A 144179-nucleotide genomic window follows, 5' to 3' on the forward strand; every position below is an offset into this window, starting at 1 on the left:
TTGAGGAGTGCTTGAGGGCCCAAGACCTAAGTAATGAATTGTGGTCTTGAGACCTGAAGAACTCCCCAAGTTCTCCTTTATAGAGGCCCTTATAGCCAGTTAGACTGTTCACATTTGGGAATTTGAGCTGCAGAGCCGAATAAAGCAATTTGCTTACCCCGTTGTAGTTTCTTTGATTACTTCTTGCTCTCGTTGTTTGTAATTTACCTCGTTTTCAAGAGCTGAAATCATTTTCAGCCCATCTGATTCATAACGGGAATCTGTTACTAGGTTTATGCTTCCTAATCTGAGGAAATCTCAAAAAATGGGGCAGAGACCTCAGATTTTAAAGATGTGTCACTTACTGGACTTTTCAGTGTAGTTTTCATATAATCACTATTTTATCTGCTGCAGCTCTGCTAGTAATCTCAATGATGGGTTCAGTCTGGTTCCACCCAGTGCCACTGACAGCTTTCTGTGTCACTGTGCATAGGCATAAAACTTCTAATTACTGGTGAGAGGAATGCATAGCTAGCACTCTAATATTGCAGACTACATAACAGTAGCATTTGAGAAGACTAGCAGATCTGCAGCACATGAAAAAGGGTTTTATTAATCAAAAGTACAGAATGAACCCCAATAAGTTAACCAGCACTGGAATCAGGGTTTCAGTTGATACCTTATGCTGCCATGTGCAAAATATGGACACTGCCTCAAAATAATATTTTAATATACTATACATAAGGGGTTCACCAGTGAACCAATAAAAGGCAAGAACACTGAGGTCTTTGGTGTTAAGAAGATGTCAAAACATCTATATTAAGCAGCAGTTGCCAACAAACGGAAGGGAAAAGTTAATGCTCTGACACACCAGTGTAATAAGTGATGCATTGAAGATTTTAATTTAATTGCATCTTGACATGAAATGACCCATTTGTTATTGAATGCGCAAACTCCACTTTATTCTAAAAGGTATGTGTCCATTCTTGCCTGTCAGGTAATTTCAGACTCAAATTTTATTTCAATACATAATCAATTTCTGGTCACGCAGACACATACACTGTTCATTTTATTCAGCCCACTCAAAATGTGAACTTTGCAGTCAATCAACAGCTGCAGATTATCTGCAGCACTCAGGTGTCACCCCCACAGGTTGATGATCCAACTGAGACTGAGGTGCGAACACAAAACTAATTACAAAGGAGCAGCGATTATCTGGGCGGTGAGTATCATTTTTTTCTTATCTCCCTGGGCCCATTCATAATTGGTTATTCAGTAGTGGAGAGTGCCTATCACGACCTGTTCCCCGAATTGGATCTAATGGTGAAGATGTCGGGGCCACGTACCTTGCTGATCTCCTGAATCCGAACTCAGTCTGTTCCCTTCCCCCACCCAGGTAAGATCAGAGTAGTAGTGTGCTGTAATAGACCAACCAGACTAACAAGGTAATATGAACAGGGATAAAGGAAAATACCAATCATACAAATAAACTCACACAAACAACAGAGGAAAACACGGGGAGTGGAGGATGGGGGTAAAAACCCACGTAGGAGAAGCAGAGGATTTGCACACAACCAAAACCACGCAATAGTCTTAGGTAAATCCACCAAACGCATTCTCAAAAACCAATACTCCACCAACTCCTGAAAAATGCACCATTAAGCTTGCACTGACTTGCCAGAGTCCATTTTATATAGGAGAAGGAAGTGGCCAACACTGAACAGCTGAGAGCCTTAATACAGGAAAGCTTCCTGGAGCTCTCAACTGAGCAGATTAACCCCTGCACTGCTAGAAGAAACCTGCACCATTTAATAAAAAGAAGTCAGATCAAGTCTCAATGCAGTCTGACAAGCATTTTAACATGAGAAAAAAATGTTTCCCAAGGTGCAGCTTGTTCAGTGGGATTCAAAGAGAAGAATTCATAAAATCTATAAATTTGAATGTGTATTTTTATTACCTTTTTTAAGCATAACATGATAGCACACTGGCCTATCAGAAGAAAGGATATTCTACTATTGGCTTGTAAAGTCAAATAATACTCAAAGTGCCAGGAGAACTGATGTAAGAAGAGGCTGCTCACACTACTGTCCACTCTGTCTATCTAATCCAGTGGTCCCCAACTCCAGGCCTCGAGGGCCGCCAACAGTGCAGGTTTTCAGGATTTCCTTAGTATTGCACAGGGGTTGGAATCATCACCTGTGCAGATGATCACATTACCACCGATGCAATACTAAAGAAATCCTGAAAACCTGCACTGTTGGCGGCCCTCGAGGCCTGGAGTTGGGGACCCCTGATCTAATCTAATACTGGAGATACCAGGAGTACTTAGGTAAGAAGTGGCAGCTCACACTGCTGTCCACCCTGTCTATCTGATCTAATACTGGAGATACCAGGAGTACTGAGGTAAGAAGAAGCTGCTCACACTGCTGTCCACCCTGTCTATCTGATCTAGTACTGGAGATACCAGGAGTGCTGAGTTAAGAAGAGGCTTTTCACACTGCTGTCCAATCTGTCTATCTGGCCTTATACTGGAGATACCAGGAGTACTTAGGTAAGAAGAGGTTGCTCACACTGCTGTCCACTCTGTCTATCTGAGTGAAAACGCCTAGTGAGACTAACGGCGGATACCGCGTCTGGAGGCTAGGTCCTTCACTCTATGTACCGGCTCTAACAGCCCCTATATGCTTAATGGTTAAGTGTGGTCACCGCCCCACAACAACAGCATTTATTTGAAGCTATACTAAATATTTCTATCATTGCCCTACGGCGTGGCGGCCCTTCTGCAAGTTTCGTGTACTATTTTCCCGTATAAACTTTGCCATATATGCTACGATTAGCACGTGACTGATGAAAGTCCTCACGGACTGAAACGTTTCAAGTGCTACAAATAAATCAATCTAATTGATGCTTAAGTTGAGTGCTAGACTTCTTTATATTCACTCTGTCTATCTGTACTTAGGTAAGAAGAGGTTGCTCACACTGCTGTCCACTCTGTCTATCTGGCCTTATACTGGAGATACCAGTAGTACTTAGGTAAGAAGAGGTTGCTCACACTGCTGTTCACTCTGTCTATCTGGCCTTATACTGGAGATACCAGGAGTACTAAGATAAAAAGAGACTGCTCACATTGCTGTCCACTCTGTCTATCTGATCTAATACTGGAGATAGCAGGAGTGCTGCTGAGTTAAGAAGAGGCTGCTCACACTGCTGTCCACCCTGTCTATCTGATCTAATACTGGAGATACCAGGAGTGCTGCTGAGTTAAGAAGAGGCTGCTCATATTGCTGTCCACTCTGTCTATCTGATCTAATACTGGAGATAGCAGGCGTGCTGAGGTAAAAAGAGGCTGCTCACACTGCTGTCCACCCTGTCTATCTGATCTAATTCTGGAGATACCAGGAATACTGAGGTAAGAAGAGGTTGCTCACACTGCTGTCCACCCTGTCTATCTGATCTAATACTGGAGATACCAGGAGTGCTGCTGAGTTAAGAAGAGGCTGCTCACACTGCTGTCCACCCTGTCTATCTGATCTAATACTGGAGATACCAGGAGTGCTGCTGAGTTAAGAAGAGGCTGCTCACACTGCTGTCCACCCTGTCCATCTGAACTTATACTGGAGATACCAGGTGTGCTGAGGTAAGAAGAGGCTCTTCACACTGCTTTCCACTCTGTTTGTCTGAACTTATGCTGGCGATACGGGTGCTGAGGTAAGAAGAGGCTGCTCACACTGCTGCCCATATTGTCTATATAAACTAATAATGAACATACCAAGAGTACTAAAGTAAGAAGAGACGGTTCACAATGCTTTCCATCCTATTCATTTTATCTAATAATGGAGATACAAGGGATGCTGAGGTAAGAAGAGGCAGCTCACACTGCTGTCCATTCTGTATTTCCCAATAATGAGCAGCTGCGGTGACATGTAGATGGCTTGTGGTTTAGGTTATTGCCAGATGATAGCAGTGGAGTTTCTTCTGCACATTCTCACAGGCTCTTCTCCTACTAATATTCTAGGATAGGTTTCTCACAGTATACTGTATCAAGAAGGAGGCTGTTTTAATATACCATAGTGATTACCACACTAAACAAAGGGAATGTGATTTTTGTCAATTAAAACTTTAAAAATGTAGTAATTTATTTGTTCTGAAAGTTTAATTTGTATCTATTTTTTCTTTCCGTAGCACACTATTGAGTTATTAAACTCATAATCTATATTTTAGAAAATGCTGTAAATGATTCAAAATTACTAGACAATTACTTCAGAAACATGAGAAAATCTGGACAGATTGTGAGGTGGGGGATGGTGTGACGTTGTACGGGTGTATACTTTAAATGTGAAACTGTTTGCAAAAAACAATCATGAGTACTTTGTAATAAGTTAATTTTCGTTGCTTTCTATGTATTTTGTTCTACTAAAAATGTTTTATTTGTTTTATAACAAAGCAACAATTAAAAATGTAAGAAAAATTCTACCCATTCTCAGAGAAGAGATAGGACAAAACACAAAGGTATAAAAGGTCAAAGTTTAAAGTTATCCTTGGTGGCCAAAAACCACAACTATTAGGGCGTGTTAATTTGATATATACACAGTGTCAAAATTTTGGCAAACTTTCTTTGCAGCAATAATTTTTTTTCCATCTTACAGAATACTACTAAATTCCAAAAACAGTGTTTTGGGGAGGGAAGGGTCAAGACCACCAAACAAGACACATGCCACATTGCAGTCCTCCTCGTCACGCTTTCAAAATTAGAAGCATCTTTACCAGGAGAGCCAATTAACAAAGTAGTTATATTTTGCCTCCAATTCGGAAAAATTAATTACAGCATTTGGCTTTATACATCCATGAAGCACGGACCATGCTCAGAATGGAAGATCCAACCTTAGTTAACTAGTTCATAAACATAAATTAAGCAGTTTGCTTAGGTCAGGAGACCTGGCGGTCAGTCTGGGTTTTCTGATCTAAGCACGGTCTTAGACTAAAATTTTTCCTTTCCGAAAAGTCTAGTTACATATTTCCGTAGGGACCCAAATGTCTGTCCCAGGTCTGTCCCTAATGACATGCCCTTTTCTGCCAAGGAAAACACGTTTTTGACTCGCCTCCCCAAGCAAGTCGATGCCTTTATATTCTCAGCTTGCACCAGGCACCCGGGTTCACTGGGGCAGAAAGTTTTAGAATTTCGAAAACTTTTGACAAACAATTATGTATGTGTAGTAGGTTAGAGATATAAAGACTAGTGATGAGCGAATGTGCTGGGATAAGGTGATATCGGAGCATGGTCAGGTCCTAACCAAGTGACTTCAGCGTGCTCGAAAAACATGTCTAAATTCCCACGGCTGCATGTCTCGTGGTGTCTCGTGGCTGTTAGCCGCAAAACATGCAGCGACTGCCTAACAAACATGTAATCCCTACATGTGTTGTGGCTGTTCAACAGCCACAAGACATGCAGCTGCGGGAACAGGAACACATTTTTTGAGCATGCTAAAGTCACTTGGTTAGCACCCGAACATGCTCGGATAGCAACTTATCCCAGCACATTTATTCATCACTAATTAAGATTTTTAAGTCTCTACTTCTTCCCAGCCAGGAAAACTTCAGGACACAAACTCAGAAATATTATCTTGATTTTCTGGATGCACAAATAGCAGTCGTTGTGCCAGGTAGGTGCCAGATGCCAGCAAAAGGAGGAGAAAAGTGTAATAAGTGATTCAATACTGTAATGAGTTGCATCTTGACATAAAGCTGATAGGTATGAAGTAGCCTGTTAATCATTTTACCTCTCTGTAAAGTTCGTTGACGCCTATCTACCACTATACAAATACCTCGTTACATACTCATACTCATACACTAGACGCCTCGCTCCACTCATCTCAGGATATCTCAAGACACGAGAAAAGGTAAGTAAGGACTCATCTGTGTAAATATATTAACGGCAGTTAATGCAAGGAATGACTTCAGACTTTTCATCATGTCACATCACCCCGATGAGGGCACTTAGTGCTCAGAGGTTTGTAATGTTTATGCTGTATATTCTACATAGGGAATAAAAGAAGATAGAGTGGCACTTCTCTGAGCATAGTAGAAGAGTATTAATATGACTATAAGAAGTAAAGCCTTTTACCACCTTGGGTTCTGCAGGCAAATTTCCATATATCTTGTAAACAATTGAAGATGGGTGCAGCCGACATGGTTGCTGTAGAAAAGTCTTCTAGAGAGTTCCAGCAGGGTATAATCACCTTTCACTCTGTACAGTTAAGTATTAAGAGTGTCCGAGTTCCTAGCCGCCTGAAAAATGAGCATTTTGCCAGGAAGGTTGTAAAATTCAGAATAAAGTTCATTGGTTAATCTTTAACCTTTGCAAAGCAAGAAAGCCCTCTGAGATGTATAGCACAGTTGGCCAAATTATAGATGGAAATGTCAAAATTTTCATCTCATAAGTTTGTCTGTGCCCGTCATCAACCTTTTCTGATGCCATGGTTAGTGGTGGATAATATCATGATGTGTCCAGTGCTTTTATCTGCTGTCTTTCATGTTCCTTGGAAAAGAATATAAATCTTAATAAATGGCAGGAAAATAATCCCCATTCAGAAAAAACAAAAGCTGCCCCTTTTAGAGCTCGTTCACACTGTTGTATATTCGATCCAAGTGTTATCCATGAAAAATACAGACAGCACTCAGACCAATGTTATTCAATGGGCCGTGGCAGATGAGTGATTTTTTTTTTCACTATTCGAATCTGCGGATGAATCAGATGAGGCTGGGCCGTTCAAGTACGAGTGTTCTGATGACGATATTTAATTGATTAAATACATACGATTTATTTGTGTCACAGGCCATTTCAGAAGCATCTAGCAGATAATCCTGAGGACAGAACATCATGGCTACTACTTTTACCTCCCAGCAACAGTTCATTGATGAATTTGACCCCAAAGTTTACTTACAGACGTACCATATGGCACAAAGCGGAATCCTTTCTGGAGACTTTCAGGAATTTGCTAGAAAGAATTTACATGAAACTTTCATCAAAGGTGAGAAATTCAGAAACTGTTTATTACTCGAAAGGTTCAATTTTGACATTTATAGTGTAACTATTAATCATATGGCTACTTTACTGGAGTACTTTTCCACTTTCATGTAAACATCCTGGGTGCTAATGTTATGGGTCACCTGGTGAGGTGGATTTGCTAAGCTGTAGGTCAGGGTGAGCAGCACGGATCAGAGGTGTTGATGCAGAGGAGTTTAATAGCCCAGATGGCACACGGAGCACCAGGTATCAGTAGATCTGGATATACCGAACGGAAAGTGGATCAGTGGATCAAGAAATAGGTGCAGGCACATTGGATAAGCAGACATGAGTGTGCAGGCATCATCTTGGCGCAGCAGGTCAACGTATGTTGCCAGGCATCTTAGTACAGCAGGATCAAATGTGCAAATAGCACTTGGAAACAGCAGAGCTAAAATGGAAGACTGGTACCTTGTAGCCAAGCAGAAGATGTGGACAGCTCATTTCAACATCAGAGCAGGTACCATGCAGTAGTAGAGCTAAATGTGTGGGCAGCACTTTGGAACACTAGCGCTGAGATGGCAGTTAGGCAATGTGGAGAAGCAAAGTCAAGAGAGCAACACTACCTTGGAGCAACAGAGCTGCGTCATCAGTCAAGCATCTTGAAGCAGCAGAGCCATGCTTATAGTAAGCAGTGCACCTGTAACACCCCAGGAGGCCGGTTGTTACAGTGGTATTGCCTTCCTCACGGGGAGGGTAGTGCCATGCCGGGAAGCGAGGAGGATCCCTTTAACAGGTAACATGCATATACAACACTGTTCTGACTCCAGGCCAGAAGTAGGCTCACTCCAGAATCAGCGGAGAAACCGGAGGACGGAATTTCGAGGTTGAAACTGTATGCCCCACAGCAGAAATCAGCGGACAGGAGATTCCAAATCTCCTGTCCACCGTTACAACCAAAGGCTCAGCAGCAGATAGAGCCCGGAGTCACCACGAGAAGGGATGCCTGTAAAACGGCTCGAGTTGCCTGCCATGCGGGTAGTGTCCACCTAAAAGTGACAGAGAAAGAGAGGACCTTGTGTGATGTCTCAGACAGCAAGGAACTTAAAACACAGCACAGCAAGGAAGGCTTCCAACTCCATCTGGCTAGGGGGATTCCGAATTGCTTCCAGGCTGCCCAGACCTCACCATCACCTGTTACCGGTACCCTGGACTGTGCCTGCATACTACCAGTAAAAGGTAAAGAGACTGCAACCTTGTGTCCTCTAATTCTTTCGTGCACTTCACCATCCATCATCCTTACCAACTACACCGGGAGCCCTGGGGACTAAGTTTTACCTGTGGGGAACTATACCACCTCTTCTGCAATATCATCATCCCCACCATCCGCAGCGTCGGCCATTCCTGGCCGAGTACCATAGATGTCATCACGAAAACTACTCATTAGACTTTATTTCCCAATTCTCTTCCCCCCCTTTTATTGGACGTCAAGGGCCACGGACCGAGTCACTGCCACGTGACACATCCCTTTAAGAAACCGGCCCGGATCTGAGTACCCCACGGTCCTAGTGTGCGCTCCACACCATGTAGTAGCAGAGTTAAGTCAGTAGTAATCACCTTGAGTAGCAATAGATAAAAAGCCCGAGTGTGTGGACAACATGTTGGAGCAACAGAAGAGTGTTTGTCAGATGGCATACTACGTATAATTATTGCAGTGCCCATCAATAGCAGAGCTGGGTTAGGTAAGTGTTAGACACCTTAAGAGGTCTACAAGGGGGACATCTAAGGGGCATACCAGGTTACTTTAATAACCCGATGCATAAGACAGCTGAGGCAGAAGAGAAATGAACCAACTGGAGATTCTTACTAAATTTAAAGGTGTGTTCATTAGAGGTTTCAACCCCCGAAAACAGATTTTTACATGCCTGTGTGATGATGAAGGAGCGATAGAGAAAACCAATTGTCACACGTACCAATCGTCTATCTCTGCTCAAGTCAGGCCATAGTCTCATGTGAAACTTTTTAAAACCTTAAAGCTCATTGCCTCACGTAATGCTGAGGACCACTAAGCGCATTGCCTTTTTTATGAAAGTTCTTGACGTGAACCCTGTGAACCCCTTTTTCCTTTCTTCATGTCATGGAAACCAGTCTACCACAAATGGCCACTACATCCTATGTTAAATTTAAGAAATAGCCCACCATCAATCTAAGAAATAGCCCACCATCAATATCTCATCTTTAGTAATGAGTTTTGGACCCCACACAACCAAAACTGAACCTACCCCTCTTATAAATAATCTACAGTGAATGGCTCATATTAGAGGTCAGATAAAAAAAACTGCAGAATGACAATAGAATTAATCAACTGGTAGATATGCACATAATGAAAATTGGCATAACCCTGTGTAAGACTCATGCTGGTGTGGTAGATGGAGGCAGGTATATCTCGCCCAGGTGTTTGTCCTATGTGAATTAGGCCACTCAGTATCTTCAGGGTGCTAATGGGTTAATGATTGCAGGAATAAAAGATGACCAGCTGGGTGTTTCCAGTGTCTGCCTGGGGCACACAGATTGCCTGCCTGTGTGAGACAAACGTGAGTGAAGAGCTCTGCTCAAGATCTGTATGATGTTAGCTGGGTGGGAGAAGCCCCCCCAGTTGTTGAGATAGCAACGTATTTGTTTAGTTAGTGCCGGACAGGCTAGGGTTTATTTTTATGTTTTGTTTTTTGTGTTGCTTTCACGTTAATAAATCTGACCTGAGGTCAGCCTGCTCAGAAACCTGCTGTACGCCTCAGATTCAATGCACAAACCACGTGTCCTTTGACCCCAGCAAAGGCGATCCCAGAGTGTTTTGTCACATTGTGGTGGAGAATGCGGGCATACCGTGGCACAGGCGACAGCATGGAAGACGTGGTGAAAGCCTTAGTACAGTCCACTGCCGTACAGCAGCAGGCCACTGCCGCACAGCACGAAGCTAATCGCTTGATGGCCGCACAGCTGAAGGAGTTACTGGACATGACGGTTGCAGACCGCCAACTTCTCCAACAGGTGGCGCAGCGCCTGGTGAGCATGCCTGACGCTGACCCGGAAGCAGAGTCCAGAAGGATCCATGTGAGTCGATACTGGCAAAAGCTGACTGCAGAAGATGACGTCGAGGCATATCTGACAACTTTTGAGCGGACGGCATTGAGAGAGAAGTGGCCGAAGGCACGATGGGCCGATTTGATTGCCCCGTTTCTCTCCGGCGAGGCCCAAAAAGCTTACCATGATTTGGACCCGGAGGTCGCTCAGGACTTTGAGAAGCTGAAAGCTGAGATCCTGGCCCAGCTGGGTGTGACGACGGCTGTCCGTGCACAGAGGGTACATCAGTGGACATACCAGCAAGATAAACCAGCGCGGTCTCAGATGTTCGACCTGATCTACTTGACAAAAAAATGGCTGCAACCCGAGGTACTGACAATACCCGAAATAATCCAGCGGGTTGTCCTGGACAAGTACCTGAGAGTACTACCCCCAGCGCTGAAAAGGTGGGTAAGCCAAGGAAATCCCACGACAGCGGATCAACTTGTGGAGTTGGTCGAGCGTTATTCCGTGGCAGAAGGACTTCCCGACGACATCGCCAAACCCCGGACTGTGCCTCCTCCTCGTGGAACCGGTAAGACTGTTCCAGGGACCACGGGTGAAGGAAAATCGCTTAAAACTGTGGGGGAGGAGTCCGGGACTGCTCGCACTCCGAGACCAAGAGTATTGGACGGTGGTCTCAGTAGGGGACCTGTTAGGTGTTTCCGCTGCCATGAGAAGGGTCATGTTTCTGCGAACTGTCCTGTTACCGCTGAACCCATGCAGTGCGACGTTATAGACTCTAGAAAACGCATGTCTTTGGTTACACAGCTAGTGAGTGTGAATGCGGGTCAAAATGATACAGTGAAACACCTGTGTGAATTATCTGTTGATGGGAAAAATGTTGTGGCATTACTAGACTCTGGAAGTGTGGTGACTCTGGTGAAAGCTAGTCTGGTGGCACTTCCGTCTGGTCCGTCTGACAAGTTTTCTGTGACGTGTGTGCATGGTGACACCCGCTCGTACTTAACAGAGGTCATATGGATTTCTACTCCCTATGGGTCAGTGCAGCACAAAGTGGGACTCGTTCCCGCATTGTTACATGATGTAATCCTGGGCAGGGATTTTCCCTATTTCTGGCAGTTGTGGGAGAATCAGTTACTCCTTCACGGTAGCTCTACCCGTGAATCTTCTCCCATGCCATCTGGAGGTCCCGAGTCCCTAGAGGAGACCCCACAGGAAGATGTTGCTGGGGAGGTTAGTGAATCTAACCTTCAGTACCCCTTCTCCGTCATGGCGGGGGAAACAGAGGAAACTGAGGAACCTCAGCGAGAGGCGGAGGCAGACAGCCATCCGGCACCCTGCCTGCCAGATTTGGGAGTCCAGGTGGATGACTTCCACAGCGAGCAAATGAAAGATCCTACCCTGACTCCGGCTAGGAAAAATGTAAAAATGATAGATGGGGTACCCGTAGAACCTGACACTAGGCTAGCGTACCCGTATATGGTTCTTGAAAATGATTTGCTCTACCAGGTAGAAAAAAAAGGGGAAGACACAGTGCAACGGTTAGTGGTACCCAAACCTTATCGGCGGAAGGTACTGGATTTGGCCCACGGACATATAATGGGGGGACATCTGGGGGTACAGAAAACCACAGAAAGGATATTGCATTGTTTTGTGTGGCCTGGAATACATTGTGATGTGCGTAACTATTGTGAGTCCTGTCCAGAGTGCCAAATCGCGGCCCCTAAATCTCAGTTCCGTAGCCCTTTGGTACCCCTTCCTATCATCGGGGTCCCTTTTGAGAGAATTGGGATGGATTTGGTTGGGCCCCTTCCCCGATCCGCACGTGGGCACCAACATATCCTCGTCATCGTGGACTATGCCACTCGTTACCCGGAAGCCGTCCCTTTGCGTAACACAGCTACCAAGACGATCGCCAAGGAATTGGTACAAGTGTTTAGTCGGGTGGGAATTCCAAAACAGATACTCACTGACCAGGGGACTCCCTTTATGTCGAGGGTAATGAAGGAGCTCTGCAGGTTCTTACAAATAGACCCGTTGCGTACGTCTGTCTATCACCCTCAAACAGATGGCCTGGTTGAGCGCTTCAACAAAACCTTAAAACAGATGCTCCGGAAGGCGATAGACAAAGATGGGAAGAACTGGGATTACTTGTTATCCTATTTGCTGTTTGCCATTAGGGAAGTTCCCCAGTCTTCCACAGGATTTTCGCCTTTCGAACTGTTGTACGCCCGTCGTCCCCGGGGACTGCTGGACGTCGCAAAAGAAACCTGGGAAGGTCAAGTCACTCCCTTTAAAACGGTGATCGACCATGTAACACAAATGCAGGATCGTATTGCCGCTGTCATGCCCATTGTTAGGGACCATATGTTACAGGCCCAGGGAGCCCAGAGGCAAAGTTATGATAGAGGCGCTAAGGTCCGTACATTTGCACCCGGCGATAGGGTGTTGGTCCTAATCCCTACGGTGGATAGTAAATTCCTGGCGAAATGGCAGGGCCCATTTGAGGTCCGAGAAAGAGTTGGTGAAGTGAACTATAAAGTGTACCAGCCGGGTAAGAGAAAACCGGAACAGATTTATCATGTGAATCTGATAAAATCCTGGAAAGACCGCTCTGCCCTAACGGCGGATCTGCCCCGTCCGGTTTGTTCACCTACTGTACCAGAGGTGCAGGTTGCTGAGACTCTCTCAGAACGACAAAAATCTGAGGTTAAGCAATTTTTGTTACAGAACCGACAGTTTTTCTCCGAAAAACCTGGCCGGACGAAGTTGGTGAAACATGAGATTGTCACAGAGCCTGGCGTCACTGTTCATGTGAAGCCCTACCGGATTCCGGAAGCCCGCCGTGAAGCCGTCTCCCGGGAAGTGATGGCAATGTTGGACTTAGGAGTCATTGAGGAGTCACACAGCGCCTGGTCCAGTCCAATTGTGTTGATACCTAAACCGGATGGCTCCATCCGGTTTTGTAATGACTTTAGGAAACTGAATGCAGTTTCTAAATTTGATGCGTACCCTATGCCCCGGGTCGATGAGTTGATCGACCGGCTTGGTAAAGCCCGATACATTACGACCCTGGATTTAACAAAGGGGTACTGGCAGATTCCTCTGGCCGAGGCGGCCAGAGAGAAGACGGCATTTGCTACACCGGAAGGTCTGTTCCAGTATGTCTATATGCCGTTTGGACTTCACGGAGCTCCCGCAACGTTCCAGAGATTGATGGATCGAGTCTTGAGGCCTCACAGACAGTACGCTTCTGCCTACCTGGATGACATCGTAATTTACAGCATGGACTGGGAAACTCATCTCCAGAAGGTACAAGCCGTGATTGATGACCTGCGAGATGCAGGTTTAACGGCAAACCCCAAGAAATGCCACATCGGGCTTGAAGAAGCCCGATACTTGGGCTACGTGATTGGCCGAGGAGTGGTTAAACCCCAGATCGACAAAATACAGGCAATTCAGGGCTGGCCACAACCAGTGAACAAGAAACAAGTGCAGGCTTTCCTGGGGATTGCCGGCTATTATCGCCGGTTCATACCCAATTTTGCAGCCATGGCTACTCCCTTGACGGATCTTACCAAGGGGAAGGGTTCCGTCATGGTAAAATGGACCTCAGCTGCTGAAGAGGCCTTCCACAGCCTGAAACGGGCTTTTGTGCTCTCAGCCCGTACTAGTGACTCCTGATTTCAGCAGCGAGTTTGTGGTACAAACTGATGCCTCTGATACTGGTGTCGGAGCTGTACTTTCCCAGGTGAGGGACGGAGTCGAACACCCGGTCCTCTATCTCAGTCGGAAACTGAATGTACATGAGCAGAGGTATGCCGTGGTTGAAAAAGAGTGCCTAGCCATTAAATGGGCTCTCGACTCCCTCAAGTATTACCCGGCTGGTAGGAAGTTTAGGCTGGTCACAGACCATGCCCCTCTCAAGTGGATGCACCTCCACAAGGACCGTAATAGTCGGGTAACCAGGTGGTTCCTTGCCCTGCAGGCTTTCTCTTTTACGGTGGAGCACCGACCTGGGGTGCAGATGGGGAACGCCGATGCCCTATCCCGAGTGCACTGTTTCAAAAGTGTTCTTGCTCGACCGGAGTGGTCTGAGCAAGGGGGCGGGATATGTAAGACTCATGCTGGTGTGGTAGATGGAGGCAGGTATATCTCGCCCAGGTGTTTGTCCTATGTGAATTAGGCCACTCAGTATCTTCAGGGTGCTAATGGGTTAATGATTGCAGGAATAAAAGATGACCAGCTGGGTGTTTCCAGTGTCTGCCTGGGGCACACAGATTGCCTGCCTGTGTGAGACAAACGTGAGTGAAGAGCTCTGATCAAGATCTGTATGATGTTAGCTGGGTGGGAGAAGCCCCCCCAGTTGTTGAGATAGCAACGTATTTGTTTAGTTAGTGCCGGACAGGCTAGGGTTTATTTTTATGTTTTGTTTTTTGTGTTGCTTTCACGTTAATAAATCTGACCTGAGGTCAGCCTGCTCAGAAACCTGCTGTACGCCTCAGATTCAATGCACAAACCACGTGTCCTTTGACCCCAGCAAAGGCGATCCCAGAGTGTTTTGTCACACCTGATAAACATCCCTTTTACTCTTGCATAGAACTGGCTTTAATTTGGAATTTCTAATATTCCTTTTTTACCTGATATTTTAATGTTTTTTTGCAAGGTGGAGTAAGAGGGAACACACTGCTTGATATTGGAACTGGATCCGCCATTTATCATCTCCTTTCCGCTTGTGAAGTGTTTGATAAAATCATCGTTTCGGACTTACTTGATCAAAACCGTGTTGAATTTGAAAAATGGCTGAAGAAGGATCCAGATGCTTTTGATTGGTCTCACATCATCAAATCTGTATGTGAGCTAGAAGGAAACAGGTAAAAAGTTTTAATCAACTTTTCTGCAACTTCATACACTGCCTTGAAAAAGTATTCATACCCCTTGAACGTTTCAATATTTTGTCACTTTATACTCAAACTTATATGTATTTTATTGGGATTTTATGTGATAAACAGACACTAACTAGGAAGTATTTGTGAAGTGTAAAGGTGTCATGCGTCTTGGTTCGAACTCTTGAGCCTGTGCTTTGTTGGCTTCTCTGTCCGCCGAACCACAGCAGATACACCTTTTCTCTGGGTGTTTAGTTTCGGTTATACTTGCTTTATTTTTTTTTATGCAACAGGTGTTTTCATTTACTCATTTGTCTGCCCTTTCATCTTTTGGGAGCAGCTTTAGATTTTTCCCCTGCTGGTATTTTCGGCTGGTGATGGTCTCATTTGGAGGTCCAGACATAGTGCTGTAGTTGAGGCCAGTCAGTGAAAAGACAGCCTGGGTTTATTGCTTTGCTGTTTATGTTGCTTACCCTGCATCTAGCTTCTTTTTCTATTTAGGAAGTAGGCTGCATATTTGCTAATAGTATGTACTTAATCCTTTACTTTGTATTTTGTGGATTGTTCTACTCACTTTGGGATTCTCTTTCTATTTCAGCACACTTTTCCTTCTGTAGGTAATTTACACTCTGCTCTTCCCTCTGGTTCTTTAAGAGGAACGTATAGTGCTTGATGTTCTTTTAGGCAGCATAGGTCCGAGTTGTCATAGTCTAGTCTGTGGTTAGGGCTATCTCAACTCATGCAGGAACCACTAAGGACTGCAGGGTCAGAATCTCTAGTCTCTACAGGAACCAACAAGGTCAGTGGCTGTTTTTAGTGTTAACTATTTTCCTGAGTGAGATGCTACACTATCATAACAAAAGGTAGTGATAAAAAGCTTTCTAAATATTTAAAAAATATATATCTGAAAATTGTGACGTGCATTTGTATTCAGCCCCTTGTAGTTTTGTGCCCCCAAACAAAATCCCAAGTGACCAGATGCCTCCAGAAGTCATATAATTAGTAGTCTTGAGTTCACCTGGGTGTAATTTCTTCTCAGTATAACTACAGCTGTTCTGTGACGGCCTCAGAATATTAGGGATCAAAAACTATCATGAAAACAAGGAACACACAAGACAGGTCAGGGATAAAGTTGCTGAGAAGAGTAAAGGAGGGTTAGGTTATTAAAAAAATAGTTCAAGTTCTGAACATAAAAGTATATATGAATTACACCAGCGCCCTCAATGACAAGGGAAACCTAAAAAATGATTTTGATTAAAAACATAGGATAGACAGCTGCTGGCAAAACTCAGGATCCAGTGTGAAAAATCTCATATGCAAAATACTAACTACTAAAATCAAATGGTTCGCCGCACTAATTCTTATAATGGTCACCTAATGAATATATAACCTTGAGGGTATGTACACACATCAGGATTTTTTCCTGACAAAATCCTGAGTATTCTGCCAGAAATCCGTGTGCTTTTTTCGCGCGGATTTCTCGCGGAATTTGCACGTTTTTTGTGCGGATTTTTTGCGTTTTTTTTTTTTTTCCTGAATGACCTTTTTGATAGGAAATCCGCAAAAAATCCGGAAAAAGATAGAGCATGTCCGGATTTTTTGCGCAATGCGTTTTTTTTGCGGAAAAAAAAACGCTAATATCTGCACAAAAAATGCGGAATGCATTCTAAAAGATAGGATGCATAATGTTAGCGTTTTTTTACCGGATTTATAGCGTTTTTATGGCAAAATTCCGCAAAAAAAACGCTAAAAATCCTGACGTGTGCACATACCCTAAAAGATGCCTTATTAATAATTTAACTATAACAATAATGTTCAATATAACAAGTAGAAAGCCAATGTCATGTTAAACTGTGCACAATAGCAAGCTTAATATCCAAATTAAAACAGCTGCCAGCCGTGTCTAGTTAATCCCACACACTGTACTGCAAACTGCTCATATAATTGTCCCTAAATGATGAGCAAACAACTCCAATGAATGCATTCACATCACAAAAAATCTATATAAAGGGTGCAAACAAACTTGTGTACTGCGATAAATCTCAAGGCTGATGGCAGTGCAATGCATTACAAATGTCTTGTGACAGAACCAGGCAACAAAAAAGGCCTTGTACAACAAAAACCAACAACAGCAGAAGACTGATCACATGTTGAAGAAAAAAAAATGCAGCTACAGCGTCAACTGACCTGCTGAGTACCTGTTCCTCGTTCTTCTGCTGGGGCTGCAGATGGCGATGGGTAAACAGAGCTTCAAGAGATCAAGAGCCAGGGAAGCCCGGGCCAGTGGCGTCACTGGTTGCACGGCAATAAAAAAAATGACCGTCAAAGGCTGGCCGGCGTGTAACATCACAGCACAGTGTTTTGGGGAATACACGGTTCCCCTTCATCAGGGTGTCAGAACTTTTACAAGTTCTGAACATCTCATGGAAAACTGCTCAATCCATCATCCAAAAATGGAAATAGTACGCACAACTTCAAACCTGTCAAGTCATCCACCTAAACTGACATCCCAAGCAAAGTGAGCACTAATTAGAGAAGCAGTCAAACTGCCATGTCAGGACAGAGACAAGATGACCCTTCTATTGTAACTGCTGCAGAGGAAATGTAGTAGTAGCATTCAAATGAACAGTTATCCATGTAATACATTACCGTCTCCCATCCACCAAAGGGAAAGTCATTCTTTTCCAATAGCTCTCCATTTAGAGTCACTGTGGCGGATCGAAGAAGAAAACCCACAATTACTATATATGACCTAGAGATGGATACCAATTATCCATAAACCAACAACACAAAAAGTAAAATCAATAAAGTTTATTGCACATAGGTTAAAAACCATATATCACAAAAATAAAGGACATATTCATGAGGCTAAAAACAAAGAGAATATATCAAGTATAGAAAGATGCAGTGGTGGCAAGTCAAAAGATAATATAAGGCAATGGTGTCACATCAGACAAAAAGGTGCTGGTCACCCAAAAACAATATAATTGCCAGTGAACATTTCAAGAATGTATCTCTAGTGTATTGCAAGGGTACATGGATGAATCAATTGGGTCTTACAAGTGACGATGTTAAATGCTCAGTGCTTACCCATAATATCAAATGCCAGGTCACTGACACCACTGCAAATGCCCTGACGCGTGTTTCGCCCATGTGATTCAAGGGCAATGTGTATTACTGTATGGTGTCCATATTGTCTGGCATCTAGTTGTCAGTTGTCTACTTTTCATTAGCATATCAATAAGTGAAATAATATTCTTACATGTTTTAAAGGGGAGATTCCGAAAAAAAGGCAGAGAAACTCCGCAGTAAGGTGAAAGAATACCTGAAATGTGACGCTCTTAAGAGAAACCCTTTCGACCCCGTCGTTGTACCACCAGTGGATTGTCTCCTGTCTTGTCTCTGTCTCGAAACTCCGTGTAAGGACTTAAAGTCATACTGCGAAGTTCTGAAAAATTTCAAGGACTTGATAAAACCCGGAGGTCACCTTCTAATTCTAAGTGTTCTAAATGCTACTTTTTATCATGTTGGTGACAAACGGATTAGTTCATTGTCCTCAAAAAAGGAAAATCTGGAGATGGCCTTCAAAGGGGCCGGTTACCAGATTGAAAAAGCTGTGTTTACTCCACGTGTGGATAAAACAATGATTGATGTTGCTGATTATGAAGGTATATATTTTATTCATGCCCGAAAACCAAAGTAGTACCAAATTCTTCAGCATTACTTTGAAATGCAAACATATTATGCTACATTGATAAAAAATAGATGTGGAATAAAAGTAAGTGAACCTTTTGGAATGATACCATTGGTTGCTAATGTGTCTGATTGTTATCGAAGTTGCAATTATAGACTGTCTATTTAATTAAAATCACAAACCGTTCAATCATTCATGACTTTTATTTGGCACATCAAGTGAAAAAGTAAGTGGAGCTTTAATCTCAATATCTCCCGTTAGTAGCGGTCTTCTCCAAATATTTTCAGAAGCAGCTAATAAGATTTGCTCTATAATAAGGAGGATTTTTGCACCATTCTTCCCTGCTATTGTTTCACTTCCTCAATATTTCAAGAATGAATTCCATGTATAGCCCTCTTCAGATCATCTCACAGCATCTCAATAGGGTTAAGGGAAGGACTTTTGACTTTGCCATTCCAAACCACAAATATTACTCCTTTTCAACCATTCTTTGGTTGATTTACGGGTGTGCATGCAGTCACTGTGTAGGGAGGGGAAAGTTAGGGTCAATGAAGATGCTGTGGCAACAAGGGGTTGCATAATGATGTATGCTATTTTAATGTGTGACAAAAATTTTTTATTGTATTCCTATGGCTGGTTTCGTGTTTCGGTTTTCCTGTAGGCTTCACCTGATGGCCGTCCATAGGAGTGTGGGAGGTTTGTCCACTAGGGAAACCATACAAGATATAGCAATATAGCTTGCACTACACAGCACTTTAGGTAGTTAATAGTGTTGGGATTAGCCCATAGTCTGGGAGGGGTTAGATGAGTGAGTTTGTATAAGAAAAGGTTTCCGGATCAATAAGAGTTCTGGAGGTGGATAGGAGAAGACAATCAAATTAGGTGTCAGGGAGAAGAAGCAAAGCCAGACAGGTCAGTTTTAACAGGTGCAAAGAGAGGCATAGCTGAACAGGTGCTGTTAGTTCAGGTTTCTCCACAGCATAAGGACAAGTCCAAAGTTCCGTCTAGTTACCTGGAAGAGGTATTAAGAGCCTTGCCCCTTTCCACCTGTGAGGAAGATGTCGGCCGGGTCACAGAGAAAGGAAAGGATGGTGGTCCTCCTCAGGTAAGCTGTTATGCCAGAAGGAGAGTCCCTAAGGACGGCTAAAACAGTTGGGCTAGGGATGAGTCAGGCAGAAAGTAGACAAAAACAGACAGGTCAGTAAAGAAAGGAAACATCACTAAAATGGGACCATGTCTTATTCTGTATGATGCAGCCGTGTTTAATCGAATTGCACAGTAAAGTTGAACCTGTTAACCCGTACCCAAGATCTACTTTCTTGTCTGAAGCTACAGCCGGATCTGATCCCATGGATGAGCAGGTAGGAAGAACTGCTGAATAGAGTTGAGCGACCTTGACCTTTTTAGAGTCGAGCCGGGTTTCGCGAAACCCGACTATCTCAAAAGTCGGGTCGAGTGAAATCGCCCGATTATGACGTAAAGTCGGGATCGACCGAAACACGAAACCCAATGCAAGTCAATGGGGCAGCATAGTCGGCAGTGAGTGGGGGCCAGGAAAACACCTAAAGTGCCCATTTTAATGTCAAAACCATCCATTCTTCTTAATGAAGCTTGTCAAGCGTAATTTACCTTATAATAATTGGAAGGCATTTGAAATTGGGGGTCATTTGGCTAAAGTTGTGGTGGGTAGGGCTGGTTCAAGTAATTAGTGGGCCCAGGAAATCTGGACCACGTCACGGCAGTGGAGCAGGGAGAGGTAAGTATTTCAACTTTGCAAGTGCTGTGAACCTGAGCAAGCAGGGGGGGCCCACTCGTTGGCATTGGCACTGGCACAGGGCCCCTCAAAGTACAGCGGTGTGTTTGCACGGCGGGGGCGCCTCCCACCGGCAGCAACACTTTTGCGTACCATGAGAGGCCCTGTGCCAGTGACGTCGCCAACTAGTATTCCTCCCCCCACCTGATGAAGGAACCTGCACTTTCATCTGCACCTTCCTGTTTGTCCCCGTGTAAGGTGGTATGGTATGCGGGAAGGGGGACCTGACTTTCAGCAGGGTCACAATCTTGCAGTGTAGCGTGCACGGGAAATGTTGCGTTATGGGTCAATGTACCAGCAGACTCATCTATCACTGGCTGGGCAATGGGCAGGATGAGGAGGAAACACAGATATAGGCCCAAAGAATAAAGTGGGCTAAATTCAGTTCAAAATTGGTAACACAGGACTAATCAGGGGGCATTGCAGTGGAGGACAACTGGAATGAGAGGCTGACAGAGAGTAGGCCCAAATCAGTAAGTAGTCGAAATGCAGTTCAAAATTGGCAACAGTAGTAAACAGGCGGCACAGCTTTGTTCAGTGGAGGAGAACAGCAAGGAGTGGCAGACACCGATAGTAGGCCCCAACCCAACTAGTAGGCCAAATGCAGTCTAACATTAACAACTACTTAACGAGCGCCTGAAAACGGAATTTCAGGACAGGAAACCAGGAGAACAGCAAGGAGCGGCAGACACCGATAGTAGGCCCCAAACCAACTAGTACGCCAAATGCAGTTGTTCCGTTTAACCACAATTTAATGAGAGCCTGAAGATAGAAGTTCAGGAAAGGCAACCTGGAGAACACCTTGGAGTGGAACACACCATCTCTCTACACCCCATACCCAATTTGTAGGCCTAATGCAGCGTAGTTTCCAACAACTACTAAACGAGAGCATGATGATCGAAGCATTGGCGAGGAAACCTGGGGAACACCTTGGAGTGGAACACACCATCTCTCTACAGTGGAACACACCATCTCTCTACACCCCATACCCAATTTGTAGGCCTAATGCAGCGTAGTTTCCAACAACTACTAAACGAGAGCCGGAAGATCGAAGCAATGGAGAGGAAACCTGGGGAACACCTTGGAGTGTAACACACCATCTCTCTACACCCCATACCCAATTTGTAGGCCTAATGCAGCGTAGTTTCCAACAACTACTAAACGAGAGCCGGAAGATCGAAGCTCAGGAAAGGCAACCTGGAGAACACCTTGGAGTGGAACACACCATCTCTCTACACCCCATACCCAATTTGTAGGCCCAATGCAGCGTAGTTTCCAACAACTACTAAACGAGAGCCGGAAGATCGAAGCAATGGAGAGGAAACCTGGGGAACACCTTGGAGTGTAACACACCATCTCTCTACACCCCATACCCAATTTGTAGGCCTAATGCAGCGTAGTTTCCAACAACTACTAAACGAGAGCCGGAAGATCGAAGCAATGGAGAGGAAACCTGGGGAACACCTTGGAGTGTAACACACCATCTCTCTACACCCCATACCCAATTTGTAGGCCTAATGCAGCGTAGATTCCAACAACTACTAAACGAGAGCCGGAAGATAGAAGCAATGGAGAGGAAACCTGGGGAACACCTTGGAGTGGAACACACCATCTCTCTACAGTGGAACACACCATCTCTCTACACCCCATACCCAATTTGTAGGCCTAATGCAGCGTAGTTTCCAACAACTACTAAACGAGAGCCGGAAGATCGAAGCTCAGGAAAGGCAACCTGGGGAACACCTTGGAGTGGAACACACCATCTCTCTACACCCCATACCCAATTTGTAGGCCCAATGCAGCGTAGTTTCCAACAACTACTAAACGAGAGCCGGAAGATCGAAGCTCAGGAAAGGCAACCTGGGGAACACCTTGGAGTGTAACAAACCCTCTCTCTACACCACGGAAGGGCTGATTCTTAGGAAGGAAGGCTGTCGGAAAGAAGCAGGGCGCGTCCGAGGGTGATTATATTCTTATTAGGTATATACTCACCCTCGGACGCGCCCTGCTTCTTTATTTGTAATGAATGTTTATTTGCAATGTGGTTTTGACTTACTCTATTTTTTTGGTAAATAATGATTTTATTATTTTCATTGTTTTGCATCTTCTTGGCAATAATATAAAGAAGACGCGACAGGACAACACTCGGTGGATGCCATATCTGTGTTTAAAATTGAAAAAACCTTTCAGTTAACTACTTGCAGGAGAAAGTTATTGTAGCTGGTGGCCATTTTTAGTACTGTACCAGATTTTTGTTGTATGTGTTTGTTTTTAATGTTAAAATGTCTGCATTTGATATCTCTCCAGTATTTTCTTTTTTATAAGCAAAATACTTATTTTTATATTTTCTGATGTTGGTTCCAGGGGTACACGGGCAGCAGTGGTGTGGTCAGTGGAGGCCTAGTGGAAGGAGTGACCGCAGACAGGCATCGAAGGCCTAAAATAATAACACATGGCTGTAGGCAATTTTAAATTGGTTACAGGGGTACACGGGCAGCAGTGGTGTGGTCAGTGGAGGCCTAGTGGAAGGAGTGACCGTAGACAGGCATCGAAGGCCTAAAATAATAACACATGGCTGTAGGCAATTTTAAATTGGTTCCAGGGGTACATGGGCAGCAGTGGTGTGGTCAGTGGAGGCCTAGTGGAAGGAGTGACCACAGACAGGCATCGAAGGCCTAAAATAATAACACATGGCTGTAGGCAATTTTAAATTGGTTACAGGGGTACACGGGCAGCAGTGGTGTGGTCAGTGGAGGCCTAGTGGAAGGAGTGACCGCAGACAGGCATCGAAGGCCTAAAATAATAACACATGGCTGTAGGCAATTTTAAATTGGTTCCAGGGGTACACGGGCAGCAGTGGTGTGGTCAGTGGAGGCCTAGTGGAAGGAGTGACCGCAGACAGGCATCGAAGGCCTAAAATAATAACACATGGCTGTAGGCAATTTTAAATTGGTTCCAGGGGTACACGGGCAGCAGTGGTGTGGTCAGTGGAGGCCTAGTGGAAGGAGTCACCGCAGACAGGCATCGAAGGCCTAAAATAATAACACATGGCTGTAGGCAATTTTAAATTGGTTCCAGGGGTACATGGGCAGCAGTGGTGTGGTCAGTGGAGGCCTAGTGGAAGGAGTGACCGCAGACAGGCATCGAAGGCCTAAAATAATAACACATGGCTGTAGGCAATTTTAAATTGGTTCCAGGGGTACACGGGCAGCAGTGGTGTGGTCAGTGGAGGCCTAGTGGAAGGAGTCACCGCAGACAGGCATCGAAGGCCTAAAATAATAACACATGGCTGTAGGCAATTTTAAATTGGTTACAGGGGTACACGGGCAGCAGTGGTGTGGTCAGTGGAGGCCTAGTGGAAGGAGTGACCACAGACAGGCATCGAAGGCCTAACATAACAAAAATGTCAATACAATGGTATTGTCAGTGGCAGGCATTGAAGGATGTCAGCGCATAGACTAAACATTGGTGGAGCTGTGAGATAATTTTGCAAGTGGTAGAGCACTGTTTGAGCTGGGGTGGGGGGAAACTGTCTTGTGGCTGGCGGTACAGGCCCAGGGCCCCTCATATTACAACGGTGTGTCTGACGTTGGGTGCGCACCACCACCGCCAGAGACACTTTATTGTACTAGGAGGGACCCAGTGGCAGTGCCGTCGACCAAAAGCGGGCTCACCCACCTCTTCAGACAAACTGCACTCTCACGGGTGCTGTCGCCAAGTGTCGATACCACGGCCCCGTGTGGGGAGTTTGGCCATTTAGTGAGGTGTAAACATGTCATATGCTGGACAATCAGGTGCAGAAAATTACGAGATTGGAAAAGGCATTCAGAATAGTCCACAGGCAAGACCTTTTCATAGGAAAGCTAGGTGTCAGCCGGGCAAGGTGGGGCAAAAGATTTCGAAATCCAGTTGTGGTTCATTTTAATGAAGGTTAGATCATCTACATTTTGGGTAGCCAGACGAGTCCTTTTTTCTGTTAGTATTGAACCTGCAGCACTGAATACTCTTTCTGATAGGACACTAGCTGCCGGGCAAGCAAGCTCCTGCAATGCATATTCTGCCAATTCTGGCCAGGTGTCTAATTTTGATGCCCAGTAATCAAATGGGAATGACGGTTGAGGGAGAACATCGATAAGGGATGAAAAATAGTTTGTAACCATACTGGACAAATGTTGTCTCCTGTCACTTTGAATTGATGCTGCAGTACCTGTCCTGTCTGCGGTCATAGCAAAATCACTCCACAACCTGGTCAGAAAACCCCTCTGGCTAACGCCACTTCTGATTTCTGCCCCTCTAACTCCTCTGGTCTGCTGGCCCCTGCAGCTCGTGTGAGAACGATCACGGGCGCTGTGTGCAGGGAATGCCAGAAGCAAACGGTCAACAAGAGTTGATTGTTTGGTTGCTAATATTAGTTCCAAGTTCTCATGTGGCATTATATTTTGCAATTTGCCTTTATAGCGAGGATCAAGGAGGCAGGCCAACCAGTAATCGTCATCATTCATCATTTTAGTTATGCGTGTGTCCCTTTTGAGGATACGTAAGGCATAATCCGCCATGTGGGCCAAAGTTCCAGTTCTCAAATCTGCGGTTGTGCTTGGTTGAGGGGCAGTTTCAGGCAAATCCACGTCACTTGTGTCCCTCCAAAAACCAGAACCCGGCCTTGCCGCGCCACCAATTTCCAGTGGCCCCGGAAAAGCTTCCTCATTAAAAATATAATCATCCCCATCATCCTCCTCGTCCTCCTCCTCCTCTTTGCCCGCTACCTCGTCCTGTACACTGCCCTGGCCAGACAATGGCTGACTGTCATCAAGGCTTTCCTCTTCCTCAGCTGCAGACGCCTGATCCTTTATGTGCGTCAAACTTTGCATCAGCAGACGCATTAGGGGGATGCTCATGCTTATTATGGCATTGTCTGCACTAACCAGCCGTGTGCATTCCTCAAAACACTGAAGGACTTGACACATGTCTTGAATCTTCGACCACTGCACACCTGACAACTCCATGTCTGCCATCCTACTGCCTGCCCGTGTATGTGTATCCTCCCACAAAAACATAACAGCCCGCCTCTGTTCACACAGTCTCTGAAGCATGTGCAGTGTTGAGTTCCACCTTGTTGCAACGTCTATGATTAGGCGATGCTGGGGAAGGTTCAAAGAACGCTGATAGGTCTGCATACGGCTGGAGTGTACGGGCGAACGGCGGATATGTGAGCAAAGTCCACGCACTTTGAGGAGCAGGTCGGATAACCCCGGATAGCTTTTCAGGAAGCACTGCACCACCAGGTTTAAGGTGTGAGCCAGGCAAGGAATGTGTTTCAGTTGGGAAAGGGAGATGGCAGCCATGAAATTCCTTCCGTTATCACTCACTACCTTGCCTGCCTCAAGTTCTACAGTGCCCAGCCACGACTGCGTTTCTTTCTGCAAGAACTCGGACAGAACTTCCGCGGTGTGTCTGTTGTCGCCCAAACACTTCATAGCCAATACAGCCTGCTGACGTTTGCCAGTAGCTGCCCCATAATGGGAGACCTGGTGTGCAACAGTGGCAGCTGCGGATGGAGTGGTTGTGCGACTGCGGTCTGTGGACGAGCTCTCGCTTCTGCAGGAGGACGAAGAGGAGGAGGAGGGGGTGCGAACGGCTACAGCCAATTGTTTCCTAGACCGTGGGCTAGGCAGAACTGTCCCAAACTTGCTGTCCCCTGTGGACCCTGCATCCACCACATTTACCCAGTGTGCCGTGATGGACACGTAACGTCCCTGGCCATGCCTACTGGTCCATGCATCTGTTGTCAGGTGCACCTTTGTGCTCACAGATTGCCTGAGTGCATGGACGATGCGCTCTTTAACATGCTGGTGGAGGGCTGGGATGGCTTTTCTGGAAAAAAAGTGTCGACTGGGTAGCTCGTAGCGTGGTACAGCGTAGTCCATCAGGGCTTTGAAAGCTTCGCTTTCAACTAACCGGTAGGGCATCATCTCTAACGAGATTAGTCTAGCTATGTGTGCGTTCAAACCCTGTGTACGCGGATGCGAGGCTAAGTACTTCCTTTTTCTAACCATAGTCTCATGTAGGGTGAGCTGGACTGGAGAGCTGGATATCGTGGAACTAGCGGGGGTGCCGGTGGACATGGCAGACTGAGAGACGGTGGGAGATGGTATTGTTGCCACCGGTGCCCTAGATGCAGTGTTTCCTACTACGAAACTGGTGATTCCCTGACCCTGACGGCTTTGGCCTGGCAAAGAAACCTGCACAGATACTGCAGGTGGTGCGGAAAATGGTGGCCCTACACTGCCGGAAGGGATGTTGCGTTGCTGACTAGCTTCATTGGCCGAGGGTGCTACAACCTTAAGGGACGTTTGGTAGTTAGTCCAGGCTTGCAAATGCATGGTGGTTAAATGTCTATGCATGCAACTTGTATTGAGACTTTTCAGATTCTGTCCTCTGCTTAAGGTAGTTGAACATTTTTGACAGATGACTTTGCGCTGATCAATTGGATGTTGTTTAAAAAAATGCCAGACTGCACTCTTTCTAGCATCGGATACCTTTTCAGGCATTGCAGACTGAGCTTTAACCGGATGGCCACGCTGTCCTCCAACAGGTTTTAGCTTTGCCACGCGTTTTGGGCAAGATACGGGCCCGGCAGATGGAACCTGTTGCGATGTTGATGCCTGCTGCGGCCCCTCCTCCTCCGCTTCAGAACTGCTGCCGCCTGCACCCTGTTCCCCCAATGGCTGCCAATCGGGGTCAAGAACTGGGTCATCTATTACCTCTTCTTGTAGCTCGTGTGCAACTTCGTCTGTGTCACCGTGTCGGTCGGTGGTATAGCGTTCGTGATGGGGCAACATAGTCTCATCAGGGTCTGATTCTTGATCAGCACCCTGCGAGGGCAATGTTGTGGTCTGAGTCAAAGGACCAGCATAGTAGTCTGGCTGTGGCTGTGCATCAGTGCACTCCATGTCAGATTCAACTTGTAATGGGCATGGACTGTTAACTGCTTCACTTTCTAAGCCAGGGACGGTATGTGTAAAGAGCTCCATGGAGTAACCCGTTGTGTCGCCTGCTGCATTCTTCTCTGTTGTTGTTTTTGCTGAAGAGGACAAGGAAGCGACTTGTCCCTGACCGTGAACATCCACTAACGACGCGCTGCTTTGACATTTACCAGTTTCACGAGAGGAGGCAAAGGAGCTAGAGGCTGAGTCAGCAAGATAAGCCAAAACTTGCTCTTGCTGCTCCGGCTTTAAAAGCGGTTTTCCTACTCCCAGAAAAGGGAGCGTTCGAGGCCTTGTGTAGCCAGACGACGAACCTGGCTCCACAGCTCCAGACTTAGGTGCAATATTTTTTTTCCCACGACCAGCTGATGCTCCACCACTACCACTACCCTCATTACCAGCTGACAATGAACGCCCCCGGCCACGACCTCTTCCACCATACTTCCTCATTGTTTTAAAAACGTAAACAAACTAACGGTATTTGTTGCTGTCACACAAATTACACGGTGAGCTATAACTTCAGTATGATTTAGCTACCCCTTTACAGGTGAGTGAGACCACAACGAAAATCAGGCACAATGTTACACACTCTGTTGTTGGTGGCAACAAATGAGAGAGATGCCACACACGCAGGACTGTCACTGAAGCACAAATGTAAATATTAATCTCCCACTGATTTGATTTTTTTTTTTTTTTCAGGGAGACTTTAGGAAAAAAAAAAATAGAATAAAATGATTTTTTCAGGAAGAATTTAGAAACCAAAGAAAATAAAATGATTTTTTCAGGGAGAATTTAGAAAACAAATAAAACAAAAAAAGGCTTTCTATGGCCCACTGAGTGAGAGATGACGCACACAGGAGTCAGGAGTGGCACACAAGCCCAGAGGCCAATATTTATCTCCCACTGATTGATGTAGTGATTTTTTCAGGTAGATTTTGGAACCCAAATCAAGCTAAAAAAAATAATAGGCTTTCTATGGCCCACAATTGGAGAGAGAGAGAGAGATGGCACACCCAGGAGTCAAGACTGGCACACAAGCAGAAAGGGCAATATTAATCTCCCACTGATTTGTTTTTTTTTTTTTTTTTTCAGGGAGACTTTAGGAAAAAAAAAATAGAATAAAATGATTTTTTCAGGAAGAATTTAGAAACCAAATAAAATAAAATGATTTTTTCAGGGAGAATTTAGAAAACAAATAAAACAAAAAAAGGCTTTCTATGGCCCACTGAGTGAGAGATGACGCACACAGGAGTCAGGAGTGGCACACAAGCCCAGAGGCCAATATTTATCTCCCACTGATTGATGTAGTGATTTTTTCAGGTAGATTTTGGAACCCAAATCAAGCTAAAAAAATAATAGGCTTTCTATGGCCCACAATTGGAGAGAGAGAGAGAGATGGCACACCCAGGAGTCAAGACTGGCACACAAGCAGAAAGGGCAATATTAATCTCACACTGATTTGTTTTTTTTGTTTTTTTTTCAGGGAGACTTTAGGAAAAAAAAAATAGAATAAAATGATTTTTTCAGGAAGAATTTAGAAACCAAATAAAATAAAATGATTTTTTCAGGGAGAATTTAGAAAACAAATAAAACAAAAAAAGGCTTTCTATGGCCCACTGAGTGAGAGATGACGCACACAGGAGTCAGGAGTGGCACACAAGCCCAGAGGCCAATATTTATCTCCCACTTTTTTTTTTTTGTTCCAGGGAAAATTTATAAACCCAATAAAAAAAATAATAAATAGGCTTTCTATGGCCCACTATCTGAGAGACAGAGAGAGATGGCACGCTTAGGACTGGCACACAAGCCCAAAGGCCAATATTAATCTCCCTTTTTTTTTAAGGGAGAATTTATAAAACCAAAAAAAAATAAATAAATAGGCTTTCTATGGCCCACTATTTGTGAGAGAGATGGCACGCTCAGGACTGGCACACAAGCCCAGAGGCCAATATTAATCTCCCACTTTTTTTTTTTTCCAGGGAAAATTTATAAACCCAATAAAAAAATAAATAAATAAATAGGCTTTCTATGGCCCACTATCTGAGAGAGAGAGATGGCACGCTTAGGACTGGCACACAAGCCCAAAGGCCAATATTAATCTCCCACTGATTGATTTATTGATTTTTTCAGGTAGAATTTAGAACCCAAATAAAGCAAAAAAAAAAAATGGCCTTTCTATGGCCCACTGAGTGAGTGATGATGCACACAGGAGTCAGGAGTGGCACACAAGCCCTGAGGCCAATATTTTTCTCCCACTGATTGATGTAGTGATTTTTTCAGGTAGATTTTAGAACCAAAATCAAGCAAAAAAATAAATAGGCTTTCTATGGCCCACTGAGTGAGTGATGATGCACACAGGAGTCAAGAGTGGCACACAAGCCCTGAGGCCAATATTTTTCTCCCACTGATTGATGTAGTGATTTTTTCAGGTAGATTTTATAACCCAAATCAAGCTAAAAAAATAATAGGCTTTCTATGGCCCACAATTGGAGAGAGAGAGAGAGATGGCACACCCAGGAGTCAAGACTGGCACACAAGCAGAAAGGGCAATATTAATCTCACACTGATTTGTTTTTTTTGTTTTTTTTTCAGGGAGACTTTAGGAAAAAAAAAATAGAATAAAATGATTTTTTCAGGAAGAATTTAGAAACCAAATAAAATAAAATGATTTTTTCAGGGAGAATTTAGAAAACAAATAAAACAAAAAAAGGCTTTCTATGGCCCACTGAGTGAGAGATGACGCACACAGGAGTCAGGAGTGGCACACAAGCCCAGAGGCCAATATTTATCTCCCACTTTTTTTTTTTTGTTCCAGGGAAAATTTATAAACCCAATAAAAAAAATAATAAATAGGCTTTCTATGGCCCACTATCTGAGAGACAGAGAGAGATGGCACGCTTAGGACTGGCACACAAGCCCAAAGGCCAATATTAATCTCCCTTTTTTTTTAAGGGAGAATTTATAAAACCAAAAAAAAATAAATAAATAGGCTTTCTATGGCCCACTATTTGTGAGAGAGATGGCACGCTCAGGACTGGCACACAAGCCCAGAGGCCAATATTAATCTCCCACTTTTTTTTTTTTCCAGGGAAAATTTATAAACCCAATAAAAAAATAAATAAATAAATAGGCTTTCTATGGCCCACTATCTGAGAGAGAGAGATGGCACGCTTAGGACTGGCACACAAGCCCAAAGGCCAATATTAATCTCCCACTGATTGATTTATTGATTTTTTCAGGTAGAATTTAGAACCCAAATAAAGCAAAAAAAAAAAAATGGCCTTTCTATGGCCCACTGAGTGAGTGATGATGCACACAGGAGTCAGGAGTGGCACACAAGCCCTGAGGCCAATATTTTTCTCCCACTGATTGATGTAGTGATTTTTTCAGGTAGATTTTAGAACCAAAATCAAGCAAAAAAATAAATAGGCTTTCTATGGCCCACTGAGTGAGTGATGATGCACACAGGAGTCAAGAGTGGCACACAAGCCCTGAGGCCAATATTTTTCTCCCACTGATTGATGTAGTGATTTTTTCAGGTAGATTTTATAACCCAAATCAAGCAAAAAAAAAAAAAGGCTTTCTATGGCCCACTGACTGAGAGATGACACAGACAGGGATGGCACTCTAGCAGAAATGTCAATCTTAATCTCCCACAAAAAAAAAAAACAAAACAGGGAGTGTCCTTCAATTACTATCTCCCTGCAGTAATCTCAGCCAGGTATGGCAGGCAGCAATAAGGAGTGGACTGATGCACAAATTAAATAAAAAGTGTGTACAAACCAAAAAGATAGCTGTGCAGAAAGGAAGGAACAAGAGGATTTGTGCTTTGAAAAAAGCAGTTGGTTTGCACAGCGGCGTACACACAGCAATGCAGCTATCAGGGAGCCTTCTAGGGCAGCCCAATGAGCTACAGCGCTGAGGGGGGAAAAAAAAAAAATGTAGCTTCCACTGTCCCTGCACACCGAAGGTGGTGTTGGGCAGTGGAAATCGCTACAGCACAAGCGGTTTGGTGGTTAATGGACCCTGCCTAACGCTATCCCTGCTTCTGACGAAGCGGCAGCAACCTCTCCCTAAGCTCAGATCAGCAGCAGTAACATGGCGGTCGGCGGGAACTCCCCTTTATAGCCCCTGTGACGCCGCAGACAGCAAGCCAATCACTGCAATGCCCTTCTCTAAGATGGTGGGGACCAGGACCTATGTCATCACGCTGCCCACACTCTGCGTTTACCTTCATTGGCTGAGAAATGGCGCTTTTCGCGTCATTGAAACGCGACTTTGGCGCGAAAGTCGCGTACCGCATGGCCGACCCCGCACAGGGGTCGGATCGGGTTTCATGAAACCCGACTTTGCCAAAAGTCGGCGACTTTTGAAAATGAACGACCCGTTTCGCTCAACCCTACTGCTGAAGAAATAGTGAGTAAGGAACAAACTCAAGAGCACAACACCCCGCTAGGGTTGAGCGAAACGGGTCGTTCATTTTCAAAAGTCGCCGACTTTTGGCAAAGTCGGGTTTCATGAAACCCGATCCGACCCCTGTGCGGGGTCGGCCATGCGGTACGCGACTTTCGCGCCAAAGTCGCGTTTCAATGACGCGAAAAGCGCCATTTCTCAGCCAATGAAGGTAAACGCAGAGTGTGGGCAGCGTGATGACATAGGTCCTGGTCCCCACCATCTTAGAGAAGGGCATTGCAGTGATTGGCTTGCTGTCTGCGGCGTCACAGGGGCTATAAAGGGGAGTTCCCGCCGACCGCCATGTTACTGCTGCTGATCTGAGCTTAGGGAGAGGTTGCTGCCGCTTTGTCAGAAGCAGGGATAGCGTTAGGCAGGGTCCATTAACCACCAAACCGCTTGTGCTGTAGCGATTTCCACTGCCCAACACCACCTTCGGTGTGCAGGGACAGTGGAAGCTACATTTTTTTTTTTTCCCCCTCAGCGCTGTAGCTCATTGGGCTGCCCTAGAAGGCTCCCTGATAGCTGCATTGCTGTGTGTACGCCGCTGTGCAAACCAACTGCTTTTTTCAAAGCACAAATCCTCTTGTTCCTTCCTTTCTGCACAGCTATCTTTTTGGTTTGTACACACTTTTTATTTAATTTGTGCATCAGTCCACTCCTTATTGCTGCCTGCCATACCTGGCTGAGATTACTGCAGGGAGATAGTAATTGAAGGACACTCCCTGTTTTCTTTTTTTTTTTTGTGGGAGATTAAGATTGACATTTCTGCTAGAGTGCCATCCCTGTCTGTGTCATCTCTCACTCAGTGGGCCATAGAAAGCCTATTTTTTTTTGTGCTTGATTTGGGTTATAAAATCTACCTGAAAAAATCACTACATCAATCAGTGGGAGAAAAATATTGGCCTCAGGGCTTGTGTGCCACTCTTGACTCCTGTGTGCATCATCACTCACTCAGTGGGCCATAGAAAGCCTATTTATTTTTTTGCTTGATTTTGGTTCTAAAATCTACCTGAAAAAATCACTACATCAATCAGTGGGAGAAAAATATTGGCCTCAGGGCTTGTGTGCCACTCCTGACTCCTGTGTGCATCATCACTCACTCAGTGGGCCATAGAAAGGCCATTTTTTTTTTTTTTTGCTTTATTTGGGTTCTAAATTCTACCTGAAAAAATCAATAAATCAATCAGTGGGAGATTAATATTGGCCTTTGGGCTTGTGTGCCAGTCCTAAGCGTGCCATCTCTCTCTCTCAGATAGTGGGCCATAGAAAGCCTATTTATTTATTTATTTTTTTATTGGGTTTATAAATTTTCCCTGGAAAAAAAAAAAAAGTGGGAGATTAATATTGGCCTCTGGGCTTGTGTGCCAGTCCTGAGCGTGCCATCTCTCTCACAAATAGTGGGCCATAGAAAGCCTATTTATTTATTTTTTTTTGGTTTTATAAATTCTCCCTTAAAAAAAAAAGGGAGATTAATATTGGCCTTTGGGCTTGTGTGCCAGTCCTAAGCGTGCCATCTCTCTCTGTCTCTCAGATAGTGGGCCATAGAAAGCCTATTTATTATTTTTTTTATTGGGTTTATAAATTTTCCCTGGAACAAAAAAAAAAAAGTGGGAGATAAATATTGGCCTCTGGGCTTGTGTGCCACTCCTGACTCCTGTGTGCGTCATCTCTCACTCAGTGGGCCATAGAAAGCATTTTTTGTTTTATTTGTTTTCTAAATTCTCCCTGAAAAAATCATTTTATTTTATTTGGTTTCTAAATTCTTCCTGAAAAAATCATTTTATTCTATTTTTTTTTTTCCTAAAGTCTCCCTGAAAAAAAAAAAAAAAAACAAATCAGTGGGAGATTAATATTGCCCTTTCTGCTTGTGTGCCAGTCTTGACTCCTGGGTGTGCCATCTCTCTCTCTCTCTCCAATTGTGGGCCATAGAAAGCCTATTATTTTTTTAGCTTGATTTGGGTTCCAAAATCTACCTGAAAAAATCACTACATCAATCAGTGGGAGATAAATATTGGCCTCTGGGCTTGTGTGCCACTCCTGACTCCTGTGTGCGTCATCTCTCACTCAGTGGGCCATAGAAAGCCTTTTTTTGTTTTATTTGTTTTCTAAATTCTCCCTGAAAAAATCATTTTATTTTATTTGGTTTCTAAATTCTTCCTGAAAAAATCATTTTATTCTATTTTTTTTTCCTAAAGTCTCCCTGAAAAAACAAAACAAAAAACAAATCAGTGGGAGATTAATATTGCCCTTTCTGCTTGTGTGCCAGTCTTGACTCCTGGGTGTGCCATCTCTCTCTCTCTCTCCAATTGTGGGCCATAGAAAGCCTATTATTTTTTTAGCTTGATTTGGGTTCCAAAATCTACCTGAAAAAATCACTACATCAATCAGCGGGAGATAAATATTGGCCTCTGGGCTTGTGTGCCACTCCTGACTCCTGTGTGCGTCATCTCTCACTCAGTGGGCCATAGAAAGCCTTTTTTTGTTTTATTTGTTTTCTAAATTCTCCCTGAAAAAATCATTTTATTTTATTTGGTTTCTAAATTCTTCCTGAAAAAATCATTTTATTCTATTTTTTTTTCCTAAAGTCTCCCTGAAAAAACAAAACAAAAAACAAATCAGTGGGAGATTAATATTGCCCTTTCTGCTTGTGTGCCAGTCTTGACTCCTGGGTGTGCCATCTCTCTCTCTCTCTCCAATTGTGGGCCATAGAAAGCCTATTATTTTTTTAGCTTGATTTGGGTTCCAAAATCTACCTGAAAAAATCACTACATCAATCAGCGGGAGATAAATATTGGCCTCTGGGCTTGTGTGCCACTCCTGACTCCTGTGTGCGTCATCTCTCACTCAGTGGGCCATAGAAAGCCTTTTTTTGTTTTATTTGTTTTCTAAATTCTCCCTGAAAAAATCATTTTATTTTATTTGGTTTCTAAATTCTTCCTGAAAAAATCATTTTATTCTATTTTTTTTTTCCTAAAGTCTCCCTGAAAAAAAAAAAAACAAAAACAAATCAGTGGGAGATTAATATTGCCCTTTCTGCTTGTGTACCAGTCTTGACTCCTGGGTGTGCCATCTCTCTCCCTCTCTCTCCAATTGTGGGCCATAGAAAGCCTATTATTTTTTTTAGCTTGATTTGGGTTCCAAAATCTACCTGAAAAAATCACTACATCAATCAGTGGGAGATAAATATTGGCCTCTGGGCTTGTGTGCCACTCCTGACTCCTGTGTGCGTCATCTCTCACTCAGTGGGCCATAGAAAGCCTTTTTTTGTTTTATTTGTTTTCTAAATTCTCCCTGAAAAAATCATTTTATTTTCTTTGGTTTCTAAATTCTTCCTGAAAAAATCATTTTATTCTATTTTTTTTTTTTCCTAAAGTCTCCCTGAAAAAAAAAAAAAAAATCAAATCAGTGGGAGATTAATATTTACATTTGTGCTTCAGTGACAGTCCTGCGTGTGTGGCATCTCTCTCATTTGTTGCCACCAACAACAGAGTGTGTAACATTGTGCCTGATTTTCGTTGTGGTCTCACTCACCTGTAAAGGGGTAGCTAAATCATACTGAAGTTATAGCTCACCGTGTAATTTGTGTGACAGCAACAAATACCGTTAGTTTGTTTACGTTTTTAAAACAATGAGGAAGTATGGTGGAAGAGGTCGTGGCCGGGGGCGTTCATTGTCAGCTGGTAATGAGGGTAGTGGTAGTGGTGGAGCATCAGCTGGTCGTGGGAAAAAAAATATTGCACCTAAGTCTGGAGCTGTGGAGCCAGGTTCGTCGTCTGGCTACACAAGGCCTCGAACGCTCCCTTTTCTGGGAGTAGGAAAACCGCTTTTAAAGCCGGAGCAGCAAGAGCAAGTTTTGGCTTATCTTGCTGACTCAGCCTCTAGCTCTTTTGCCTCCTCTCGTGAAACTGGTAAATGTCAAAGCAGCGCGTCGTTAGTGGATGTTCACGGTCAGGGACAAGTCGCTTCCTTGTCCTCTTCAGCAAAAACAACAACAGAGAAGAATGCAGCAGGCGACACAACGGGTTACTCCATGGAGCTCTTTACACATACCGTCCCTGGCTTAGAAAGTGAAGCAGTTAACAGTCCATGCCCATTACAAGTTGAATCTGACATGGAGTGCACTGATGCACAGCCACAGCCAGACTACTATGCTGGTCCTTTGACTCAGACCACAACATTGCCCTCGCAGGGTGCTGATCAAGAATCAGACCCTGATGAGACTATGTTGCCCCATCACGAACGCTATACCACCGACCGACACGGTGACACAGACGAAGTTGCACACGAGCTACAAGAAGAGGTAATAGATGACCCAGTTCTTGACCCCGATTGGCAGCCATTGGGGGAACAGGGTGCAGGCGGCAGCAGTTCTGAAGCGGAGGAGGAGGGGCCGCAGCAGGCATCAACATCGCAACAGGTTCCATCTGCCGGGCCCGTATCTTGCCCAAAACGCGTGGCAAAGCTAAAACCTGTTGGAGGACAGCGTGGCCATCCGGTTAAAGCTCAGTCTGCAATGCCTGAAAAGGTATCCGATGCTAGAAAGAGTGCAGTCTGGCATTTTTTTAAACAACATCCAATTGATCAGCGCAAAGTCAGCTGTCAAAAATGTTCAACTACCTTAAGCAGAGGACAGAATCTGAAAAGTCTCAATACAAGTTGCATGCATAGACATTTAACCACCATGCATTTGCAAGCCTGGACTAACTACCAAACGTCCCTTAAGGTTGTAGCACCCTCGGCCAATGAAGCTAGTCAGCAACGCAACATCCCTTCCGGCAGTATAGGGCCACCATTTTCCGCACCACCTGCAGTATCTGTGCAGGTTTCTTTGCCAGGCCAAAGCAGTCAGGGTCAGGGAATCACCAGTTTCGTAGTAGGAAACACTGCATCTAGGGCACCGGTGGCAACAATACCATCTCCCACCGTCTCTCAGTCTGCCATGTCCACCGGCACCCCCGCTAGTTCCACGATCTCCAGCTCTCCAGTCCAGCTCACCCTACATGAGACTATGGTTAGAAAAAGGAAGTACTTAGCCTCGCATCCGCGTACACAGGGTTTGAACGCACACATAGCTAGACTAATCTCGTTAGAGATGATGCCCTACCGGTTAGTTGAAAGCGAAGCTTTCAAAGCCCTGATGGACTACGCTGTACCACGCTACGAGCTACCCAGTCGACACTTTTTTTCCAGAAAAGCCATCCCAGCCCTCCACCAGCATGTTAAAGAGCGCATCGTCCATGCACTCAGGCAATCTGTGAGCACAAAGGTGCACCTGACAACAGATGCATGGACCAGTAGGCATGGCCAGGGACGTTACGTGTCCATCACGGCACACTGGGTAAATGTGGTGGATGCAGGGTCCACAGGGGACAGCAAGTTTGGGACAGTTCTGCCTAGCCCACGGTCTAGGAAACAATTGGCTGTAGCCGTTCGCACCCCCTCCTCCTCCTCTTCGTCCTCCTGCAGAAGCGAGAGCTCGTCCACAGACCGCAGTCGCACAACCACTCCATCCGCAGCTGCCACTGTTGCACACCAGGTCTCCCATTATGGGGCAGCTACTGGCAAACGTCAGCAGGCTGTATTGGCTATGAAGTGTTTGGGCGACAACAGACACACCGCGGAAGTTCTGTCCGAGTTCTTGCAGAAAGAAACGCAGTCGTGGCTGGGCACTGTAGATCTTGAGGCAGGCAAGGTAGTGAGTGATAACGGAAGGAATTTCATGGCTGCCATCTCCCTTTCCCAACTGAAACACATTCCTTGCCTGGCTCACACCTTAAACCTGGTGGTGCAGTGCTTCCTGAAAAGTTATCCGGGGTTATCCGACCTGCTCCTCAAAGTGCGTGGACTTTGCTCACATATCCGCCGTTCGCCCGTACACTCCAGCCGTATGCAGACCTATCAGCGTTCTTTGAACCTTCCCCAGCATCGCCTAATCATAGACGTTGCAACAAGGTGGAACTCAACACTGCACATGCTTCAGAGACTGTGTGAACAGAGGCGGGCTGTTATGTTTTTGTGGGAGGATACACATACACGGGCAGGCAGTAGGATGGCAGACATGGAGTTGTCAGGTGTGCAGTGGTCGAAGATTCAAGACATGTGTCAAGTCCTTCAGTGTTTTGAGGAATGCACACGGCTGGTTAGTGCAGACAACGCCATAATAAGCATGAGCATCCCCCTAATGCGTCTGCTGATGCAAAGTTTGACGCACATAAAGGATCAGGCGTCTGCAGCTGAGGAAGAGGAAAGCCTTGATGACAGTCAGCCATTGTCTGGCCAGGGCAGTGTACAGGACGAGGTAGCGGGCAAAGAGGAGGAGGAGGACGAGGAGGATGATGGGGATGATTATATTTTTAATGAGGAAGCTTTTCCGGGGCCACTGGAAATTGGTGGCGCGGCAAGGCCGGGTTCTGGTTTTTGGAGGGACACAAGTGACGTGGATTTGCCTGAAACTGCCCCTCAACCAAGCACAACCGCAGATTTGAGAACTGGAACTTTGGCCCACATGGCGGATTATGCCTTACGTATCCTCAAAAGGGACACACGCATAACTAAAATGATGAATGATGACGATTACTGGTTGGCCTGCCTCCTTGATCCTCGCTATAAAGGCAAATTGCAAAATATAATGCCACATGAGAACTTGGAACTAATATTAGCAACCAAACAATCAACTCTTGTTGACCGTTTGCTTCTGGCATTCCCTGCACACAGCGCCCGTGATCGTTCTCACACGAGCTGCAGGGGCCAGCAGACCAGAGGAGTTAGAGGGGCAGAAATCAGAAGTGGCGTTGGCCAGAGGGGTTTTCTGACCAGGTTGTGGAGTGATTTTGCTATGACCGCAGACAGGACAGGTACTGCAGCATCAATTCAAAGTGACAGGAGACAACATTTGTCCAGTATGGTTACAAACTATTTTTCATCCCTTATCGATGTTCTCCCTCAACCGTCATTCCCATTTGATTACTGGGCATCAAAATTAGACACCTGGCCAGAATTGGCAGAATATGCATTGCAGGAGCTTGCTTGCCCGGCAGCTAGTGTCCTATCAGAAAGAGTATTCAGTGCTGCAGGTTCAATACTAACAGAAAAAAGGACTCGTCTGGCTACCCAAAATGTAGATGATCTAACCTTCATTAAAATGAACCACAACTGGATTTCGAAATCTTTTGCCCCACCTTGCCCGGCTGACACCTAGCTTTCCTATGAAAAGGTCTTGCCTGTGGACTATTCTGAATGCCTTTTCCAATCTCGTAATTTTCTGCACCTGATTGTCCAGCATACGACATGTTTACACCTCACTAAATGGCCAAACTCCCCACACGGGGCCGTGGTATCGACACTTGGCGACAGCACCCGTGAGAGTGCAGTTTGTCTGAAGAGGTGGGTGAGCCCGCTTTTGGTCGACGGCACTGCCACTGGGTCCCTCCTAGTACAATAAAGTGTCTCTGGCGGTGGTGGTGCGCACCCAACGTCAGACACACCGTTGTAATATGAGGGGCCCTGGGCCTGTACCGCCGGCCACAAGACAGTTTCCCCCCACCCCAGCTCAAACAGTGCTCTACCACTTGCAAAATTATCTCACAGCTCCACCAATGTTTAGTCTATGCGCTGACATCCTTCAATGCCTGCCACTGACAATACCATTGTATTGACATTTTTGTTATGTTAGGCCTTCGATGCCTGTCTGTGGTCACTCCTTCCACTAGGCCTCCACTGACCACACCACTGCTGCCCGTGTACCCCTGTAACCAATTTAAAATTGCCTACAGCCATGTGTTATTATTTTAGGCCTTCGATGCCTGTCTGCGGTGACTCCTTCCACTAGGCCTCCACTGACCACACCGCTACTGCCCGTGTACCCCTGGAACCAATTTAAAATTGCCTACAGCCATGTGTTATTATTTTAGGCCTTCGATGCCTGTCTGCGGTCACTCCTTCCACTAGGCCTCCACTGACCACACCACTGCTGCCCGTGTACCCCTGTAACCAATTTAAAATTGCCTACAGCCATGTGTTATTATTTTAGGCCTTCGATGCCTGTCTGCGGTGACTCCTTCCACTAGGCCTCCACTGACCACACCACTGCTGCCCGTGTACCCCTGGAACCAATTTAAAATTGCCTACAGCCATGTGTTATTATTTTAGGCCTTCGATGCCTGTCTGCGGTCACTCCTTCCACTAGGCCTCCACTGACCACACCACTGCTGCCCGTGTACCCCTGGAACCAATTTAAAATTGCCTACAGCCATGTGTTATTATTTTAGGCCTTCGATGCCTGTCTGCGGTGACTCCTTCCACTAGGCCTCCACTGACCACACCACTGCTGCCCGTGTACCCCTGGAACCAATTAAAAATTGCCTACAGCCATGTGTTATTATTTTAGGCCTTCGATGCCTGTCTGCGGTCACTCCTTCCACTAGGCCTCCACTGACCACACCACTGCTGCCCGTGTACCCCTGGAACCAATTTAAAATTGCCTACAGCCATGTGTTATTATTTTAGGCCTTCGATGCCTGTCTGCGGTCACTCCTTCCACTAGGCCTCCACTGACCACACCACTGCTGCCCGTGTACCCCTGTAACCAATTTAAAATTGCCTACAGCCATGTGTTATTATTTTAGGCCTTCGATGCCTGTCTGTGGTCACTCATTCCACTAGGCCTCCACTGACCACACCACTGCTGCCCGTGTACCCCTGGAACCAATTTAAAATTGCCTACAGCCATGTGTTATTATTTTAGGCCTTCGATGCCTGTCTGCGGTCACTCCTTCCACTAGGCCTCCACTGACCACACCACTGCTGCCCGTGTACCCCTGTAACCAATTTAAAATTGCCTACAGCCATGTGTTATTATTTTAGGCCTTCGATGCCTGTCTGCGGTCACTCTTTCCACTAGGCCTCCACTGACCACACCACTGCTGCCCGTGTACCCCTGGAACCAGCATCAGAAAATATAAAAATAAGTATTTTGCTTATAAAAAAGAAAATACTGGAGAGATATCAAATGCAGACATTTTAACATTAAAAACAAACACATACAACAAAAATCTGGTACAGTACTAAAAATGGCCACCAGCTACAATAACTTTCTCCTGCAAGTAGTTAACTGAAAGTTTTTTTCAATTTTAAACACAGATATGGCATCCACCGAGTGTTGTCATGTCGCATCTTCTTTATATTATTGCCAAGAAGATGCAAAACAATGAAAATAATAAAATCATTATTTACCAAAAAAATAGAGTAAGTCAAAACCACATTGCAAATAAACATTCATTACAAATAAAGAAGCAGGGCGCGTCCGAGGGTGAGTATATACCTAATAAGAATATAATCACCCTCGGACGCGCCCTGCTTCTTTCCGACAGCCTTCCTTCCTAAGAATCAGCCCTTCCGTGGTGTAGAGAGAGGGTTTGTTACACTCCAAGGTGTTCCCCAGGTTGCCTTTCCTGAGCTTCGATCTTCCGGCTCTCGTTTAGTAGTTGTTGGAAACTACGCTGCATTGGGCCTACAAATTGGGTATGGGGTGTAGAGAGATGGTGTGTTCCACTCCAAGGTGTTCCCCAGGTTGCCTTTCCTGAGCTTCGATCTTCCGGCTCTCGTTTAGTAGTTGTTGGAAACTATGCTGCATTAGGCCTACAAATTGGGTATGGGGTGTAGAGAGATGGTGTGTTCCACTGTAGAGAGATGGTGTGTTCCACTCCAAGGTGTTCCCCAGGTTTCCTCTCCATTGCTTCGATCTTCCGGCTCTCGTTTAGTAGTTGTTGGAAACTACGCTGCATTAGGCCTACAAATTGGGTATGGGGTGTAGAGAGATGGTGTGTTACACTCCAAGGTGTTCCCCAGGTTTCCTCTCCATTGCTTCGATCTTCCGGCTCTCGTTTAGTAGTTGTTGGAAACTACGCTGCATTAGGCCTACAAATTGGGTATGGGGTGTAGAGAGATGGTGTGTTACACTCCAAGGTGTTCCCCAGGTTTCCTCTCCATTGCTTCGATCTTCCGGCTCTCGTTTAGTAGTTGTTGGAAACTACGCTGCATTGGGCCTACAAATTGGGTATGGGGTGTAGAGAGATGGTATGTTCCACTCCAAGGTGTTCACCAGGTTGCCTTTCCTGAGCTTCGATCTTCCGGCTCTCGTTTAGTAGTTGTTGGAAACTACGCTGCATTAGGCCTACAAATTGGGTATGGGGTGTAGAGAGATGGTGTGTTACACTCCAAGGTGTTCCCCAGGTTTCCTCTCCATTGCTTCGATCTTCCGGCTCTCGTTTAGTAGTTGTTGGAAACTACGCTGCATTAGGCCTACAAATTGGGTATGGGGTGTAGAGAGATGGTGTGTTCCACTGTAGAGAGATGGTGTGTTCCACTCCAAGGTGTTCCCCAGGTTTCCTCGCCAATGCTTCGATCATCATGCTCTCGTTTAGTAGTTGTTGGAAACTACGCTGCATTAGGCCTACAAATTGGGTATGGGGTGTAGAGAGATGGTGTGTTCCACTCCAAGGTGTTCTCCAGGTTGCCTTTCCTGAACTTCTATCTTCAGGCTCTCATTAAATTGTGGTTAAACGGAACAACTGCATTTGGCGTACTAGTTGGTTTGGGGCGTACTATCGGTGTCTGCCGCTCCTTGCTGTTCTCCTGGTTTCCTGTCCTGAAATTCCGTTTTCAGGCGCTCGTTAAGTAGTTGTTAATGTTAGACTGCATTTGGCCTACTAGTTGGGTTGGGGCCTACTATCGGTGTCTGCCACTCCTTGCTGTTCTCCTCCACTGAACAAAGCTGTGCCGCCTGTTTACTACTGTTGCCAATTTTGAACTGCATTTCGACTACTTACTGATTTGGGCCTACTCTCTGTGTCAGCCTCTCATTCCAGTTGTCCTCCACTGCAATGCCCCCTGATTAGTCCTGTGTTACCAATTTTGAACTGCATTTAGCCCACTTTATTCTTTGGGCCTATATCTGTGTTTCCTCCTTATCCTGCCCATTGCCCAGCCAGTGATAGATGAGTCTGCTGGTACATTGACCCATAACGCAACATTTCCCGTGCACGCTACACTGCAAGATTGTGACCCTGCTGAAAGTCAGGTCCCCCTTCCCGCATACCATACCACCTTACACGGGGACAAACAGGAAGGTGCAGATGAAAGTGCAGGTTCCTTCATCAGGTGGGGGGAGGAATACTAGTTGGCGACGTCACTGGCACAGGGCCTCTCATGGTACGCAAAAGTGTTGCTGCCGGTGGGAGGCGCCCCCGCCGTGCAAACACACCGCTGTACTTTGAGGGGCCCTGTGCCAGTGCCAATGCCAACGAGTGGGCCCCCCCTGCTTGCTCAGGTTCATAGCACTTGCAAAGTTGAAATACTTACCTCTCCCTGCTCCACTGCCGTGACGTGGTCCGGATTTCCTGGGCCCACTAATTACTTGAACCAGCCCTACCCACCACAACTTTAGCCAAATGACCCCCAATTTCAAATGCCTTCCAATTATTATAAGGTAAATTACGCTTGACAAGCTTCATTAAGAAGAATGGATGGTTTTGACATTAAAATGGGCACTCTAGGTGTTTTCCTGGCCCCCACTCACTGCCGACTATGCTGCCCCATTGACTTGCATTGGGTTTCGTGTTTCGGTCGATCCCGACTTTACGTCATAATCGGGCGATTTCACTCGACCCGACTTTTGAGACAGTCGGGTTTCGCGAAACCCGGCTCGACTCTAAAAAGGTCAAGGTCGCTCAACTCTACACCCCGCACCTGTCTGACTCCTGTTTAGAACAGGGGTTTCAGGACACAGTGAACTGAGTTCCGGCCCCACAGCAAATCGGCCCCACACCCCACTTCATTTGTCTTGTTGCATCAACAAGTATTTCTTCAGCTAATAGACTGTTGCACAGACGCGCTTTGTTTTGTTGTGGCAGCACGGGTGTTACACTTCCCACAGGTGAAGCGAGGTCCCCAGGGGTCCTATGGTGTGTGGCCAAGATGATGGTATGAGCCGATGAATAAATGAAGGAGACAAGTTATAAGTCTTTATCTGGTTTACTATGGATGACAGGCCACAGTCCAGGGCACCAGGCATGGGTGATGGTGGTCCGGCCGGCTCAGAGGCAATAGAGGGTTCCCTTCTCCAGTAGAGGTCAGTGAGCCTTTCCAACTAGCACCATTAAAGGTGAGGTCCCTGCTGCCTGAAGCTTCCTACAAGGTCCTCCAGTTTCCCCCTGTCCTGGGACAGCTACCTGCACGACGGGCAGGTTGAGCCTTTTTACTGGGACTCTAACATGCCCCTAGCTCCTCAGGTGCTGCTGCTGCATCTCAGGTGTGGTACGTGCAGGTAATGTGTAGTGTTGTGCCCTCCGGTTCTGCTCTGTGTCCTAGAGTCTCACAAACGCATCGGGCTCCCGGTTCCCGGCTACTGTGCTTCAGCTCCAAGGGTGCCCTGCCACAGTTCCCCTCCGAGCTCTGTTCCTCTCCTGTGCACCTTCCCTTCCGGCTACTCCACATACAACAACCCTTCAGGTCTTCCTTCTTCCAGAGGCTGCAGCTCCCTTGTGGCTGCCAGGTCTCTCTGTCTGCACTCAGTTCCAGACTTCCTTCTACTTCAGTGTCTCTGAACAACTGCCTTGCTTGGTCTCCCTGGACCAAGTAACTAGCTCCCCTGAATCCAGGTCTTGAGCTCCCCCTCCTGGCCTTTATTCAGAATGTGTTGCATGTGTGTGCCTTACCTGGCGAAGAGAACTCCATTGCCTCCGAGCGTGACATTACCTTCCCCGAAGGAAAAGCAACATCACTGCAGCAACCGGTCACCTGGGGTACTGCAGTGTCCTGTGCAAAATTGCTCTTTGGTGCCCCTCTCCTCATTGTTTTATTCAAAACAGATGTGAGCTGGTATTTTTAGGCTGGGAAGGGCCAGATAACCATAGACCTTCCCAACCTAATATTATCAGCCCCAGATGTCTGCTTTGCCTTTGCTGGGGGACCCTTAAAAATAATTACGTGGGATCCCTCCTATTTTTGATAACTAGCAGAGGCAAAGTAGACAGCTGTAAGCTGATGTTAATAGGCTGGGAAGCTCTATGGTTATTGTGCCCTTTCCAGTATAGGTAAGTTTTACTTACTGTAAAATTAAAAATCACAAAAAAACATATTTCTCACCTATCCAATGATAATCCATATGACCAACAACATGCTCCAACACTGCTAAATTTGGATTGCATGGCTGAGTGGTGACATGATGCTACCACTCAGCCTTGAATCCAGGAGACCCTAAACCTGAGAATTCAGTTTCAGTGCCGAGCGCTAGCATCAAAAGGTGACCAGAGTTCATCAGCTATGAACTCCGTTCACCTTATGACATCAGCGCTTGATACTCAAACTGAGGGGGCCTACATAGAAATCATAGAGTATTATGCCAGCTATAGTGTCCCCCTTGAACATGGTAAAACGCCCCCACAGTGAATTCTTCCACAGTACCCTGCACACACACACGGTAGGATGAACCTACTATACCTCACTTGCCCTCAACCCTCCCTGGCAAAGTGTGATGATTTCTTTATAGTATAATGCCCAAACTGTGAACACCACACAGCCCTCCATACAGTATAATGGGCCTCCATCTATAATATAACGCTGGGAGCGTCACTCTGTCCGAAGCCTCTATAGACTGCTCAAGCGCAAGCGCCGGCGCAGTCTGGGCCTCACAGAGCGACGCTCCCGGGAGATCGCGGTGTGCGTTCACACTGAACACACACCGCGATCTCCACCGCAGAAGCAGGGACCGCCAGGAGGGTGAGTATCGGCCTATATTCACCTGTCCCCGTTCCATCGCTGAGCGGCGCCATCTTCCCGGTCTTCGGTCTGTGGCCTTCAGTTCAGAGGGCGCGATGACGCGCTTAATGCGCGCCGGCGCCGGCCTCTGACTGAATAGTCACGGCCAGGAGACCGGGAAGATGGCGGCGCTCAGCGATGGAACGCCGGACAGGTGAGTAAAGTAAGTGCTGGGGGGGCCTGAGCTGGCGGCGATACCGGCACCTGACCCCCACAGCGCGCCGGTGTCCCCGCCTGCTCAGGCCCCCCAGCACTCGGCGCCGAGCGGGTCAGAGGCAGTATGGGGACGCAGGGTGGAGCAGCACATAAGGATGGGGACGCAGGATGGAGCAGCACATAAGGATGGGGACGCAGGATGGAGCAGCACATAAGGATGGGGACGCAGGATGGAGCAGCACATAAGGATGGGGACGCAGGATGGGAGCAGCACATAAGGATGGGGACGCAGGATGGAGCAGCACATAAGGATGGGGACGCAGGATGGAGCAGCACATAAGGATGGGGACGCAGGATGGAGCAGCACATTGCTGCTCCCATCCTGCGTCCCCATCCTTATGTGCTGCTCCATCCTGCGTCCCCATCCTTATGTGCTGCTGCATCCTGCGTCCCCATCCTTATGTGCTGCTCCATCCTGCGTCCTCATCCTTATGTGCTGCTCCATCCTGCGTCCCCATCCTTATGTCCTGCTCCATCCTGCGTCCCCATCCTTATGTGCTGCTCCATCCTGCGTCCCCATCCTTATGTGCTGCTCCATCCTGCGTCCCCATCCTTATGTGCTGCTCCATCCTGCGTCCCCATCCTTATGTGCTGCTCCCATCCTGCGTCCCCATCCTTATGTGCTGCTCCATCCTGCGTCCCCATCCTTATGTGCTGCTGCATCCTGCGTCCCCATCCTTATGTGCTGCTCCATCCTGCGTCCCCATCCTTATGTGCTGCTCCATCCTGCAGCACATAAGGATGGGGACGCAGGATGGAGCAGCACATAAGGATGGGGACGCAGGATGGAGCAGCACATAAGGATGGGGACGCAGGATGGGAGCAGCACATAACAGGATGGGGACGCAGGATGGAGCAGCACATAAGGATGGGGACGCAGGATGGGAGCAGCACATAAGGATGGGGACGCAGGATGGAGCAGCACATAAGGATGGGGACGCAGGATGGAGCAGCACATAAGGATGGGGACGCAGGATGCAGCATGAACATAAGGATGGGGACGCAGGATGCAGCATGAACATAAGGATGGGGACGCAGGATGGAGCAGCACATAAGGATGGGGACGCAGGATGGAGCAGCACATAACAGGATGGGGACGCAGGATGGAGCAGCACATAAGGATGGGGACGCAGGATGGGAGCAGCACATAAGGATGGGGACGCAGGATGGAGCAGCACATAACAGGATGGGGACGCAGGATGGAGCAGCACATAAGGATGGGGACGCAGGATGGGAGCAGCACATAAGGTTGGGGACGCAGGATGGAGCAGCACATAAGGATGGGGACGCAGGATGGAGCAGCACATAAGGATGGGGACGCAGGATGCAGCATGAACATAAGGATGGGGACGCAGGATGCAGCATGAACATAAGGATGGGGACGCAGGATGCAGCATGAACATAAGGATGGGGACACAGGATGCAGCAGCACATAAGGATGGGGACGCAGGATGCAGCATGAACATAAGGATGGGGACGCAGGATGGGAGCAGCACATAAGGATGGGGACGCAGGATGCAGCAGCACATAAGGATGGGGACGCAGGATGCAGCATGAACATAAGGATGGGGACGCAGGATGGGAGCAGCACATAAGGATGGGGACGCAGGATGCAGCAGCACATAAGGATGGGGAAGCAGGATGCAGCATGAACATAAGGATGGGGACGCAGGATGCAGCAGCACATAAGGATGGGGACGCAGGATGCAGCAGTACATAAGGATGGGGACGTAGGATGGAGCAGCACATAAGGATGGGGACGCAGGATGCAGCAGCACATAAGGATGGGGACGCAGGATGCAGCAGCACATAAGGATGGGGACGCAGGATGCAGCAGCACATAAGGATGGGGACGCAGGATGCAGCAGCACATAAGGATGGGGACGCAGGATGGAGCAGCACATAAGGATGGGGACGCAGGATGGGAGCAGCACATAAGGATGGGGACGCAGGATGGAGCAGCACATAAGGATGGGGACGCAGGATGCAGCAGCACATAAGGATGGGGACGCAGGATGCAGCAGCACATAAGGATGAGGACGCAGGATGCAGCAGCACATAAGGATGGGGACGCAGGATGGAGCAGCGCATGACAGGATGGGGACGCATGATGGAGCAGCGCATGACAGGATGGGGACGGAGGATGGAGCAGCGCATGACAGGATGGGGATGCAGGATGGGAGCAGCGCATCACAGGATGGGAGCAGCGCATCACAGGATGGGGACGCAGGATGGGAGCAGCGCATGACAGGATGGGGACGCAGGATGGGAGCAGCGCATGACAGGAAAGGGAACGCAGGATGGAGCAGCGCATGACAGGATGGGGACGCAGGATGGAGCAGCACATGACAGGATGGGGACGCAGGATGGAGCAGCGCATGACAGGATGGGGACGCAGGATGGAGCAGCACATGACAGGATGGGGACGCAGGATGGAGCAGCACATGACAGGATGGGGACGCAGGATGGAGCAGCACATACCATGATGGAGACAATATACCAATATAAATGCTCGCCACCCGGGCGTAGAACGGGTTCAATAGCTAGTACAGTATAATGGCCCCCGCACCCTTGCCTTTAGTATGATGGTTCTAATACAACTATCCACACTGTGTAATAGCCCCAATAGCCCTCCAAATAGTATAATGGTCCCCACCTAGCCCTCCAAACAGCATACTGATCCCCACACAGCTGTCTACATAGTATTATGGACCCCACAAATACTTTCACACTGTATTATTATAAAAGAAGGTGCGAAAGATATTCAGCTGCAGAAATAAAATAAAAAATCTTTATTTGTGTAGCTTAAAATGAAAAACAAAGCTGTCGGACAATATACCGGTAATACAGGAGGAAGAGTGCCTGGAGAAACTGTTATTTTGATTATTATTATTTCTGTTGAGGGAGTCAGGGTTAGCGTCAAAATAACAGTTGCTCCAGGCAGTCTTCCTCCGGTATTACCGGTATAATTGTCTGACAGCTTTGTTTTTCATTTGTAAGCTACATAAATAAAGATTTTTTTAGTTTATTTCCAGAGCTGAATATCTTTCTGTACCTTCTCTTGCAAGAGTCCCATGTTTGGAAGTGACGCTATTCCATGCTCGGACCATCTCACATGCTGTGGGAATCATCAAAAGGGTGAGCTGAATTTAAACTTTCATAAGTTCATAATTGCTTACATACAGTATAATGGCCACCACATAGCCCTCCAAACAGTATAATGGTCCACACATAGCCCTCTAAATAGCATAATGGTCTCCACATAGCCCTCCTAACAGTATAATGGCCCCCAACACAGCCCTGCAAACAGTATAATGACGCCACCCACATAGACCTCCAAAAAGTATAACGGCTCTCCATTATAGTCCTGCAAACAGTACAATGACCCCCACATATATCTGCAAACAGTATAACAGCCCACACATAGTCCTGCAAACAGTATAATGGTCCACACATAGCCCTCTAAACAGTATAATGGTCTTCATAAAGGCCTCCTAACAATATAATGTCCCCTGACATAGTTCTACAAACAGTATAATGCCCAACCACATAGACCTCCATATACCCTAATGGCCCCCACATAGACCTGTAAACAGTATTATGGCCCCCATATATAATCCTGTAAACAGTATAACTAACGAACCCCATAGCGGCCACGTAGTCTTCTGCCATTGACTTTGGCAATGGCGAATATTAAACAAAAATGATGGGAGCAAACTTAGTCTCCTGTTTAGGCAAAACATTACAAAGCTTTGGAATAAACCTGAGCATTAACCACATAGTCTTCTGCAGCAGGAGAAAATACCCAGAGCTTCATTCACATGCACATTCCATACAATGAAGAATACAGATGATTTACAGCATTGCATGTATATATTTGATGTAAATGCATATATTTTTCATAAAAAAGCATAAAATGTCAGCATTACATGAAGAACAATATACGTAATATAAAGAAAACTGTTTGCTTAGCTTAAACTATGTTGTCTATGTTGTATAGCATGTATTATCAGAATATGACCTATTTTAGGCTGGTTTCACATTTGCGTTTTTTGCCGCTGCGTTTTAGCGCAAAAAAGCATGCGTTTTTTTCCCTATACTTAACATTAAAACGCATGCGTTTTTTTGCATGCGTTTTGCCGCCGCATGCGTCTTTTCTATGCATGCGTTTTGTTGCAGAAATGCAACATGTAGTAATTTCTAACGGCGTTTTTTTGCCGCAAAAAAAGCATGCGTTTTTTGCGGCAAAAAAATCTATTGCTGTCTATGTAAACGCATGCGTTTTTAAACACATGCTTTTTAATAGAAAAACACAAGAATGCACACTGATAAGCCAACCCCCAACCCTAACCCTAACCATAAGGGATCCTAAACCTAACCCTAACGGTTAGGATCCCTTTGGGTTAGGGTTAGGATCCCTTAGGGTTAGGATCCCTTAGGGTTAGGATACCTTAGGGTTAGGGTTAGGATCCGTTAGGGTTAGGATCCCTTAGGGTTAGGGTTAGGATCCCTTAGGGTTAGGGTTAGGATCCCTTAGGGTTAGGATCCCTTAGGGTTAGGGTTAGGATCCATTAGGGTTAGGATCCCTTAGGGTTAGGATCCCTTAGGGTTAGGGTTAGGATCCGTTAGGGTTAGGGTCTGTTAGGGTTAGGATCCCTTAGGGTTAGGATCCCTTAGGGTTAGGGTTAGGATCCGTTAGGGTTAGGATCCCTTAGGGTTAGGATCCCTTAGGGTTAGGATCCCTTAGGGTTAGGATCCCTTAGGGTTAGGATCCCTTAGGGTTAGGGTTAGGATCCCTTAGGGTTAGGGGTTAGGATCCTTTAGGGTTAGGATCCGTTAGGGTTAGGATCCCTTAGGGTTAGGATCCTTTAGGGTTAGGGTTAGGATCCCTTAGGGTTAGGGTCCTTTAGGGTTAGGGTTAGGATCCCTTAGGGTTAGGATCCTTTAGGGTTAGGGTTAGGATCCCTTAGGGTTAGGGTTAGGATCCGTTAGGGTTAGGGTTAGGATCCTTTAGGCTAACCCAGCCCCAGATGTCTGCTTTGCTTTTGCTGGGGGACCCTTAAAAATAATTACGTGGGATCCCTCCTATTTTTGATAACTAGCAGAGGCAAAGTAGACAGCTGTAAGCTGATGTTAATAAACTGGGAAGCTCCATGGTTATTGTGCCCTTTCCAGTATAGGTAAGTTTTACTTACTGTAAAATTAAAAATCACAAAAAACATATTTCTCACCTATCCAATGATAATCCATATGACCAACAACATGCTCCAACACTGCTAAATTTGGATTGCATGGCTATTGGAGATTCAGCTTCCTGTGCAGTGTGCTTAAGCTAAGTGTTTTGGAGAGTAGTTGTAGAGGAGTTCTATTGTCCATGTGTGTTTATCTCTTGTTTCCTGTTCTCATTTATTTCATTTCTCCCTGTCCCTATCATCCTCCCTATTGCTGTTTAGTGCTTTTGTATGATAGAGGGTTGTGCTATCCCTGTTTTGTCTTTTGTGTCTTGTTCACATTACTTTTCTGTCCCAGGTTCCGTGGGGTGGGGAGGGGACAGACCAGGGATTAGCAGGAGACTCTGACCTCCCTACTTACAAGAGTACCCCTGGGACAGATTGAGGTCCCCCACCCCTACCCGAGACCATTACAGTGTGACAATATTATATATAAAACTGGACAAACGCTTCAAGAAAATACAGCAGGTTTGTTCAGAATCAGGTTTCAGATTCTTTATGTTGTGGAAGTTTTTCTATTAGGAATAAAGGCTGGATGTGAGGTCTGTGTAATGACAATGCTGCTGTTTTAGACATTTCAGCACAGCTTCTATCCTGCACTTATTTTTATTCATATTGGTCGACTTTTTTCTGCCCTCCCTGAGACTGCAGTGGAATGCTTTTACCACTCTTCACATAGTAGAAATATATGTACAACCACCTTTATGCTACTAAGATCAGATTCACACAACTATATTTCAGTCCAAGTGATGTCTATATAAAAAAACACACAAATAAATCGATATCACCCGGGCAAAACTAGGACCAAATGTTCTAAAACTGTGCATTTTTTTTTCATTAATGGATCAATTTTGGCTATGGGTAAAAAAACAAAAGGATTTTTCAATCATTTTATACGTTGGAGGTTCGAGTGAACTTAGCCTTAGGCCTCATTTAGACATCCGTTTTTTTAGCATACTAGTTTTATTCGTGTTTTTCATGGACGGAACTCGTACCTAGTACAGTCTGTGGGGCTGTTTGCATGGCCAACGTTATTTTTGCTGATCGACTGGTCCGCGCATAATCAAGGAGTCATCTCAGATATTGATCAGTGTGTCAGATCAAAATCTGCAATGCGAGGCTATGCCATCTGAGTGCTGTCCATTTTTCATGTCCTGTTAGATAGAAGGTCGACAAGTTTTTTTTTGGTCTCATCCGATAAACTGATGAAACGCAACAAAATCATTAATAAACCTAACTTTTTTTTCTGCATGTAAAAACAAAGAAACAAAAAAAAAAAGATGTCTGAATGAGCCATTAGCACTGACAAAAAGAAGGGAAGTGTAGAGCTGTCAGAACCAGGAACAGGACCTCTGATGGATTTATAACATTTTTATAAAACCATCAGCTAGATAAAATGTATAATTTTCTTTCTATAACTTTTCAGAAAGTTACTCATGATTGTAGTTAGGAAGGAAAAAAATAAATTAGTACAGAGGCATACATGGCCCAAGAGTCTCTGTGGCTCTGCACGTTCTGTTCGCGCCTTCGCACGTGAATGTTTGATGACTCCTGTCCGGAATCCTTCCTTCATATGGCAGGTACGCTCTGTATGCACGACATGCTATATATATATATATATATATATATATATACATATATATATATATATATGTATATATATATATATATATATATATATGTATATATATATATATATATATATATATATATATACGCACACACCCACACCCACACACACACGCACACTGTCACCTAGCACAGTCAGTAGAGCATGTAGGCATTATGGCTAAATTATAGAGACACTACAGAAGAGAGGAGAATTATCTTAGTAATAAATCCAGCTAAAGCTCAAAAGTTAAGCCGTCACACAATCTGCCATATTTTTCATCTTATTTGGTGTTAAACTACAGCAAGCAAATAATGTAAATGTGAAAACAGATTATTGAGCAATAGAACAACAATTAGATTTTCAAATTTCGTTGAATGCTCTAGAGTTGGAATTTAAATTTAGTTTCAGTGATATGGTGAATTAGACAAGGGCTCCTATTCTCAGTTGTGTTACATGATACATATCAGATATGCAAAGTAAATGTAAGTAAGGATTTATGACACATGTAATAACTCCGGAAGATCATACACTATTTTGGTTTTCGGGCATGAATATAATAGTAGCCTTTATAGTCACAAACATAGGGCTTTGATTTTTCATTACAAGGGGCATATACGGCTTTTTCAATCTCATATCCCGCTTCCCTAAATGCCTCCTCCAACTCCTCCTTTCTTGTGGTCATACTAGAAAAGTACCGGTCACCAACATAGTAAAAAGTAGCGTCTTGTACACTTAAGATTAGTACGTGACCCCTAGGGTTAATCAGATACTTGAAGTTTTTCAGAATATTACAGAATGATTTTATGTGTTCGCAAGGAGCTTCAAGGCAGAGGCAGGTAAGGAGACACTCAGCAGGTTGCAGAAGAACTGGATCGAAAGGGTTTCTTTTCATGGTATCACATTGAAGGACTTCTTTCACCTTACTGTGTAGCGTCTCAGCCTTTTTCTCATAATTGTCACTTAGAACACAGAAAAATGTAATTGTAATTATTCTCATTATTATAGGTTTTCATTCTTCTCTCACACATACCAAAGCTTGCAAAATCAACAGGCGACCCTGGCACACCAGCCTCACCAAAAACTGAGGTGTAGGGTTGAGCGAACTTGACCTTTTTAGAGTCGAGCCGTGTTTCGCGAAACCCGACTATCTTAGAAGTCGAGTCGAGTGGAATCGGCCGATTATCGCGAAAAGTCGGGTATCGCCCGAAACACGAAACCCAATGCAAGTCAATGGGGGAGCATAGTCGGCAGTGAGTGGAGGCCAGGAAAACACCTACACTGCCAATTTTAATGGCAAAAACATCCATTCTTGTTAAAGAAGCTTGTCAATCGTAATTTACCTTATAATAATTGGAAGGTATTTGAAATTGGGGGTCATTTGGCTAAAGTTGTGGGGGGTAGGGCTGGTTCAAGTAATTAGTGGGCCCAGTAAATCTGGACCACGTCACGGCAGTGGAGCAGGGAGAGGTAAGTATTTCAACTTTGCAAGTGCTGTGATCCTGAGCAAGCAGGGGGGGCCCACTCGTTGGCATTGGCACTGGCACAGGGCCCCTCAAAGTACAGCGGTGTGTTTGCATGGCGGGGGCGCCTCCCACCGGCAGCAACACTTTTGCGTACTATGAGAGGCCCTGTGCCAGTGACGTCGCCAACTAGTATTCCTCCCCCCACCTGATGAAGGAACCTGCACTTTCATCTGCACCTTCCTCTTTGTCCCCGTGTAAGGTGGTATGGTATGCGGGAAGAGGAACCTGACTTTCAGCAGGGTCACAATCTTGCTGTGTAGCGTGCACGGGGAATTTTGCGTTATGGGTCAATGTACCAGCAGACTCATCTATCACTGGCTGGGCAATGGGCAGGATGAGGAGGAAACACAGATATAGGCCCAAAGAATAAAGTGGGCTAAATGCAGTTCAAAATTGGTAACACAGGACTAACCAGGGGGCATTGCAGTGGAGGACAACTGGAATGAGAGGCTGACACAGAGAGTAGGCCCAAATCAGTAAGTAGTCGAAATGCAGTTCAAAATTGGCAACCGTAGTAAACAGGCGGCACAGCTTTGTTCAGTGGAGGAGAACAGCAAGGAGTGGCAGACACCGATAGTAGGCCCCAACCCAACTAGTAGGCCAAATGCAGTCTAACATTAACAACTACTTAACGAGAGCCTGAAAATGGAATGTCAGGACAGGAAACCAGGAGAACAGCAAGGAGTGGCAGACACCGATAGTAGGCCCCAAACCAACTAGTACGCCAAATGCAGTTGTTCCGTTTAACCACAATTTAATGAGAGCCTGAAGATAGAAGTTCAGGAAAGGCAACCTGGAGAACACCTTGGAGTGTAACACACCATCTCTCTACACCCCATACCGAATTTGTAGGCCTAATGCAGCGTAGTTTCCAACAACTACTAAACGAGAGCCGGAAGATCGAAGCTCAGGAAAGGCAACCTGGAGAACACCTTGGAGTGGAACACACCATCTCTCTACACCCCATACCCAATTTGTAGGCCTAATGCAGTGTAGTTTCCAACAACTACTAAACGAGAGCATGAAGATCGAAGCATTGGCGAGGAAACCTGGGGAACACCTTGGAGTGGAACACACCATCTCTCTACACCCCATACCCAATTTGTAGGCCTAATGCAGCGTAGTTTCCAACAACTACTAAACGAGAGCCGGAAGATCGAAGCTCAGGAAAGGCAACCTGGAGAACACCTTGGAGTGGAACACACCATCTCTCTACACCCCATACCCAATTTGTAGGCCTAATGCAGTGTAGTTTCCAAGAACTACTAAACGAGAGCCGGAAGATCGAAGCTCAGGAAAGGCAACCTGGAGAACACCTTGGAGTGGAACACACCATCTCTCTACACCCCATACCCAATTTGTAGGCCTAATGCAGTGTAGTTTCCAACAACTACTAAACGAGAGCATGAAGATCGAAGCTCAGGAAAGGCAACCTGGAGAACACCTTGGAGTGGAACACACCATCTCTCTACACCCCATACCCAATTTGTAGGCCTAATGCAGTGTAGTTTCCAACAACTACTAAACGAGAGCCGGAAGATCGGAGCTCAGGAAAGGTAACCTGGAGAACACCTTGGAGTGGAACACACCATCTCTCTACACCCCATACCCAATTTGTAGGCCTAATGCAGCGTAGTTTCCAACAACTACTAAACGAGAGCATGAAGATCGAAGCTCAGGAAAGGCAACCTGGAGAACACCTTGGAGTGGAACACACCATCTCTCTACACCCCATACCCAATTTGTAGGCCTAATGCAGTGTAGTTTCCAACAACTACTAAACGAGAGCCGGAAGATCGGAGCTCAGGAAAGGTAACCTGGAGAACACCTTGGAGTGGAACACACCATCTCTCTACACCCCATACCCAATTTGTAGGCCTAATGCAGTGTAGTTTCCAACAACTACTAAACGAGAGCCGGAAGATCGGAGCTCAGGAAAGGTAACCTGGAGAACACCTTGGAGTGGAACACACCATCTCTCTACACCCCATACCCAATTTGTAGGCCTAATGCAGTGTAGTTTCCAACAACTACTAAACGAGAGCCGGAAGATCGGAGCTCAGGAAAGGTAACCTGGAGAACACCTTGGAGTGGAACACACCATCTCTCTACACCCCATACCCAATTTGTAGGCCTAATGCAGTGTAGTTTCCAACAACTACTAAACGAGAGCATGAAGATCGAAGCATTGGCGAGGAAACCTGGGGAACACCTTGGAGTGGAACACACCATCTCTCTACACCCCATACCCAATTTGTAGGCCTAATGCAGCGTAGTTTCCAACAACTACTGAACGAGAGCCGGAAGATCGAAGCTCAGGAAAGGCAACCTGGAGAACACCTTGGAGTGGAACACACCATCTCTCTACACCCCATACCCAATTTGTAGGCCTAATGCAGTGTAGTTTCCAAGAACTACTAAACGAGAGCCGGAAGATCGAAGCTCAGGAAAGGCAACCTGGAGAACACCTTGGAGTGGAACACACCATCTCTCTACACCCCATACCCAATTTGTAGGCCTAATGCAGTGTAGTTTCCAACAACTACTAAACGAGAGCATGAAGATCGAAGCTCAGGAAAGGCAACCTGGAGAACACCTTGGAGTGGAACACACCATCTCTCTACACCCCATACCCAATTTGTAGGCCTAATGCAGTGTAGTTTCCAACAACTACTAAACGAGAGCCGGAAGATCGGAGCTCAGGAAAGGTAACCTGGAGAACACCTTGGAGTGGAACACACCATCTCTCTACACCCCATACCCAATTTGTAGGCCTAATGCAGCGTAGTTTCCAACAACTACTAAACGAGAGCATGAAGATCGAAGCTCAGGAAAGGCAACCTGGAGAACACCTTGGAGTGGAACACACCATCTCTCTACACCCCATACCCAATTTGTAGGCCTAATGCAGTGTAGTTTCCAACAACTACTAAACGAGAGCCGGAAGATCGGAGCTCAGGAAAGGTAACCTGGAGAACACCTTGGAGTGGAACACACCATCTCTCTACACCCCATACCCAATTTGTAGGCCTAATGCAGTGTAGTTTCCAACAACTACTAAACGAGAGCATGAAGATCGAAGCATTGGCGAGGAAACCTGGGGAACACCTTGGAGTGGAACACACCATCTCTCTACACCCCATACCCAATTTGTAGGCCTAATGCAGCGTAGTTTCCAACAACTACTAAACGAGAGCCGGAAGATCGAAGCTCAGGAAAGGCAACCTGGAGAACACCTTGGAGTGGAACACACCATCTCTCTACACCCCATACCCAATTTGTAGGCCTAATGCAGTGTTGTTTCCAAGAACTACTAAACGAGAGCCGGAAGATCGAAGCTCAGGAAAGGCAACCTGGAGAACACCTTGGAGTGGAACACACCATCTCTCTACACCCCATACCCAATTTGTAGGCCTAATGCAGTGTAGTTTCCAACAACTACTAAATGAGAGCATGAAGATCGAAGCTCAGGAAAGGCAACCTGGAGAACACCTTGGAGTGGAACACACCATGTCTCTACACCCCATACCCAATTTGTAGGCCTAATGCAGTGTAGTTTCCAACAACTACTAAACGAGAGCCGGAAGATCGGAGCTCAGGAAAGGTAACCTGGAGAACACCTTGGAGTGGAACACACCATCTCTCTACACCCCATACCCAATTTGTAGGCCTAATGCAGCGTAGTTTCCAACAACTACTAAACGAGAGCATGAAGATCGAAGCTCAGGAAAGGCAACCTGGAGAACACCTTGGAGTGGAACACACCATCTCTCTACACCCCATACCCAATTTGTAGGCCTAATGCAGTGTAGTTTCCAACAACTACTAAACGAGAGCCGGAAGATCGGAGCTCAGGAAAGGTAACCTGGAGAACACCTTGGAGTGGAACACACCATCTCTCTACACCCCATACCCAATTTGTAGGCCTAATGCAGCGTAGTTTCCAACAACTACTAAACGAGAGCCGGAAGATCGAAGCTCAGGAAAGGCAACCTGGAGAACACCTTGGAGTGGAACACACCATCTCTCTACACCCCATACCCAATTTGTAGGCCTAATGCAGTGTAGTTTCCAAGAACTACTAAACGAGAGCCGGAAGATCGAAGCTCAGGAAAGGCAACCTGGAGAACATCTTGGAGTGGAACACACCATCTCTCTACACCCCATACCCAATTTGTAGGCCTAATGCAGTGTAGTTTCCAACAACTACTAAACGAGAGCATGAAGATCGAAGCTCAGGAAAGGCAACCTGGAGAACACCTTGGAGTGGAACACACCATCTCTCTACACCCCATACCCAATTTGTAGGCCTAATGCAGTGTAGTTTCCAACAACTACTAAACGAGAGCTGGAAGATCGGAGCTCAGGAAAGGTAACCTGGAGAACACCTTGGAGTGGAACACACCATCTCTCTACACCCCATACCCAATTTGTAGGCCTAATGCAGCGTAGTTTCCAACAACTACTAAACGAGAGCATGAAGATCGAAGCTCAGGAAAGGCAACCTGGAGAACACCTTGGAGTGGAACACACCATCTCTCTACACCCCATACCCAATTTGTAGGCCTAATGCAGTGTAGTTTCCAACAACTACTAAACGAGAGCCGGAAGATCGGAGCTCAGGAAAGGTAACCTGGAGAACACCTTGGAGTGGAACACACCATCTCTCTACACCCCATACCCAATTTGTAGGCCTAATGCAGCGTAGTTTCCAACAACTACTAAACGAGAGCATGAAGATCGAAGCTCAGGAAAGGCAACCTGGAGAACACCTTGGAGTGGAACACACCATCTCTCTACACCCCATACCCAATTTGTAGGCCTAATGCAGTGTAGTTTCCAACAACTACTAAACGAGAGCATGAAGATCGAAGCATTGGCGAGGAAACCTGGGGAACACCTTGGAGTGGAACACACCATCTCTCTACACCCCATACCCAATTTGTAGGCCTAATGCAGCGTAGTTTCCAACAACTACTAAACGAGAGCCGGAAGATCGAAGCTCAGGAAAGGCAACCTGGAGAACACCTTGCAGTGGAACACACCATCTCTCTACACCCCATACCCAATTTGTAGGCCTAATGCAGTGTAGTTTCCAAGAACTACTAAACGAGAGTCGGAAGATCGAAGCTCAGGAAAGGCAACCTGGAGAACACCTTGGAGTGGAACACACCATCTCTCTACACCCCATACCCAATTTGTAGGCCTAATGCAGTGTAGTTTCCAACAACTACTAAACGAGAGCATGAAGATCGAAGCTCAGGAAAGGCAACCTGGAGAACACCTTGGAGTGGAACACACCATCTCTCTACACCCCATACCCAATTTGTAGGCCTAATGCAGTGTAGTTTCCAACAACTACTAAACGAGAGCATGAAGATCGGAGCTCAGGAAAGGTAACCTGGAGAACACCTTGGAGTGGAACACACCATCTCTCTACACCCCATACCCAATTTGTAGGCCTAATGCAGCGTAGTTTCCAACAACTACTAAACGAGAGCATGAAGATCGAAGCTCAGGAAGGGCAACCTGGAGAACACCTTGGAGTGGAACACACCATCTCTCTACACCCCATACCCAATTTGTAGGCCTAATGCAGTGTAGTTTCCAACAACTACTAAACGAGAGCCGGAAGATCGGAGCTCAGGAAAGGTAACCTGGAGAACACCTTGGAGTGGAACACACCATCTCTCTACACCCCATACCCAATTTGAAGGCCTAATGCAGTGTAGTTTCCAACAACTACTAAACGAGAGCATGAAGATCGAAGCATTGGCGAGGAAACCTGGGGAACACCTTGGAGTGGAACACACCATCTCTCTACACCCCATACCCAATTTGTAGGCCTAATGCAGCGTAGTTTCCAACAACTACTAAACGAGAGCCGGAAGATCGAAGCTCAGGAAAGGCAACCTGGAGAACACCTTGGAGTGGAACACACCATCTCTCTACACCCCATACCCAATTTGTAGGCCTAATGCAGTGTTGTTTCCAAGAACTACTAAACGAGAGCCGGAAGATCGAAGCTCAGGAAAGGCAACCTGGAGAACACCTTGGAGTGGAACACACCATCTCTCTACACCCCATACCCAATTTGTAGGCCTAATGCAGTGTAGTTTCCAACAACTACTAAACGAGAGCATGAAGATCGAAGCTCAGGAAAGGCAACCTGGAGAACACCTTGGAGTGGAACACACCATCTCTCTACACCCCATACCCAATTTGTAGGCCTAATGCAGTGTAGTTTCCAACAACTACTAAACGAGAGCCGGAAGATCGGAGCTCAGGAAAGGTAACCTGGAGAACACCTTGGAGTGGAACACACCATCTCTCTACACCCCATACCCAATTTGTAGGCCTAATGCAGCTTAGTTTCCAACAACTACTAAACGAGAGCATGAAGATCGAAGCTCAGGAAAGGCAACCTGGAGAACACCTTGGAGTGGAACACACCATCTCTCTACACCCCATACCCAATTTGTAGGCCTAATGCAGTGTAGTTTCCAACAACTACTAAACGAGAGCCGGAAGATCGGAGCTCAGGAAAGGTAACCTGGAGAACACCTTGGAGTGGAACACACCATCTCTCTACACCCCATACCCAATTTGTAGGCCTAATGCAGCGTAGTTTCCAACAACTACTAAACGAGAACCGGAAGATCGAAGCTCAGGAAAGGCAACCTGGAGAACACCTTGGAGTGGAACACACCATCTCTCTACACCCCATACCCAATTTGTAGGCCTAATGCAGTGTAGTTTCCAAGAACTACTAAACGAGAGCCGGAAGATCGAAGCTCAGGAAAGGCAACCTGGAGAACACCTTGGAGTGGAACACACCATCTCTCTACACCCCATACCCAATTTGTAGGCCTAATGCAGTGTAGTTTCCAACAACTACTAAACAAGAGCATGAAGATCGAAGCTCAGGAAAGGCAACCTGGAGAACACCTTGGAGTGGAACACACCATCTCTCTACACCCCATACCCAATTTGTAGGCCTAATACAGTGTAGTTTCCAACAACTACTAAACGAGAGCCGGAAGATCGGAGCTCAGGAAAGGTAACCTGGAGAACACCTTGGAGTGGAACACACCATCTCTCTACACCCCATACCCAATTTGTAGGCCTAATGCAGTGTAGTTTCCAACAACTACTAAACGAGAGCCGGAAGATCGAAGCTCAGGAAAGGCAACCTGGAGAACACCTTGGAGTGGAACACACCATCTCTCTACACCCCATACCCAATTTGTAGGCCTAATGCAGTGTAGTTTCCAACAACTACTAAACGAGAGCCGGAAGATCGGAGCTCAGGAAAGGTAACCTGGAGAACACCTTGGAGTGGAACACACCATCTCTCTACACCCCATACCCAATTTGTAGGCCTAATGCAGCGTAGTTTCCAACAACTACTAAACGAGAGCATGAAGATCGAAGCTCAGGAAAGGCAACCTGGAGAACACCTTGGAGTGGAACACACCATCTCTCTACACCCCATACCCAATTTGTAGGCCTAATGCAGTGTAGTTTCCAACAACTACTAAACGAGAGCCGGAAGATCGGAGCTCAGGAAAGGTAACCTGGAGAACACCTTGGAGTGGAACACACCATCTCTCTACACCCCATACCCAATTTGTAGGCCTAATGCAGTGTAGTTTCCAACAACTACTAAACGAGAGCATGAAGATCGAAGCAATGGCGAGGAAACCTGGGGCACACTTTGGGGAGGCAGACACCGTTAGTAGGCCCTACCAAAGTTGTACCCCCAATGCAGTTTTAAAATTCCTAGAGGCTGAAAACAAGACTATTGACGCTCAGCTTTTTTCAAAGGAACACAGCTGAATTGAGTGGCGCAGACAGACACAGGTAGTAGGACTTAACCCAAAAATGTGGCTCACTGCAGCTTAAAAAAGTTACAGGGGTACACAAGCAGCAGTGCTCTGGGCAGTGGAGGACAATTTCAATAGTGGACCGCAGACAGACTTTGTACGCCTACTATTAAAAAAAGGATGCTCTATGCAATTAAAAATAGGTTCCAGGGGTCCACGGGCAGCAGTGGTGTGGTCAGTGGACGAGTATTGGAAGGAGGGACCGCAGACAGGCATAGTAGGCCTAACATAACAAAATTAGGCTGTAGACACTGTAAAATTGGTTCCAGGGGTACACGGGCAGCAGTGGTGTGGTCAGCGGAGGAAAATTGGAATTAGGGACTGCAGACAGACTTTGTAGGCTGTCCCCTGTGGACCATGCATCCAACACATTAACCCAGTGCGCCGTAATGGACACGTAACTTTTTGTGGACATGCCTACTGGTCCATGCGTCTCTTGTCAGGTGCACCTTTCTACTGTTTGATTGCCTGAGTGCTATGACAATGCAGACTTTTTCATGCCGGTGGAGGGCTGGGATGGCTTTTCTCGCAAAAGAAATGTCGACTGGGTAGCTTGAACCGTTGCACAGCGTAGTTCATCTGGGCTTTCTAAATATAAAACAAAGAAAAAAAGGAGGCTACATGCACTTTCAGCTGGGTTCCAGGGGTACACGGCCAGCATTGGTCTGGTCAGTGGAGAACTATTGGAAGGAGTGACCGCAGACAGGCATTGAAGGCCTAAAATAATAACACATGGCTGTAGGCAATTTTAAATTGGTTCCAGGGGTACACGGGCAGCAGTGGCCTGGTCAGTGTAGTAGTAGTAGAAAGAACGGACCGCAGACAGGCATCGAAGGCCTAAAATAAAAAAATTGGGCTGGCTGTAGGCAATTTTAAATTGGTTCCAGGGGTACACGGGCAGCAGTGGTGTGGTCAGTGGAGGCATATTGTAAGGAGTGACCGCAGACAGGCATCGAAGGCCTAAAATAATAACACATGGCTGTAGGCAATTTTAAATTGGTTCCAGGGGTACACGGGCAGCAGTGGTGTGGTCAGTGGAGGCCTAGTGGAAGGAGTGACCGCAGACAGGCATCGAAGGCCTAAAATAATAACACATGGCTGTAGGCAATTTTAAATTGGTTCCAGGGGTACACGGGCAGCAGTGGCCTGGTCAGTGTAGTAGTAGTAGAAAGAACGGACCGCAGACAGGCATCGAAGGCCTAAAATAAAAAAATTGGGCTGGCTGTAGGCAATTTTAAATTGGTTCCAGGGGTACATGGGCAGCAGTGGTGTGGTCAGTGGAGGCCTAGTGGAAGGAGTGACCGCAGACAGGCATCGAAGGCCTAAAATAATAACACATGGCTGTAGGCAATTTTAAATTGGTTCCAGGGGTACATGGGCAGCAGTGGCCTGGTCAGTGTAGTAGTAGTAGAAAGAACGGACCGCAGACAGGCATCGAAGGCCTAAAATAAAAAAAATTGGGCTGGCTGTAGGCAATTTTAAATTGGTTCCAGGGGTACACGGGCAGCAGTGGTGTGGTCAGTGGAGGCATAGTGGAAGGAGTGACCGCAGACAGGCTTCGAAGGCCTAACATAACAAAAATGTCAATACAATGGTATTGTCAGTGGCAGGCATTGAAGGATGTCAGCGCATAGTCTAAACATTGGTGGAGCTGTGAGATAATTTTGCAAGTGGTAGAGCACTGTTTGAGCTGGGGGGGGGGAACTGTCTTGTGGCCGGCGGTACAGGCCCAGGGCTCCTCATATTACAACGGTGTGTCTGACGTTGGGTGCGCACCACCACCGCCAGAGACACTTTATTGTACTAGGAGGGACCCAGTGGCAGTGCCGTCGACCAAAAGCGGGCACACCCACCTCTTCAGACAAACAGCACTCTCACGGGTGCTGTCGCCAAGTGTCGATACCACGGCCCCGTGTGGGGAGTTTGGCCATTTAGTGAGGTGTAAACATGTCGTATGCTGGACAATCAGGTGCAGAAAATGACGAGATTGGAAAAGGCATTCAGAATAGTCCACAGGCAAGACCTTTTCATAGGAAAGCTAGGTGTCAGCTGGGCAAGGTGGGGCAAAAGATTTCGAAATCCAGTTGTGGTTCATTTTAATGAAGGTTAGATCATCTACATTTTGGGTAGCCAGACGAGTCCTTTTTTCTGTTAGTATTGAACCTGCAGCACTGAATACTCTTTCTGATAGGACACTAGCTGCCGGGCAAGCAAGCTCCTGCAATGCATATTCTGCCAATTCTGGCCAGGTGTCTAATTTTGATGCCCAGTAATCAAATGGGAATGACGGTTGAGGGAGAACATCAATAAGGGATGAAAAATAGTTTGTAACCATACTGGACAAATGTTGTCTCCTGTCACTTTGAATTGATGCTGCAGTACCTGTCCTGTCTGCGGTCATAGCAAAATCACTCCACAACCTGGTCAGAAAACCCCTCTGGCCAACTCCACTTCTGATTTCTGCCCCTCTAACTCCTCTGGTCTGCTGGCCCCTGCAGCTCGTGTGAGAACGATCACGGGCGCTGTGTGCAGGGAATGACAGAAGCAAACGGTCAACAAGAGTTGATTGTTTGGTTGCTAATATTAGTTCCAAGTTCTCATGTGGCATTATATTTTGCAATTTGCCTTTATAGCGAGGATCAAGGAGGCAGGCCAACCAGTAATCGTCATCGTTCATCATTTTAGTTATGCGTGTGTCCCTTTTGAGGATACGTAAGGCATAATCCGCCATGTGGGCCAAAGTTCCAGTTCTCAAATCTGCGGTTGTGCTTGGTTGAGGGGCAGTTTCAGGCAAATCCACGTCACTTGTGTCCCTCCAAAAACCAGAACCCGGCCTTGCCGCGCCACCAATTTCCAGTGGCCCCGGAAAAGCTTCCTCATTAAAAATATAATTATCCCCATCATCCTCCTCGACCTCCTCCTCCTCTTCGCCAGCTAACTCGTCCTGTACACTGCCCTGGCCAGACAATGGCTGACTGTCATCAAGGCTTTCCTCTTCCTCTGCTGCAGACGCCTGATCCTTTATGTGCGTCAAACTTTGCATCAGCAGACGCATTAGGGGGATGCTCATGCTTATTATGGCGTTGTCTGCACTAACCAGCCGTGTGCATTCCTCAAAACACTGAAGGACTTGACACATGTCTTGAATCTTCGACCACTGCACACCTGACAACTCCATGTCTGCCATCCTACTGCCTGCCCGTGTATGTGTATCCTCCCACAAAAACATAACAGCCTGCCTCTGTTCGCACAGTCTCTGAAGCATGTGCAGTGTTGAGTTCCACCTTGTTGCAACGTCTATGATTAGGCGATGCTGGGGAAGGTTCAAAGAACGCTGATAGGTCTGCATACGGCTGGAGTGTACGGGCGAACGGCGGATATGTGAGCAAAGTTGACGCACTTTGAGGAGCAGGTCGGATAACCCCTGATAACTTTTCAGGAAGCACTGCACCACCAGGTTTAAGGTGTGAGCCAGGCAAGGAATGTGTTTCAGTTGGGAAAGGGAGATGGCAGCCATGAAATTCCTTCCGTTATCACTCACTACCTTGCCTGCATCAAGATCTACAGTGCCCAGCCACGACTGCGTTTCTTTCTGCAAGAACTCGGACAGAACTTCCGCGGTGTGTCTGTTGTCGCCCAAACACTTCATAGCCAATACAGCCTGCTGACGTTTGCCAGTAGCTGCCCCATAATGGGAGACCTGGTGTGCAACAGTGGCAGCTGCGGATGGAGTGGTTGTGCGACTGCGGTCTGTGGACGAGCTCTCGCTTCTGCAGGAGGACGAAGAGGAGGAGGAGGGGGTGCAAACGGCTACAGCCAACTGTTTCCTAGACCGTGGGCTAGGCAGAACTGTCCCAAACTTGCTGTCCCCTGTGGACCCTGCATCCACAACATTCACCCAGTGTGCCGTGATGGACACGTAACGTCCCTGGCCATGCCTACTGGTCCATGCATCTGTTGTCAGGTGCACCTTTGTGCTCACAGATTGCCTGAGTGCATGGACGATGCGCTCTTTAACATGCTGGTGGAGGGTTGGGATGGCTTTTCTGGAAAAAAAGTGTCGACTGGGTAGCTCGTAGCGTGGTACAGCGTAGTCCATCAGGGCTTTGAAAGCTTCGCTTTCAACTAACCGGTAGGGCATCATCTCTAACGAGATTAGTCTAGCTATGTGGGCGTTCAAACCCTGTGTACGCGGATGCGAGGCTAAGTACTTCCTTTTTCTAACCATAGTCTCATGTAGGGTGAGCTGGACTGGAGAGCTGGAGATCGTGGAACTAGCGGGGGTGCCGGTGGACATGGCAGACTGAGAGACGGTGGGAGATGGTATTGTTGCCGCCGGTGCCCTAGATGCAGTGTTTCATACTACGAAACTGGTGATTCCCTGACCCTGACTGCTTTGGCCTGGCAAAGAAACCTGCACAGATACTGCAGGTGGTGCGGAAAATGGTGGCCCTACACTGCCGGAAGGGATGTTGCGTTGCTGACTAGCTTCATTGGCCGAGGGTGCTCCAACCTTAAGGGACGTTTGGTAGTTAGTCCAGGCTTGCAAATGCATGGTGGTTACATGTCTATGCATGCAACTTGTATTGAGACTTTTCAGATTCTGTCCTCTGCTTAAGGTAGTTGAACATTTTTGACAGATGACTTTGCGCTGATCAATTGGATGTTGTTTAAAAAAATGCCAGACTGCACTCTTTCTAGCATCGGATACCTTTTCAGGCATTGCAGACTGAGCTTTAACCGGATGGCCACGCTGTCCTCCAACAGGTTTTGGCTTTGCCACACGTTTTGGCCAAGATACGGGCCCGGCAGATGGAACCTGTTGCGATGTTGATGCCTGCTGCGGCCCCTCCTCCTCCGCTTCAGAACTGCTGCCGCCTGCACCCTGTTCCCCCAATGGCTGCCAATCGGGGTCAAGAACTGGGTCATCTATTACCTCTTCTTGTAGCTCGTGTGCAACTTCGTCTGTGTCACCGTGTCGGTCGGTGGTATAGCGTTCGTGATGGGGCAACATAGTCTCATCAGGGTCTGATTCTTGATCATTACCCTGCGAGGGCAATGTTGTGGTCTGAGTCAAAGGACCAGCATAGTAGTCTGGCTGTGGCTGTGCATCAGTGCACTCCATGTCAGATTCAACTTGTAATGGGCATGGACTGTTAACTGCTTCACTTTCTAAGCCAGGGACGGTATGTGTAAAGAGCTCCATGGAGTAACCCGTTGTGTCGCCTGCTGCATTCTTCTCTGTTGTTGTTTTTGCTGAAGAGGACAAGGAAGCGACTTGTCCCTGACCGTGAACATCCACTAACGACGCGCTGCTTTGACATTTACCAGTTTCACGAGAGGAGGCAAAAGAGCTAGAGGCTGAGTCAGCAAGATAAGCCAAAACTTGCTCTTGCTGCTCCGGCTTTAAAAGCGGTTTTCCTACTCTGTTGTGAGTTCTGTTTTTGGGCTCCCTCTGGTGGTTACTGATGGTACTGGGTGATTTGTGTTCTGCTGTCTCTGGTGTCCACCTGTTCTATTAGGATTTGGGAGTTTCCTATTTAACCGGGCTTTCTTGTCATTTCCCCGCCGGCTATCAAGGTTATCAGAGTGTTTTGTTACCTCAGCTTCTGGCTTCAGTGATCTTCAGGACAAGCTAAGTTTTGATTTTCTTGTTCCACGTTTTGCTTTATTTTTGTCTTGTCCAGCTTGCATATAATTGTCTCTTTGCTGCTGGTTGCTTTAGTGGGCTGTAATTGCTCCTCATGTTCCATGAGTTGGAACATGAGTTCAAGTAATTACAGGATGGTTTTTTGAAGGGTTTTTTGCTGACCGCGCAGTTTACTTTTGTATCCTCTGCTATCTAGTTTTAGCGGGCCTCATTTTGCTGAATCTGTTTTCATACTGTGTATGTGCCTTCCTCTCATTTCACCGTCATTATATGTGGGGGGCTGCTATTTCTGTGGGGTATTTCTCTGGAGGCAAGAGAGGTCTGTGTTTCTTCTAATAGGGGAAGTTAGATCTTCGGCTGGTGCGAGACGTCTAGGATCAACGTAGGCACGTTCCCCGGCTATTGTTATTTGTGTGTTCAGGTTTAGGGTCGGGGTCAGCTCAGGTTCCATCACCCTAGAGCTCGTTGGTGCTTGTCCTTTTGTGATTCCCTGCCATTGGAATCATGACAGTATAGCCGGCCAAAATGTTTGGGCTGAAGTAGGAGGAAAAGTAGTCTGAGGAAGTTTTTTTTTTTTTTTTTCTCTCCTCTGAGGTTGCTGCCTAGCCTTAATTGCAGCCAGGCTGATTTTTTTTTTTCCTCCTCTTAATCCTTGAATGGCTCTGACCTTAGCTGTTTATCATGGACGTCCAGAGTTTAGCTTCCAGCTTGAATAATCTTGCTGCTAAGGTTCAAAATATACAAGATTTTGTTGTACATGCTCCTATGTCTGAACCTAGAATTCCTATTCCAGAGTTCTTTGCTGGAGATAGATCTAGTTTTCTGAATTTTAGGAACAATTGCAAGCTGTTCCTTTCTTTGAAATCTCGCTCTTCTGGAGACCCTGCTCAGCAGGTTAAGATTATTATATCTTTCCTGCGGGGTGACCCTCAAAATTGGGCATTTGCATTGGCACCAGGGGATCCTGCGTTGCTTAATGTGGATGCGTTTTTTCTGGCATTGGGTTTGCTCTATGAGGAACCTAACCAGGAGATTCAGGCTGAAAAAGCTTTATTAGCTCTCTCTCAGGGGCAAGATGAAGCAGAAATATATTGTCAAAAATTTCGGAAATGGTCAGTGCTTACTCAGTGGAATGAGTGCGCCCTGGCTGCAAAGTTCAGAGATGGCCTTTCTGAGGCCATTAAAGATGTTATGGTGGGGTTCCCTGCGCCTACGGGTCTGAATGAGTCTATGACTATGGCTATTCAGATTGATCGGCGTTTACGGGAGCGCAAACCTGTGCACCATTTGGCGGTGTCTTCTGAACAGGCACTTGAGACAATGCAATGTGATAGAGTTCAGTCTAGAAGTGAACGGCAAAACTATAGGTGGAAAAATGGGTTGTGCTTTTATTGTGGTGATTCAGCTCATGTTATATCAGCATGCTCTAAACGCACAAAAAAGGTTGATAAGTCTGTTGCCATTAGTACATTACAGTCTAAGTTCATTCTGTCTGTGACTCTGATTTGCTCATTATCATCCATTTCCGTCGATGCCTATGTAGATTCAGGCGCTGCCCTGAGTCTTATGGATTGGTCATTTGCCAAGCGATGTGGGTTTAGTCTTGAGCCTCTGGAAGTCCCTATTCCTTTGAAGGGAATTGACTCTACACCTTTAGCTATGAATAAACCTCAGTACTGGACACAAGTGACCATGCGTATGACTCCCGTTCATCAGGAGGTGATTCGCTTCCTGGTATTGTATAATTTACATGATGTTCTAGTACTTGGTCTGCCATGGTTACAAACTCATAATCCAGTCCTTGACTGGAAAACAATGTCTGTGTTAAGCTGGGGATGTCAGGGGGTTCATGATGATGCACCTCCGATTTCTATCGCTTCATCTACTCCTTCTGAGATTCCTGTGTTTTTGTCTGATTATCGGGATGTTTTTGAGGAGCCTAAGCTCAGTTCTCTTCCTCCTCACAGGGATTGCGATTGTGCTATAGATTTAATTTCTGGTAGTAAATTTCCTAAAGGTCGTTTGTTCAATCTGTCAGTGCCAGAGCATACTGCTATGCGGGATTATGTTAAGGAGTCCTTGGAAAAGGGACATATCCGTCCATCTTCGTCCCCTTTGGGAGCAGGTTTTTTTTTCGTGGCCAAAAAAGATGGGTCCTTGAGGCCTTGTATAGATTATCGTCTTTTGAATAAGATTACCGTAAAATATCAGTATCCTTTGCCTTTGTTGACTGATTTGTTTGCTCGCATTAAGGGGGCTAAATGGTTCACTAAGATTGATCTTCGGGGTGCGTATAATCTTATACGAATAAAGCAAGGTGATGAGTGGAAAACCGCATTTAATACGCCTGAGGGCCATTTTGAGTATTTGGTAATGCCTTTCGGACTTTCTAATGCTCCTTCAGTCTTCCAGTCCTTTATGCACGATATTTTCCGTGAATATCTGGATAAATTTATGATTGTGTATTTGGATGATATTTTGGTTTTTTCTGATGACTGGGAGTCTCATGTTCAGCAGGTCAGGAAGGTGTTTCAGGTCCTCCGGGCTAATTCCTTGTTTGTAAAGGGCTCAAAGTGTCTCTTTGGAGTTCAGAAGATTTCTTTCTTGGGGTATATTTTTTCCCCTTCTACTATTGAGATGGATCCCGTCAAGGTTCGGGCTATTTGTGACTGGACGCAGCCTGCATCTCTTAAGAGTCTGCAGAAGTTCTTAGGCTTTGCTAATTTCTATCGTCGTTTTAAAACTAATTTTTCTAGTGTTGTTAAGCCTTTGACGGATTTGACTAAGAAGGGTGCTGATGTTGCTGATTGGTCTCCTGCGGCTGTGGAGGCCTTTCGGGAACTTAAACGCCGGTTTTCTTCTGCTCCTGTGTTGCGTCAGCCTGATGTTTCGCTTCCTTTCCAAGTTGAGGTTGATGCTTCCGAGATTGGAGCGGGGGCGGTTTTGTCACAGAGAAGCTCCGATTGCTCGGTGATGAAGCCATGTGCGTTCTTTTCTAGAAAATGTTCGCCCGCTGAGCGGAATTATGATGTGGGTAATCGGGAACTTTTGGCCATGAAGTGGGCATTTGAGGAGTGGCGTCATTGGCTGGAGGGTGCTAGACATCGTGTGGTGGTCTTGACTGATCACAAAAATCTGATTTACCTTGAGTCTGCCAGGCGTCTGAATCCTAGACAGGCTCGTTGGTCACTGTTTTTCTCCCGTTTCAATTTTGTGGTTTCATACCTGCCAGGTTCAAAGAATGTGAAGGCGGATGCTCTTTCTAGGAGTTTTGTGCCTAACTCCCCTGGAAATTCTGAGCCCACTGGTATCCTTAGGGATGGGGTGATTTTGTCGGCCGTCTTCCCAGACTTGCGACGTGCTTTGCAGGAGTTTCAGGCGGGTAAACCTGATCGTTGTCCGCCTGAGAGACTGTTTGTTCCAGATAGTTGGACCAGTAGAGTCATCTCCGAGGTCCATTCTTCTGCGTTGGCAGGTCATCCTGGAATATTTGGTACTAGAGACTTGGTGGCCAGGTCTTTTTGGTGGCCTTCCTTGTCGAGGGATGTGCGTTCTTTTGTGCAGTCTTGTGAGGTTTGTGCTCGGGCTAAGCCTTGCTGTTCTCGAGCCAGTGGATTGTTGTCACCTTTGCCTATCCCGAAGAGGCCTTGGACGCACATTTCCATGGACTTTATTTCGGATCTCCCTGTCTCTCAAAAAATGTCTGTCATCTGGGTTGTGTGTGACCGCTTTTCTAAAATGGTTCATCTTGTACCCTTGCCTAAGTTGCCTTCCACCTCTGAGTTGGTCCCTCTGTTTTTCCAGAACGTGGTTCGTTTGCATGGGATTCCGGAGAACATCGTTTCTGACAGGGGATCCCAGTTTGTGTCTAGATTTTGGCGGACGTTCTGTGCTAAGATGGGCATTGATTTGTCCTTTTCGTCTGCATTCCATCCTCAGACGAATGGCCAGACGGAGCGAACTAATCAGACCTTGGAAACTTATTTGAGGTGTTTTGTTTCTGCTGATCAGGATGACTGGGTTACCTTTTTGCCGCTGGCCGAGTTTGCCCTTAATAATCGGGCTAGTTCTGCTACCTTGGTTTCTCCTTTCTTTTGTAATTCGGGGTTTCATCCTCGTTTTTCCTCTGGTCAGGTGGAGCCTTCTGATTATCCTGGAGTGGACATGGTGGTGGATGGGTTGCATCGGATTTGGAGTCATGTGGTGGACAATTTGAAGTTGCTGGTGGAGGGAGAATTGGAGTATGTTGTGGAGAAGATCTTGGATTCTCGTGTTTCCAGACGGAAACTCCAATATTTGGTCAAGTGGAGGGGTTATGGTCAGGAGGATAATTCTTGGGTGGTTGCCTCTGATGTTCATGCTGATGATTTGGTCCGCGCTTTTCATAGGGCTCATCCTGGTCGCCCTGGTGGTTCTCGTGAGGGTTCGGTGACCCCTCCTCAAGGGGGGGTACTGTTGTGAGTTCTGTTTTTGGGCTCCCTCTGGTGGTTACTGATGGTACTGGGTGATTTGTGTTCTGCTGTCTCTGGTGTCCACCTGTTCTATTAGGATTTGGGAGTTTCCTATTTAACCGGGCTTTCTTGTCATTTCCCCGCCGGCTATCAAGGTTATCAGAGTGTTTTGTTACCTCAGCTTCTGGCTTCAGTAATCTTCAGGACAAGCTAAGTTTTGATTTTCTTGTTCCACGTTTTGCTTTATTTTTGTCTTGTCCAGCTTGCATATAATTGTCTCTTTGCTGCTGGTTGCTTTAGTGGGCTGTAATTGCTCCTCATGTTCCATGAGTTGGAACATGAGTTCTAGTAATTACAGGATGGTTTTTTGAAGGGTTTTTTGCTGACCGCGCAGTTTACTTTTGTATCCTCTGCTATCTAGTTTTAGCGGGCCTCATTTTGCTGAATCTGTTTTCATACTGGTTATGTGCCTTCCTCTCATTTCACCGTCATTATATGTGGGGGGCTGCTATTTCTGTGGGGTATTTCTCTGGAGGCAAGAGAGGTCTGTGTTTCTTCTAATAGGGGAAGTTAGATCTTCGGCTGGTGCGAGACGTCTAGGATCAACGTAGGCACGTTCCCCGGCTATTGTTATTTGTGTGTTCAGGTTTAGGGTCGCGGTCAGCTCAGGTTCCATCACCCTAGAGCTCGTTGGTGCTTGTCCTTTTGTGATTCCCTGCCATTGGAATCATGACACTACTCCCAGAAAAGGGAGCGTTCGAGGCCTTGTGTAGCCAGACGACGAACCTGGCTCCACAGCTCCATACTTAGGTGCAATATTTTTTTTCCCACGACCAGCTGATGCTCCACCACTACCACTACCCTCATTACCAGCTGACAATGAACGCCCCCGGCCACGACCTCTTCCACCAGACTTCCTCATTGTTTTAAAAACGTAAACAAACTAACGGTATTTGTTGCTGTCACACAACTTACACGGTGAGCTATAACTTCAGTATGATTTAGCTACCCCTTTACAGGTGAGTGAGACCACAACGAAAATCAGGCACAATGTTACACACTCTGTTGTTGGTGGCAACAAATGAGAGAGATGCCACACACGCAGGACTGTCACTGAAGCACAAATGTAAATATTAATCTCCCACTGATTTGATTTTTTTTTTTTTTTCAGGAAGACTTTAGGAAAAAAAAATAATAGAATAAAATGATTTTTTCAGGAAGAATTTAGAAACCAAATAAAATAAAATGATTTTTTCAGGGAGAATTTAGAAAACAAATAAAACAAAAAAAGGCTTTCTATGGCCCACTGAGTGAGAGATGACGCACACAGGAGTCAGGACTTGCACACAAGCCCAGAGGCCAATATTTATCTCCCACTGATTGATGTAGTGATTTTTTCAGGTAGATTTTGGAACCCAAATCAAGCTAAAAAAATAATAGGCTTTCTATGGCCCACACTTGGAGAGAGAGAGAGAGATGGCACACCCAGGAGTCAAGACTGGCACACAAGCAGAAAGGGCAATATTAATCTCCCACTGATTTGTTTTTTGTTTTTTTTTCAGGGAGACTTTAGGAAAAAAAAATAATAGAATAAAATGATTTTTTCAGGAAGAATTTAGAAACCAAATAAAATAAAATGATTTTTTCAGGGAGAATTTAGAAAACAAATAAAACAAAAAAAGGCTTTCTATGGCCCACTGAGTGAGAGATGACGCACACAGGAGTCAGGAGTGGCACACAAGCCCAGAGGCCAATATTTATCTCCCACTGATTGATGTAGTGATTTTTTCAGGTAGATTTTGGAACCCAAATCAAGCTAAAAAAATAATAGGCTTTCTATGGCCCACAATTGGAGAGAGAGAGAGAGATGGCACACCCAGGAGTCAAGACTGGCACACAAGCAGAAAGGGCAATATTAATCTCCCACTGATTTGTTTTTTTTGTTTTTTCAGGGAGACTTTAGGAAAAAAAAATAATAGAATAAAATGATTTTTTCAGGAAGAATTTAGAAACCAAATAAAATAAAATGATTTTTTCAGGGAGAATTTAGAAAACAAATAAAACAAAAAAAGGCTTTCTATGGCCCACTGAGTGAGAGATGACGCACACAGGAGTCAGGAGTGGCACACAAGCCCAGAGGCCAATATTTATCTCCCACTGATTGATGTAGTGATTTTTTCAGGTAGATTTTGGAACCCAAATCAAGCTAAAAAAATAATAGGCTTTCTATGGCCCACAATTGGAGAGAGAGAGAGATGGCACACCCAGGAGTCAAGACTGGCACACAAGCAGAAAGGGCAATATTAATCTCCCACTGATTTGTTTTTTTGTTTTTTTTCAGGGAGACTTTAGGAAAAAAAAATAATAGAATAAAATGATTTTTTCAGGAAGAATTTAGAAACCAAATAAAATAAAATGATTTTTTCAGGGAGAATTTAGAAAACAAATAAAACAAAAAAAGGCTTTCTATGGCCCACTGAGTGAGAGATGACGCACACAGGAGTTAGGAGTGGCACACAAGCCCAGAGGCCAATATTTATCTCCCACTGATTGATGTAGTGATTTTTTCAGGTAGATTTTGGAACCCAAATCAAGCTAAAAAAATAATAGGCTTTCTATGGCCCACAATTGGAGAGAGAGAGAGAGATGGCACACCCAGGAGTCAAGACTGGCACACAAGCAGAAAGGGCAATATTAATCTCCCACTGATTTGTTTTTGTTTTGTTTTTCAGGGAGACTTTAGGAAAAAAAAAAATAGAATAAAATGATTTTTTCAGGATGAATTTAGAAACCAAATAAAATAAAATGATTTTTTCAGGGAGAATTTAGAAAACAAATAAAACAAAAAAAGGCTTTCTATGGCCCACTGAGTGAGAGATGACGCACACAGGAGTCAGGAGTGGCACACAAGCCCAGAGGCCAATATTTATCTCCACTGATTGATTTATTGATTTTTTCAGGTAGAATTTAGAACCCAAATCAACCAAAAACATAAATAAGCTTTCTATGGCCCACTATCTGAGAGAGAGAGATGGCACGCTTAGGACTGGCACACAAGCCCAAAGGCCAATATTAATCTCCCTTTTTTTTTTCAGGGAGAATTTATAAAACCAAAAAAAATAAATAAATAGGCTTTCTATGGCCCACTATTTGTGAGAGAGATGGCACGCTCAGGACTGGCACACAAGCCCAGAGGCCAATATTAATCTCCCACTTTTTTTTTTTGTTCCAGGGAAAATTTATAAACCCAATAAAAAAAATAATAAATAGGCTTTCTATGGCCCACTATCTGGGAGAGAGAGATGGCACGCTTAGGACAGGCACACAAGCCCAAAGGCCAATATTAATCTCCCTTTTTTTTTTCAGGGAGAATTTATAAAACCAAAAAAAATAAATAAATAGGCTTTCTATGGCCCACTATTTGTGAGAGAGATGGCACGCTCAGGACTGGCACACAAGCCCAGAGGCCAATATTAATCTCCCACTTTTTTTTTTTTGTTCCAGGGAAAATTTATAAACCCAATAAAAAAAATAATAAATAGGCTTTCTATGGCCCACTATCTGAGAGAGAGAGATGGCACGCCTAGGACTGGCACACAAGCCCAAAGGCCAATATTAATCTCCCACTGATTGATTTATTGATTTTTTCAGGTAGAATTTAGAACCCAAATAAAGCAAAAAAAAAAAAAAAAGGGCTTTCTATGGCCCACTGAGTGAGTGATGATGCACACAGGAGTCAGGAGTGGCACACAAGCCCTGAGGCCAATATTTTTCTCCCACTGATTGATGTAGTGATTTTTTCAGGTAGATTTTAGAACCCAAATCAAGCAAAAAAATAAATAGGCTTTCTATGGCCCACTGACTGAGAGATGGCACACACAGGGATGGCACTCTAGCAGAAATGTCAATCTTAATCTCCCACAAAAAAAAAAAAAAAAAAAACAGGGAGTGTCCAACAATTACTATCTCCCTGCAGTAATCTCAGCCAGGTATGGCAGGCAGCAATAAGGAGTGGACTGATGCACAAATTAAATAAAAAGTGTGGACAAACAAAAAAGATAGCTGTGCAGAAAGGAAGGAACAAGAGGATTTGTGCTTTGAAAAAAGAAGTTGGTTTTCACAGCGGCGTACACACAGCAATGCAGCTATCAGGGAGCCTTCTAGGGCAGCCCAATGAGCTACAGCGCTGAGGGGAAAAAAAAAAAAAAATGTAGCTTCCACTGTCCCTGCACACCGAAGGTGGTGTTGGGCAGTGGAAATCGCTACAGCACAAGCGGTTTGGTGGTTAATGGACCCTGCCTAACGCTATCCCTGCTTCTGACGAAGCGGCAGCAACCTCTCACTAAGCTCAGATCAGCAGCAGTAACATGGCGGTCGGCGGGAACGCCCCTTTATAGCCCCTGTGACGCCGCAGACAGCAAGCCAATCACTGCAATGCCCTTCTCTAAGATGGTGGGGACCAGGACCTATGTCATCACGCTGCCCACACTCTGCGTTTACCTTCATTGGCTGAGAAATGGCGCTTTTCGCGTCATTGAAACGCGACTTTGGCGCGAAAGTCGCGTACCGCATGGCCGACCCCGCACAGGGGTCGGATCGGAGTCGGCGACTTTTGAAAATGAACGACCCGTTTCGCTCAACCCTACTGAGGTGGGCTTCCAGGGTTGTTGAGCAGAGATGGAAAAGTTCCCACTCAAATGAGCACTTCATTGCATTCAAACAGTCCCTCACTACTTTCAAGGCCACACTCGCTGCAACAAAGCAAACCTATTTCTTCTCTTTCAAATCCTCCCTAGCTCTCAACCCTAAACAGCTATTCAACACTTTCAATTCTCTCCTCCGTCCCCAGCACCTCCCTCTCCATTCATCTCAGCTGAAGACTTTGCCTCATTCTTCAAGCAGAAGATCGATAACATCAGAGAAAGGTTTGGCCTACAAACCCCACAGCCCCTCCTCATAACTACTCAGTCCTCCAAAACCAACTTCTACACCACTTTCCACTCTACTCTCAAGATGACATCTCACCACCTGTGCACTTGACCCGATACCATCCCACCTCAACCCAAACCTCACCACAGTCTTCATCCCAACCCTAACCCATCTCTTCAACCTGTCATTAACAAGTAGTATTTTCCCCTCATGCTTCAAACATTCCTCAATCACACCTATCCTCAAAAAGGCCTCTCCTGACCCATCCTCTGTATCTAGCTATCGCCCCATATCACTTCTCCCCTATGCCTAAAAAATATTTGAACAAAATGTTCATCTTGAACTGTCCTCACACCTCTCCTCCTGCTCCCTCTTCGACCACTTACATTCTGGCTCTAAAGCACATCACTAAACTGAAACTGCCTTGATTAAAGTCACCAATGACCTACTAACCTCCAAAGGCAAGCGACACTACTCTAAAGCAATAAACATGGAAGAGCGCAGCATGAGAAGCACCAGGTGGTTTATTGGGGATATTTCAATGAACGGTGCGGGGATTAGCCTCTCACTTGGAAGGGTTGTACACCCCTGCACAAATTCGGTACCGAGCGTCTCCGTGCACTCCTGCTCTGTTGATCCGGGACCGCTCCTGTGCTGTGCTTCCTGGTCTGGTCACGTGGGAACAAGATTCAGTCACGTGATGCCAATTCACAGGATGTGACGTCACTTCAGGTCCTATTGCCTGGAGATGCTCTCTATGGCCCCAAGCCGCTCCAGCCACAATCCCTCAAGGGGAATGTAAACATTTTATGGGAAAAATATGTGTGTGGTCAATTTACGGAGCGCTATGGCTATACAGCACACTGCAATGGATTAGTGGTAAGCAAACCTTTTATCAAACCACTACGCGTTTCAGCAGCGAACCGCTACATTCCTTCAGAGGATCAATGCAACGAGGGAAAGAAACTGCGTGCATGCGTAAGGGATGTATAACGCTGGAAATTATGCCGGCGCTTGTAATTCATGTCATCACGCCTCTGTGTTTTTGATAACATGCTAACTGGGACGACTAGTCTGGTGGGGACACTAATGCCCTCTCGACTATTCTAAAGCCTCATTTACATATCATAAACGGACTTTAGAAATACTTTTTCTAAACATCTGTTTATGTGTGTAATGTAATAAATGGACTGTTAGGCAGGGTATAGAGCTATAGGCACGGGGGGCCTGACAGGTTCTCTTTAAAAGATGATTACTGAATTTAATTAGTATGAAATATAGATGACAAAAAAAATAATACAGCAGCCTCTGTAGGTGCTAAAATGTGTGTAATGTGAGATTGGTATGGCGTAGACTTTCATTAGGTTCCGCATACTGGACATGTTTTAGGTCCGCAGCCCGTGCATTCTCTGCATAGTTTACACTGGGATTGAGCCGGTCTATCAAAAGGGATTTTTTTGTTTTCTTACTCTTTTTTTTTTGTTTTGATGAATAGCATAAAAGTACATACCGGAAAAATACATTACCGGTCAGTAAGTCGCGCCAAAATACTTCCAATATTACTCACATGCCCCTCGCTGTGGTCCGTGTAGTCGACGCTGCGTCTCGCAATGCAGAGTAGGGAGGGCCGCCCGAGCTAGGAAGCTTCTGAAACAGAAGGTCATCTACTTTCCATACTTGTGGAGATATGACAAAAACAAACTCGCTTGGGGTCCCCACTGGACCCCATGCCACTAATTAAAGGTTAAGTGCTGATCTTTATTTGTATTCTATTTTTTAAAAGCATTTCAGGGCTTAAGATAGTGATGGCCCACCATTAGGTCAGAGCAGGGCTGGACTGGCCATCTGGCAATTCTGGCAAATGCCCGAAGGGCCTGTCTGGTCATGGGCTGCCTTGTCTGCTATGTTGCTAACAGAATCAATGTTCTCAAGACACCCATACTGTTAAGAGTTGTGATGGAGCAAAAAGTCGCTGACTCCGTCACTTACCCCACCATGCCACGGGTATCATTAGACATATTGGCTTTGTAGTAAATCTTCCTTTCCTCCATCCAGGGTAATATTAGTGATATATTCCATCTGGTTCTTGGGGACAGGGACAACATGAGCCTGTGTGATTTCAAATGCCAGGGCTGAATTTCAGCCCCAGTCCGTACCTGGGTCAGTACATAACTGTCTGTGGAAGGAACCGTAGCCCGCCAATTCCACCGATCAGCTGTTATTGTCTATGATGGTGACGGAGTGTAAAACTGAACGGAGCCAAAAATCACAGCGCCGTTCACTGTGCAGTGGCCTTTCTTGGGTACTGCAGCTTAGATCCTGTTGGAGGTAATAAGGGCCGATCTGCAGTTCTTGGCAGTGTATACTACAAAGTGAACAGCTGTGTTTTTGCATGTTATAATAGACGTAGAGAGGAAAAAAAATGTAATCTGCAAAACTGGTCTAATGAATGACGACCGTTATAATATTTCATATTTGAATATTTTTTTCTTGAATATTCTCAGTGCTATGCAGACTGCACTAGTCACATTTAATAAAAATAGACAATGCACTGCAGATTTCATAGTCACTGAATGAATCTTAAAAGGGGTTATCTGGTCTGTGTGACTGCAGACTTATGATTCCCCCCAGAACATGCCCTGTGTGCTGCCAGGATTCACTGGTTTCTGAGCCGGGAACGGTGGCGGTGATGTATGCAATATTCATACCCCCAGTGGCGGATTATAATGAGGTCAATCTGGGCGGTAGCTCAGGGCCCAGTGGTGTGGGGGAGCCCTGGGCTACCCCTCAGATTGACCGCCGCCATCAGGGCATTACTGCCCTCACTGGTGTAAGGGCCTGGTGGGCAGAGGGGGCCCGCATCAGGCCCCGTCTCTTCTGCTCACCAGGCCCCTACCGGCGCTGCAGCAGTTTAACACTATTGATGTGCAGGCGCGCGCCCACACATCAATAGTTAACAGCCGCCAGCCCATTGGAGGCTGGCAGCTGACATCAGCCGCAGCACGCACGTCGCCTGCCTCTGATGTCATTGTCAGTCGCTGGCGAGTGCGCACTGCTGGAGGGAGCTTCGCCGAAGGAGCGCGGACAGGTGAGGAGAACTAGGTTTTTTGTTTTTTTTTAATTACGAACTGCAATCTAGGGGGCCAGGGCCAGAATGCTGGACACTGGGGGCAGAGATGCTGGACACACTGGGGGCAATATGCTGGACACACTGGGGGCAATATGATGGACACACTGGGGGCAATATGCTGGACACACTGGGGGCAATATGCTGGACACACTGGGGCAGAATGCTGGACACACTGGGGGCAATATGCTGGGCACACTGGAGGCAGGATGCTGGACACACTGGGGGCAATATGCTGGACACACTGGGGCAGAATGCTGGACACACTGGGGGCAGGATACTGGACACACTGGGGGCAATATGCTGGACACACTGGGGCAGATTGCTGGACACAGTGGGGGCAATATGCTGGAGACACTGGGGCAGATTGCTGGACACACTGGGGGCAATACGCTGGACACACTGGGGCAGGATGCTGGACACACTGGGGGCAGGATGCTGGACATTGGGGGCAGAGATGCTGGACATTGGGGGCAGAGATCCTGGACATTGGGGGCAGGATGCTGGACACATTGGGGGCAGAGATGCTGGACACTGGGGGCAGAGATGCTGGACACTGGGGGCAGAGATGCTGGACACTGGGGGCAGAGATGCTGGACACTGGAGGCAGAGATGCTGGATACATTGAGGGCAGAGATGCTGGACACATTGGGGGCAGAGATGCTGGACACATTGGGGGCAGAGATGCTGGACACTGGGGGCAGAGATGCTGGGGGCAGGACTGGAGACAGATGGGGCAGGATTGGGGACATGGGCAGAATGTAGATACGGGGCATGATTGGAGACACAGGGCAGAATGAAAGACATGGGGCAGGATTGGAGACAGATCATGCAGGATCATGAGGCAGGATGGATATGATGGAGACTGATGAGGCAGGATGGGGAGATCATATGGGGCAGAATGGATACTCATGAGGGCTGGATGGGAGAACATATGACTGACACCAGAAATGAGATACATGGGGCCAGGATGGGGGATATTATTATTATTACCAAAGGGGCTAATTAAGGGATATTATTACTGCAGTGATGTATTTATTTTATTTTTTGAGGACACAGTTTTAAATGGGGGGGGGCGGTCCTGTTACTGTGTAGAGTGACACTATGTTGCCAATTTTTCTTCATGTGGTATAATGTAGAAGTTGGGAAAAATTAAGTAATGTGTTGTTAGGAGTCGAGTTTCCTCTGCTGCACAGGGAGAATCTCGATCCCTGTCTGCTGCGGTCTCCCATTCTCTAACGGCCGCAGTGGGGCCTGCTCAGCGGAGGTGTCGCTCCCAGCGTCTTGCTGGGACTGATTCTGTGCAAAGGGTTACTGTTGCCTTTTCTGGCTCTCCTGTTATACCCTGCACTGATCGGCGGCGAGCGGGCTTCTCTGGGACTAAGTCCTTATTTGCACACACTGAGCATGCCCAGGGCAAGATCTCCCGTTGGAGATCGAGGGTCACATGCTCAGGTACTGCAGCACATTCCATTGGTCCTCCAGGAAGGTCCTGGAAGGGCAAAACTTCAGTAGCAGCTTCCTGTGCTGCAACTATATAAACTGCGCATGACCGCACGGCCATGCGCTAGTATTGTCTTGATAATATGTGTGTGTGTTGTGAGTGAGAGTCGCTCTTTAAAATACCCTCCCTATTGGATGACTGTTCGCGGAAGGTGTATGTTTGCTATCTAGCGCCCGACTTATCCAACGGCACGTTACACACATAACAGCGTCTAGTTGCTGTGACCGCCTGTACGGCGCCGTGCGCTTCCTCTGCGCTTTCCTTACCCAAGCCTGGGTGGTTAGTGGCGTCCGTCAGTGCGGCACTGCATGCACTCTCGTGCCTTTATATACTTTTTTAATAGTTTCCTTACACACCCAGTTGCGGTGTTGTGCCAGCAAGTGGTCTAATCGGACTTCAATCCTGTGTTGGGGTTGTGTTCGCTGACTTCTTGCTCGCGCTCTATGTGTGGTACCGCGGTCCTGTGACACAACAGGATCGCTTCCTTCACGCAGGGTGAAGTTAACCCATGCGTGTATACTTATAGTACCGCCATATAGTCCGTCTTACTAGCAGCAGGGTTTTTACCTGCACGGTGGACCTCGGACTGCGAACGCACCTAGTTTCATATCATCTATACTTGGTGCGTTCCGCCAGTCCTTAACATAATACTAGCGCCAAGGTCTGGCTAGTAATGACGGACGATCAGCGTTTACAGCGGTACATCCAGCAGCTGGAGGGAAGGTTGGCGGCTCTTGAGCGTTCAACCTCAGCTGTGGATGTTACTGCTGTCGCTGTTCAGGCTGCAAGTGTGGCTGCAGCTACCTTGTCCACTGCCGCCCCTGTACCGACGCAATCTCGCCTCCCGCTACCAGAGAAATTTTCTGGTGACAGTAAGTCCTGTAGGGGTTTCGTGAGTCAGTGCTCAATACATCTCGAGCTTCTGGCCTCTCGTTTCCCTACAGAGCGGGCTAAGGTGGGCTTTATCATATCTTTATTGTCGGACAGGGCGTTGCAGTGGGCTATGCTGCTGTGGGAGCGTGGCGATCATGTGGTGCAGAGTGCTCCATTGTTCCTGAGCACTCTGAAGCAGGTCTTTTTGGGACCTCGTGTCACCCATGATACGGCGCTCCAACTGTTGGCATTGACTCAGGGCTCGTCCTTGGTCAGCCATTTTGCCGTCCACTTCCGCACTCTAGCATCTGAGCTGGAGTGGTCGGATAAAGCCCTTATTCCCATATTTTGGAGGGGGCTGGCTGACCACGTTAAGGATGCCCTGGCCACTAGGGAGATTCCCGCCACACTGGAAGAATTAATAACAGTATCTACTCGTATTGACCTCCGTTTTCACGAGCGGAGGTCAGAGCGAGCCCAGTGTAGGCAGAGGTTTCGGCTGGCTCCCACCTTCGCCAAACCTTTGGAATCTCCAGCCCAGGCTCCTGAGTCTCATGAACCTAAGGTAGTGTCACGAGCGGGATCTAAGTCCCGGACCGCTCGTGCACTCCAGGTTTGCCATATTTGCCAACAGTCAGGACATCTAGCCACCAGATGTCACCAGCGGTCGAGGAAACGTCAGCGTCTAGTGGTAGTAGGTGGAGGTGCACTAGACACGGTGACGTTTGCCTCCAAATTGTCCTTTAAGGGGACAATAACTTTTGGCTCATCCTCCCACTCGGTGGAGCTCTGCGTGGATTCTGGAGCGGAGGGCAATTTTATGTCTTCTGCCTTCGCCCAACGTCACGCAATACCCCTGGTTATGCTATCTCAGCCAGTAACGGTACGAGTGGTGAATGGGTCGACACTCCCTGCACAGATAATACATCAGACCATCCCTTTTACTCTGTCCATGTCACCATCCCATCAGGAGATTATATCCCTGCTCATCATTCCTGAGGGGATTGATGAGGTCCTGTTGGGGATACCTTGGTTACGGTGCCACTCTCCTCACATCGAGTGGTCCTCAGGCAGAATTCTGGGATGGGGTAAATCATGTGGGGGTAGGTGTCAGAGGGAGTGCGTTCAGGTTGCTACTACAGAGGTACCCGCAGATCTTTCCTCTCTTCCCAAGCAATATTGGTCTTATGCAGACGTGTTCTCCAAAAAGGCGGCGGAGACCCTTCCGCCCCATCGCCCCTATGACTGTCCTATCGATCTCTTGCCAGGTGCGGAGCCTCCCCGGGGTCGAGTTTATCCATTATCTCTCCCGGAGACGGAGGCCATGTCTCAGTACATTCAAGAGAATCTGGCAAGAGGGTTCATCAGGAAGTCAGTGTCACCTGCTGAGGCAGGGTTCTTCTTCGTGCAGAAGAAGAATGGGGAATTACGTCCATGCATAGACTACAGGGGTCTTAACGCTATCACCGTTAAGAACAAGTATCCTTTGCCCTTGATATCCGAGCTCTTCGATAGGCTTCGGGGAGCTAGAGTGTTTACTAAATTAGATCTGCGGGGTGCTTATAACCTGATTCGCATCCGTGAGGGGGACGAATGGAAAACGGCGTTTAACACCAGAGATGGGCACTATGAGTATCTGGTGATGCCCTTCGGGCTCTGTAATGCCCCAGCCATTTTCCAAGACTTTGTCAACGACATCTTCCGGGATATGCTTTCCACCTCAGTTGTAGTCTATCTGGATGATATTCTCATCTTTTCTCCAGATATTGACTCCCACCGGAGAGATGTTGGCAGAGTCTTCGACCTCCTACGGGCAAACTCTCTTTATGCTAAGTTGGAGAAGTGTATGTTTGAGCAGGAGTCCTTACCTTTCCTGGGCTATATCATCTCCTCCCAGGGATTGGCTATGGATCCTGCCAAACTACAGGCTGTGATGGACTGGCAAGAGCCCCATTCTCTTAAAGCCGTGCAGCGCTTTATGGGGTTCATTAACTATTACCGCCAGTTCATTCCCCACTTCTCAACTCTGGTAGCTCCCTTGGTAGCCCTCACCAAGAAGGGAGCGAATCCCAAATTGTGGTCGGAAGAGGTCTCCAAGGCCTTCACTTCTATTAAGTCCCACTTTGCTAGCGCTCCCTTCTTACATCGTCCCGATGTGGATAAGCCATTCCTAATGGAGGTGGATGCCTCATCCGTTGGTGCTGGAGCAGTCCTCTATCAAAAGGATGCTCAAAGTCGGAAGCATCCATGCTTCTTCTTCTCTAAGACCTTCACGCCAGCGGAGAGAAACTACTTCATCGGGGATAGGGAGCTGCTAGCAATGAAATTGGCCTTTTCTGAGTGGATACATCTTCTGGAAGGTGCACGCTTTCCCTTCCAAGTTTACACGGACCACAAAAATTTGGTCTATTTGCAAAGCGGCTAAATTCTCGTCAGGCCAGATGGTCCTTGTTCTTTTCCCGGTTCCACTTTTCCCTTCATTTTCTCGCCGGGGAGAAGAATATTCATGCTGACGCTCTCTCTCGCTCCCTTATGTCAACTGAAGAGGAGGAAGAGGAGCCTCAGCTTATTGTCCCTTTCCGAGAGCCTGAGAACCGTAGCACCGGTTTCGCTGGAGTCTGTGCCTCCGGGCAAGACTTTTGTGCCCATTAATTTGCGACCGGAGGTTCTCTCTTGGGCTCATTCGTCCAGGGTGGGTGGACACTTTGGGACAAAGAGGACATCTGAGCTACTGGCGAGGACGTACTGGTGGCCGCATATGGCCCGGGATGTCAGGGATTATATTCTGGCGTGTGTCTCCTGCGCCAAAAATAAATCTCCGCGTCAAAGGCCAGCTGGGTTGCTCTATCCCTTGCCGGTGGCAGATAGGCCCTGGGAGATGGTCGGGATGGACTTTGTCGTGGGTTTGCCCAAATCTCGCGGCTGTACCATCATTTGGGTCATCACCGATCATTTCTCAAAAATGGTGCATTTGGTGCCGCTACCACGGTTACCTTCTGCACGGGCCTTGGCAGCGTTGTTCATTAAACACATCTTCCGCCTACATGGTATGCCTGACAAAATTGTCAGTGACCGGGGTCCCCAGTTTGCGTCTCGGTTCTGGAGAGAGCTTTGTCGTCTTCTCAGTATTGAGTTGAATCTCTCTTCCGCTTATCATCCCGAGACCAATGGGTTGGTAGAGAGGGCCAACCAGACCTTGGTCACATACCTGCGACATTTTGTTTCAGCCAGGCAGGATGACTGGGCATCCTTGCTATCATGGGCAGAGTTTGCGCTGAACAACGCCGTAGCCGACTCCACTGGACAAACCCCATTCCTCCTCAACTATGGTCAGCATCCACGGGTACCTGTGCCTATGCCCGTGTCTTCCGCAGACTCCAAGGTGGCAGACTGGGCTGTGGAGGCACGGGATATTTGGGACCGCACTCAGGATGCCATTCGGGCCTCTAAGGAGAGAATGAGGTCCTCCGCCGATGCTCATCGGCGCCCCGCTCCGACCTTTGCTCCTGGCGACTTGGTGTGGCTCTCCGCCCGTAACATCAGGCTGCGAGTTGAGTCCGCTAAGTTTGCTCCTCGCAACTTGGGTCCCTTCAAAGTGCTCGAACAGGTTAATCCTGTGGTTTATCGCTTGGCTCTTCCGCCACGCCTGGGTGTCACCGACACCTTTCATGTATCCCTCCTGAAACCCGTGTTAATGTCCCGGTTTTCCGAGTCATCTGCTGGGACATCGGGTTCGTCTTCGGACGATTATGAGGTGAATGCTATTTTGGGGTGCAAGGTGGTACGTGGCAAAAAAATTTTTTGGGTGGACTGGAAGGGTTATGGTCCTGAGGACAGGTCCTGGGAGCCTGCTGAGCACATTCGGGCTCCGCAGCTCATTGCTGCCTTCGAGCGTGGCGAGGCCTAGGGAGGGGGGGGCCCTAGGAGGGGGGGTAATGTTAGGAGTCGAGTTTCCTCTGCTGCACAGGGGGAATCTCGATTCCTGTCTGCTGCGGTCTTCCATTCTGTACCGGCCGCAGTTGGGCCTGATCAGCGGAGGCGTCGCTCCCAGCGTCTTGCTGGGACTGATTCTGTGCAAAGGGTTACTGTTGCCTTTTCTGGCTCTCCTGTTGTACCCTGCACTGATCTGCGGCGAGCGGGCTTCTCTGGGACTAAGTCCTTATTTGCACACACTGAGCATGCCCAGGGCAAGATCTCCCATTGGAGATCGAGGGTCACATGCTCAGGTACTGCAGCACATTCCATTGGTCCTCCAGGAAGGTCCTGGAAGGGCAAAACTTCAGTAGCAGCTTCCTGTGCTGCAACTATATAAACTGCGCATGACCGCATGACCGCATGGCCATGCGCTAGTATTGTCTTGATAATATGTGTGTGTGTTGTGAGTGAGAGTCGCTCTTTAAAATACCCTCCCTATTGGATGACTGTTCGCGGAAGGTGTATGTTTGCTATCTAGCGCCCGACTTATCCAATAGCACGTTACACACATAACAGCGTCTAGTTGCTGTGACCGCCTGTACGGTGCCGTGCGCTTCCTCTGCGCTTTCCTTACCCAAGCCTGGGTGGTTAGTGGCGTCCGTCAGTGCGGCACTGCATGCACTCTCGTGCCTTTATATACTTTTTTAATAGTTTCCTTACACACCCAGTTGCGGTGTTGTGCCAGCAAGTGGTCTAATCGGACTTCAATCCTGTGTTGGGATTGTGTTCGCTGACTTCTTGCTCGCGCTCTATGTGCGGTACCGCGGTCCTGTGACACAACAGGATCGCTTCCTTCACGCAGGGTGAAGTTAACCCGTGCGTGTATACTTATAGTACCGCCATATAGTCCGTCTTACTAGCAGCAGGGCTTTTACCTGCACGGTGGACCTCGGACTGCGAACGCACCTAGTTTCATATCATCTATACTTGGTGCGTTCCGCCAGTCCTTAACATGTGTTCTGCAAGCGGAGCTCGAGATAACTGTTATTTCCTGCAAAGACTAGTCCTGGCTGGATGAAGTGATGGCGGTCTGTGCTGGATGAAAGGTGAAGGACTTCACCTAGAGACGTCACTTGTGAGTCAGTGTTACCTATACACTTACACTATATAGTATATACAGAGGTCCTGTGTACAATGTCACCTGTGATCACTGTATTACCTCTACACAGACACTGCATACTAAGTACAGATCTCCAGTGAATACTGGCACTTATGGTGATAGTATTGTGGGGTTTTTTGTTTTTTTTTCTTCCTAACTGAAGGGTAAATTGACTAGATCAATGGATGTTTGACAGGTTATAGTTTCACCCAGCAACAATTTTTCTGGAATAATCTGGTTCAGGTATATGATGACCCCGTCACATGACCCATCACATGACCCCGTCACATGACCGGGGGGCCCACAGTGTCTGAACAGCCCGGGGCCCTGGCTACCCTTAATCCACCCCTGCATACCCCCGAGCAGAAGCAGTCTGGTAGGGCGCTGCTGTCCATTGGGCTTGGCTTCGTTCCATACCCTTGTAGGGGGCGAGGCCATGCCCACTAGACGGCTTCTGCCCAGGAACATGTATATCCAATACATCACAGCTGCCGTTCCCGGCTCAGAAGCCAGCGAATCCTCACAACGCACTGTGCGTGTTTTGGGGGGTTTCAAAAGTCTGCAGTCATACAGAGTGACTTATTTTAGACCAAACAACCTTTTAAACGCTCTCGCCATGAATTAGACCTCAGGCTTCCTTTGTGTTTCTTGCCTCTTAGGCTACGTTCCCATGATGAGTTTTTGATGATACAGATTGTCTGCACCCATTAAGTTAAATAGGATACTTGCATTTTTTTTTTAAAAATATACAGCATAAAAAAAATCCCCAAAACTCGTCGTAGGCAGGTAGCCTTACCTCCCAACAACCCTGGATTTAGAGAGACAATAATTAATTTTGTGAACTGGTGGGTCAGGGGGTATAATATCTGGACTTCAACTATATCTATACCCTCTGAATTGAATACAGTGGTGGAGCAGAGACCCATCACATCCCTGCTCCACCATTCCATCAGGTCATGTGACACTCAGGTCACATGACAGGGCAGCAAAGACCAGCACGGATGTGACAGGACGCTTGCTTGTGTGGAGGGCATCCTCATATTGGGGTGGGGACACAGTAGAGGGCATGATATTGAATGTGAAGGACATTGTGGAGGCACCATACTGTTTGTGACGGGTGGTGGGAGCTGAATTGTACTGTGGGGACATTCTACTCTCAGGTGGGCACTGAGGGGAGCAGAAAACTGTGTGGGCACGCCAATGTGCTTCACTAGGCGTAATATCTGTATGGGCACATATATAAAGCACTGGGGGAGGTGAGGAAAAGGACTTAGTGTAAAATAATTTCGGGAGGGTGCGTGGCGTGCACCACAATATGTGTCCCCTCTTTTCTATTCTTCAAAGTTAGGAGACATGCTTACCTTAATGTTACACATGCGTTGAGCACCCCGTTATTGTAGGGATGTGGGGAGGCCTTTTTAAAGTTTACTTCTCGCATAGAATCTAGTGTATCATATATACCGCTACTACATGATACACATACATACATTTCTTACACACGAATGTATCCATCATTAAACGAACAGGCACAGTAACTTCCCTGTTAATGCAATCAGTCTGGCTGCATTGTAATATTTAGCAGTCTGCAATACCCAGATTCCACCACCAGGTGGCCCAGGAATTGCACTTTGTCTTGCATCATACCCCACTGCGAGTACAGAATTATTTACAGCCTCCGCTGTACTATGTATTCAGGAGGGAGAACAAATATAAAATCAAACAAGACTTGTAAATAAAAAAAATAAATACATCGAACTTCATCGTATAGGTCTTCATCCAGAGGGGATGAGCGTCTAGCTACAAACTTCTAAAAATAAAAAAATATTGCCATGAATGCAGTATAATTAAAAAACTAATAGGGGATTAATTCACAGTCTCGACAAATTTCCCTCCCCCCCCAAAAAAAAAAAAAAATTAATATGTAAATGGGATAGCAGGGATTTGGTCACAAGAGAGGGTAGAACAGAAAGCCACCATGTAATACGTTGTGCAGGAGAGACATGTGAGGGTCATGACTAGAGCAGAATTTTTTCATTAGAAAATCAATTGTGAAAAAGGAAAAAAAAAAAATCACACTACGATAAATCGAATGGCAGTTTATGAATGAACATAAAATATAGAATGGCCCATGGATCGGAGGAGAGAGGATATTGCACATTCTCGCATATCCAGGGCGGTTACTTTAGTCCTGACCGGCGGTGATCGAATTTACCAATGTTCGGATTTGCGGATTTTGCAGGAAGACTTGATTTGCAGTGAAGTTATTCCCTGGGAATTGTATGTTCCTTATTGTGCTCCGGGGTCTCTCCACATTTGAGAGCTCAATAAATATGGTGGGAAAAATAAACTAAAATACATATTAATCCGTACATCATGGCTCACCTGCCTCGTCGTCCTCTTCTCCACTTCCCAGATCTTCTTTGACCTCTTCACTCCAGTCTACGGCTTCCGGGTTACGCTAGGCTTATGCAATTATTGCTGGAAATCATGACATGACAATGTGCGCCATGACTGCACGGCACGCAGTGATGCCCAATGCCTAGTGGAGCCAGAAGCCATGGCCTGGGGTAAAAGAGGTTGAAGAAGATGCATGCGATAGGGAAAATGTAGAAGATGACTACCGGAGGGATGGACGGCAGGATTGGCGAGTATTTTTTTAAAAAATCTATTTGTTTGGCCTTCTTTGGTTCAGTAAACTGGTGGCTACAGCTCGCTGCAGTTTTGCTAAGTTCACAAGGCGCAAATTGCAAAAAAATACCCCTCTGTAATACGGAGAATCAATTTTTTTTTAAATTTGAGAATTCAATTTCACTCATTTCCAGTGCTGACAGTGACAGCACAGAAACAAATACTGGATGCGGGGGAGGAAGGGGGCAGTTCCAAGCCACTCAGGAATATTGCACACTCTTCTTACAAAACTGCAACAGGAGTGATACATCACTTCAAAAACAGGCATTGCCCACAAAATAAAGTCATGTGTGCACAGCAAACCATACCTTTCCTTAGGCCGGAGTCACACTAGAGAGGACTACGGACGAGCGCTATGCGAGAAAAAATCGCATAGCACTCGGACCAATGTTAATCTATGGGGCAGCTCCCATCATCCGTTGTTTTCTCAGCCATATTATACGTTAGAGGGAAATAGCAGCATGCTGCGATTGTCACCGTATATTGGCTGAGAATTGCCAATGAAAGTTTATGGGTGCGAGAAAAACTCGCACACCACACGGACCATCAGTGTGACTTGCGAGAAATACGCACCGGTGTCCTTTAGAAAAGCCGGCAATTCAGTGCGGTGTACAGTAAAATCACACTGACAGGTTAAAAGAGAATAGATAAAATAAATGTCTACACATAGTATAGGTGTATATATAGATACTAGATTGTGGCCCGATTCTAACGCATCGGGTATTCTAGTATATGGACAATGATGATTAAAGAATTCGCGGCAGACTGTGCCCATCGTTGATTGGTCGAGGCAACCTTTATGACATCATCGTCGCCATGGCAACCATTATGACATCTACGTCGATACTGTGCCCGTCGCTGAATCAGAAACGTGGGATTTCTACGTCCTTTATGACATCATCGTCGCTGATTGGTCGAGGCCTGGCGTCCTCGACCAATCAGAGACGCGGGATTTCCAGGACAGACAGACAGACAGACAGACAGACGGAAAAACCCTTAGGCAATTATATATATAGATATATACAGTATATATGTCAGTGACTCAGATATATATCTTTATCTTTCATAGAGAGCTAGCTAGCAGAATAGCCAATAATTCAATTGTTTGGTTCTGTAAAATCATTGCAGAACCTGACAGCATATGAGACACTAGATTGTGGCCCGATTCTAACGCATCGGGTATTCTAGAATATGCATGTCCCCGTAGTATATGGACAATGATGATTCCAGAATTCGCGGCAGACTGTGCCCGTCGCTGATTGGTCGAGGCAACCTTTATGACATCATCGTCGCCATGGCAACCATTATGACATCTACGTCGATACTGTGCCCGTCGCTGATTGGTCGAGGCGAATTCGTGGCAGACTGTGCCCGTCGCTGATTGGTCGAGGCAACCTTTATGACATCATCGTCGCCATGCTGTGCCCGTCGCTGATTGGTCGAGGCCTGGCGGCCTCGACCAATCAGAGACGCGGGATTTCCAGGACAGACAGACAGACAGACAGACGGAAAAACCCTTAGACAATTATATATATAGATGGTTTACATACAGTAAACCATTGCATATCCATTAGATTTCTATATGTCCCTGACTAATAATGTTAGTAGTGTGTGTGTGCGTGTAAAAGTTTAGCGCTGTACATGTTAAATTAAAGGATTAATTCATGGAAAAAACTGGCGTGGACAACCGCGCAATGCTCTCCGCCACAGAGGGAAAGCCAGTGACTGAGGGCAGATATTAATAGCCTAGAGAGGGACCATGGTTATTGCCCCCCCTGGCTAAAAAAATCTTCCCCCAGCCACCCCAGAAAAGGCACATCTGAAAGATGCGCCTATTCTGGCACTTAGCCTTTCTCTTCCCATTGCCCTGTAGCATTGGCATTGGGGTAATAAGGGGTTAATGTCAGCTTGCTATTGTAAGGTGACATTAAGCCTGGTTAATAATGGAGAGATGTCAATAAGACACCTATCTATTATTAATTGAATAGTATGAAAGGGATAAAAATACACACCCATTAAGAATAAAGTCTTTTAATATAATAATGAAACACATAGGTTTAACATCTTTATTACACTCTCAATCCAAGCGAAGCCCTCGTTCTTCTGTAAAAAAATCCAAAATAAAAAAGCAACAATATCCCATGCCTGTCCGCTGTACAGTCAAGTCCCACGCTGCAGTCCATCTCAAGGGGTTAAATAGTTTACAACCGGGAGCAGTGTTAATGCTGCTGGCCGGGCTGTAAACCATGGGGGAATTAATTAAAAGCTGTCTGCACAGCCTCCCCGGACGTGAACTCATTAGCGTGGGAAAGTTTCTGAACATTTTCCCAGGCTGTCAGTTCACCACAGGTCAGGTGGGGAGTCTGCGCAGCCTCGGTGATGTCAGCGGTAGTCACTGAGGCTGGCAGACTCCCCGCCTGACCCGTGGTGAACTGACAGCATGGGAAAATGTTCAGAAACTTTCCCACTTTACAATAGCAAGGTGACATTAATCCCTTATTACCCCATATGCCACCCACTACTGAGCAATGGGGAGAGAGGCTAAGTGCTGGAATAGGCACTTCTTACAGATGCGCCTTTTCTGGGGTGGCTGGGGGCAGATTTTTTTTAGCCAGTGGAGGGGAAAATAACCATGGTCCCTCTCTAGGCTATTAATATCTGCCTTCAGTCACTGGCTTTCCCTCTCTGGTAGAAAAAATAGCGCGGGAGCCCACGCCATTTTTTTCCATGAATTAATCCTTTAATTTAACACCTACAGTTCCAAAATTTTGCACACACACTACTAACATTATTAGTCAGGGACATATAAAAATCATGTAAACATAAGGATGAATGACCTCGGGGAGATCAAAACATCCAACACCGCGGAGACACCATCACGTGTTTCTCAACGCAGTGATCCAGAACACTGCCCCCATCCCTTATGGGAAATATGCAAATGCATGTAGAAAAGCCGCGGAGACACCATCACATGTTTCTCAATGCAAGCAATAAATAGCCAGGTCTTTCACCGGGAAGGAACAACCACGGGAAGGGCAGCATTCTTTTACTAGGCTCTGCTCCTAATAGCCAGTTTCGTGCTCCACACTGATGAGGGGCAAATACCCCGAAACAGCTGTCTGTGGATGGATACCATGTTTTGGCATAGGTGGTTTTCCTTTTTGGATGCTGCCCTTCCCGTGGTTGTTCCTTCCCGGTGAAAGACCTGGCTATTTATTGCTTGCGTTGAGAAACACGTGATGGTGTCTCCGCGGCTTTTCTACATGCATTTGCTTATTTCCCATAAGGGATGGGGGCAGTGTTCTGGATCACTGCGTTGAGAAACACGTGATGGTGTCTCCGCGGTGTTGGATGTTTTGATCTCCCCGAGGTCATTCATCCTTATGTTTATAGTCCTTTTACTAGGCACTGCTCCTAATAGCCAGTTTCCTACTCCACACTGATGAGGGGCAAATACCCCGAAACAGCTGTCTGTGGATGGATACCATGTTTTGGCATAGGTGGTTTTCCTTTTTGGATGCTGCCCTTCCCATGGTTGTTCCTTCCTGGTGAAAGACCTGGCTATTTATTGCTTGCGTTGAGAAACACGTGATGGTGTCTCCGCGGCTTTTCTACATAAAAAAATCATGTGTCATATCCTGTCGGCTTCTGCAATTATTTTAAAGAACCCGACAATGGAATTACCTGCTTTTCTGCTATCTCTATGAAATATTAAGACATATATATATATATATATATATATATATATATACTAGCTGAAGAGCCCGGCGTTGCCTGGGCATAGTAAATATCTGTGGTTAGTTATAGCACCTCACTTCTCTTATTTTCCCATCAGGCCTCTCATTCTCTCCCTCACTTCTTTCATTTTCCCCCTCACATCTCTCATTCTCTCCCTCACACCTCTCATTTTCCCCCTCACTCCTCTTATTTCCCCCTCACTCCTCTCAGTTCCCCTAACACTTGTCATTTCGACCATATCTGTCATTTTCCGATCACTCCACTATTTTCCCTCACTCCTCTCATTTTGCACTCACACCTTTTCATTTTCACCTCACACCTCTCATTTTCACCTTACACCTCTCATTTTCCCCTCAGTATATACATGTTTGTCATCTCTCTTATATATAGTATACACCTGTATTTCATCTCCTGTATATAGTATATACCTGTATGTCCTCTCCCTTGTAAATAGTATATACCTGCTGTATGTCATCTCCTCCTGTATATTGTATATACCTACAGTACGGTCCGCTCTGCATATAGCTCATCCGGCAGGGTGGTGGGCGCAATTGGGGCCTCCATGAATTGCTCCATTCCCGTGGCCTGGTCCCAAGGCTCAGGACGCTGGAGCCGGATGGCGCTGCTACGGGGCCTATCAGCAGTTCCTCTGTCACTGGGGCAGGGTCAGCGTCCTTACCTGCCGCATCGATGTCTTCGGTGCCGGTTGGTTACGTTGGTGGCGGAGTCTGCAGCGGTGCTGGCAGCGGCTCTGGAAGCGAAGCAGGGAGCGGTGTTGGAGGCGGCGCTGGTGGATCCTCCGCAGGCGTCATCCGGCATGGGGCCTTAGCGCTCAGCGGCAGTTGTAGGAGCTGGTCTGTGAGGTCCTCCACGCCGCTCTGCAGGAAGTCAGGGTCAATGGGTGATGCCTGGCCGTGGTGTCGCTCCAGGTGGCTGGGGGAGTCCTCTGCTCCGACCCCACGCTCTGGTTCCGGATGGCTGGCCATGGCATAGTCCTCATGGCTGGCTCCTTCCTGGTCCTTTTCCCGCTCTCTTTTCCGCGGCGGTTTCGTTTTCTTTGTCTCCGCCCGCCATTGAGGATCAGGAGGCGGATTTCCGCTGCTGACGGACACGTCATCAAGGTACCGAGATATTTAGACTGGGCGGCCATTGTTTTTTGCGCTTCTCAGTTCGTTCACGCCCACGACGGCACGCTCTTCTTCTCCAGTGCTCCTCGTGGTGCTGTAATGGTGGTGGTTTTGGCGGGAATTTTGGTGGTCTTTTGCAATACACAGTCCTTAGTAAATCACAGTTCAAGTACAATTCTGGCACAGTTTCTAGGCACACATGACCCGATTTTCAGGCTTAAGTAGATCCTGTTCGTGACGCCAAAAGTTGGATCGCCCCCAAGGGCATTGGGGTACTCAGTACCAGGTCCTTCGGTTCTCAAGGGGGATGTCACGGTGGCTGACCCGGTCTGTGGCCCTGGGATGTCCGTGTAAAAGAGAAAGGTCTTTAAAGGGATAATGTTTGTGACACCACCTGTGGTATTCAGTCAGGGTGACCGACACTGCTTAGGGGTCCGCTGGGGTGATGTTATGGCAGCTAGATCGTATACCTTCCCACAGGTGAAGTGTGTCCCCAGGGCTTTCCAGTGTGTAGATGGTGAATGGTGAGAGGCGCAGTGAAGAATGAGGACACAAAATTGCAGTCTCTTTACCTTTTTACTGAAGGCTTCGGTGTCCACAGTCCAGAGCACCAGATCACAGGGCAGGCAGAGTCCGGCCGGTTTGGAGGCAAATCCAGAGTCCTCTTATCCAGGTGGATAATGTGGCGCCTGGGTGTTGTAGTACCTTATTGCTGAGCCTCTCATAAGGTCCTCACAACTGTTGTAGATGTTCTAGATGTTATGTTTCTCTCTGTCCCCCAGATGGATAGGACAAACCCGTATGACTGGTGGCTTGAGGCTTTTTACAGGGACTCTAGCACGCCCCAGCCTCCGAGAGTTGCCACCGTGCCTCCTGGGTATAGGGCGGATCGGTAACTTGCAATTAGCTGTCCTGCTGGTCTCTGGAGCAAGGCATAAAGGACTGTTGCTCCCTCGGTGTTCTGGCTACCGGATCCTGTGCCTCAGAAGGAGGCAGCCTGTGCAGGGCAGAACTCCTTCTGGTTTCCTCTCCTTTTGCTATGACTTCTTTTCTCTCTCTACAGTTCTCTGTTCGTGTCCTTTCTTAGCAACTGCCGCACGTGGGGCAGGCGCAGCTCCGTGACCTTCTGTCTAGGCCTCTGACAGGATCCCACCCACCCCTGTCAGGGACCAACTACCTGAGTGGAGCTCAGCTAGCAACTGCCTGAGCAAAGCTCAGATAGCATCTGCCTAACTTCCTATCCAGGCCACCAGTTTTACCTAATTGTGAAGAATGCCCTAATAAATAGGAGCATAGCTCCACCTGGTGGACTGGAGTATGAAATGTGTTGTATGTTGGTGTTACCTGGTAAAGAGATCTCCTTTATTGCCTCCAAACGTAACATCACTCCCCCCTAGAGGAGAATGATATTACGGCAACGACCAGGACCCTGGGGCGCTGCACACCCCCTCCTGCTACCGTCATCTCTTTTTTTGTTTAACAATGTGAGGTCTTTTTTGACCATTGGCCTTCTATTTTAACTGAACTAATAAAAATTATGTTTTATGTAGTGTAACTTCTGTGAACTAATTTGATATACTGTATTTGGACACTCTGCAGGTATCTGTCTAATCGGTCAAATTATGCTTGATCAATGAGAAAAACATGTTTTGTAATTATGTCTGGAAGTGCATTAGGGAGTGACGTTGCAGTTCTAGCTTCTCAGCCTTAGGCTGCCGTCAAACTATCAGTATTTGGTCAGTATTTTACATAAGTATTTGTAAGCCAAAACCAGGAGTGGGTGATAAATGCAGGAGTGGTGCATATGTTTCTACTATACTTTTCCTCTAATTGTTCCACTCTTGGTTTTGGCTTACAAATACTGATGTAAAATACTGACCAAATACTGGTAGTGTGATGGCAGCCTTAGGCTGGTTTCACACGTCAGTGGCTCCGGTACGTGAAGTGTCAGTTTCCTCACATACCGGAGACACTGACTCACGTAGACACATTGAAATCAATGTGTCTCTGCACATGTCAGCGTGTTTTCATGGACCGTGTGTCCGTGTGCAAAACACGGAGACATGTCAGTGTTCGTGGGAGCGCACGGATTACACGGACCCATTAAAGTCAATGGGTCCGTGTAAAACACGTACCGCACACGGACGCTGTCCATGTGCAGTCCGTGTGCCGTGCAGGAGACAGCGCTACAGTAAGCGCTGTCCCCCCAGCGTGGTGCTGAAGCCGCCATTCATATCTTCTCTCCAGCAGCGTTCGCTGGAGAGAAGATATGAAAAATCCTTTTTTTTTTTTTACGTGTTTAAAATAAAGATCCCTGTCCCCTCCTCTCTCCCACCCCCTGTGCACCCGGCTCCCTCGCAGCGTCCTCTCAGTGCCAGCTTCTCCTGTATGAGCGGTCACGTGGTGCCGCCGATTACAGTCATGAATATGCGGCTCCACCTCCCATAGGGGTGGAGCCGCATATTCATGACTGTAATGGGCGGCACCACGTGACCGCTCACACAGGAGAAGGTGCGGCGCAGAGAGGACGCTTCGAGGGAGCCGGGTGAGTATTTTAGTAACAGCGGGCGGGCGCACAGGGGGTGGGAGGGGGGTGGGGACAGGGATCTTTATTTTAAACACAAGAGAAAAAAAAAAGGATTTTTCATATCTTCTCTCCAGCGAACGCTGCTGGAGAGAAGATATGAATGGTGGCTTCAGCACCAGATGCAGGGGACAGCGCTTATCTCTAGCGCTGTCTCCTGCACACTCCGTGTGGTACCCAGTCGGCACATGGGCGGCACACGGCTGCCGCACTTGTGCCACACGGATGGCCTACGTGAGCTCATGGACACACGGACACGGATAATTCCGGTACCGATTTTTCCGGTACCGGAATTATCTGGATGTGTGAGACTGGCCTTACGCTGTATTTCTTACCTTACATCACTCTTCTCTGGCTAATTGTCATGTTGTTTGCCCTAGAACATGTCCAATGTCCTGTCAACCATCCAAAGCAGGGTGGTGCTAGATGAGAAATACAACATGAGGCTTAGAAGCTGTAAGTGCATCGTCACACCCCATACCCCATGGCACCTCCAGACACAACTGCAAAACCAGATTTCTTGCTACTGGATCAGTGCTTTGGGATCATAAATGGATCGGCTGTCTCATTTCTAAAAAGGGTTACACAATCATATTAATGCTATAGGGGTTAAAAGTTTTTGAAAGGTTCCCGTTAACATTTTCTGACATACTTTTATTAACAAAAAAATAAGTTTCAAAAGGATGCATGCTTTATTTGGATCAGTAGTAGATATAGATGCATGATACAAAATAGTAATTTGCTTTTCTTAGTTCTTGTAAAATATGTGTAATTAGAAATGTACATTTTATCTGTCAGTTAAAAGCCCTTTACTTGCTACTAAGCTTTGCTTTTCTAATCACGTATATCAGTGAAAGTCTTTGCCCTGTGACTGATAATGTTATCTTCAGATATGAGTATGACTGAAAAATACTCTTTTCAAAATACCGCAACCTGAATCATACTTCCCAAATATGTCTTTTTTTGGAGGGACAGTTTCTACTTTTGATGATTTTCTTTCATTCTTCTTTGATTCATAAATTTTCGCTTTTTATGACTTTACAGATAGATCCTAGGTATCTCTAGTTAAGGTTAATTGTCTTAAAGGGGGTTGTCTAAAAAAATGTCTACTTTAACAAACGTGTTGGACGACATGTCTTTGTGGCACTTACTAAAATTTAGTTTTACAGATTCTCCTCTTCCTTCCTGAGAGGTTGCACAGCTCTTCTCTTCTCAAGTGGAGGAGGAACTTGTGATCAAACATACCCATCAGTCTCCTTCATTAGAAAAATAGCTTCCTTATGTGAAGTGCTTTTCATTTGGACGAGGCTGATAAGCACGTATGGTGACATGTTTATGCTCTGCATACTATCATACAGGCTCGGAACACTACAGTAGAGGCACTGCACATTGCCGTACAGTCTCTGCACACTGCAGTAGAGGCACTGCACATTGCTGATCAGTTTCCGCACACTGCAGTAGAGGCATTGCACATTGCCGTACAGTCTCTGCCCACTGCAGTAGAGGCACTGCACATTGCCGTACAGTCTCCGCACACTGCAGTAGAGGCACTGCACATTGCCGTACAGTCTCCGCACACTGCAGTAGAGGCACTGCACATTGCTGATCAGTTTCCGCACACTGCAGTAGAGGTACTCTGCACTACCATACAGGCTCTAAGCTTTGGAGCTCTGAAGATGGTCAAACTTGTGATTCCCCCACATGCATGAGCACTTGAATTTTCGATGGAGAGGGAGGAAAAATAATCTGCCACGTATCTCTGGTAGCAGATTATTTTTGCAGTCCGGTCCTTCTTTATACATCAGCTGCCGGGAGAGAGATTGAAGACCCATACACATCAGATAGTCTCATCTTATGTATGTAAGAACCTTGGTCAGTGAAAACAAGTTATCATCTCTCCACAGAATTGATAACCTCTTGATCATTGGTGGTCTGACCGAACATCACTGTATGTGTGACCACCGCACCACTCAGTTTTTAATGAGCTGCCAGAAAAAGTTGAATGCAGAGCTCAGCAGCCCGATAGTGAATGAATGGAGCAGCGGTGTTTCATGTGCTCTGCTGTTCCACCCTAGAGGAGGTCAAAGTGCCCCATTCTGCCAATTGGTAGGGGTCTTAGCAGTCGGTGCCCCATAATAAGTAATTTTTTTTTTATTTGACAACACCTTTAAGTTTTTCCTGTTTGAAAATTACATGATTCAAGTTTGTAAATTTCCATAACTAAGCTTCAATTAGAAATAAGCGAATATTCATAGGTCAGACTTTTTCTCTCTCCCCGACTCCCACTAAGGAGTTTTAACTTTACGAGCCAGAACAAACAAGCTGGAGTCGTGGTTGCACAGCTCATACTGGTCCTTGTCGTACTTTCTGGGGATGACTTCCAGATCTACGATCTCGTATCCCGTCTCCGTTATAGCACTTCTCATGAATTCCTCTGTCAGCACCAGACAGGAGAACCTCTTACCCCCGGATAAGTACGTGCTGCAGTTAAGAACCTCCATTATAATTAAATGACCCCCTGGTTTTAACAAAGAAGAGACATTTTTAAGGACATTTCGATAGGTGTCCAGATCGCAGCAGGCGCACTCCAAACAGCAGAGAGACATCACACAATCAACCTGGGGCAGCATCAGTGGTTCTAGTGGGTTGTCATTGAGGACATCACATTTCATAGTTTTCTTTACGGTATCTCTAAGCTTTTTCTTCTTCTCTTCTACTGACATCCTGAAACGGAATCACAGATAATCTTAAAATCAATGGTTTAATATCCTGTGACATGTCTCATTTTTGAAGAGGAATCATTTAGGTTAGGACACAATACGTTTTAAGTCCAGAGTGTCATGACCCCCCTCACTGGAGCTAGTAAGACGTGTGGGTATGACGGGGGTAATTACTACAAGACCACCTAATCTGTCTACAATGTTTATAGCCCCCCAATGTACAACTGATACTAACAAATAATAACTCAAAATTGGCACCACTAAAATTTGGTTCAAGAACTAGTACTTCTCGGAAGCCTTCACGGATTAGTTTAAGAACGTAAGACAGAACTTATTAAAAGTAGTTTAACATGATGAAATCTGTCGCAGTGCCTAACAAATGCAAACAAAGAAGATAAAAAGAACACAAAAAAGTCTCTTAAAATAAATGGAAACAAACCAGAAACCTAACACTCACGTTTTGTGTATAGGACCCAGCGCCTGGAGAAGTCAGATATCGGGACAGCTCTTTCATTTGATTGACCCCCAAAAATGCCCAACATCCAAAGTCTTACATTTTTAAAACCTGGTCTTTCTCGCTCATTCCCCCTTTCTTTGATATCACCTCCAGTCCTGGGTCATCTATAATTGCATTTTATGACTCTTATTGATGCCATCGCCATCTTCTCTTGGTTTTAATGGGTAACCTCAAAGACATGCAAATTACCCAACCCAATGGGATAAAAAACAAATAAGCCATCCACACTGGAATCTTTCACAATAAACCCTATGACTTACAATTAAATAACAATTTTTATGACACCCATGTCGTTTTTTACCTCTCACTTTCAACGAACTTTTAAAGACTAGAGTCATAAAATAAAGTCTAGACTCATAAAATAATGACACGTACCCTTTCCCTTCCATTGCGCAGACTTTTTGAATCACATTGGTCCAGTCGAACGTTCCAGCTTCATTTCTCAGGCTTCTTTCATAGTATTCTCGGTTGCGATCTGTGTAGTCGGCACCGATGATCTCATCAAAAGATTCACAAGCTGAGAGGTCCTGATAAATGGTCGGTCCATGGCCGATGTCAATCAGTGTTTTTCCCCTGACACCTCCTTTAAGGCAAAAAGGGTTTATAAATGTTAATTCATTGAAGTTTGTAGTCCCAACCCGAATTGGTAGGATAAAAAGTATTTCAACACAGCAGTATATTGAAAGGGGTTGTTCAGGATTGGAAAAGGGGTCTAATGTTAACCATAAACAGAACTTTTGTCCACGAAAGCCTGTAATTACAGCTCATCTCTGTTCCAGTCTTAGCACAACCCTTGGATACAAGTTAAGTGTTAAAAAATACAGTGAACATAATCTGTAACTTTTTTGGATATAAATGGGCGATGATATCAGGCATTTTAGCACTTCCCGCACGCCTAAGCAGGGTGCCAAGACATTTTCTAGACCATGTCTGTTGTGAATTCTGTGGCTGAATTCACTCCTGTGGTCACAAGTGGTACTGCAGCTTCTGAGCTTCCTCCCTCAGGTGTTCTGGTGAGCTCGTTAACTGCTTCATTACTTAACTCCGCCTGATGCTGCTATCCTTGCTCCTTGTCAATGTTTCAGTGTTGGATCTGAGCTTCTCCTGATTGTTCCTGTGACCTGCTGCTCTGTATAGCTAAGTGCTTTTTGCTTTTTTGTTGCTTTTTTTCTGTCCAGCTTGTCTTTTGTTTTGCTGGAAGCTCTGAGACGCAAAGGGTGTACCGCCGTGCCGTTAGTTCGGCACGGTGGGTTTTTTTTTGCCCCCTTTGCGTGGTTTTGCTTTAGGGTTTTTTGTAGACTGCAAAGTTCGCTTTACTGTCCTCGCTCTGTCCTAGAATATCGGGCCCCACTTTGCTGAATCTATTTCATCCCTACGTTTTGTCTTTTCATCTTACTCACAGTCATTATATGTGGGGGGCTGCCTTTTCCTTTGGGGAATTTCTCTGGGGCAAGTCAGGCCTATTTTTCTATCTTCAGGCTAGCTAGTTTCTTAGGCTGTGCCGAGTTGCCTAGGTAGTTGTTAGGCGCAATCCACAGCCGCTTTTAGTTGTGTTTAGGATAGGATCAGGTGTGCAGTCTACAGAGTTTCCACGTCTCAGAGCTCGTTCTTGTATTTTTGGGTATTTGTCAGATCACTGTGTGCGCTCTGATCGCTAAGCACACTGTGTCTCTGGATTGCCTTCATAACACCTGTCATTAGCAAACATAACAGTACAAGGAGCCTAACTAATGATTCTCAATAGAGGGAAAGAAAAAGTTCTGACATCATTTTTTTTTTTTTTTTTCTGCTGTGTTCACTTTTTTTTTTTCCCCTAGACATTTGGGTGATTCTGGACACAGGTGTGGACATGGATATTCAGGGTCTGTGCTCTTCAATGGATAATCTCGTTATAAATGTACAAAAAATTCAAGATACTATTGATCAGAAATCTATGTTAGAACCAAGAATTCCTATTCCTGATTTGTTTTTTGGAGATAGAACTAAGTATCTAAGTTTCAAAAATAATTGTAAGCTATTTCTGGCCTTGAAACCTCATTCTTCTGGTAATCCTATTCAACAGGTTTTGATTATTATTTCTTTTTTGCGCGGCGACCCTCAAGACTGGGCATTTTCTCTTGCGCCAGGAGACCCTGCATTGAGTAGTGTCGATTAGGGTTGAGCGAAACGGGTCGAAATTGTTCAAAAGTCGCCGACTTTTGGCAAGGTCGGGTTTCATGAAACCCGACCCGACCCCAGTGGGGGGTCGGCCATGAAGTCGGCGATCTTTTGAATCTGGAATCGGAATTCCGATCCTGATTCCCGATATGTTTAAGATATCGGGAATTGGTATCGGAATTCAGATTAAAGTGTAAAATATAGAATTAAAATAAAAAATATTGCAATACTTACCCTCTGACGCGCCCTGGTACTAACCGGCAGCCTTCCTCCTTCGAATCCGCGCTTCTAGGACCTTGCCGTGACGTCGCGGTGACGTCGCGGCTTGTGATTGGCCGCGCGGCCGCCCATGTGACCGCTCGCGTGGCCAATCACAAGCCGCGACGTCACCCGCGACGTCACCGAAGGTCCTGGAAGGGCTGATTCTTAGGAAGGAAGGCTGTCGGAAGGAAGCAGGGCGCTTCCGAGGGTGAGTATATACCTAATAGGTAATTGTCGCGACGTCACGGCAAGGTCCTAGAAGCGCGGATTCGAAGGAGGAAGGCTGCCGGTTAGTACCAGGGCGCGTCAGAGGGTAAGTATTGCAATATTTTTTATTTTAATTCTATATTTTACACTTAAATATGGATCCCAGGGCCTGAAGGAGAGTTTCCGCTCCTTCAGACCCTGGGAACCATGGAAACCCAATGCACTGCATTGGGTTTCGAGTTTCGGCCGACCCCGACCCCGACTTTTTTATAGGATCGGCCGATTTCACTCGACCCGACTTTTCCAAAAGTCGGGTTTCGTGAAACCCGACCCGATCCTATAAAAGTGAAGGTCGCTCAACCCTAGTGTCGATGCGTTTTTCCTGGTGCTCGGATTGCTGTACGATGAGCCTAATTCAGTGGATCAGGCTGAGAAAAATTTGCTGGCTTTGTGCCAGGGTCAGGATGATATAGAAGTATATTGTCAGAAATTTAGGAAATGGTCAGTACTCACTCAGTGGAATGAATCTGCGCTGGCAGCTTTGTTCAGAAAGGGTCTCTCTGAGGCTCTTAAGGATGTCATGGTGGGATTTCCTATGCCTGCTGGTTTGAATGAGTCTTTGTCTTTGGCCATTCAGATCGGTCGACGCTTGCGCGAGCGTAAATCTGTGCACCATTTGGCGGTACTGCCTGAGGTTAAACCTGAGCCTATGCAGTGCGATAGGACTATGACTAGAGTTGAACGGCAGGAATACAGACGTCTGAATGGTCTGTGTTTCTACTGTGGTGATTCCACTCATGCTATTTCTGATTGTCCTAAGCGCACTAAGCGGTCCGCTAGGTCTGCCGTCATTGGTACTGTACAGTCCAAATTCCTTCTGTCCATTACCTTGATATGCTCTTTGTCGTCGTTTTCTGTCATGGCGTTTGTGGATTCGGGCGCTGCCCTGAATCTGATGGATTTGGATTATGCTAAACGTTGTGGGTTTTTCTTGGAGCCTTTGCGGTGTCCTATTCCATTGAGAGGAATTGATGCTACACCTTTGGCCAAGAATAAACCTCAATACTGGGCCCAGCTGACCATGTGCATGGCTCCTGCACATCAGGAAGTTATTCGCTTTCTGGTGTTGCATAATCTGCATGATGTGGTCGTGTTGGGGTTGCCATGGCTACAAACCCATAATCCAGTATTGGATTGGAATTCCATGTCGGTATCCAGCTGGGGTTGTCAGGGGGTACATGGTGATGTTCCATTTTTGTCGATTTCGTCATCCACCCCTTCTGAGGTCCCAGAGTTCTTGTCTGATTATCAGGATGTATTTGAAGAGCCCAAGTCCGATGCTCTACCTCCGCATAGGGATTGTGATTGTGCTATCAATTTGATTCCTGGTAGTAAATTCCCTAAAGGTCGATTATTTAATTTATCCGTGCCCGAACACGCCGCTATGCGCAGTTATGTGAAGGAATCCCTGGAGAAGGGACATATTCGCCCATCGTCATCACCACTGGGAGCAGGGTTCTTCTTTGTAGCCAAGAAGGATGGTTCGCTGAGACCGTGTATTGATTACCGCCTTCTTAATAAGATCACTGTTAAATTTCAGTATCCCTTGCCATTGTTATCTGACTTGTTTGCTCGGATTAAGGGGGCTAGTTGGTTCACTAAGATAGATCTTCGTGGTGCGTATAATCTGGTGAGAATCAGGCAAGGAGATGAATGGAAAACTGCATTCAATACGCCCGAGGGTCATTTTGAGTATCTAGTGATGCCGTTCGGACTTGCCAATGCTCCATCTGTGTTTCAGTCTTTTATGCATGACATCTTCCGTGAGTATCTGGATAAATTCCTGATTGTTTACTTGGATGACATTTTGATCTTCTCAGATGATTGGGAGTCTCATGTGAAGCAGGTCAGAATGGTCTTTCAGGTCCTGCGTGCTAACTCTTTGTTTGTGAAGGGATCAAAGTGTCTCTTCGGTGTGCAGAAAGTTTCATTTTTGGGGTTCATCTTTACCCCTTCTACTATCGAGATGGATCCAGTTAAGGTCCAAGCCATCCAGGATTGGATTCAGCCGACATCTCTGAAAAGTCTGCAAAAGTTCCTGGGCTTTGCTAATTTTTATCGTCGCTTCATCTGTAATTTTTCTAGCATTGCCAAACCATTGACCGATTTGACCAAGAAGGGTGCTGATTTGGTTAATTGGTCTTCTGCTGCTGTGGAAGCTTTTCAGGAGTTGAAGCGTCGTTTTTGTTCTGCCCCTGTGTTGTGTCAGCCAGATGTTTCTCTTCCGTTACAGGTCGAGGTTGATGCTTCTGAGATTGGAGCAGGGGCGGTTTTGTCACAGAGAGGTTCTGATTGCTCAGTGATGAAACCATGTGCTTTCTTTTCCAGGAAGTTTTCGCCCGCTGAGCGTAATTATGATGTGGGCAATCGAGAGTTGCTGGCCATGAAGTGGGCATTCGAGGAGTGGCGTCATTGGCTTGAAGGAGCTAAGCATCGCGTGGTGGTATTGACTGATCATAAGAACTTGACTTATCTCGAGTCTGCCAAGCGCTTGAATCCTAGACAGGCCCGTTGGTCGTTATTTTTTGCCCGCTTCGACTTTGTGATTTCGTACCTTCCGGGCTCTAAAAATGTGAAGGCGGATGCTCTGTCTAGGAGTTTTGTGCCCGACTCTCCGGGTTTATCTGAGCCAGCGGGTATCCTCAAGGAAGGAGTCATTGTGTCTGCCATCTCCCCTGATTTGCGGCGGGTGCTGCAAACATTTCAGGCGAATAAACCTGATCGTTGTCCAGCAGAGAAACTGTTCGTCCCTGATAGGTGGACTAATAAACTTATCTCTGAACTTCATTGTTCGGTGTTGGCTGGTCATCCTGGAATCTTTGGTACCAGAGAGTTAGTGGCTAGATCCTTCTGGTGGCCATCTCTGTCACGGGATGTTCGTACTTTTGTGCAGTCCTGTGGGATTTGTGCTAGGGCTAAGCCCTGCTGTTCTCGTGCCAGTGGGTTGCTTTTGCCCTTGCCGGTCCCAAAGAGGCCTTGGACACATATTTCGATGGATTTCATTTCTGACCTTCCCGTTTCTCAAAAGATGTCAGTCATTTGGGTGGTCTGTGATCGCTTTTCTAAAATGGTCCATCTGGTGCCCTTGGCTAAATTGCCTTCCTCCTCTGATTTGGTACCTTTGTTCTTTCAGCATGTGGTTCGGTTGCATGGCATTCCTGAGAATATTGTTTCTGACAGAGGTTCCCAGTTTGTTTCAAGGTTTTGGCGAGCCTTTTGTGGTAGGATGGGCATTGACCTATCCTTTTCCTCGGCTTTCCATCCTCAGACTAATGGCCAGACCGAACGAACCAATCAGACCTTGGAAACATATCTGAGATGTTTTGTTTCTGCAGACCAGGATGATTGGGTGTCCTTTTTGCCGTTGGCTGAGTTCGCCCTTAATAATCGGGCCAGCTCGGCTACCTTGGTTTCTCCATTTTTTTGCAATTCTGGGTTCCATCCTCGTTTCTCTTCAGGACAGGTTGAGTCTTCGGACTGTCCTGGTGTGGATTCTGTGGTGGATAGGTTGCAGCAGATCTGGACTCAGGTAGTGGACAATTTGATCTTGTCCCAGGAGAAAGCTCAACTTTTCGCTAATCGCAGACGCCGTGTGGGTCCCCGACTTCGTGTTGGGGATCTGGTTTGGTTATCTTCTCGTCATATTCCTATGAAGGTTTCCTCTCCTAAATTTAAACCTCGTTTTATTGGTCCGTATAGGATTTCTGAGGTTCTCAATCCTGTGTCTTTTCGTTTGACCCTCCCAGACTCCTTTTCCATACATAATGTATTCCATAGGTCGTTGTTGCGGAGATACGTGGCACCTATGGTTCCATCTGTTGAGCCTCCTGCCCCGGTTTTGGTGGAGGGGGAATTGGAGTATATTGTGGAGAAGATTTTGGATTCTCGTGTTTCTAGACGGAAACTCCAGTATCTGGTTAAATGGAAGGGTTATGCTCAGGAAGATAATTCCTGGGTTTTTGCCTCTGATGTTCATGCTTCCGATCTTGTTCGTGCCTTTCATGCGGCTCATCCTGGTCGGCCTGGGGGCTCTGGTGAGGGTTCGGTGACCCCTCCTCAAGGGGGGGGTACTGTTGTGAATTCTGTGGCTGAATTCACTCCTGTGGTCACAAGTGGTACTGCAGCTTCTGAGCTTCCTCCCTCAGGTGTTCTGGTGAGCTCGTTAACTGTTTCATTACTTAACTCCGCCTGATGCTGCTATCCTTGCTCCTTGTCAATGTTTCAGTGTTGGATCTGAGCTTCTCCTGATTGTTCCTGTGACCTGCTGCTCTGTATAGCTAAGTGCTTTTTGCTTTTTTGTTGCTTTTTTTCTGTCCAGCTTGTCTTTTGTTTTGCTGGAAGCTCTGAGACGCAAAGGGTGTACCGCCGTGCCGTTAGTTCGGCACGGTGGGTTTTTTTTGCCCCCTTTGCGTGGTTTTGCTTTAGGGTTTTTTGTAGACTGCAAAGTTCGCTTTACTGTCCTCGCTCTGTCCTAGAATATCGGGCCCCACTTTGCTGAATCTATTTCATCCCTACGTTTTGTCTTTTCATCTTACTCACAGTCATTATATGTGGGGGGCTGCCTTTTCCTTTGGGGAATTTCTCTGGGGCAAGTCAGGCCTATTTTTCTACCTTCAGGCTAGCTAGTTTCTTAAGCTGTGCCGAGTTGCCTAGGTAGTTGTTAGGCGCAATCCACAGCCGCTTTTAGTTGTGTTTAGGATAGGATCAGGTGTGCAGTCTACAGAGTTTCCACGTCACAGAGCTCGTTCTTGTATTTTTGGGTATTTGTCAGATCACTGTGTGCGCTCTGATCGCTAAGCACACTGTGTCTCTGGATTGCCTTCATAACACCTGTCATTAGCAAACATAACACATGTCCGTTAACATGGACTTCACTGACCCCGTTATTATTCCCACCCTCCGAGTCACAAGCGTCAACCACAATATTCTATAAACAACTCAATCTCTAGATTATAGGGACACAAAACTGTGATTTTTACCAACTGTGCATTAATAAAAAGTTAAAAAAAAAACTTAGAAACCAATATACTCACAACTGCGGTACTTACTTTTACCGAAAGCCTCACAGAGTTTCTTCAGTGCAAAGTTAAGAAATCCATCAACCACCAATAATCCGGATTTGGGATTATAATAGGTGTTTAAGTATCCTTCCGGATCAAAGATATCTTGATAGGTGTCTTTATCAGTAAATGATGTCTCCATTTTTGCAGTCCTCGCAGTAAACTGAACACAATGTACTTATGATTGTCTGGCTGCGCCGTCTCCGCGTACAGGAGTGAACGGTCTAAAAGTCCAGTACAGTGGTGGCATCTGGCCAAAGGCTTCTGTACAAAGCTGAAAAAGGAAGCGATTTGCATTGCAATCAGATTTCTGATTTGGAGGAAAGCCACTAATTTTAACTCTCTTTGGTAATAACCATCTAGATGGATATAAAGTGAGAAATCATACCGTCCTGCTTCCTCATTAGATATAGACTTTCTCAAAGGAAACCATTTGGTATTTGCTTACATTGGGGAAAAGATAAACGGGGTATTGTAGCCAAAACTAATATCAGTGATGTATATTTAATAATCGTTAGATTTGTGTCGGTCCCATAATGCCAGAACTAGGTTGTCCGATAATATTTGACTTCACGAAATCTTTAGATCGATGAAGAAATCCAGGAGCTGAAATGTGTAAGTAAAAGTTTAGATGTTTAACCCCTTAATGACAGCCAATACGTCTTTTAACTGACCTGACATATGAGAGAATAGCCTCCCCATACAGTTAATAATCTAGCATCTGTCGGTTGAGCACTATAGCTGACAACTTACTGTATAAGCCACGATCAGTGTTTGCACCGTCCAAATCTGTTTAACCCCTTAGATGCTGCTGTAAGTAGTGACTACATCATTATAAATGGTTAACATAGTGTGGGGGCTTCCTCTTTATCCCAATTGGTGCCCTCAGATCATGATTGTGTGGTCCTGATGTTTGCGATGGCAATTCATGACCAAATAACGGCCTTAAGGTACCTTCATACTGAACGATATCACTAGCGATCCGTGACGTTGCAGCGTCCTGGATAGCGATATCATTCAGTTTGACAGGCAGCAGCGATCAGGCCCCTGCTGTGATGTCGTTGGTCGGTGCAGAAAGTCCAGAACTTTATTTCGTCGCTGGACCTCCTGCAGACATCGCTGAATCAGCGTGTGTGATGCCGATTCAGCGATGTCTTCACTGGTAACCAGGGTACACATCGGGTTACTAAGCGCAGGGCCGCGCTTAGTAACCCGATGTTTACCCTGGTTACCAGCGTAAGCGTAAAAAAAACCAAACACTACATACTTACATTCCGGTGTCTGTCCCTCGACGCTGTGCTTCTCTGCACTGGCTGTGAGCGCCGGCTGGCCGTAAAGCACAGCGGTGACGTCACCGCTGTGCTTTACGGCTGGCCGGCGCTGACAGTGCAGGAAAGCACAGTGCCAAGGGACAGACAGCGGTAGGTAAGTATGTAGTGTTTGGTTTTTTTTACATTTACGCTGGTAACCAGGGTAAACATCGGGTTACTAAGCGCGGCCCTGCGCGCATTTTGCATTAATTCCTGTAAAGCACCTGAAGGGTTAATAAACTACCTGACAGCAGTTTTTGATATGTCAGGGGGTGCTGTTTTTAAAATGGTATCACGTTTGGGGGTTTCTCAACCTATGAGACCCCTAAAGTCACTTCAAACATGGATATGTCCCTAAAAAAATAAATTTAGTAAATTTCCTTGAAAAAATGAAAAATTGCTGCTACATTTTTAAACCTCCTAAAATGCTAATGTGACGCCCAGGAGACCGGGATACCCAGCACCGGACCAATGGAGTCTGTCTCTTGAGGGAGATGTCACGGGTGGCTTGACCCGGTGCTGTGGCCTCAGGCAATGCACAGTGTAAGGGGTATCATGAGGGGACAGGCACTTACTTGATCAGCAGCAGGTTCTCCCAGCGGTGACGATCCTGATCCTGGATAGATGGCTATTGTCCAAATGAAAGACTGAGGCACTGAAACGTTTAACCAGTTTACTTTAACATAAAAGGATTTACAACCAGTCCTGTCACCGGAGTCTGTATGGGAACTCTGAGTTACTTTGACCCTGCCGGGGTCTTCGCCTCTTATTGTGCGCAATTTCTGTGTGGCCCTGCTGCTGTATGTGAACTGGCTGCCGGCCCAATCTGTCCCCTCCGGGTCCTGGTTCGACAGGCAACCCGAGTCCTTTTATCGGTTTACCCCCTCTGGGAGTACCGCTGAACTCTGTGTCTGTTGCTGCGTCCGGCCCTAGTGAAGCTGATATCACCTCACGTTTTTCCGGTTGCTGTATTATATGTAATGAATACAGCCACGGATCCGGTATCCGTCTTTGCGCCTGTTCTGGGTAGTGATTAATGCTACCCGGTTCTCACAATGTCCTTTTTCTCTATCCCTCTTCTCCTCAGGCCGGTGATTTAGGCCTGGAAACAGTCACAGGGCTGTTAGAGATTCAACTGTATGACCTCTCACTATCAGCTCCTTGGCCCAACTGCCATTTCTTCTCTCAGACCAGAATGGATCAAGGGGAGTCTCTGGAGCTCCCCCTTCTGGCCGGAGGTGGTAGTGCAGTCTTGCTATTTTAGTATTTGTACTTACTGTCAGTAACTATTTTTGTGGCACATATTTTTGTGGGGGTGCCACATTCCCCCTTAGTTAAGAACAGTACTCCGGGACTGTGGGACAATAACATTTTGAAATAACAATTAATATGTACAGAGTCTTAAAAATGAAAAGTTACAAAAACCACTCAAGGAAACAAAAATAGAGTTCTGTAAAAAGTCACTTCAAATAGCGTCCATTAATACAGTTCTATCCTTGAAGGTATTAGGAAAGGCACTGCACTTAGTGTCCAGGAATTTAGTTCCATTTTTCCAACGGAGTTATCAATATAAAGTCTAAAGAAAGTTCAAAAAGAGCAAAAAGCAAAGTTCAAAAAGCAGTCTTTCTGGAGCTTTGATTTAGTGCCTCCGGGCTGATAATAAGTTCAAGAATATGCAATAAGTTCATACAGACAAGTCTCTGTAGGCACTGGGCTTAAACGTTGCAGACTGATAGCAATGACTATACTACATTTTCTGTTTAACTATATACGGCATAACATATATACAATTCACATTATGAGCTTTATAGTTGGTAATCTGCATACCTGGCCGGTAATTGACCCTGGGTACTACGCTGTGATCTACGTAATAGCGGTGTCTCTTCATGTGGTGTACTACTGTCTACTGCGGATGTAGTATCTGCCCGCTCTGCTAAAGATAATTCCACGACTATGGAGTTGGCAAGTCCACCGTGAATGGGATTACTCTGACCAGGAATCTGTTCTTCCTGGCCTGGAACCTCCTGTAGTACGGGGTCAGCCTCTTCCTGTCTTGGGACTTCTGGTATTGGGTTCGGTGTTGGGTAAAAGGCCACCATGGGAACCACTACTGCACCATGGTATGTTAGTAGGGTTTTGGGAAAGTCTCCTATACAGGTGTGATACACTTCCTCTTCTTTTTCCTTTACTGGTTGAACCTGTATGGGTTGAATAACTTCTGGTTCTGGCTGGACAACGTCTGGCTCTTTCAATGCTTCTGGACATAATTTAAGATTGTCTCTTGACACTAGTACAGATGTTAAGCCTCCGTTTTTGCTAATGAGACACATTTTAGGATTATCCACTCTTGTTGGTAAAACTGTGTAGGGTACGGCTTCCCACTGATTGTCCAGTTTATTGGTTCGACGATTTCTCTTGAGCACTTGGTCACCCGGTCTTAATGGGGTCGCTAGAGCATTCTGGTTGAAAGTTCGCTCTTGTCTTTCTCTAGTTTGCTGAAGGCTTCTTTCCACACTCTCTTGCACTTGGCGATACTGCTTTTGCCGTATGATATCCCAATTGGAGTCTTGAACTTCTGCGTCTGGTTTCAGAATTCCCATTTCTAGATCGATTGGTAATTGGCCGGGTCTTGCACGCATAAGGTAAGCTGGGGTGCAGTTGGTGGAGCTCACCGGGACATGATTATACAGATCCACCAAGTCAGGCAATTTCTCTGGCCATTGATTCCTTTCTGTCTCAGGTAAAGTCTTTAGTAGGTCTATTACAATATGGTTCATCTTCTCGCATAAGCCGTTTGTTTGTGGATGATAGGCCGTCGTCCGGATCTTTTTGCAACCATACATATTACAGAATTCTCTGAAGATCTCTGATTCAAAGGCTGTACCTTGGTCGGTGAGAACCTGTTCCGGATATCCATGGGGTCTACAAAAGTACGTTTGGAACGCTTTGGCTGCTGTTTTTGCTGTCAGATCTTTTACGGGTACTACTACCAAGAAACGTGAATAATGGTCCACGATGGTCAAGGCATAGACATAGCCGGACCGGCTTGGTGTCAACTTCACGTGGTCCATGGCTACAAGTTCAAGTGGTTGTTTGGTGATTATGGGCTGCAGTGGTGCTCTTTGGTTCTTTTGATCGTTTCTTCTGAGGTTGCACGGGCCACAATTTCTGCACCACTGTTCGATTGATTTTCTCATCCCGACCCAATAAAATCTTTCTCTTAGAAGTACTTCTAACTTTTTCCAACCGAAGTGACCAGCACCATTATGGTAAGCTTCGAGGACCATCTTCACATCTTGTTTAGGCACAATAATCTGCCAAACCAATTCATGTGTTTTCGGATTGGTGTATCTTCTACAGAGCTTCCCTTGATACAGGAACATTTTGCCTCTCTCTTTCCAGAGTTGATGCGTCTCTTCTGGGGCATCCTCATAGGGATATGCACTTTGCTCAGTCAACAGTTCCTTCACCAACTTCACAGCCGGATTGCTGTCTTGGGTCTCAGCCCATCTATGGTGTGCTAACGGATTAAAATTCACCTCTTGTTGTTTCTGATAGGTACTTGACTGATGATGTTTTGCCTTGGGACGATGGAAGGCTGGTAGTTCAATTTCTTCAAGCTCCCCCGTTTCCTCTTCTACATCTCTCAAGTGTGGCATCCGGGATAGGGCATCGGCATTTCCATTCTTGCGACCTGCTCGATACTTGATTATGAAGTTGTAATTAGATAACCGGGCTATCCATCGCTGTTCTAACGCACCTAATTTGGCTGTGTCCAGGTGGGTCAACGGATTGTTGTCAGTATAGACAATAAATTCTGCAGCGGCCAGATAGTGTTTGAAACGCTCCGTCACAGCCCAAACTACTGCCAGTAGTTCCAATTTGAAGGAGCTGTAATTTTCTGAATTTCTTTCAGTAGGCCGGAGCTTTCTACTTGCAAAGGCGATGACTTGCTCCCGACCTTCTTGCTTTTGTGACAGCACCGCTCCTAGTCCCACATTACTGGCATAGGTGTAGAGGATGAAAGGTTTATGGTAATCTGGGTATGCCAGAACCTCTTCTCCGGTTAGTGCCTTCTTTAGTTGTTCAAAGGAGTCTTCCCTTTCGTCGTTCCACTGAAAAGGAGGGTTTCGGTTTCAAGGTTTCTTCGTCTGCCCTACCAAGGTGTCTTGCAAGGGTGCTGCCAACTTGGTAAATCCTTTTATAAATCTGCGATAGTAACCCACCAATCCCAGGAATTGTCTCACTTCTTTTGTGCTGGTAGGTCTTGGCCAATCCCTTATGGCGCTTATTTTCTCGGGATCTGGTGCTACTCCCTCCGAACTCACGATGTGTCCCAGGTACTGTACCTTTGGCTTGAGAAGGTGACATTTGGATGGCTTGACTTTCATGCCATACCTGGATAAGGCTTCGAACACTTCTGCCAGGTCTATTAAGTGTTGTTCGTAAGTCTTTGAGTAGACGATCACATCATCTAGGTACAGGAGGACGGTCTCGAAGTTCTTGTGTCCGAGGCAGCATTCCATCAGCCGCTGGAAGGTACCGGATGCGTTGCAGAGTCCGAACGGCATGCGATTAAATTCACATAGACCCATTGGTGTGGTGAATGCCGTCTTTTCCTTATCTCTCTCAGCCACAGGGACTTGCCAATACCCGCTTGTTAAGTCTAAGGTGGAAAAATAATTAGCAGATTTCAAAGCAGTTAAGGACTCTTCTATCCTAAGCAAGGGGTAGGCGTCTTTATGGGTGATGTTATTAATCTTCCGGTAGTCTACGCACATTCTCATGGTTCCGTCCTTTTTTTTGACAATTACTAGAGGGGCCGCCCAGGGGTTACAGCTGTCTCTTATTACCCCGGCCTGTTTCATTTCCCTCAGCATATCTTTTGCACATTGATAGTGAGCGGGCGGTATGGGTCTATATCTTTCTTTTATTGGGGGATGGTCACCTGTGGGGATTGTGTGTTCTACCCCTTCTATCCGTCCGAAGTCCAATGGGTGTTTACTGAAGACTTGTTCATATTCCGTCACTAGCCTATACACCCCTTGTTTTTGATGGGTAGGTGTTGAATTTATGCCCACGTGTAGCTGTTGGCACCAATCCTCCATTTCTCCATCTGAGCCATTGCCTTCCACCTGACAGGTTGGTTCTAAGGGCTCAATGGTTGTGATGGCATTGTTGTCAACAGTATATAGTTTTGCCATTGTAGCATACCTTGGCAAAGTGACCTCTTCCTCTCCACAGTTCAAAAGTCGTACCGGCACTCGTCCCCGGTGTACCTCGACTATCCCTCGTGCTGTGAGTATAGTGGGCCTGCTGTCGGTGTACACTGGTTCTATTAAGGCTTGATAATCTCGTCCCTTAGTACCAATGGCTGCTCTACACCATACCAGCATTTCTGTTTTTGGTGGGATTACAATAGACGTTGGATCACTTACCCTCACATTGCCGATTTCTCCACCTGCAACTTCTACCTGTTGCCTTAACATCAATACTTTTATTTCCCTCCGGAGAACTCTCTGCTGGCAGGATTGGGCAGTTTCAGCAATTTGCTGTAAGACAGAAATGACTTCGGAAAAGCAGTTCTCTAACACAGAGGTCCCCAACTCCAGTCCTCAAGGCCCACTAACAGGTCATGTTTTCAGGATTTCCTTTGCATTGCACAGGTGATGCAATTATTACCTGGGCAAGACTAAGGAAATCCTGAAAACATGACCTGTTGGTGGGCCTTGAGGACTGGAGTTGGGGACCTCTGCTCTAACACATTCATTCCTATCAATACAGTTGGTTCACAGTTCCGCCGGTCAACATCAACAACAATTATACCCTGTTTCTTCAGTTCTACTTTACCAATCTTTATGGTCATCTCCCTGAATCCTAGTTTCGGTACCAACTTACCATTACTGGCCCATATATCTAGTTCAACATCAGAGGGCCCTTTATCAATATCTGCATCAGCCCAGTACCTCTTATAAAGGATATACGGTATAGATGAAATCTGGGAACCTGTGTCCAGCAAAGCGTTGAGGGGAATTCCGTCCAGCACGATAGGGATAATGGGTCGTCCTCCGATGTACCTGTCGTGCCAGGGTGTTGGGCCTTGAAAGTTCATTCCTGCGAAGCGGCCCGCATTCCCAGGGGATTCCCGTTTAAATCACAATCTCGTGCAAAGTGGCCCGGCTGCTGGCAACGGCGGCAAATGGGCTGTCCATCCAGTTGGTAGCGGTCGCGGGGTCGTCCTCTCCATGTCGGGTATCTCCGGGGTCTCATCCATGGAACATCCTCTCTACAGTTTGCCAACTCCATCTTGTGTCCTCTCATCTCCTGCATGGTTTTAGCCATTGAAGCAACAACATCAGCTAAAGAGTCAAGCTTTTGTTGAAGAGCCTCATTAGTACTGGGCCCCAGGGGCTTAGCAATGGCCCCAGACATAGCTGATGTCACTGGCACTCCCTGTTGTTGAGGTGCCTCTGCCATAGGTTGCGCAGGCTCCTGATCCCGAGGTGCCTCTGCCAGCTGGAGACGTATAACGCTCTCCTTTAATTGGGCAAATGTCAATTCAGGGTTCTTAAAAACAAGCATGCTCACATGCCCCCGGTGAGAAGGGGTGTAGAGTCCCTCAATAAATTGATCTCTTAGCAGTTTATCCGCTCCGGTGTTAAAAATGGGTTCAGCCAGTGTAAGTGATTTAAGGGCTTCCTGCAGGTTTAAGGCAAAGTCTCTCACGCCCTCATTAGCTTTTTGTTTGCAACTAAAGAATCGTATTTTAGCTTTGCTGCTGGCCGTGGTTTCAAATGTAGCTTTTAATCCAGCAAATATGCGTTCAACAGTGCCTTTTAGATCAGCTGCCCATGCTGTGACTTCTCGCTTAGCATGGCCACTTAACTGCATCATCAGGAGACTAACACGCTGAACTTCACCCACAGGGAACATGTCAAAATGGGCCAGCATCTTTTCTCTGAAATCGTCAAGGGTATTAGGCTCACCTTCATACATTGGAAGCCATGGGCCACCCGGGGTATATGGCATCAGCACCGGCATGATGGGCGCCACTCCTTGCACCGCTGCGCTGCCGGACTCTCTATTGACACTCTGTCTTTCAGCTGCATTAGCGTTGCCGAGTGCTGCGGCGTCTCCGTGCTGCGACATACTGTGCCCCCTTAGTTAATCCGGACCCTTCCGGTCCTCCGCTTCCGTCGGGATAGTGTAGATTCGTTCCGCTGTGCAGCAGGATCGATTTTCCCCTTGCTCTGATGTCAGAGCGCTCAGCTTGGTGCCGCCCACAATGACACGCCCCCTGCTGCTCCCACCCACCGCGCTCTGTAATGGCGGATTCTGAAGTTTTTCAGTTAGACTGGGGCTCAGGTGATGGCATAGCTCAATTAACAGTCTCGTGCCTAACAGTTATGAAGTGATTACCTCAGGGGATGGCGGCCATCTTTACTCCATTATAACCAATGGGGAAAAGTCACTTTCAATAGTTTTCAATGGGGAATGGATTTTTCTTTAATAAAGTCAATTTTCAAGATTTTTCATCCCAGTTTTCACAGTTTTGGGCTCCAATCACGGCACACAATACCCGGTATACGGGCTGGCTAGATCCTGTTCGTGACGCCAATTGTGACGCCCAGGAGACCGGGATACCCAGCACCGGACCAATGGAGTCTGTCTCTTGAGGGAGATGTCACGGGTGGCTTGACCCGGTGCTGTGGCCTCAGGCAATGCACAGTGTAAGGGGTATCATGAGGGGACAGGCACTTACTTGATCAGCAGCAGGTTCTCCCAGCGGTGATGATCCTGATCCTGGATAGATGGCTATTGTCCAAATGAAAGACTGAGGCACTGAAACGTTTAACCAGTTTACTTTAACATAAAAGGATTTACAACCAGTCCTGTCACCGGAGTCTGTATGGGAACTCTGAGTTACTTTGACCCTGCCGGGGTCTTCGCCTCTTATTGTGCGCAATTTCTGTGTGGCCCTGCTGCTGTATGTGAACTGGCTGCCGGCCCAATCTGTCCCCTCCGGGTCCTGGTTCGACGGGCAACCCGAGTCCTTTTATCGGTTTACCCCCTCTGGGAGTACCGCTGAACTCTGTGTCTGTTGCTGCGTCCGGCCCTAGTGAAGCTGATATCACCTCACGTTTTTCCGGTTGCTGTATTATATGTAATGAATACAGCCACGGATCCGGTATCCGTCTTTGCGCCTGTTCTGGGTAGTGATTAATGCTACCCGGTTCTCACAATGTCCTTTTTCTCTATCCCTCTTCTCCTCAGGCCGGTGATTTAGGCCTGGAAACAGTCACAGGGCTGTTAGAGATTCAACTGTATGACCTCTCACTATCAGCTCCTTGGCCCAACTGCCATTTCTTCTCTCAGACCAGAATGGATCAAGGGGAGCCTCTGGAGCTCCCCCTTCTGGCCGGAGGTGGTAGTGCAGTCTTGCTATTTTAGTATTTGTACTTACTGTCAGTAACTATTTTTGTGGCAAATACCCCTAGGGGTGCCACACTAACAAAATAAAATAACATTTTACAAATGGTGCTGATGTAAAGCTGACATGTGGGAAATGTTATTTATTAATGGTTTGCTGTGGTATGACCATCTGGATTAAACGGATAATCATTCAAATTCTGAAAATTGCTATTTTTTTAATGTTTTTCTCAAATTTTTGATATTTTTTATAAATAAACACAAAACATATTGACCTAAGTTTACCATTATCATAAAGTGTAATGTGTCACCAAAAAACAGTCTCAAAATCACTGGAATTTGTTGAAGCATTGCAGCGTTATTACCACATAAAATGACACTGGTCAGATTTCAAAAATTTGGTTCCGTCACTAAGGGGTTAAGCATAGTCGATATATTTGCATTAAAGATAAAATGTGGTTCTCTCCAAGTGTTGTGCAATTGACTGCATGATAAAACCCCCAGTCCGAAGTTTGTTCCCAGTCTGCTGCCAAATTCTCTATCCCTGCTGGCAAAGTACTAAGAAACGATTGCTGTACTTGCAAAACAAATCAAAACGGGAAAACTGCAAATATTGAAAATAAAGAGAAATTATTTTTTTAATTTTCACTTTTATTATTCAACATAGCATTCACATAAAGAGGAAACAACAAAGTGATATAATGCAATATCCTTGAGCTCAAAGTCAATGAAAACCATAAGTTTACTAAATGAAGTGTCTTTCAGCTGCCAAATCTGTGTACGAGGGTTTAAAAGCGCAAAAGGAATGGGATCCGTTAAGTATAATATGTTCATGGGAGAAAATATTCAGTGCTGCCATGTTACTGCTACTGTCACAGCTGCAGTAGTTTGCACCCCGCGGTCTTGTCAGTGGCAGCACATCATTCGAATTTGACTTTGATGCTTGATAGGTGGGAAAAAGCAGTTCTGTAAATCAGGACTGTCGCAATAGGTACATTTGAGTCACAAAACTCCCCTGCTTAAATAAGATCTTATGTGACCTGAAACATTCAAATGTTTCCCCCTCTCAGCATGGCATCAATGGATGACTTTCCCCACAACCACATGTTTAGATTCATGATCTGAACTACCAACGCATGCAACAATGTTCTAAAGGGAATCTGTCAGTAGGGTCAACCCTCCTACACAGTCTAAATGGGCATGCAGGTCATAGAAAATTGAATAAAATTACACGTTCATATCTGTGATCTGATGTCTTTTTTCAGAGTATTATTTGTCTGTAGTGTTTTGGCTCCCTCTAGCGGTCAGTCATGTTCACACTTCTATTTCTGTTTTTTCTATTTTTCCATGTCTGATTCTCCTCCCCCTTTGCAAAGCATTATGGTAGCTCAGCCTACATCTCCCTCCATTTTCTCTTCACTTCCTTCAGTCTGCTTTCAAGGAAAGACGCTTGCACTTCATCACCCTTGCGATTGCATTGCCGGTATGTCTTTATGCTTTCTGTAGATAATTTCAGCTCTATATTAGCCTAGCTTAGTCAGTTGTACTCCTAGTTCAGTTTCTAGCTTTCTAAATGTTTATGCATAATGTACATCATGTGTAGTATGTATTTCTTCTATACCATGCACTGATTGTATGTATATCATTGTTTACAGTTTCACCACATCAATATACCACTACGTTTAATAAAGCACAGACTCAACCACAGTCTCCTTATTGGACTCCGGTATAGCAGTTTAGCTGCCTCTATAGCTACATATGAGCCTGCCTCATTTAGTGAGGACAGAACAATTTTATTCCATTTTCTATGACCTTCATGACCATATAGACCATATAGGCATGATCCTACTGACAGGTTCTCTTTAAGACATTGAGGTACAATTTGGTAGTGTAGGTTGTGAATCCACACATGTGGTAATGGGGAAAGTCATTCATTGGTGCCATGTGGGGGGAGGCAACATTTGAATATTCTAAGTCCGATGGAAACTAAACCAGGCAGGGGCATTTTGTAACTCCGATAAACCCATGACAGACTTGATATAAGGACACTGTCTTAGTAATTTTATTGTGCATGTACAGCATTGTATCATCTTTAAATAGTGCGCTGACACTGACCAAGCAGGGAGGTCCCAATTAGTTGTGATGGCAGTAAAAAAAGGTATGAGGGAGCTGTGATTGGAGCTGAGGCATCCAGTCTTGTCAGCTGCAAGTAGGACCCTAGGGTTGAGGTGCCGGCCTTGAGGAGATACTGCTCAACACCCCTACAAGAAAGCACATTAGTAGCGCTGCTCTGCAATATGAAACTAAAACTGGAACCATTAGTCTTAAAGGGAACCTATCAGCAGGATTGTTCTCAGTAACCTACAGTCAGTGTCAGGTCGGCGCTGTTATACTGATTAAAATGATACCTTGGTTGATGAAATCTGCCTTGTGGTTAATGGGTAATCTTTATTTGTAGTTTTCAATTAATGAGATTCTTGTGCTTTGGAGCCGCCTGTGGGCGGGGCTCTGGGTGAGGCTTTGGGAAGCCTGTGGGCGGGGCTTTATGTGGTGCTCTACTTACATATGCATCTGTATGGCTTATGACAGGTAACTGATCCCTCACTGACCTGCCCCGTATTTTCCATACTGAGTAAATGCTTTGAAAAAGAAAACACATTTAGCAGACAGTCGCTGGCGCTGCAGCATGATCACATCTATAATGTCCATTTAGTTATTTTATTTATTATTCAGAAAAAAAAAATCTCTCTCTAAATGGTGCAGGCTGCGCCGGTGCAGTAGTATCTATCGGCGCCATCTTGGTGTAGACAATTTTTTTTCCTCTAGGAAAATGGCACTGGCAGCGATACATGCTACTGCGCAGTCGCAGCCGGTGCCATTTTGAGACATAATTTTTTTGGCTTCTGAATAAATTTATATCATCAAATAAAATAATGAAATGAACGTTACAGATGCAATCATGTTACACCGCAGGCGCTGCTGCCAGTGCCTTCATGATGTAATTCATCCGGAATTATTCAGTAATTGTGAAACCCCTTACTCACATGACAAAGAAGGGTCTGACTTTTCCAAATGGTCGAACGCTGCCCTGCAGGCTTTTTCCTCCCTAAAGAGCTGTTTCGCCACTTCTACTATTCTTAGTCAACCCGAGGTTTCCCAACCCTTTGTTATTAAGGTTGATGAGTTAGAGGCGAGGGTTGGGGATGTGTTGTCTCATGGTCCATCGCCTTGTAAATGGCATCCATGCTCTCTCTTTTCGAAACAATTTTCTTCGGTTGAGAGAAATTATGACGTGGGTAATAGGGAGCCTTTGTCAATCAAGTTGGCATTTGAAGAATGGCAACATTGGTTGGAGGGGGCTGTCCATCCTATTGCTGTTATCACTGACCATAAGAACTTATATCTTCAATCAGCTAAACGCTCAACCCTAGGCAAGCTACCTGGTCCCTGTTTTTTACTAGGTTCCATTTTGTGGTTACTTTCTGTCCAGGAGTCAAAAATGTTGCGGAGTTTCTCTGGTGGTGGTGACCATGATGACCCTGCCCTGATTTTGCAGAAGGGGGTATGAGTCGCTCGCCAGGGCCTTGGGGTACTCGGTACCGGGTCCGGTATTCACAGGGGATGTCACGGGGGCGGTGACCCGGTCATCTGGGTGCCCATCTTAAAGGGGGTATTGAATAAAGCTCATGTTCGTGACGCCACCTGTGGTATTCGGTCTGTAGGGACCGACGCTGCTTAAAGGGGTCCTCTGGGGTGATGTTATGGCATCTAGATGGTGTAACTTCCCACAGGTGAAGTAGGTCCTCAGGGCTCCTGGTGTACAGATGGAAGATGGTGAATGGTGCAGTAACAAACGTGGACACAGGTTTGCAGTCTCTTTACCTGGTTTACTGTAGGCTTCAGTCAACCGCAGTTCAGGGTACCAGATCACAGGACAGTCAGGGTCCGGACGGCTTGGAAGCGAATCCAGAGTCCCCCTTTACCAGGTGGAGATGAAAGCTTTCCTCAAAGTGTGGTGGTGTTGTAGTCCCTTACTGCCTATGGCTTCTGATAAGGTCCTCACAGTTCTTCTCTGTCCCCCATATAGGTTAGGACATAACCCGTGTGAGAGGTGAAGTGGGCCTTTTTACAGAGTCTCTATCACGACCCGGGCCTTATATATATCACTGTGTCTCCTGGGTGTAAAGACGGACAGGTAACTTGAAATTCAGCTGTCCTGCCGGTTTCAGCTATGCCCCTTAGAGTCTGATATGGCCTTTGTCTTCCAGCTACCGGAATCTGTGCTAGCAAGGAAGGCAGCTAATTCACTGCTCTGCTCCCTGGTATCACTCTCCTGTGCCTTTTCTCTCCTGCACACTTTCCACAAGCTTGTTCTGTCCCTTTCTGTTCTCTTCCTCCAGGAGCTGTAGTACCTCAGACTACAGGGCCACTTCAGACCTTCTGACACTCTATGTCTGTCTGCACTCTCCTCTGTCTTCTGACAGTCTGATAGATCTCTCTGACTCCCTCCAGATCAGAATGTATTTATAGGGGAGTTCACCTTAAATCTGGTTTAGAGCTCCCCCTTCTGGCCTGGAGTATGAATGTGTTGTGTGTATGTGATTACCTCATAAAAGATATCCTTCATCGCTCCCAACCGTGACATCACTCTCCCCATGAGGAAAGCAATGCCACTGTAACAACCAGGACCCTGGGGCATCACAGGTACACTTTTTGGCTTTGTATCCTGAGTTGGAGGGTGAGGTGTTGGAGGCCCTGGGGGATGTCCCTGCCTCCTGCCCTCCAGGAAGGTTGTTTGTACCACCAAATCTGCACCGCAAAGTAATAAGGGAACATCACAACTCTGTGCTTGCTCGTCATCCAGGTGGTAAAGCAATCTCAGACCTCCTTTCTCATTGTTTTGCCCATGGATTTTATTACTGTCCTCCTGATATCTGCAGACAAGACTGTGGTTTTGGTGGTTGTAGATAGGTTCAGTAAAATGGCTCATTTTGTCGCATTACAGACACTTCCGAATGCCGAGACTCTTGCTCAGGTGTTTATAAATGAGATCATAAAGCTTCCTCCGATGTGGTATCGGATTGGGGACCCAATTTGTTTCCAAGTTCTGGAGGGCTTTCTGTTCTCGAATAGACAGACGGAGTGTGTTAACTAGAATTTGGAGACCTACCTTAGGTGTTTTGATGCCAAAAAATCAGGAGGATTGGCAGAATTTGCTATCAGTAATCACCGCCAGGAATTTAACGGCACGTCATCATTCTTTGGTGCATGTGGTACTTTTAGTGGGAGAAGGGTTTCGGGAATTCCGGAGGAGGAACATTTTGCTTTGTCGCTCTCGTTAGTGTGGTGGGGGGTTCTGAGTAATTTGAAGATTATGGGAGACAAGTACAAACGTATCGCTGACAGAAAGCGCGTGCCAGGTCCGGACCTGAGTGTGAATGACTTTGTGTGCTTGTCTACCAGGAATATCGGGTTGAAGGTTTCTTTCTGGAAGTTGACACCTACATTCATTGGTCTCTATAAAATAATCGCCGTCATTAATCCAGCAGTGTTTCTTCTTGAATATCAAAGCTAGCTTTAAAGGGCCACTGTCACCCCCTCCAGCCGTTATAAACTAAAAGAGCCACCTTGTGCAGCAGTAATGCTGCATTCTAACAAGGTGGCTCTTTTAGTTTTTGGTGCATTTATTCCCAAAATAAAGCGTTTTATAACTTCTCCAAAATGCCTGTCTTTAGCCAGGGAGGCAGGTCCTCACCCCCCTGCTTGAAACGCAACACTGCCGTCACTCAGATCTCTGTGAGGTCTGGCCATCTGACGTCACAGCCAGGCTTGCAGAATGCGCCAGTGCGGCCACCCACCTTGGAATCCCAGCCCCGCAGAGTGTTATGCATTATGCACACTGTGGGGCTGGCATTCATAGGAGGGCGGCAGCACAGGCGCAGTCTGCAAGCCTGGCTGTGACGTCAGACGGCCAGAGCTCACTGCGCCTGCACCAGACAGTACTACACAGCGCAGGCGCCGGATTTCATGCAAAAACAATGCAGAGGGGGCGGCGCCCCAGAAGATTTGAGTGATGGCAGTATGGTGTTTCAAGCAGGGGGGTGAGGACCTGCCTCCCTGGCTAAAGACAGGTATTTTGGAGAAGTTATAAAACGCTTTATTTTGGGAATAACTGCACCAAAAACTAAAAGAGCCACCTTGTTAGAATGCAGCATTACTGCTGCACAAGGTGGCTCTTTTAGTTTATAACGGCTGGAGGGGGTGACAGTGGCCCTTTAAGGAAATGTGGCGCCCCAGGGTCCTGATCATCATAGTGGTATTGCTTTCCTCTCGAGGAGAGTGCTGCTACGTTTGGAGGCAAGGAAGGATAACTGCATTCAGGTACCACAAACATGCAACACTTCACACTCCAGGCCACTAGGGGGAGGTTTGCTCCTATTTATCAGGTCACTCCCCACTTATATATAACTGGTGGTCTGTAGGGAAAGTTAGTCAGTTCCAGACAGAAGTTAGTTGCTGGCTTAGCTCAGCTCAGTTAGTTCCAGACAGACGTCTGAGGAGGATAGAAGGTTCACGGAGCTGTGCATGCCCACAGAGCTGTAGCTCCCAGAAAGAGACATTGAAGGCCGAATTGTTTGCAGGGAGCGTGCAGGAGAGGAAGCACAGGAGAGGATACCAGAAGGGGACCAGCCCCGAGCAGGCTGCCTCCTTCTGAGGCGCAGAAATGCCGGTAGCTGGAACACCGAGGTTGTGAGGACCTCTACACCTTACATCAAAGACCGGCAGGACAGCTAATTGCACGTTACCTGTTCGCACCTACACCCAGGAGGCACAGTGACACCCATAGAGCCGGGTCATCTAAGAGATCCTATAAACAGGCTCAAGTCACCAGTCATACGGGTTTTGTCCTATCCTATCAGGGGGACAGAGAGAGAGATAACATCTGTGAGGACCTTATGTGAAGCCATAGGCAGTAAGGGACTACACCACTACAGTGCAAAGGAAGGCTTTTATTCTCCACCTGGACAAGGGGACTCTGGACTTGCCTCCAAACCTGCCGGACCTTGCCTGCCCTGTGGTCTGGTGCTCTGGACTGCGGATGCTGAAGTCTTCAGTAAAGGTAAAGAGACTGCAACCCTGTATCCTCGTTCTTTTCCGCGCTACTCACCATTCACAATCTAAACACCGGGAAGCCCTGGGGATATACTTCGCCTGTGGGAAGGTATACCATCTAGCTGCCATAACATCACCCCAGCGGACCCCTTAAAGCAGCGTTGGTCACCTTGACCGAATACCACAGGTGGCATTATAAACATAAACTTTATCCCTTTAAAGACCTTTCCCTTTTTATACGGACATCCCAGGGCCAAGGACCGGGTTAGCCACCGTGACATCCTCCCTTTAAGCCGACCGGACCCAGTACCGAGTACCCCACTGCCCTGACGGGGCGCTCCAGAAACAAGTCAGCACAGTTTTACATATGAAGTAGTGTTATGGCTGTATACTCTTGTTTCCGGGTGCAAATTATTAATCGAGAGCCGATGTGTCAGTCACAAGAAATATAGCATGGGAGTCATGTGCAAATCAGGCTGGAAGTGCATTGGGGCATGCCAGTGCACATAGGAGAACCCATCCAAGTGCATTGACTGGCCCCCAGTGTACTTCCAGTGGCTTTCACAAGATTTCTCATGCCAAACACATCGGATCTCTAAAAAAAAGAAAAAGATAGTTTTTACTTAGGGGCTGAGGTGAGGGTGAGCTTTTATACAGTCATACCACAACAGCCCTAAAAACTTGCTGAAATAATTAATGGTAATAGTGATAAGGCCCCTATAATTCTATGCGTGGAGTCTTTTTAATAATCTTCAACATAAAACAACAAACATCCCATAAAATTCATTTTAGTAATATAAACAATAACACTTGACAATTACAAAGAAAGAAAAATGTATTTTATTAATTTTCAAATTTAATAACATAAAGTGAGAGATTTTTCACTTTTAAATTATACTTTAAAACTTCTTCTAAATGTAAGGTTTGAATTTAGGCATCATAAGCATTGTGCTGATTCCCCCTACTGGTACTTGGGCAGTAATACATGCACTATTTCGAGTATTATACTGCCTAGGTATTTATAGAATTTTACACATCTTTGACTTTTCTTGCCAGGATAAAAATGCCAGAGGTGTGATTGCAGATATCAAACATGGGCTTATCAAATTCTCGAGGGAGAACTTCCAAGTCTTCAATGACAAATTCTGTGTCTGTTATGACTTTTCTAAGGAATAGATCGCTTAGATTAATGAGAGAGAATTGCTTGTTTCCATATCGGAAAATGGTGCTCCCTAATATGCTACCAATGATCAAGTGACCCCCCACTTTCAGCAAGGAAGAGAGATTTTTGATGACATTGCCATAAGACGCTTCATCTTTGGAGGCGCATTCAAGGCAGCCTACGGTCAGGACACAATCGGCTTTGGGTAAGACGAGCGGGTGAAGAGGATTGCTCTTGGTGACGTCACATGGCACCACTCTTTTTAGTGTCTTCCTCAGTTTATCTTCCTTCTCAGCTATTTTGCCGCTAAAACAGAAATAGAAAGTCTTAAAATTGATTTTTTAATTGAAGTCTTCACTGTGTTTTCATTTAAAGAGATCTTTCAATACTATTTTGCTAATCAAACTTTTGGTATGCCAGTATAGGTCGTAGAACAACATTAAAAACGATACCTGTCTTGTAGCAATTCGATGTCCTAGCGCTGAGAAATGGAGCTTAGAAGCCACATGCAAATTAGCCAGGAAGTATATTGACATGCCACGAGGCTAATTTGCATGTGGTTTCAAAGCTCAATTTCTCCGCTCTGGAACATCAGATTACTACAAGACAGGTATCATTTTTATTATTTTATTTGGATCTATACAGCCATATCAATATTTTTTTCAGTAAAATCATAATGATAACTTTCCCTTTAAGGTTCTACCCTTTGGGCACGATTCACCATTTGAGACTTTTTTAAGCCTCTGTACTTTCTTCCAACTTCTTCAAAATGGCACACCAAGTTCATGAATTTTGCGCAAACTAATAACTGTTTTTTATTTTTGTCTTTTACCTTTTTCAGAGCAAAAAGTTGCGAGAGCCCTTAAAACTTCACACACAACTCTAACATTTGTACAACCGAGTTGTCACGATATGGTATGAAATATCATATAAGTTTAGTTGCTCTTCAGCTCATGAGGTGGGCTAAACCCCCCTTCACTAGCTGACTCTCCTTGTTTCTCTCTGGGCTACGGACTGTATGCTAGAAGGGGGTTTTATTGCCCTGGGGTCATAAATTCCAGGCTCCACGAAAGTCCCTCACCCCTCCCACCTGCACTAGTTGAAACTGGAAAAGTGGCTCCAAAATTCATGAAAGATTCTTTGTTTGGTTTTTATACGATATTATGCACCATGTTTACGGTAAGAACATGAAAATATATATTCGTATTCCCACTCGGTGTATCTACCCATCCCTTGAAACTCGGGCTTCTAACTCCGTCTGGTAAAAAAGTAGGGTTTTCTCTGTAAATATGTATCCCAGATAGGACATATTTGATCTCATTAGAATGCTCACGTTAATCCGAGATGAATGATAGGTTTGTTCTGACTCTGACATGTTTTGTAGTGAAGTTATAGAAATTAGAGAAAATAGTTTAAAGTTTACTCAGAATGTAGAGAGAGGAGGGTCTGGATAAGCCAGCCTTTCTGTGATGTCACAGCCTTAAGGTTTTAAGGGTCTGGCAGGCTCTGAGGAGTCACTTCTACTTGACTTCTTGTCTTCTCCTGAAGCCAGCAGCACGTCCAATGAGCTGGGATGTATGGAAAAATTCCCCTAGCCTGCTTGCCTGCCATGCTTTGAACATGTGAGTGTTATTTTTTCTCATTTATGCCCTGTTTATTTCATAATTACCCTTGTACATATTTGCAATTGTCTCATTTGTAACATCTTTATAAAATATTTTTGATAAAGCACTGCCTAATTTTTTATGGAATATAATATTTAATATTAGTTCGTTCTCCTGTTCTAAACCGTACCCTAAGTCTTATGAAGGGAAATACGCTACTGTTGTGTTGGGTTAGCTTCGGACCCGTTTAATCGAAGCTGGTGGCAGTGATACCGATAGTGTGCAGACTGTTGAGTGATGCTGTAGCGACTGCGGCGTTGATAATTATTGTTCCTGCCTGAGTGGGAGTAGTTATCGCGTCGCTGCAGCGTGCCCAATAGCCAGTACATAGCAGGCAGCCTTTCTGGCGACTAATTACCCAGGGTGCAGTACCTAATCTGACCTGAGAGTAAGGGGGGCGCCAGAGAGCTGCAAGTGTTAAGTGGAACTGTAAGCGGGATATACATAAATCCCTGCAGTTCGTGGTATATAGAAAAGCAGTGGGATACCTAAAATAAGCCCCTGCTGTAAACTAAGAGGTCAATAGCCTTGTGTGTGGCTTTTTCATCACATCGTGGAGTGGAGGGATAACTAAGATAAGCCCCCCTGCACATGTGATAGCCGTCTGTTGGCCTAAAGTCACCCCAACCCGTGACGTAGGGGTGATGGTCACGGTGTGAATCCTGACCAATTGGTGACAGCGGTCAGGGGAATCGTGACACGAGTGCAAAAAAAAAAAAAAAAACACAGTGGTATATTAAAACAAAAATGTTGCCACTTTTTTAAAAAAAAGTTGCAAATAAAGAATCGGCCCCAAACATGTGGATTATAATAAAAAAAAAACAATCTTAGAATGACGAACAGAGAAAAAAGAAAGATGAACAAGTGGAAAATAGACTTCAGAATTGGAGCAAATTTAAAGAAAAATTTGTCAAAAAAGAGCTGCAACTGCGATAACGAAGGGGGCCCTTTGTCTATATTTGAGGTTTTAGCTTTTACCTACGGTCTTCTAAGTCGCAGACTAATTTTAGAGAAGGTGTCCTGTCAAACAATCCAGGTTCGTTCCTCCTCCATTTCTCCAGATATTCCCTGTTCCGATCTGTAAAATCAGCAGCAGTAATTTCCTTGAAGGCCTCACATGCCGACAATTCCTGATATAGGGCAGGGGCCGATGTCAATCAGCAAGTCTCCTTTTACGTCCCCTAATAAAATAGAACACAGGTGCAAATGTAACCCAGCATTAATATAACATCATCGACCCCAATGTTACACTTCACTATCCATTTCTGTCATCGCACCTTGTGCTGCTGTCATCACACGGGTCCAACGCACGGCAGAAATCAGAAATAGATGGTCAACATTAATATTGAGGTCCCGAGTCATTTTAAAGATGGTTCAAAATATTTGGATTTGTTTCTTATCCTTGTGGATCGGATCAGTTTTTGTTTTTTTGTGGCAGAAATATGGAGTGTGGATTTTTGTTGAGACATGTTGCAGCACTTTGTAGCTCCACATTCTCTTCATCTAGACATCGTTATGTTTCTGGAGTTGGCAAATATGTTTACAAGGGTGTCCCCCACACAATGGCTTGATCAGACATTGAAATAGCTACGGTACGTGCCGGGATAGTATGTAAAAAAAAAAACAGACCGATTTTCATCAGTGTGCTGGATCTGATTTTGATACATGCGTCCATTGTTCCATCCTTGTGTCATCCATTTTTGTTTAATGAAGAAATTTAACAAAACTCAAACATGTCTAATTTTTTTGTCCAAACCATCAGCCCGGAGAAAAAAATAGATGCATGAAAAATGCCATAAAATATCATTTCTGTGTTATTTGATTAAAAAGGATAGATAGATAGATAGATAGATGGTAGATAACAGATAGATAATAGATGATAGATAGATAACAGATAGATGATAAATATATAGATGATAGATAGATAATTGATATATAATAGACAGATAAATGATAGATAGAAAATAGATGATAGATAGATGATAGATAATACATAGATTAATAGATAATAGATAGAAGATAGATAATAGATAGATAGATAGATAGATGATCGATAGATAATACATAGATTAATAGATAATAGATAGATAGAAGATAGATAATAGATAGATAGATAGATGATCGATAGATAATAGATAGATAAAAGATAGATAATAGATAGATAGATAGATAGATAGATAGATAGATAGATAGATGCATGATAGATATATAGATAGATAGATAGATAGATAGATAGATAGATAGATAGATAGAAGATAGATAGATGATCGATAGATAATAGATAGATAGATAGATAGATAGATAGATAGATGATCGATAGATAATAGATAGATAGATAGAAGATAGATAATAGATAGATAGATAGATAGATAATAGATGATAGATAGATAGAAAGATAGATAGATAGATAGATAGATAGAAGATAGATAGATGATCGATAGATAATAGATAGATAGATAGATAGATAGATAGATAGATAGATAGATAGATGATCAATAGATAATAGATAGATAGATGATCAATAGATAATAGATAGATAGATAGATAGATAATAGATAGATAGAAGATAAATAGATGATCGATAGATAATAGATCGATAGATAATAGATAGATAATAGATAGATAGATAGATAATAGATAGATAGATAGATAGAAGATAGATAGATGATCGATAGATAATAGATAGATAGATAGATAGATAGATAGATGATAGATAGATAGATAGATGATAGATAGATAACACATAGATTAATAGATAATAGATAGATGAAAAAACCAACATGTAATGAATCAGGATCCTAGAAAAATACCAAAACCAAGAAAAACAAGGATCCCTAAAATATAACTTTTAATAGAAAAAGTTAAAAGACTCTATTAATCACAGTCACGTTAAAAAAGTAGGAAGACAATTAATGTACCTCAACAAGACCCTAAATTGTGCTACAATGAATCCTGCCTGACAGTGGAGGTTGGCACCTTAATTTACTGCGGTAGGCGCCCCCACTCCGCGGTGGCTGACCCTAGGTTCCTCACAATCCCTACAATCGAGATAGACAGAAAGCAATGTCCCAACAACACCCTGGTACCCGTACGAAAAAAAAAGAAAAAAATGAAAAAAGCAATCAAACAAAGTAATAAAACAAAAAGTAATAATTCAGATATCTCTCAAGGAGTAATGATAACCAGAAAAAGTTGTTACAAAACTCCGCAACTTGACCCCAAAAAGATACACGGGTAAGCAGAATGCAGATATGTATATATTTGTCCCAGTAAGATATTTTACAGCATGAGAGTGCACAATGTGAAGGTACAGTCATCCAATCACAAATAAGAAATATTTACATGCACCCATCTATTTGCTGCAAAGTCCCATCCTGTTTACCAAAACAGTCAAATATAGGGATAAGATAATAAACCAAGCGCTAATCGGCGTCTGTTATACCACCACAGGATGTGACCAATCAATCAGAGATTAATTCAATAATAATAGCCATAAATGAGTTTTTCAGATAGCAAAAAATAAAAATGATGGAAAACAATGTTAAAGAAAACACCCCAGCATAGCACATGTCTAATGAGAAGACACAATCGTCTTATTTAAGGAAAGAAGCAATGTATGATGTCAAATCTATACTCATCTATTTGCTGCGGTATCCCATCCTGTTATCCAACAAAACCCAGGTGTAAAGATGGTATAGTAGAAACGGCAATGATCTGTGTCTGTAAGAAAGTCCACAGTAAATTAAGGTGCCAACCCCCACTGTCAGGCAGGATTCATTGTAGCACGATTTAGGGTCTTGTTGAGGTACATTGATTGTCTTCCTACTTTTTTAACAGGACTATGATTAATAGAGTCTTTTAACTTTTTCTATTAAAAGTTATATTTTAGGGATCCTTGTTGTTTTTCTTGGTTTTGGTAGATAATAGATAGATGATAGATAAATAGATAGATAGATAGATGATAGATAGATAGATGATAGATAATACATAGATTAATAGATAATAGATGGATAGATAGATAGATAGATGATATTAGATGGTAGATAGAAAATAGATAATAGATAGATGATAGATGGATAATAGATCGATAAATATATATAATAATCCTATTATAATAGGATAATAGATAGATTATAGATAGATAGATAACAGATAGATGATAGATAATAGGATAATGAATAGATGACAGATAATAGGATAGATAGATAATAGATAGATAATATATAGATGGATAGATAATAAGTATTACATATGTCCGAAAACCATCAATTAGGGCACTTCACAACACTACATATTCCACACTAATACAGGTGAGAAGAACGAAGAGATCCCAGATAAAAACCAAATGTTTATTAATATTATTAAAAAATAACAATAAAAAAGCAAAATGACCGTAGGGGACACCACAGGACAAGGAAAAATATCAGTAATCCATACTCAGTAATATTGAGGTATTAACAGTGGTTGTTATACTCCAGAATGATGGTAAGAAGGTAATTAGCACAATGGCTCAGTAAAATCTATCTTGGTTACAAAAACTCCATATATCCGCTAAATGATATCATAACGTTAAACAACACAATGGCTGGATCAAGATTGGTTAATCATTACCGGATATGCTAAATTAACCGTGCAAAAGCATATAATGGTCACAGATTCCCTTATTATCCACATAAGGGCCCAATAACAATAGATAACACAGTGATTGTATCTACAATATATAGGGACAATTGGGAGTATTGAACCACTCACACCAGAGCAACCCAGCTGACCAGAACTTCCATAAAAGGTTTCCGGGACGCCCCCGGAAGAAGCAGGAGGCGAAATGCGCGTCGGTGTGAGGGGACGCCACTTGATGCAAGGTATACCATCTCTTTATTCTTTTATGGAGGTTCTGGTCAGCTGGGTTGCTCTGGTGTGAGTGGTTCAATACTCCCAATTGTCCCTATATATTGTAGATACAATCACTGTGTTATCTATTGTTATTGGGCCCTTATGTGGATAATATGGGAATCTGTGACCATTATATGCTTTTGCACGGTTAATTTAGGATATCCGGTAATGATTAACCAATCTTGATCCAGCCATTGTGTTGTTTAACGTTATGATATCATTTAGCGGATATATGGAGTTTTTTGTAACTAAGATAGATTTTACTGAGCCATTGTGCTAATTACCTTCTTACCATCATTCTGGAGTATAACAACCACTGTTAATACCTCAATATTACTGAGTATGGATTACTGATATTTTTCCTTGTCCTGTGGTGTCCCCTACGGTCATTTTGCTTTTTTATTGTTATTTTTTAATAATATTAATAAACATTTGGTTTTTATCTGGGATCTCTTCGTTCTTCTCACCTGTATTAGTGTGGGATTAGTTATATATGGATAGATAATAGATGGATAGATAATAGATCGATAAATGATTAATAAATAATAGATATATGATAGATAAAATATGAGATAGATAATAGATAATAATAGATATATAATAGATAGTTAATAGATAGATAATTTATAGATAGATATTAGATTGATAAATGATATATAATAGATGACTACGTGAATGAAAACCCCCAGAAAAAATGGGGGTGATAAAACTAAAAAAGAATAAATAAATGTGTAAGTAAAGGTGAAATAATGTACAAAGTGAGTGCTAAATAGCACTCACCATGAGTGACATGAGTGTGTGAAAAGATATATATATATAAATGGAAAAATATATGGAAAGATATGTGCATTTATGTATATGTCTGATAACGCGGACAAATATAAGTGAATAAGTGACGTATGTTGTACCAACACACAAATAATTAAAGATAGTGCAATACATAAGAAATGAACATGAGAATAAAAATAATAAAGAAAAAATACAAATGATAATAGTAATAAATAAATATAAGTAAAAAAATGAATAAATAAAAAATAATGAGAAAAATAAAATTAAAAAATAAATGAAATAAAGAATGAAAAAATGAAAATACAAAATAATGGATAATAAATAATAAATAATGAATAATAAAAAATTATTAATAAATGATAATAATAATAATAAATAAATAAATAAAGATACAAAAAGAATAAATACACAGTAGCACAAAATAGTAATACAAATGATAAATGAATTCCAATAGTCCATTATTTTTTCTTATTTTCATTTTGATCTCTGAAAGAAGCAGGAAAAAGTCTTCAACCGAATAGCCATTCCAATAGTACAATATAGAGAACCAACAAAGAAGATCTATAAGTAAACAGATGCTGCCGTAACTCCAGTGGCGAAATACACCCAACACATAGGACCTTCATCAGTAGAACACCAGGTAAGTGACAACTAGAAAAAACTAGAAACATAAATATGGTAAGTATAATGAAGTATAAGTGAATAAAATAGGAACATACCTGTAAAGGAAGTGATACACATGAAGATGAAACAATTGTATATGTATATATTATATATACAAAAGAGTGCTCGCTAAAAAGAGATTAAAAACAAGCTAAAAAAACAAACTTTAATAGGATAATAAATAACTAAAACCAATGTAAAAGTATACCTAAATATGTTACACATAGACTCTACACAGGATAACATGGTGGAACAGGATATTTATAAAAATGGAACAAAACTGATGTTTTCATTTAGACCACGGGGTTGTATTGTGTCAAGTGACCAGATACATCTGGATTCCATTTGTGCCAATTTTTGGCTAATGTTGCCTCCGCGCATAGATGGACTGATTTTATCAATGCCTCTAATTTTTAGACATGACGGATCACAGTTATGGAACTGTTTGAAGTGTTTTGGGATAGTTTTGAGGGTACAAGGGTCAATTTTGTCATTCTGTGCGGCAATTATGCCATTGACGTGTTCTCGAACCCGCACCTTAAATTGGCGGGTGGTGAGGCCAGCGTAAATTTTAGGGCAAGGGTATGTGGCGTAGTAGATGACCGTCTTAGTTTCACAATTAATAAAATGTCTAATAGTGAATTGTTTTGACCCAGAAGAATCACTGAATGTATTGATTCGTTCAATATTAGGGCATGCCTTGCAGTGACCACATTGAAAAGATCCTTTTTTTTGTTGGATCTGGGAAAGGAAAGTTTTAGGACTACTCTCATAGTAGCTTTTTAACAACATGTCCCGAACGTGCCTTGATCTGCGGAATGTAATATTGGGTTGCTCATTAAGATATTTAGAAAGTGTCTCATCCGCAAGTAAAATAGGCCACGCCTTCTCAAGTACTTGTCTCATTTTCAGATTCTCAGAATGATAGTCAGCAATGAAACGCACATTCATAGTGTTAGATGGTATTGGGACTGAGTATAATAGATCATTCCTAGATGAATGCCTGGCTCTGTTGTATGCCCATTTTAAACTGCGGTGACTGTATTCACGGTCCAAAAATCTAGATTTTAGTTCTTGTGCCCGTATTTCAAAATCCTTATCCGTGGAACACAGACGTCCAAAGTCTTAAAAATTGACCAACTGGAATTGATTTGATTTAGGATTTAGGATGGGCAGATGAGGCATGTAGTAATGAGTTAGTTGAGGTCTGTTTCCGGAACATGTCGGTTTGCAAAATATTATCACTATCCCGTTTTACCATGACATCCAAAAATTCAATATGGGATTTGTGATGGTGGTGCGTCAACCGAATGTTCAGGTTATTATCATTGAGATGAGAAATTAATGAGTCCAACAGTCCAATGCTTCCCTGCCAAATGAAAAAAATGTCATCAATGTACCGTGTCCAAAATAGGACACGGCACATGTATTGATGACTATCTGACATAAAAAGGTCCCTCTCCCACAGCCCCAGGAATAGATTAGCTTATGCAGGCGCATATAATGCACCCATTGCGGTGCCCTGGAGCTATAGGTAGAGGGACTCTTTGAAAATAAAAAAGTTGTGTGTCAGACTGAAGTCTTTTAACTTTTTCTATTAAAATTTATATTTTAGGGATCCCTGTTGTTTTTCTTGGTTTTGGTAGATAATAGATAGATAGATGATAGATAGATAAATAGATAATAGATAGATAATAGATAGATAGATGATAGCTAGATAGATAAATAGATAGATGATAGATAATACATAGATTAATAGATAATAGATAGATAGATGATAGATAATAGATGGATAGATAATAGATGGTAGATAGAAAATAGATAATAGATAGATGATAGATGATAATAGATCGATAAATAATAGATAGATAATAGGATAATAGATAGATCGATAAATGATTAATAAATAGTAGATAGATATATGATAGATAAAATATAAGATAGATAATAGATAATAGATATATAATAGATAATAGATAGTTAATAGATAGATAATTGATAGATAGATATTAGATTGATAAATGATATATAATAGATAGATACAGTATATGATAGATAATAGATATGAGCTAGGTAATAGATAAATAATAGATAATAAATAATAGATAGATAATATATAAATAATAGATAGAAAGATGGTTAACAGATAGAGACAGTCCATAATTTATAAATCTCTGCATTATTAGATTGGTTCTCGGCAATTACCTGATGTAAAAGCTTTGTGCAGCTTCTTCAGGATGAACTCTAGATATCCATCCTTAATGAAGACTCCAGTCAAAGCCCCATAATATGTATCTAGATAAATCTGGGGATCAAAATTATCTTGGTAGACCTTTGGACCAGTGAAAGTAGTTGCCATCTTGGTTGTCCTGTCCTGTGTATGTGACACCGGGACACATCTAGCTCCTTTTATAGTTCTGTTCTCTGTTGCTCCCATCCAGCTGTTAATAAGTAGACACATCGGGACACATTTTGGCACTTGATTGTGGCACTTTCCATTTTTTAAGTTAAATGACCTATAAGCCATCAGAGATGGGAATCCATCCCATGTGTGCCTTGTGTCATTCTGAATTACATTGGGCAGGACTAAGGTCTAGAAAGGCTTTTTAGTTATGGAAAATCCTTAGTGTTGGCTATCAATCAATGATTATTAGGGATAGCTCCCTGATCCCCGGGCAAGCCCCATTCACCTACCAGGGAGTGCCACCCATGCTAGTATCGGCAGTGACAGAACGCCAATAAGGTAAAACCTGTGCTCCCTGCTCTACCACTTGTAGGCTGCAGGTTACTTTAAGCCTTACGAGGACAGAGGCAGGCAGCGTCTTGGCACGCTACTCCTGACCTTGGACGCTAAGAAAAGGAGAAGACTTGGTCAGGGATTTTGATAGGGTGCCACATGGCAGAGAAGGCATTGCAGGAGATAGAATTGGGGATATCAATGAGCTGGGCAGTTTGTTTATTTTGGGAAAAGATGAGTAACAGTTGGTTATACGATACAATACACTTTATTTATCCCGAGGGAAATTATGGTATTACAGCAGCATTACAAACAGCATTTCAAACATTACAAATAGCATTACATAAAGTAATTACTAGACACAGATCTTGCACATGACTAACCACATTAGTTAACAAACAAATTTGGGTGAATGTAGGTACTTAAATCTCTGATCTTCCCCATTATCCCATAGAATGTAAGTCTGCAAAGGCAGGGTCCTCTCCCCTCTGTACCAGTCTGTCATTGTAAATTTGTTTACTGCTAACGATATGTATAACCCTGTATGTAACCCCTTTTCTCATGTACAGCACCATGGAATTAATGGTGCTATATAAATAAATAATAATAATAATGATAGTGCACCAGCCATAGGTCATTGTCGTCTTTCACCCTTAGGAAATTGTTATATATCCCCATAGCAGATGGAGAAGGGAGGAGTGAAATGTGTCAGCTTTGCATACTATCCGGATAATTTGTGGCTGGAAGAAGTCATCAAGACCGTCTAGACCAGAGAGAAAAGATGGGAAAAGTGAAAAGACCTCACCTGTGAGTCATTACATACAGTATGTCACAAAAATGAGTACACGCCTCGCATTTTTGTAAATATTTTATTTTATCTTTTCTTGGAGCAACACTGAAGATCTGACACTTTTATACAAAGAGTAGTCAATGTACCGCTTGTATAACAGTGTAAATTTGGTGTTCCCTCTAAATAACTCAATACACAGCCATTAATGTCTAAACTTCTGGCAACAAAAGTGAGTACACCTCTAAGTGAAAGCTATTTTCCCTCCCAGGTGTCATGTGGCTCATTATTGTTACAAGACCTCAGGTGTGAATGGGGGGTAGGTGTGGGAAATTTGGTTTCATCGCTCTCGCACACTCTCATACTGATTACCGGAAGTTCAACATGGCGCCTCATTGCAAAGAACTCTCTGAGGATCTGAAAAAAAGAATTGTTGCTCTACATACAGTAAAGTTGGCCTAGGCTATAAGAAGATTTCCCACACCCTGAATGTGAGCTGCAGCATGGTGGCCAAGACCACATAGCAGTTGAACCAGAAAGGTTAAACTGAGAACTGGCCTTTCCACGGTTGACCAAAGTAGTTGAGTGCACGTACTCAGCACCATATCCAGAGGTTGTCTTTTCAAAATAGATGTATGAGTGTGGTCAGCATTGCTGCAGAGGTTACAGGGTGGGAGGTCAACTTATCAGTACTCAGACCATACGCGACATGCTTCATCAAATTGGTCTGCATGGCTGTCATCCCAGAAAGAAGTCTCTTCTAAAGATGATGCACAAGAAAGCTGCAAAAACACTGTGCTGAAGACAAGCAGACTATTACCACATGGATTACTGCAACCATGTCCTGTGGTCTGATGAGACCAATTTAAACTTTTTTGGTTCAGATGGTGTCAAGCATGTACGGCAGCAACCAGGTGAGGAGTACAAAGACAAGTGTATCTTGCCTACAGTCAAGCATGGTCGTGAGAGTGTCATGGTTTAGGGCTGAGCGAGTGCTGCCGGCTGGGGGGGCTACAGTCCATTGAGGGAACCATGAATGCCAACATGTACTGAAGCAGAGCATATGATCCCCTCCCTTCGGAAACTGGTCTGCAGAGCAGCATTCCAACACAATGACCCCAAACACAACTCTGAGACAACCACTGCCTTGCTAAAGAAACTGAGGGTTGAGGTGCTTTACTGGGCAAGCATAAAGTAAAAAAGTGACAGCGCTCCATCCGGGTGTAATCCAAAAATCGAAACTTTATTTAAGCCATAAAACAGCAGACAGCAACGTTGCTGTCTGCTGTTTTATGGCTTTAATAAAGTTTCGATTTTTGGATTACACCCGGATGGAGCGCTGTCACTTTTTTACTTTGGACTTCCTATGGTCCTAGCTGGTTCCCTGGACCTGGACGGGCGCTCCTGCCTGTGAAGTGCGGTTAGCCATCTTGTTTGTTACTGGGCAAGCATGTCTCCAGACCTAAACCCTATTGAGCATCTATGAGGCATCCTCAAACGGAAGGTGGAGGAGCAGGGCTGCCACTAGAAATTTCAGGGCCCCATACTGGCAACATTTTCGGGGCCCCCTTGAAACTCCACCCAGGCTCCACCCCAGCCCCCCTCCACCCCTCAAACTGTCCACAGTCCCACCGCTCTCTCTTGGAAAAACTCCACTTCTCACTTATCACACATTAACAGTTCCCATCACCAGATCACACATATAGCCGGCAGCTTTTGATTTGGCCAAAAGATTTTTTAAGCCACCACAATAACACGGTAGACACTTTTGGCCAGGTCCTACTCTACTGTAACCTACTAAATATTTATTAAAATATGCAATACAATTTAGGTATATTTTTATTTAGTTTTCAATTTTTAAAATGACCAATGGCAATAATATCACATACAACGAACAAATACCACCGCACCATGTCCAGACCACATATTACCACCACAGTGATCGAATAATTTCACATACAAAGAACAAATACCACCGTACCATGACCAGACCACACATTACCACCACAGTGATCGAATAATTTCACATACAAAGAACAAATACCACCGCACCATGACCAGACCACACATTACCACCACAGTGATCGAATAATATCAAATACAGGGAACAAATACCACAACACCATGACCAGACGACATATTACCACCACAAAGTGATCAAATAGCACATACAAGGGACAAATACCGCAACACCATGTCCAGACCACATATTACCACGACATAGTGACTGAATACTACAATACTGATCAGTAATAAAAAAGCCCAATACTATCACCATCAGTGCCATTATACACAGGAGATCTGTACTTAGTATGCAGTGTCTGTGTACAGGTAATAGTGATCACTGGTGGTATTATACACAGGAGCTCTCTATATAATGTACAGGTAATACAGTGATCACTGGTGACATTATACAGAGGACCTCTGTATAGTATACAGTGTATAGTGTCAGTGTATAGGTAACACACTTACTCACCAGTGACATCTCTAGGTGAAGTCCTTCATCTTTGTTTTTCATCTTTCATCCAGCACAGACCACCATCACTTCTTCCAGCCAGGGCTCGTCTCTACAGGAAATAATACAGTTATCTCGAGTTCCGCTTGCAGAACACATTACTTAATTTTTCCCAACTTCTACATTACACCACATGAAGAAAAAAGGCGACATAGTTTCACTCTAAACAGTAACAGGACCGCCCCCCCATTTAAAACAGTATCCTCAAAAAATAAAATGAATATATGACTGCATTAATATCCCTTAATTAGCCCCTATGGTAATAATATTCCCCATCCTGGTCCCTGTGTGTCTCATTCCTGGCTCCAGCCATATGTTCTCCCATCCTGCCCTCATGAGTATCGTATCCATTCTACCCCATATGATCTCCCCATCCTTCCCCATCTGTCTCCATCGTATCCATCCTACCCCATGATCCAATCCTGCCCCCATGTCTTTCATTCTGCCCCGTATCTTCCTTCTTGCCCCACCTGTCTCCAGTCCTTCCCCCAGTGCTCCAGCATTCTGCCCTAGTGTGTCCAGCATTCTGCCCCCAGTGTGTCCAGCATTCTGCCACCAGTGTGTCCAGCATTCTGCCCGTGTGTCCAGCACTCTGCCCCAGTGTGTCCAGCATTCTGCCCCCAGTGCTCCTGCATTCTGCCCCCAGTGTGTCCAGCATTTTGCCCCCAGTGCTCCAGCATTCTACCCCAGTGTGTCCAGCATTCTGCCCTCAGTGCTCCAGCATTCTGCCCCCCAGTGTCTCCAGCATTCTTCCCCCGGTGCTTCAGCACTCTGCCCCCAGTGTGTCCAGCATTCTGCCCCCAGTATGTCCAACATTCTGCCCCCAGTGTGTCCAGCATTCTGCCCCCAGTGTGTCCAGCATTCTGCCCCCAGTGAGTCCAGCATTCTGCCCCAGTGAGTCCAGCATTCTGCCCCAGTGTGTCCAGCATTCTGCCCCAGTGTGTCCAGCATTCTGCCCACAGTGTGTCCAGCATTCTGCCCCCAGTGTGTCCAGCATTCTGCCCCAGTGTCTCCAGCATTCTGCCCCAGTGTCTCCAGCATTCTGCCCCCAGTGTCTCCAGCATCCTGCCCCAGTGTGTCCAGCATTCTGCCCCCAGTGTGTCCAGCATTCTGCCCCAGTGTCTCCAGCATTCTACCCCCAGTGTGTCCAGCATTCTGCCCCCCGTCCTGTGTCTCCAGCATTCTGCCCTGGGCCCCCCCGGATCGCCGCTCTCAATAATAAAAAAAAAGTTCTTCTTACCTGGCCACGCTCCTGCGGCGAAGGCAAAGCTCCCTCCACTCAGCTGAAGCGCGCACTTGCCGGCAACTGACACTGACGTCAGATGCCGGCAACGTGCGCGCTGCAGCTGACGTCAGCTGCCAGCCTCCGATTGGCTGGCAGCTGTTAACTATTGACGTGCGGGCGCGGGCCCGCACCCGCACGTCAAAACTGTTGCCGCAGCGCCGCTAAGGGCCCGGTTTAGCCTGCTGGTAGGGGCCCGATGAGCTGATGAGACAGGGCCCGATGCGGGCCCTCTCTGCCCAACGGGCTCCATACGCCAGTCAGGGCAGTAATGCCCTGATGGCGGCCCTGTGGAGGAGCACAAGGTATTTAACTCCCACCAGCTCCATAATGTCGTTGTTGTGGAGTGGAAGAGGATTCCAGTGGAAACCTTTGAAGCTCTAGTTACCTCCTTTTTCAAGAGAGCTAAGTCAGTGCTTGAAAATAATGATGACCATACAAAATATTGACATCTGGAGCACAGTTTGGCCATTTGCATTTATAGGTGTATTCACTTTTGTTGCCAGTGATTTAGACATTAATGGCTATGTGTTGAGTTATGTAGATGGCACACCAAATTTACACTGATATATAAGCTGTTCACTGACTACTTTACATTGTATCAAAGTGTCATATTTTCAGTGTTGTTCCAAGAAAAGATGTAATAAAATATTTAGAAAAATGTGAGGAGTGGACTCACTTTTGTGCGATACTGTATATATATAACTCTACTATAAACCAGGGCTGCCACCAGAAATTTCAGGGCCCCATACTGGCAAAATTTTCAGGCCCCTTTGAGACTCCGCCCAGGTTCCACCCCAGCTGTGCCTCCACCCCTAGAACCTTCCACAGTCCCATTGCCCACTCTTGAAAAACTCTACTTCCTACATCCTCAAAAATCCCACATTAACAGTTCCCATTGATCACCATGTCACATACATAGCCATCAGCTTTTATTTTGGCCAAAAGATTTTTTTAAGCCACCACCATGACAATGTTGACAATTTTGTTCGGGCCCTACTCTACTCTATCCTATGAAACATTCCATAAAATATCCAATACTCCTTTTAGGTATATTTTTATTTTTCTTTAAGGGAATGTGTCACATACATTTTTTTAAATGACCAATAATAGCACATATAAGGGACAAATATGTCACACCATGACTAGACCACTTATTACCACCACATAGTGACGGAACAATACCCCAACAATGGACAAATTTTGTCTCACCATGACCAGATCACATATTACCACTCTTTAGTGACGAATAATACCACATACAAGAAACAAATACCGCCACATCATGACCAGACCACATAGTGACCGAATACTACAATACAGAGCATGAATTAAAAAACACAATGCTAATATAACCATAATGGCATTATACACAGAGGTCTGCACATAGTATACAGTGTATAATATCAGTGTACAGGTAATAAAGTGATCACCAGTGATATTATACACAGGAGCTCTGTATATAGTGTACAGGTAATACAGGGATCACCAGTGACATTATACACAGGAGCTCTGTATAGATTGTCAGTATACAGGTAATTCAGTGGTCACCAGTGACATTATACACAGGAGCTCTGTATATAGTGTCAGTGTACAGGTAATGCAGTGATCACCAGATACATTATAAGCAGGAGCTCTGTACGTAGTGTCAGTGTACAGGTAACACAGTGATCACCAGAGACATTATACACAGGAGCTCTGTATATAGTGTTCAGGTACTACTGTGATCACCAGTGACATTATACACAGGAGCTCTGTATATAGTATACAGGTACTACAGTGATCACCAGTGATATTATACACAGGAGCTCTGTATATAGTGTACAGGTATTACAGTGATCACCAGTGAAATTATACACAGGAGTTCAGCATATAGTGTCAGTGTACAGGTCAAACAGTAATGACCTGTGAAATTATACACAGGAAA

At 45.4% G+C, this 144179-nt stretch overlaps 3 protein-coding genes and 1 pseudogene across 3 annotated transcripts; 1 reads left to right on the forward strand and 3 right to left on the reverse strand.

Annotated features, from left to right (window-relative positions):
* The first annotated feature begins 5750 nt into the window (after positions 1-5750).
* Positions 5751-18838, forward strand: LOC138652311 (nicotinamide N-methyltransferase-like). Its single transcript, XM_069743102.1, has 4 exons — positions 5751-5876; positions 6812-7007; positions 14733-14940; positions 18226-18838. Exons 2-4 carry the CDS (start codon positions 6857-6859, stop codon positions 18653-18655), a joined length of 789 nt encoding a protein of 262 aa, XP_069599203.1. The 5' UTR covers positions 5751-5876; positions 6812-6856; the 3' UTR covers positions 18656-18838.
* A 34462-nt stretch (positions 18839-53300) lies between these two features.
* Positions 53301-94902, reverse strand: LOC138652246 (indolethylamine N-methyltransferase-like). The gene is made up of 3 exons (XM_069743014.1): positions 94894-94902; positions 53821-53915; positions 53301-53730 (listed from the first exon to the last, which is right to left on the reverse strand). The coding sequence occupies exons 1-3, from the start codon at positions 94900-94902 to the stop codon at positions 53301-53303; spliced, it is 534 nt and encodes a 177-aa protein (XP_069599115.1).
* Positions 94903-98594: 3692 nt separating this feature from the next.
* On the reverse strand, positions 98595-109152 carry LOC138651108 (indolethylamine N-methyltransferase-like). Its single transcript, XM_069741104.1, has 3 exons — positions 108896-109152; positions 101538-101745; positions 98595-100649 (listed from the first exon to the last, which is right to left on the reverse strand). Exons 1-3 carry the CDS (start codon positions 109047-109049, stop codon positions 100211-100213), a joined length of 801 nt encoding a protein of 266 aa, XP_069597205.1. The 5' UTR covers positions 109050-109152; the 3' UTR covers positions 98595-100210.
* A 17637-nt stretch (positions 109153-126789) lies between these two features.
* On the reverse strand, positions 126790-137290 carry LOC138651310 (indolethylamine N-methyltransferase-like; annotated as a pseudogene).
* Positions 137291-144179: the final 6889 nt, after the last annotated feature.

The sequence above is a fragment of the Ranitomeya imitator genome, chromosome 10, assembly GCF_032444005.1.
Source record: "Ranitomeya imitator isolate aRanImi1 chromosome 10, aRanImi1.pri, whole genome shotgun sequence".
NCBI lineage: Eukaryota > Metazoa > Chordata > Amphibia > Anura > Dendrobatidae > Ranitomeya > Ranitomeya imitator.

What these genes read in the sequence shown, in the direction of transcription:
- LOC138652311 (XM_069743102.1), top strand. Translation starts at nt 6,857, where the DNA reads ATGGCTACTACTTTTACCTCCCAGCAACAGTTCATTGATGAATTTGAC. An exon ending in ACATGAAACTTTCATCAAAG is followed by an intron (nt 7,008 to 14,732) that starts GTGAGAAATTCA and finishes TTTTTTTGCAAG; the next exon opens with GTGGAGTAAGAGGGAACACA. An exon ending in TGTGAGCTAGAAGGAAACAG is followed by an intron (nt 14,941 to 18,225) that starts GTAAAAAGTTTT and finishes CATGTTTTAAAG; the next exon opens with GGGAGATTCCGAAAAAAAGG.
- LOC138651108 (XM_069741104.1), bottom strand. Translation starts at nt 109,049, where the DNA reads ATGGAGACATCATTTACTGATAAAGACACCTATCAAGATATCTTTGAT. An exon ending in CTGTGAGGCTTTCGGTAAAA is followed by an intron (nt 101,746 to 108,895) that starts GTAAGTACCGCA and finishes TTTGCCTTAAAG; the next exon opens with GAGGTGTCAGGGGAAAAACA. An exon ending in TGCGCAATGGAAGGGAAAGG is followed by an intron (nt 100,650 to 101,537) that starts GTACGTGTCATT and finishes ATTCCGTTTCAG; the next exon opens with GATGTCAGTAGAAGAGAAGA.
- LOC138652246 (XM_069743014.1), bottom strand. An exon ending in CTGGTGTGCCAGGGTCGCCT is followed by an intron (nt 53,731 to 53,820) that starts GTTGATTTTGCA and finishes CTGTGTTCTAAG; the next exon opens with TGACAATTATGAGAAAAAGG.